Source organism: Saccostrea echinata, unplaced genomic scaffold, assembly GCF_033153115.1.
Source record: "Saccostrea echinata isolate AGI-Se365-2 ecotype Australia unplaced genomic scaffold, CSIRO_AGI_Sech_v1 ptg000025l, whole genome shotgun sequence".
In the NCBI taxonomy this organism is placed as follows: domain Eukaryota; kingdom Metazoa; phylum Mollusca; class Bivalvia; order Ostreida; family Ostreidae; genus Saccostrea; species Saccostrea echinata.
In genome coordinates, this window is record NW_026889774.1 from 4,158,917 (window position 1) to 4,293,600 (window position 134,684).

At 32.9% G+C, this 134,684-nt stretch overlaps 5 protein-coding genes and 1 pseudogene across 5 annotated transcripts; 3 read left to right on the plus strand and 3 right to left on the minus strand.

Annotated features, from left to right (window-relative positions):
- Positions 1 to 2,006: 2,006 nt before the first annotated feature.
- LOC133192447 (low-density lipoprotein receptor-related protein 4-like) lies at positions 2,007 to 32,784 on the plus strand. Its single transcript, XM_061328453.1, has 23 exons — positions 2,007 to 2,142; positions 9,730 to 10,174; positions 10,535 to 10,787; positions 12,277 to 12,424; positions 12,813 to 12,923; positions 13,197 to 13,451; positions 13,733 to 13,883; positions 13,995 to 14,132; positions 14,726 to 14,834; positions 17,546 to 17,684; positions 19,113 to 19,229; positions 19,376 to 19,603; positions 19,712 to 19,892; positions 20,048 to 20,175; positions 20,265 to 20,421; positions 21,241 to 21,353; positions 21,445 to 21,570; positions 29,176 to 29,346; positions 29,661 to 29,825; positions 30,114 to 30,284; positions 30,374 to 30,550; positions 31,322 to 31,451; positions 31,751 to 32,784. Exons 1-23 carry the CDS (start codon positions 2,007 to 2,009, stop codon positions 31,917 to 31,919), a joined length of 3,918 nt encoding a protein of 1,305 aa, XP_061184437.1. The 3' UTR covers positions 31,920 to 32,784.
- Positions 32,785 to 39,149: 6,365 nt separating this feature from the next.
- On the minus strand, positions 39,150 to 40,906 carry LOC133192448 (patched domain-containing protein 3-like; annotated as a pseudogene).
- Positions 40,907 to 41,805: 899 nt separating this feature from the next.
- Positions 41,806 to 57,128, plus strand: LOC133192449 (uncharacterized). The gene is given in 10 exon segments (XM_061328454.1): positions 41,806 to 42,016; positions 46,659 to 46,819; positions 47,825 to 48,028; positions 48,311 to 48,492; positions 49,077 to 49,251; positions 49,991 to 50,275; positions 50,278 to 54,689; positions 54,691 to 56,458; positions 56,547 to 56,699; positions 56,932 to 57,128. Coding segments are annotated over 10 exon segments (7,746 nt in total). The 5' UTR covers positions 41,806 to 41,807.
- Positions 57,129 to 66,923: 9,795 nt separating this feature from the next.
- LOC133191888 (arginine--tRNA ligase, cytoplasmic-like) lies at positions 66,924 to 119,272 on the plus strand. Its single transcript, XM_061327632.1, has 15 exons — positions 66,924 to 67,025; positions 68,970 to 69,116; positions 71,321 to 71,503; positions 72,386 to 72,475; positions 72,860 to 73,038; positions 73,799 to 73,982; positions 76,111 to 76,240; positions 77,042 to 77,146; positions 77,875 to 78,053; positions 78,400 to 78,509; positions 104,609 to 104,714; positions 109,786 to 109,899; positions 112,138 to 112,196; positions 115,291 to 115,538; positions 119,098 to 119,272. Exons 1-15 carry the CDS (start codon positions 66,984 to 66,986, stop codon positions 119,205 to 119,207), a joined length of 1,986 nt encoding a protein of 661 aa, XP_061183616.1. The 5' UTR covers positions 66,924 to 66,983; the 3' UTR covers positions 119,208 to 119,272.
- LOC133192503 (uncharacterized) lies at positions 87,824 to 90,241 on the minus strand. Its single transcript, XM_061328502.1, has one exon. It carries the CDS (start codon positions 89,659 to 89,661, stop codon positions 87,994 to 87,996), a length of 1,668 nt encoding a protein of 555 aa, XP_061184486.1. The 5' UTR covers positions 89,662 to 90,241; the 3' UTR covers positions 87,824 to 87,993.
- Positions 119,273 to 125,875: 6,603 nt separating the features above from the next.
- On the minus strand, positions 125,876 to 131,258 carry LOC133191890 (A-kinase anchor protein 17A-like). Its single transcript, XM_061327633.1, has 7 exons — positions 131,185 to 131,258; positions 130,223 to 130,370; positions 128,893 to 129,536; positions 128,374 to 128,522; positions 127,832 to 128,072; positions 127,203 to 127,400; positions 125,876 to 126,429 (listed from the first exon to the last, which is right to left on the minus strand). Exons 2-7 carry the CDS (start codon positions 130,350 to 130,352, stop codon positions 126,046 to 126,048), a joined length of 1,746 nt encoding a protein of 581 aa, XP_061183617.1. The 5' UTR covers positions 130,353 to 130,370; positions 131,185 to 131,258; the 3' UTR covers positions 125,876 to 126,045.
- Between the last annotated feature and the right edge of the window lie 3,426 nt (positions 131,259 to 134,684).

Here is a 134,684-nt window from a genome sequence, read left to right on the forward strand (position 1 = left end):
ACAAATATGGGCAAATCAGGCAGGTAGATACTTCAAGATTTGTTACCGAGTACAAGATGATCCTTTATAATCCTTTTTCTCTTGCTTTTGGGCAACAAAGCTTTATCTGTTTGTTAACTTACTTTTATACTTCAATTGATACTTTCCAGTGTTGTATTATGATCAGATGGTCGTTAAGACCCTTGATCCTATTATAAAAGATACTAGGTTTCTGTTATATAAGGTGTAACTGTTGGATATTTCTATGCTTTTTTGCCTCATTCTGAAATTGTGTTATTTAAAAATGTTAATATATCTGGTAATACATTTGATATTTTAATACCAATAATTGCTCTTTTCAAAAACAAACTCTTTATTATTCACCAGCTGTAGAAAAGGATAGCAAATGTGGCTCAATTCAGGTTCATGTGAACTGAATTATTAGTATTAGACTGAATTTGCTTTTTTTTCTCTAGATCAGGACAAAATTCAACATACAATGCAGGATTACCTTCTTTCAGAAATAAACAAGTTTTTCAAGTGTAAGCTTCAGAAAATGAATACCCGGTAGTTCATGATAAAACCGTGTACTTCCTTTAATTTTAAATCCGAATTAATAACAAACATTCAATATGTTTAAGCTTTAAATTTCTGGCAACGACACCAGTCAACAGGAAATACTTACTCCTCTTATGCATCTGATCTTACCTCTGGAATTTCTAGGGGTCCGTGTTTTATACCTTGTTCACAGAATTGAATTGTTTGTAAAGTTATTTTTAAGATCGATCACTGTTCGTTATTTTCATCTTCTTCATTCTATTTCCTATGCAAACCTCATTGTGTAGTCGTCCTAATGCATATTTTTTCAAAAAAGTAAAGTGAGTCAATAAAATACCTACAAAAGTAGGAAACAAAGACCTTGCTTGCAAAACAAAATCACAAGATCCCGACCCCTATTAGCTAGCCTACACAAAAAAAGTCCAAGCTCACATTATTCACTTCTGTGGCCTTCAACATTTAGATATATCGAAGACGTTATATAGTTAAATTAGGCCCATATAATTTCTACTGGTATTTTTTAGAGAAATGTAAAAAAATTTTTGCTTGCAAATAAGGCAGTTAGTGGCTTATACTTGCTGTTCAGTAATGCAAAATATAATTGTCTAATGAAACAGATCAAGAAGAGTAAGGCTGAAATTTTAGTTTGTTTGTTTGGGGTTTTTTGTACAAAAAAATACATGTATTTTTATTTGTTAATATTTCTTAGATCCATGGATAAAAGTTACAAGAAACATTTTATTTACAGAAAAGAAATATAATACAATCATATTCTAATAAGAAAATGAAATGAAATTGGGAAATGTCTTTGTTCAAGCAATTGAAAGAACTTTTCTATTTCAGAAAGTACATGCAATTCTGAAATAACATATAAATATACATATACAAAAATTGTCATTTCAAAGAACACTGAAAAAGTAATGACCAAATATGTGACCACATTAATCATCGGTCAACAAACAAATGTTTTACTTAAAAGAATAAATTTCTAAAAGGAACAATAATTCCTTATCATTTTATTGTTAAATGGTAACTATGAACTATTTTAAATGCAATTACATACAAAAAAATTTAAAAAAATGTCAAATCTAGATAAAATCAATGCATTTAAGACAGATTATTTTATTATCGTATTAAATAATCTCATTTTATTGACAAAAAGCCATACTGTTGTTGGTACGTTTATACTTCTTGTAAATAGAGGTACAAATTAATATTGCTGCAACTTAACTTTGGTACAACCATTTACGACAATCACGTCACTTCCGTATCCGATTAATGCTTAAGTGGTCGCAGCACCAATTTTAATCAAATTGTAATACCGTTAGCCATCCAAGAATTGCTTAGCAGAGATTCTACCTGTCCATGCCCGTGTATCTACAAGGGATCGAAAAGAACACGACGGATGTTTCGTAACGCCGTCCAGAAAACGAGGTCGAAAACGTCAAGAGGGGATCGAGATCAAGCACATGGTCAGAGCACGCAGCCTAAAGTTACAACAACGAGGGCCATCATTAACTAATGTGGCCAATAGCCAGAGTCAGAACGGGGATAAAGCAGGACACCCAGTCGTGGAGAATCTGGATTCCATCTCTTCAAAAAGCGGCGAGTCGACAATTTTAATCCCCCAACTTAACCAGGTACAAACTGTAAATTTCGATGGCCCAAATTTCGACATTAAAGAATATCAACCACAAGTACTTTCGATCCTATCAGTTCACATGTCCCTCAAAACCTTAAAAATAAAATCTGGGAGGGCCAGTTTATTGATTTATCCCTCCTCCTAAAATCCGCCAGGAAATTAGTCGACTATGTAGACAATCAAGATCAAATTCAAATACGCAAAGGTACTATGTGCCTGGTCAAGCAAAAGTCAAACATGTATCTTTCAATAGAAAAATGGACCTCGCCCTTCATTATATTCATTACTATCATGCTTGATTAATATAGAACCAGATCAAAGTAATTATTAAAATATATGGGGGGTGTACGAATTGCGGCATCACGATCCCACGGCTGGTTTAAATACGATGAGCAATTTCGTTTACTCAAAGCAGCCAACCCTCAGTCTTCCTAGGAAAAAATTAACAGCGAGTTGTGATTATTATATATCACAAACAACATTCTAACACAATAAGTTTAGCCCTCAAGGCAATGTTAGTTCAACTAGTAACCAATTCCTAGCCACACAGAATAGTTTATCTTCTACATTTAGTACTAATGCTACGCAATACTGCTATTATTACAATGCAGGTAAATCATGCAGGTTTTACCCAGTTGTAGGTTCAACCACGCATGCAACTCATGTGGCGGAAGACATTCGGCATCCAGGTGCAAGAGCATTAAACAGTTCTGGCTTTGTCGCATCAGCTGATACACTGGGAAAAACCACAGTTGAATAATTAATTTAATAACTATTTATTTACATGAACGGTTATTCAAAACGGTTTTAAACTATCTAATGACAGAATCCAAAAAACTAATTCACAATTCCTTAGCACCCAGTAAACACAAGATATATCAAACTGCTCATAAAAATTCCAAAGTTTTGTCAAAGTTCATTACAATCACTCAGTAGTAACTTGGCCTATAAAAACATCTGTGTTATTCAATTTTATAGCTTACTTGTCAATTCATCAGCATGCCCCTAACATAGCTGCAATAATGTAGCCCTCTCCGATTTTTTAAATCTGATATTTTCTGGAGAGGGCTACAATTCCACAGCATCTCAGTAATGGTGCAAATATACTTTTAAAATACGGACTACTGCAGGCAAAATAAATTGTTTTAACATTTAACTAACTTCTAATTAAGACGATTTTTTTATTTATTGTTAATGACATAGCCCTTTAAACGCAAAAACCAGGTAAAATAAATCTACGTGTTTACCAGTCGTTCTCCTCAGCAGCCATGACAGTTCTCGCGTGATGTACTGAGACTTGAGAAAATTTAGAATAACTTGATAAAGTAAATGTCGGTGTTGATAAATGTTTTTATTTTATATTTGTTATATAATACAGGATTTTTGCATCCCTGATATGAACACAGGCACGCGCCCTGTATTACACACCCTGTATCAGCACCCTTTATTTCACCCTTTATCACACCCTTTATTACACCTTTCCGGAACATCTCTGTATTTTTCATTTGAAGTATCTCGGATCTTTTTCTATTTGTTAATGAAGTTTATTTAAATTGTAATTTTACTTCATCAGATATCTTATACTATTCAAAATAATTATTTGTTTAAGTTATAATTATTTCATTTCTTATCGCTGAATGCATAAATGCATGGTCTTAAATGATATGAATAGTTTTCTATACCCAGTAAATTGGGTGGTAGGTCATTCCAATCTCTGATGGTTTTGGAGAAGAAACTGTTCTTATACTGTTCATCAGTGGAGCCTAGTCGGATAAAACATCAGTTTAACGCAGTACTACAAAAAGCACTTAAAATTTCAGGTATATCTGGTTACTTTGGCATACATAGTTTTAGAATTGGCAGGGCTACTGATAGGCATTACAAGGGATTCCTTGCGATGACATTCAGAAAGCAGGTGGAGATCACCTGTATTCTTAACGTATATCAGGATTGCATAATCAGTAAATCCACAGAATAATTTTAAAACATTGAATACATTCAAGATTAATAAATAATACTTACCCAAACTAAGAAATGTAGGTCCCCCGACAAAGATATGGATACTTGGATCCTTATTGGGCTGGACAGTTTGCCAGATCAACTTTCTTAGGAAAAGATCTTGATGAACCAATTGACGTCTGACCTGCTAGAAGAGGGATGCAGTGGCATCAATTAGATCCAGAGATCATGAAACTTCTTAACAGTATTTGCCAACAAATGTTATGATAATGGACTTAGGTTGATCTATGTTCATACACTAATGCCTTACTTATTTCTGTTAATTTTTCGTTGAAAAGAAAAAAAAAGTTTCCAAATAATCTGTTTTGTTCTAAAAGAATTGAGTATGCAATAATTAGAAATAGCATAGACACTGAGATGTGCATTGAATTGTGTGTAATTCTGCAAGTAAGAGTTTGGATTCTGCAAGTTCTTTAGTTTTCATACACAATACTCAAGTTTGAATTTATTCCAAAATGCATTCCAAAGTATATGTATTTACTGAGACTCAGATTACATATTTTCCTGCCTATTGTTCATTGTATTCAAGAAATGTTTTTAATCCTTAAACTTAAGAAACGTTCTTAACTCTTGACCTTGTCCAAATCATAGTAGAAAATATAGGTCATGGTCAAAACATACCATTTCAAACAAGAGGCCCAAGGGCCTTGACGGTCACCTGAGTATAATACGACAATTTAGAGGATCCATAGTGTATAAATAAGCTAATAGATGAAGTTTTGTTGCCCAAAAGCAAGAGAAATAGGATGATCAGGATCAATGAAATAATTAGTCTATCATTCAGTAACAACTCATAAATTAAGTTTAATCTGTCCCCCATTTATCAGTATCACAATGCAGACTGTTAACAAACTATTTGTGCTTCTGCACTATTTAACCCTATATTATAACCTCTCGCATATGCCTTTCTTGGTCTTTGAAGAACATTTAATAAGTGGTTTTTGTCTCATTTTTATTTATCTATTATTTACAAGTCTACCTGATCATTAAAACTATGAAAGTCCTTTTTATTTTATGCCATAAAAATTCTTGCATAATTATCTTATTCTATTAACCTTTCAAATTTATTTACAGTGATTAATTATCAAAAGTGAATAGCAAAAGGGAATATCTTCCCTCAGTAGAATACAAATTAATATAACCCTGGTCAGGACCAGAACACTTGACCAAATAGACCAGATATTCAAAAATCTGGTAAAAATATCCTTGCTTATTAAAACTTTTACTCTGCTTTCGGTATGCCCAGGGGCAGAGAAGACTTTCAAAGAAATAATACATATTCACTAAAGATTCAATACAGCTCTATCCTAACACTAGAACCCATGACCAAGGGTAAGGAAATTCACAAATTTGGATAAGTACCCTAATCATCATAACTACGTACTTAGTTCAAGAATAATTAACACGTATTCACTATATTATCAATACCCCCCCTTTTTTTAAGAAATACCAGAACCCTTAATCTTGGGGTCACAAATTGTAAAAATTTTGTAAGAAGTACCTTGTTCATCATAACTATGCATTTTGTTTATCTGCTCAATACTAAACACCTGGGGCCATGAATTTCACAATTTAAGAAGAGGCATCCTTGCGTATCATAACCATGAGCTAAGTTTAATTAAATAATACCTAGGAGTAGAGAAGAAGATTGTCAAATAATTAATGCATTTTCATGATATAATCAATAGAGCCCCCACCCTTACATCATAACCCCTCACCCAGGGGGCCATGAAATTCACAAGTTTGAAAAAGGCACCCTTACTAATTATAACTATGTACTTATCTAGTTTGTTTTATACCAAGGAGCAGAAAAGAAAATTTTCAAAGAATTATTGCATCTTCACTATATAATCAATAGCCCCCCCCCCTTTCACCAGAACCCCAGATCCAGGGGTCATGAGTTTCACAATTTTGGAAGAAGCATCCATGCTTATCATAAGCATGAGCTAATTTATTTAATTAAAACCCAGGAGCAGAGAAGAGTTCGAAAGAATTAATGCATTTTCACTATATAATCAATAGAGCCCCGCCTTAACACCAGAACCCCTGACCCTGGGGACATGAATTTCACAATTTTGGTAGAGGACTCAATGCTTATTACTATCATGCCAACAGTTTGACTACTTGATGTCTAGAGTATAGAAGTTTTTTAAAGATAGCATTAATTTTGGTGGTTTTAACCCCACCCCTCATGCCCCAGGCGGACAGGGACCATTAAATTCACAATTTTTGTTCCCCTTCACTCATAGATGCTACATGCAAAAATTGGCCATGGTTGAAATTGGCTTAGTAGTTCCAGAGAAGGTGTTGAAAATGTTCAAATGTTAAAGCTGAACACGATTTGTAAAAAGAATGTGTCCGCCATTTTCGATTGGTCTCTCGCTATATCTGAGGGCCCTATATAAAACCGCTCACTTAGTCACTGTTCCGTGTAATATCAATCGTCACTGGTGTAGACGGACGTATGCTTATACAGCACACGGTAACGACAAAAAATAACTGAGTACTTCTTGCAGGAGAGTAAGATACCAAAGAAACTAAAACAGTTGCACAGGTCAGTGCAGTATACAAACAAACACAAATACACGTTACTACAATGAAATGTAAACTATATGGTAATGCAAGAAAACCAACACGAACAAGGGTCGCCATTTCAAGCCGATACCCGTGACAATGAAGCAGTCAGGTGTAACGAATGCGAAGAGTATACCCCGGTGCTGATATCGTAGATAGTAATATAGAAAATGGCGTATGCATATTTACGAGTCGTGTTCAGTTTTAACGGACGACGCACGACGACAGACAAAAACGGATATCAATAGGTCACCTGAGTGACTCAGGTGAAATAAAAAGGGCTCAGGAGTTTACGATTTCAAAATAGACAGCTGACAACCAGATAGCTGCCCTAAAGTTAAAACTTAGGTAAAGAGGAAGGACATAAAATTAAAAATTAAAATTAACAAACCAAATATTTGAATCCTGACTCTAAATAAATATTTTTATGCATATCTATTCAATGTTTTCATACTGCAAAGCGATAGACTGGAACAGAACTTCCTTGTTTCATAGCTGCCAATGCAAATATTGTACTTCCCACTGGTCATATGCGTCATAATTTTGTGGATACTTTTTATTCGTGAACAAAATGTTTTTTCTTCATATGGTACAATTTTCGGCCATCATACATTTATATGGATACCTTTGCCTCGGTAAGATAAAAAAAGTAGCCATATATTTTCCTATAAGACATGATTTTCTTCCATATTTTGTAAGTGAGAAAGAGAGTAGGATGACAAAAAAATTAGCTCATTAATTGTTATCATTGGTAGCAGAAGAAAAAAAGTAGTTTTGTAACATATGTGTTACTTTTCAGTCTGACTTCCAAATAGATATCAGGAAAAAAATATTGCGGCGATCTTTTTCCGCATATGAGGTTGACTTAAAAATGGTTTATTTATAGATTTTAGATTTATTTGATTCTTTATTGCTTGATAGTAATATTTAAACAATGTAAAATCCATCTCACAAAAAGGAAGCAGAGAGAACATTACATTATGTACATATATATGTAGTAATATATGTCGGCTTCCTAATTTCTACTTTTCTGATATGTATTTTAACATGTTATCTAGTTGAATTATTTTTTTTTAATAAAATTTGGAGAATAACTTTTATGCATTCTTAGTGCAAATAATTACATTAAACTAGTGCAATTACTATTGAAATGCCCTTGTAACTTCCGGGAAAAATTCTAAAACACGTCAGTATAACTAAAGTGCTGCAAACAGAGTGTTTGAGATCGATATTTAAACGACAAGACGTATAAATTATAATTAATTTAAGCATTTCAAAAGAATCTCGACAATCTTGGATGACTTAATGCATTTAAAGTTAACTACTGGTACGTATACATAAGGACAACACCCAAAAAAAATAAATCTTTCAATAGAATTAGTTATGCGTGTTAAACATCTTTAACAATTACATGCAAATCGCAAAATCATGTTTCAAGATATACGTACATTCTTTACAAAAATATCGTCCTGAATAGACAGACTGCTATATTAAATGTCTCGATTTGATAATTTTTGTAAATAGAAAACTTTGTCCGTGGATTGAGAGATTTCTTTTAATTAGGGATGTCAACGAATGGTCGAGTATTCGATTATCATTCGAATAGACCGACGATCGAATGACGAAAGGACATTCCAAAAAGATAAATGGAAAGAAAGAATGATAACAAGATGGAATTCTCATCTCAAAATTGAAAAACCGTCTTTCCTCAGACCCAGTTGATAAGATACACCCCCCCCCCAAAAAAAAAAAACTTTGACTTTCTATCCACATATAAAAAGTACAGTAACATAAATGCTTCAAAAATGTATTATTTGTCAATTATGGTCTGTGTTGTTTTCGTAATAAATTATGCATCACTACATGTACACTGGGATCTGTTTGTAAAATTATTAATTGGACTTGATGCATTACTATACTGGGCTTAATTTGTAACGTTATTATTTGGACTTGATATCATACCGGGTACACATTATATTTTGTTACTTTAATAATGTTTAAAGGCATAAAATGCTTTGATAATTAATAAAAACAATTTCTTTACATTGAAAGAACATTTTGATTGGCGGGGCAATCAAAAATTGAACAAGCTGTATTTATAACTGATTTACAATAGCACAGGCACCTGATGTGTGGATAGTGCCACGTTGTGTTTAACTCCCCCCCCCTCCCCAATTTATTTTGATTTTGATAATGTTAATAATCAATTTGGTTGATGAGGTTAACTCAGTTTTAATTGAAACAGCCAACACATCAGCTATAACTGTTAAAAGGATTTATAAACAGGTACATTGTAGAAATTTTTTTTAAAAACCATTACAAAAAACCTTGGTTTTCAGATTCATGCGAAGAATCAAGAACTACAGTTAAAAACTATGAAAAATTAGTTAACAAATTCCCTTTTAATGCTGAATACCGAAAAGCGTTTTATTCATTTCGTTCTCGTTTAAGACGTAGATGTAAATACGAGGAGAGACAATGCAAACAAAAGATTTGTATTTAGTTAAAGAACTCCCTTGATTCCAATCCTAAATCATTTTGGAACAACTAACAAACTTGATCGTTCATCAAAGTGCCCAATTGCCGATGTATTACCTCGCAATATTTTAAGGAACAGTTCAAAAAATTACCTTCGGCTCTTGCACTATGTGTCAAACCCTGCCTACTATTTAGGCATAGTACATGGATAACGCAACACTATTATATAAATAGGGTCCGAGGCATTTCTTTGATCCCTATAGAGGCTGTATCAGAGTTATCCTTAAGAGGATAGTAAACATTTTTTTAAATTTTATTTTCTTTAACATAGGTGTCAATAAGTCTTAAAGATTGTCAATATCTGTGTTCGATCTATGATTTTTTTTTAATTTGAGACATTGTTTAATTAGAAAAATATCCAAAAATTGAAAACATCCTGAAAATTAATAATATAGATATATGTTATATATATATATCAGGAATTCCTGGTGACAAGGGTTTGATTATTGGAATGTGGGACCCCGCTTCAATATTTACAGTCACAGAAATACCTAGAAGTCCTGCAAACTATTACAACAACGTTTCGAAATCCCTTACACCTTCCAGTGTACAATTAACCAGCATTTCCTCTGATCCAAACAAAAACATTGTATTTGCAAGCATCAGAGATTCCATTTACGCTTTCCAAAATTTTACCATCTGGCAGAATAAATCATCCTCCTTTTCACTTGCATTCAAAGGAAAGTCAATAGCACTGGGTCAGATAGCATTTGATTATGTTTCAAATAATTTGTATTGGTGTGATTCGCTTCTAAACTGGATTGCAATGAAGCCAGCGTACATGGACAACAATACAATATATAAAATTGTTGCATACCAAGATCTGAAGCAACCGGAAGGAATAACTCTTGATCCCGAGGACGGGTAAAATGAATTATTTTTGAATTACTATGTTATATCGTACATGTATAACTTTTACAAACAAAGTATGAAGTGAAATCATAGGCAAATTATTCAGCAAGACTTCAATAATATAAAGAAATATGTTGTCCAGTGCACTATTTAATACCATACATGACTTTTCATACGGTTTTAAAGTGAGGGACAATTCAATAACATGCCTACTCATTCAATTATTTTTCTTTCTATGCTTTATCATATTTTAATATTATGTCGTCTGCATAATAGTTTACATGTATTCAAATGCTTATATATGAACGTGTCGATACATAAGTAATGTACATAAAAATGTGTAGCTGGAATTTATTCCATGTACTCAAACAGGCTGATGTTCTTTTCTGACAATGATCCAAATTCAAGAATCGAAAAAGCCTCCATGGATGGAACAAATAGATCCGTTATAGTGCACACTGGATTGATACGGGTATTAGCTCTTTCTGTCGACGCTGCCAATAATTTACTTTACTGGGCAGATATAGGCAGACACACACTTGAAGTAAGCAACTATGATGGGTCAAATAGACGAGTTCTGAGACGCAATAACAACGCTCAAGTTACAGGACTACACTATAATCAGGTATCAAATATTCATGAACTATTATTATTCAACAATTATAGAAATGTTTCTTTACAATAACTATATGTTTTTTTTATAACTCTACAAACAAACTACATTGAATTTCATCTCCTAATGTTCAAGCACATATTATTCATCATGAACTGTTTTGTTCCTCTATCCATAACCAACCTATGTCTACATCCTCAAAGATCCGAGATAAGACAAAACAGCTTAAAGCTCATTGAATAGGACACATCGGTTTCTAGGGGATTTACCAAACTTCTAAATTTACTGTTAACTCAAAAGTGAAAACTCTAGTGTGGTATAGTAGATCAAATAAAACATGAAAATTTTATTTCATTGGACTTAAAACATCTTATGCTCAAATTATTAAAAGAAGATGACGTCTTATACTTCATATTAATTTTTATGCAATTCAGTTTGGTTCTGTAGATCGAATAGATAAGAAAAAAAATTGCATTTGAGCTTAAAAGCGGCTTGCTTTACTAGGTAAAATAGCTAGACATATTTTGAGATAACAGAAAAGTGTAGAAATATAAAATATATAAAGATTCGACTAAAACCTGAAATTCAAACCAGGGAGTAAAGAAACGGATTTCTGTAGGGTCTGCAAATAATGATAGAAATAAAACTCCAAAATTCTTTTATCTATCTATGAAAGAATGAAAACATTTTTTAATACTTATATATTTTAACTCTCTGACATCTAATTTTATCATAGGAGCTTAAGAGAGAACATTCGTTTCATGAAATAATATAATTTTACCTTATGATGAAATAGGTGAAAATAAGGATCATTGATCGATCTAAAAAACCTTCAAACAATATAAATCTGTGAACAGGGCATAAAACACAGACCTCTTGAAATTCGAGAGATGGAATCAGGTGCCTTGTAGGAGAAACCACCCCCTGACAACCGGTGACATCCGTCATGAGCCCCCTGTATTTATCAGGCAGACGGATTAATTTGTAGTCAAATTTAATATAAAAACAAAGGCCTATCAAGTGGTATGAAGTACTTCAGTCAAATACAACCCAATGATAGTTTGTATTTGCTAACATGGTCAATATATCGACCAGAGAATTTACAAAATGCTTTTGAAATCCTTTTATATTCGACTTATGAACATCCTCTTGAGTATCGAATAAGGTAGGAGACATAAACACCATATCCAGATGAAAGTGGAATATTACGGTATAAATTTGACGATAGAAAAGCTGATTTCATCTCGAATGCCATACAGTTTAGTTTTTAGTTGGTCCTTATTGTCTATATTCAGTCAAACATCCAAATATGTATAAGACTTTGCAGATCCTGTGATGTTCTTCAATCAGATTATACTGGGATATATTGAGTCGACATATGAATTGAAGTAACTTTTGTTTATTGATAAAACATTGTCGCTATATCTGAATGTGGAGTTGAAGGTCACAGTAAGTGTTTTCTTCATCTTATGTCATCTCATTTCTCCACATGTTTTTGTAGAATATGTTGCATGTTGTAAGTGCTGGATCTAGAGTCTTATTTGGGGTGGACACAATATCGGGGTCACAACTTTACTTTGTAAAGGTAACTGAAGCCCAGCCGTTTACAGTTCACGTTTACGATGCAGAGGTCTCTAAAACATACACTGGTAAATACATATTTTGCAAACAACTACTGTTATACACATGTTGTTGAATGCCAAGTTTCAAGGTTACCATGGCAACATGCCCTCAAATTTGAAAAATATTACCTAGAGTCATATTATTAAATAATGTTTGCAGTAATGCAGAAAGTGCGTGACTATTTTCAGAAGTTAAAAAAAATAGATATTTGAGTTAAAAGTTAAAAAAAAACGTATAGGTCTAGAACAGGATCAATTTTGAACGCTCCTTGTCATGAAGAACTTGAAGTGTATAACAATTTTACTCTTCATACCAATTAATTTAAATACTCAGTGTGTAATTGAAAAGCTTTTACTTACTACTGGGAAAAAAGTCTTTCCTATAGGTAATTTAGATATCTACTTTGTTGCATAGATCCATGTTCTACACGCAGTTGTCAACATATGTGTGTTAACACACCTTTAGGAGCCACCTGCCTCTGTGCTGAGGGTTACCAACTCTCCTCAGATGGAATGACATGCACAGGTGCAGTATATTTTAAAACCCTAAGCCTACTAAAGTTATTTTTTCTGCAATCATGCACCTTTCAATGACAACGGAAATACGAAATAAAAATTTTGAGACCATTTCTTGTTAAAAAAAAAATAATGAACCATTTAATTAGTATCAGTTTATTAGTTTCAAAATATGTCAACTTGCTAATACTGAATTACTACTAATTGTTTTATTTTTTAAAATTGTTTTTATTTTTTCCTTTTAAATGTTTTATATTTTTTAACCAAAACACAAACAAAACAGACCGCTCATGGTTCTACGAGAAGGGCTTCATTGTTAGCAATGCAACAGTGTTTTTCATGCTTGACGTTCATTCTGTTAACGGAAGACAAGACAAAGTGAATTATTTTCAAATTTCTTCCGCAAATATCGAGACTTTTGCTGTGGACTCGAACTTACATATTATCTACTTTGTGGACAGCAGGAGTAATACATTAAAGGAGTTAAGCATTTTTACAGAACAAACAAGAACTTTAGCATCTGTTTCAAACGCTAGAGGTAAGAATATCCAAACATTACTTCACAGAATTACATTATGACAGCATATTACACTAACGCAACATTTTTTATCTGGTTTATAATTATTCTATATTTTTTTTATCTGAATCTTAATTATTTTACTTTTGAAAAGCTTCAAATACATACGATTGCTTTTTCTCTTTCGAACAGATTTTTTCTCTTTTTTGTATTACATAGGGGTTTTTTCTATTTCAGCACCCACAAAACAAATCAAAAACACTGTTTTAAATCAAAACTTTCTTATAAATCCTCATTTTTAGACTTGGTATTTGACTGGATTGCGAATCTCCTTGGATGGATTGATACTTCCCAATCTAACATACAGGCCTTTACAATAAACTCTGGGACAATATCCACCATTTACTCAGGACTTGAACAACCAGTATCTCTTACTGTCGACGCTCACAATGGGTTTGTTTAAGTATTATGACTTATTTAATATTTGTTTATCGAAGTCTAGATAAGAAAATAACTCGATTTTTAACTTTGTAGCTGATATCTCTGAATTTATGTACAATTAAGCTACCTATTTTGGATATCGGGGACATCAGCAAAGTCAATTTTGCGAGGAAACTGGAATAGAAATGTTCATCGAACTATAGTGTCATCTGCCAACCTTAATAATCCAAGTTCGCTTCATTATGATGTCACAACCCATAGGTAAATTACTAAGAGCAGATTTTAGATATTTTTTTATCTTTTAGATAATAAAATGATACAAAGAAACACAGAAAAACAAACGCTATTCACTTTTATTTTAACTTGTCAGAAGCTTTCGAATATGATGTAGCGGTCAAAACGCTGGACAATATCTACCCTGCACAAAAATTTTACATTTTCCAGAAACTTTCGCTTTTTCAAAATAACTCCTTAAATCTTTATCCTTGCCCATAATGTAATGTAACACACAGGCTTACAGTTCCACCTTCTTTACAGCTAAGATAATCTGTTACATTTTATGCAAATTATCCTTTATTTCCTGAAATTAAATCATCTTAGAGTGTATTTTGTCGAAAACGGTCAAAAATAATACTACCACCATAAAGCCATATCTATTCACAATTTTACATCGCATGTAATCCGAATCTCAAGTGAAAGAACTTCTGGTAAAGAAAATTACTTGAATTACCAAACATTGTATCACATAAATATTCAATTGAACCGATATTGGAAATCAGTACTTTCTTTGTCCTTTATTTTAAAATGTAAAAATGAAAAATGTTTGCTTTTTTATCCCTGTTTTAAATTTTTAGGATCTTCTGGCTTGATAACTCATTGATAAAAAGTTCAATGGTCAATGGATCTGACATCAAAACTTATAGCGTAATCACATTTGGAGCAACAAGGGCATTTGTTTATAAGGCAAGTACCAATGATGATGTCTTCTTAACGTCTCATGGGTTTTTATAAAGTTCTGGTTTTTTAAAATTTTGTTGCCAAAATGTTATCACTCAAAAAGATTTTTTATAACACCATTTCAGTTAAAAGAAATGGATTCTAGAGGTTATATAAGATACATACAGACACACTTTAATCATTCGGTTTTGTAGTGTACATGTATTAAATGCTACTGAGATATTAGGAAAATATCTAATATTATAAACATTGTGGACTAAACATGTAACAAAAATGCATATAGTATAATTGCTCTTTTAAAAATAAAGGTACAGACTCATGTATAAACTAAGATATTTTAAACTCATATCCTCAGGCTGCCCGTGAAAAATAAGATTTTTCCAATACTGTCTATGTAATAATGATATACTTGTTTTGTCAAATCTAATTATAGATTATAACTAGACTTTGACCCGTGCGTGCACGGGTTGACATTGTTATGAATGCATCCATGTGCATATCGGACATTTACCAAGGGTATCCTAAGTAGGAATGTATGAACTTGAAAGTACTTCTTGCTGCAATAATGAAGCATTTTCATGGGGGTGGGGTGGGGGTGGGGGGGGGGGTGGGGGTTACAACTCTTTTTGGATCATACAATATCATTTCCATTTTTTAACTGAAATCATACAATGTAATCAGAAACATTTTAAAATAAATGTTTTTGATGTAATTATTCAAAGCATATTTTTTTTCAAAATATTTAGTAAAGTCTGAGTTTACCAAACTTTAAAGTTTACTGACCTTGACCGATTTTATTTTGGGACAGCCAATGAGAATTTGGGAGCGGATCTTGAACTGAATATCGGAATTTTTCTTTTACGTAAATAATGCAGCAAAAATAAAATACATTCCTCATAAACATTTATATATCTGTTTAGTGATAACAAAAGTTAATCTACTGCAGTATTAAACGTTTTCAATCAAAAAGTCATTACATCACATGGGAACTGTCATGGCTGCTGAAGAAGACAACTTGTTTTCACGCTGGTGTATTTTTTCTTTTGGCGATTTAATTAAACGTTAGTTTGTTTGCTAAGATTAAATATAATTCATTTCATCAATGAATAAATATTCTTTATGATCTTAATTTTGTCCCACCTCATAGTTTTGAGATTTACTATGCAAGGATTATATTTTACAAATCATAGGCGTCGGAACCGTGGAACGTGCTAGGGGGGCTTAGCCCCCCCCCTTTTTTTGCAAAGATAGACATAGTATAGGTATTGAAAATTGGGGCTTACCTATTTTCGTTGGTTTAGCCCCTCCACTTTCATTTAGCCACCCCACTTTCAATTTGCTTCCGACGCCTATGCAAATGATCGATATTTTAGCAGCATTGATAGAATGAACTGTACGGGCCGCAAGGGTTGACTTCAGACTACCTATCAAGCGTAGTTACCATGACAACCTTTACATATTTAGAAGAACAGGCTGTCCCTTCTATATAACGTCAGGGTCAGAGGTCATGTATTTACATAACAAAGCTATATAAGCCTACAATAATGCTATTAATTTCACTACACTCTCGTAAGAAATATAATGTGAATTTTTTTGCATGGAATCAAATATTTCTTTGCCCTTAGTTTATGTTTCATATTTACCGCGTTATAAATCTCAGCAGTGAAGGTAATAGTAAACATGGCGAACAAATTCAAGTTGCAATCATTTAGACACATTTCAAATTTAAAATATCGGTTATATTGACGTTATTTGATTATTTCGATTTATTTCAAAGTTAAGAAATGAAAATAATGTTATTGTAATTTTAGGCGGAAAAAGAATGCCTACTTCACTAAAATATGATTCTAGCTGGAGTTGTAACACCCCCCCCCCCCCCTTCCCCTCAAAAAAGCATAAAAGAAAGGAAGGATTAAATAAAATCGGGTAGTTACATTAATATTGCTCCTACGATCATGAGGTTTTTGCCTCCGTTGAGATGGCCAGAGACGTAAATAACATATAATAAATGTGTCTCCGAGATGGCGAATGATTACCCACGTGGCCACAATATCACATTTGCATGGATAAACTCAGAAACGATAATACAAATACGTGTAAATTTTCATTGGAAATTTGCTATATATTCTGTTCATATATATTTATGATTTCTTATTAGAGAAATTATAAAATAACAAATATATATCTACTTAGTACAAATTACTTTTGTCTTCTCTGATTTGAACACCGTGATTTAGCGTGAATGTAATGCGCACGCGCAAGATTGTAAAATCCAAAAAATCCAGATGATTTCCGGAATTTTTTGAGGAATTTTCGTTGATTATTAATTAGCGAAGCTTAATTGAGAAAAAATAAAAACAAATTGGTAATCTTCAAGTACCATTGATGTTTAAAATATATAAAACAATAGACAGTACTCTTCCGATTAATCGGTATTAAAGGCCAAAAATTCGAGTCTATTATTTTAATATAGTAGTATAGATATTACATCGTTTTAACTCAAATATGGATAGTACTTTTTATCTGTACCTATAATTTACAGGCATAACAACATTTATATCGAAAGAATTTTTTTCTAGATACAAGTATTTGTAATAAGTTGAAAATGTGGTTATTCATTTGTTTTTTCATCTTTTCTATAAAAAATTTAAAAAAAAAAAAAAAACATATCTTTCATACATCTTCTAATAATATAGAGAATTTTATTATAATTAAAGGATTTTTTTGGTTGGACGAGGGAAAATACGATATATTTTGCGAGAAAGGCTGCATCAACTGCAGAATACTCAATCACTTTAGTACCAAATATGAAGGGTGTTGCTGTATTTGACTCCTCTTTGCAACAAGATGAAAAAGGTGCACTATACGAGGATTGTTCGAAAAGTTCGTGGACTATGCCAATCTTCGTTATACTACCTTCAAGAAATTTAAAATGAGTATATTATAGTATGTAAAAATATTTATTTTGTTTAAGTGTGAAGTTTCATTCAAGGTGATTTAATATAATTCATGTTATTTAATTTCAAAAATCAACACGTTTTTTAACCACGGAGCAAACTCAACAACACTGTAACGTCAAAAACATACCGACATGAGTTTCTCAAAAATACTCTCCCTATACATTTCACACAGTATTGCCCAATACCAGTGTACTCATTAAATACGTTTCTCTATCACTTGAAATCTATTTTGCTAACAGTTCTTCCAGTAGCATCATTTTGTTTGTCAATGTTATTTTTTCACTGCATAAGTGTTCTTTCACAAGATCAGCATCTGTGAAGCGCCAAACTCCTAGCATCATGACGTTACTAACTTTTCAATGTTTCTGATAAGATTTTTACAGATGATCCGTTTTCTCACAGATCACAATCGTCTAAGCAGAGTAGTCTATCATTCAAATACCGCTTGTACCATGTATACATACATGCATGGCTCGCTGTTGACATAGTTCCTACTTACTCCGGCATTTTCAGTTTTTTCTGGAGTTTTCCAAAGTACAATACAAAATTGTATGATTAACTGCTGCTCCGTATCGTTCTACGACGACAGCTTTTTTGCCTTTTTGAAAGAGAACTACCTATCTTCTGAAACTGATTTCTTTTCAAGGAAGCAAAATATTAAGTCATAATTTGGAATCAGAAACGATGAAACAATTCTTAATTTGTACGTGTAGAATTTTTCCGTTTTTTTTTTTTTTTTTTTTTTTTTTTTTTTTTTTTTTTTTTTTTTTGGTCATTTTACAGAAGATATGACTTCAGACATTATTTATTGTCTCGATTGTAAATGACAAAATTTTGGAAAAATCCAGGGCGACATCTACAGAAACCAATTAAAAGCGCGCTTTCCTAGGTATGCAGAATGATGCAGAGTTAACTGCGGCTGACAGCTAAAATTTACTCGCATTGAGTCATGTTTTATTTCCGATAATTAAGTACGCGTAAACACTAGATGCTTAAGTTGAATAAACAATATGACAAAAATACAATAAAAAAAACTTCTATATAATCTTGTTATATAATCTTGTTGTCATAAATTATTTCATATTGTTTATAAAATCAATTTTAATACACATCATTTGAATTTACTGTTGAAATATTTCTTCCAAATTTGGATATAATATGACGTTAAGTAAAAAAAGTTATGACGGTAGTCCACGAACTTTCCGAACAACCCTCGTACAATACTGTAAAATTAAAATTAAAATTTATCTGGTTCAATTCATAGACGTCTTGGAAGACAATATCTCATTACATGTTATATTTATTTCATGCTTTTACGTAACAGGCACCTGTCATTTCTTAAATGGTGGTTGTGAGGATATCTGTGTTCCACTACAAAGTGGACGAAAATGTCAATGTGATTTAGGTCTGAAGCTTCAAACTGACTTGACCTGTGACAGCGGTGAGTATTTTCTTTTTATTTTAAGTGTTTATTAAGCATTTATCAAAAACTTTTTAAAAAAGAGATTCCTGGATTTAGGAATGCAATGACTGGCAATCATGAAATATACAGCAAAAGAAATTAAAGTCGTAATTTTAAATCTGTAGATATCTATACGACGAATTTCATTGTTGTGACGGATTTTTCTCACGGAAGGATTCTGCAGATTGACCTTAACACAGGGAATGTGACCAAGCTGCCAATAATTATACAAAAGACTCCTGCTATAATGCTAGACAAGTCAACAATGGAACTTTACTTTTCTGACATTTCTGCAAAAACAATCATGTCAACTACTCTTCACGGACAAAATAAAACCTTAGTTTATTCAACAGGTGATTCCTTTTTATTATTTCATTTAAAATAAGAAAAGAGTTCATCGTAGCATTTAATGTGTCGTATTTTACATACTTTAGAGATACTTTTTTTCTTGATATTAACAGGATTTGCTTATGCCGACCGAATGGCGATTGACTATTCCACGGGGAACATTTACTATACAGCAGTCGGGTCAACCACAAGTCAAAGTTATATTGGAGTTGTAAAAAGATTCAACTTAGTTCATAAAACGCTACTCTCTAACCTGCACAGTCCAAGAGAAATTGTTGTGTATCCATCAAAAGGGTACATATACATTAAGATTATAACTTCATGATTATGTAAAAATTAAAATGATTTTTTTTAAATCTGTGCATATTTGAATTTACAACACAGTGAAACATAACATTACTTACGAAATGATATTTACGTTTATTACCTCAATCCTTTTCTTTGCTTAGCTTCATGTACTGGACAGAGTTTGGAAACATAACACAAATAGGTAGATCGTATATGGATGGAACATCAAAATTTTACATAGCAACAAATGACATTGGCTGGCCAAATGGCCTTGCAATTGATTTTGAAAGTAAGTTCAGAATGTTTTTCTCTACCAGTAAATGATTCCGTATTGTTAAATAGGGAAAAATCTAACATTTGAACGATGATTTTTTTTAGCTAACAGATTATACTGGACAGATGGGCTTATGAATCGCATAGAGTACTCAGACCTAAATGGAGGAAACAGACACGTTTTAACAACTGATAATGACGCACATTTGATGAGTATTGCAATATTGGGACAACACCTGTTTTACACTGCATGGAATAGACAGTTATTCAGTTCTTTTATTTGAACACATTTTTGACAATATCAATTATCAAATACTAAAATAGAAACATTCAGATTGTCTTTGAATATAAAATCCAGTCCTGACTAAGACATCAGAATCTTTATTTTTAAATATCTTCATTAAATGAATATTAATAACAATTTGTTTTCTAATTTGAATTGTTTTCCATTTGTAATGTCCCAGATTAAAACTCAAGATCTATCTCGACTAAAATTTATTGTTTATAATTTATTTTTAAAATTAAAATATTGACTAAATCATATACATCAAATTCCTTAAGCATAAAATTCTATGCAAAAATTTGACTTAAAAAGTTGTCTGGCCTAACAATGGCGGACGAACGCTGAAGACCATTTTATTTCTGAGCTCTAGTAAATACAAATTGAAATATACGATTGAACTGAAATAAAACTTAATCAAAATGTCTTGACCTTGAAAACTATTTGCAGATACTTCATAATTCTTGCCTCTCTAAGAAGCGGAACTTTTTTTTTTTGGTTGGTTGGTTGGTTGGTTAAAAGCCTTCTTTTTCTTTTGGCGGCGTAAATAGAAATGTATTACACCCATTGGTTCATTCGAACGAAACAGAGACTAAAAGCTTGTATGCTGTTTGTGTTTTTGTTTATGAAGATTATCAAAAAAAAAACCATGTAAAATAATTTTTAGGATTTGCTGTTAAAATTATAGTTAAAAAATTTTGCAATAACACCTTTTTAAATTCACGCGTATATATTTTTATGCCATGTGTAATGTTCATTGCTCTTTTTTATATCATCTTAAACTTCTTTTGTAACAAATAGACGAATAACAAAAATGGATAAATCAACAGGATCAAAAATTACTTTTATGTCAAAACACCCAGAGCTTGGTCGACTTGACAGTTTAGCAATATTTGCAGATGACAGAGTAGATGGTAAATCATTTTAATAGTTCTTCGTAATGCAATTTCGACTGTAGCCTGCTATTGTGTATCAAAACAGAATAAAATGTCTTCTTAATTTTAGTGAACTCTATTTGTTCGAAGAAGAATGGTAATTGCAGCACGTTCTGCTTTCCAACACCAAGCGGAAGAACATGTGGATGCCAGGATAATGTTAATTTACAATCTGACCAAACAACATGTCAAGGAGGTTTACATCATTTTGTTGTTCACTTCTATCATTATCAATCAAAACAATTCTATTTCTATTAATGCTTTTTTTTATTGAATGAATATATTTTGACGTCAAAAACAAAAAGTAGTACCCGGGCATTTGAAGGGGGAGGGGGTTATGTTATGGCTCTGTAAATGTCTGTGTATTCCCTTTAACCCTTTAACTACCAGAGATTTTGCATTTTTTCTGCAAAACTGCCTAAAATTTTCAAATTGAAATTTTAACATTTTCTAGTCACTTTTACATAAAGCAACCTATACATTTTCTGAAAGTTAAAATCTTGAAGTATTTAATTATGCAGAGTAAAATGACGTCGTGGTTGCCATGGCAACGAATGAGACCCATAATTGCCAAAATATGTGTTTTCCACCTTTTTACATCACAGAAATTCAAACAAATTTACAAATAATGTTTCCATAAAAGAGGATTTAGTGTTACTATTAAAACAAAGCATGCAAACAATTAGTTTTTAGTTATACTGGTCAATTTTATTCAATAGAAAGAGGTTATACAATTACACAATGTCCGTGTATTAGACTTTGGCTTTACAGCTGTCTGATTGTCGTAATTATAAGCAATTTACAAATCGTTTTCCCTCCTACAGTTTTTACCTGACTTCAATAAAATTTGGTACACTTTTAGAGTGTAGTAAGATACACAATTCTTTATTTTAGTTTTTTTATTTCAATGAACAGTGTTGCCATGGTTACAAAATAGCAATTTTGAGAACGGGACTTCCTTACAAAACACGAGTATCCTATATTCAGCAATTTTCAAATCGTTTTCCCTCCTACAGTTTTTGCCTGACTTCAATAAAATTTGGTACACATGTAAAGAACACTAAGATACAAAATTCAATATTTTAATATTTTTATTTCAATGAACAGTGTTGCCATGGTTGCAAAAATAGCAATTTTGAGAAGGAAACTTTCTAACAAAACATGGGTATACTATATATTCAACGCCATGGTACACATTAAAATTACAAATATCTACGTTACAAAAATTGACATATATTAAACGTTGGTCGAAGGGAGAGGAGGAGGGATATTGCTGAACATTGTCTCTAATTCGTTATTAAATGTTGATTTGATGTCCGCGGAATCATGCGAGTTAATATCTCGCCTTATATACCCATTTTTTTTCTTTTTGGAAAACCCGTGTATTCTACAAGAAACAATATTAATGCCCAGTCGTTTTTGATATTAAATGGTCCCCCATTTACTTTCAGTAGAGTTTAATCACTGAATATAATTACTTGCCTAGTTCCAGAGACCTGCATCTGAGAATTCACAACACCCTGATACGTACTCGAACATAAAATATCACTAGTTCATCAGTAAGTTTTAAAAGAAGGCCATGGGGAGGGTATGGCAAAGAACTACGCACACCAACTCTCGATTCCAGCCTATATTTTACACCCCTTTATTCAATAAAAATGACAATTTTGCCATTATCTCTTTTTTTATATTGCACACAAGAGTTCACTAGTGATTGAATTATATATCTGTCAAATTGTAATATTGGAATTTACCGGATGGAAGTAAATATAAAATTACAATATTACAATTTATCATTTTGTAATTTTTAGCTCACCTGAGCCGAAGGCTCCAGTGAGCTTTTCTGATCAAAGAATGTCTGGCGTCCTTTGTAGTCCGTAAACTTTTCACATTTTCGACTTCTCAAGAACCACTGGGCCAATTTCAACCAAACTTGCCACAAAGCATCCTTGGGTGAATTTAAGTTTGTTCACAGGAAGTGCCATACCAGTCTTTAAGGGGAGATAATTAAGAATTCGTGAAAATTTGGTGGCTTCATTTAAATATCTTCTTCTCAAGAACAACTGGGCAAAAAAAGATGAAACTTATTTGAAAGCTTCATGACATACATGTACTTCATGATATGAACCCCGGGGGTAGGGCGGGGCCGCAAGAGGGGGTCGAAGTTTTACATAGGAATAAATAGGAAATGTATTTAAAAATCTTCTTCTGTAGAACAACAAAGTCATAATTAGTCATATTATAATAGAAGTATCCTCAGGTAGTGTAGATTCAAATTTGTTCTAATCATGACCCCTGGGAGTAGGGCAAGGCCACAATAGGGGGTCAAAGTTCACCATAGGAATATATTGGAGATATCTTTAAAAATCTTCTTCTCAAGAACAGCTAAGCCATTATTAGTCATATTAATATAGAAGTATCCTCAAGTAGTGTAGATTCAAGTTTGTTCAAATCAAGACCCCCACGGATAGGGCAGGGCCACAACAATGGGTCAGAGTTTTTCATAGGAATATTTAGGTGTAATGGTTAAGGGGCATTCGAGTAAAATGCATTGAAGACCTGAAATAATGGAATGACCTAGCAACCCTTGGGATGGACTAGCCAAACCAAAGGGTATATAAGCCAAAGCTTTGGGAAAGTCAGGCATTCAGAAGCTAGCAGAAGAAACTGAATGCTGAATCAGCAATAGAGAAGTTAAGGAATTCCATCCCTAATATCAACAGATTCAATAAAATTGAATATACGACAGATATGTAGGTGTTTAATACTCAGTATATTTAGACAGAATTCCCATTTATTACTATTAACATGTAAGGGTGGGATGTGTCCTAATTTATGACCTTGAATTTTGGTAAGGGTTATCTCCATCTGTTTTTATTTGAAAAATTCAATTATAAAATCATATCTGGTAAAAAAAATCGTTTTCAATTGTCATTCTATTTCTAATGTTTTATGCATCTTTCCACCACAGTATTTATTAATATTCTTCTATTTGAATATTTATTTTTAAAAGAAAAATCGCTTGTCCCCTTACAAAACAATGCAATCTTTTTTAATTAATTACTGCTTAGTTAATTACATTTTTGAAACTTTCTCTTGATAAATCCTTTTCTACTATAAAATGCTTTTACATAGGAAATATCTTTAAAATCTTCTTCTCACTAAGCCATTATTAGTCATATTTATATAGAAGCAACCTTAGGTATTGTAGAATCAAGTATGTTCAAATCATGGGGACACAACAGAGGGTCAATTAAGTTTTGCATGAGAAAAAATATAGGAATCATCTTGAAAAAAAGTCTGCTCAAGAACAGCAAAGCCATGATTAGTCATATTATTATAGAAGCATCCTTTGGTAGTGTAGATTCAAATTTGTTCACATTTAGGGTGGGTAATGTGGAGCTACAATGAGAGATCAGAGTTTTACATAGGAAAACATAGGATTGATTGATTTTATGTTGTTTTACGTTCCGTACAAGAATTTTTCACTCATATAGAGACTTCACCTTATACCGGTGAAGGGCTTCAAATTTAGACCTTTACTCGGCACTCAGGGCCATGAAGCAGTTGGGGATCTTTATATCGTGCTTACGCCTGTCGTGACATGGGCCTCGGTCATTAAAGTCTCCTCTGAAGGACCCGTAACTTTCACTTCAAAGTGCCGAGCGCTTTGCGGGGGAACAGTTACTACCTATTTTTCATCGAATTATAGGTCAGCCGCGGCCGGGGCTCGAACCCCTTATCTTCCGATCACGGAGCGAGCAATCTACAGAATGAGCTACCATGACGGTGGAAATCTTGAAAATTCTTCTGTTTTAGAACAGGAAAGCCATGATTAGTGAAATTTATATGGAAGAATCCTGAGGTAGTTTAAATTAAAGTTCGCCCCCTCCCCCTTCAATACTGAACTGATTACTGCTTCTTCCTAGCCAATGAGCTCAGGTGAGCGATGTGGCCCAGCCTCTTGTTGTATTTACTACCACCCGTTAAATTAAAAAATTACAGTATAACATTATTAATACCAGTGTCAAATTGTCCATTGCTCTTAATCACAACTTCTTTTATAAGGGTCTAGAAGATGTATATCCATTGAAATCAGGCTTTTTAACACCAAGATATTTTAAAATAGTACTCAGATTTTAAAATACTCATAGACATGGATAAATGATCTTTCATTTTCAACACCAAGAGATTTTAAAATAGTACTCAGATTTTAAAAATACTCATAGACATGGATAAATGATCTTTCATTTTTTCCATATGTTTAACTCATGTAATTTAATGTAAACATACCCCTACCCCCACCCCCAGGAACAACAAGTTTTGAGTTTTGGTATGAATTTGTTAAATAAGAATTCAAAATTGCTGTAAAAAGGAGAGGGGGATGTTTTAAAAATATTTTCCGTTCATTTCTATAGTGAAAAAACACGTTTTTTTTTGTTTGTTTTTTTTTTTATTTTATTTTCAAAATTATAGAGCGTAGTTTCCGAATACTTCTGATTGTACTTTCATTTTCATTTCCCCACAGCTTTTAAAAAATAGTAAAATGGCGGTTTTTATATTCAATAGCACATTTTGCTATTTTCGCGCGATTTGCTGGCAAATATTTTACTTGCTCCGTTTTATTTTTGTTGTAGCAGTAGATTCAACTTTTCAGTTTCTTCAATACACATACTTGTAATCCCGGCTAATCTGTAAAGGATTAGGCAATGAGGGAGAATTTGTTAGTTTATCCCAAATTTTCCATTTTTATCCAGTTTGAGCTCAGGTGAGCGATGTGGCCCAGCCTCTTGTTGTATTTCTACTACATGTAGGACTGACACAAATTTCGACAGGGATTTCTGATATAATGGGTGCACGCAATCGGGGCGTTGGGTGAGAGACTATTACTACATGTATAAATCTCCCAAAGCTACGGAAAATTCCTTTTATTACATGTTGTTTATGGCTCAAAACGTGTCGTACATTAACTCTTCTTCACAAATAATTCATTTTTTTTAATAAATTTGTTCCATATATCAAAAGAGCCAGTTTGTTTTACACTGAGCTCATGAACGATTTCATTGTGCATGTAAAACGTCAGATGACGTCATATTTGTATTTTACTCGTAAAAGTTCCAATATTCAACAACAAATATCTCTGTAACGGATGCATGTACCTTATAATGTCCGGAATAAAAAATGTAGGGCATATTCCCAGCTTTCAGGTTATGGAATTCATTTTTTATTTTATTGTGTTTGTAATTTAGATAAAGTCAACAGAAGATAGCACAAAATAAGTCATTTATGCGTAGTTTTATCAACTTCCTCCAATGATATGCAATATTCAATTCAAGTTTATGATACTTTCTCAACATCGCACAGAAAATTTTTTTAGTAGAAAAAATGTTAAGTTTCTTCTCTAGTTTCAGAAAATATCAATTGTTTTGTTGTAACCCTAATATTTAGAAAACGCCAACAGTTAAATATCTGTGATGCTGAAAATGCGTCCAAATGCGTCTCTGTGGGTTAAAGGGTTAATGAATACAATTATATATATATTTATATCAAATTATGATAAAGTCTATTAATTTTATAGTCTCAATATAATCTATACAAACACAAAAGTCAAACTATATATTCCCGGAATTTGAAGCCATAGCAGCGATGATTGTGACATCGAAAAACAAACCTCAAATAACTACGTATATATTTGTTGCAACGGCCGGTGTAAAGACGAATAATGACCCATATAGAATAATGACCGGGGTAATTTTTTGCTCTCATATAATGACCACCGGTCATAATTCGACGTCGAAAAATTACCCTTTTGCCCGTAGAAAAAGTATAATCATCCTAAAAATCTGCAAGCCCTATGTGAAGAAAAATGACCCCTGTAGAATAATGACCCCTTGTAGATTAAAGTTGAAATTTTTAGGGGGCAAAAAAATGATTATTATAATAAATCAAGAGACCTGTTGGCCAAAATCCTCACCTAAGCCTAATTGGAAAAAAATGATGATATGTTGATCTCATTACATTATACAATTATTGCTGTTTTTGAGGTCAATGCGATGATCAGGAATCTGAGGAGTAATTAAAAGATTTATCGAGCCCGAAGGGTGAGGTGAACATTGTTTTTCGATGGTGGAAAATCATCGTACTGACAGAAAAAAAACAGCAATAATTGTTTTATTATATGATTTAAGCAGACGTATTAAGTTTCTTGTTTACATTTGCTTAAGTGCTAGCCAAACACAGTGAGAGAATCGGAAATAACATAAGGAAAACCAGTATTAATTTTGCATTTGAAATGTATTTTTGGTGCAAAGTAGAAAAAATAAATGTCAGGCATTGCATCGAAAGGGGAAATGTACGATGGCCGATATCAGCCATGTCATTCTACAGTTGAATTAAGTGTAAAGTGTCAGTGCTATGTACAGTTTGCTTCGTCAGGTTACTCATTGCTTGAGCACCAAGATTTCAACACTGTCACGGCACTCACATTGCTCGGAAGATGTGAATTGTATACACGTGTTATTAATTGACGGTTTACTCTTATCTGCAATTAATATTTTTCAAAAACAAAAATAAATCCCTTCATCTGGAAACAGCAGTAGGGACATAAAGTATGGTCAAGGAGGCAATAAAGTTTTAACATGAAAGAGAAAGCCTTTTTTGAGAACACAATAGGTTTAATAGATAGAAATATTCATGTAAATGAATTGCTGTTTTATTGCATTTTACATCGTTATTGCGCGTTCGTCCAGTGTTGGTCAAAAAAGGCATAAAGAAGAATTGAACATTGAAGTTCAAACCTTGGCGTCAATCACCTGTTATATATTTTGTATCACTATGTTGGAAAAGGGGTCCTTTTTCAAAGGGGGTCAATTTTTATAGGACACACACACACACACATATATATATATATATATATATAAAGACCCCTAAGGCTCTTTTTCTACAAAAAAAAGTATTTTTTCTACGGCTGAGGGTTATTTTTTGTCGGTGAAAAATGACCCCCGGTGATTATTCTATGGTGGTCATTGTTCGTCCCTACATCGGATTATTATCAAAACATTTCGACGGGAAATTGTTTCTTATAGACAACGAAAGGAAAACACGCAAATTATATAACTTACTACAGATTTTTAATTTTTCTAGTAAAAAATATGTTAATGAAAATGGTGTCATGCAGCCTCATATTTGTGGTATTAAAAATCAAGATAGGCAACAGAATATTTTTCTTGTATTAAGCTTTTTATGACATAAGTGCTGATCGGTTGAATGCATCGTGTAATTTAAAATAATGAAAAAAAGTTGGATCAGTGATGTAAATTTTGAGATACTGGTCAAAATATACGATTTTCAGACGAAAAACGATGTAATTTTTATCTTGATTTCTTAAATATATCTTCATTTTTTGTCAAAGACTGTTGAGTATGTATACAATTTGATTTGAAAATATTTATTGAAACCTATATTTAATATTCCTAGCATAGAATAACGAAAACAAATCTCATGGTAAAAACATGTATGCTAAAGTTCCAAGATAAGTTCCAAGATATTAAATCAGTGAAATGTATAGATTTGAAGAATTTTCTTCTAAACATTCTTCCACCACAAGAAATAGCCTCCCCCCCCCCTCATAAATTTTCTTTCTTTACAATTTTGTGAGCAGATTTTAAATTGAATATTGCATAATTTGCATTCGTTAATTCAAATATGTCATAAAAATTGAATTGTAATAAATAATTTGAAGTTAGAGGTTCTGATCAAACTTTTTTTCAAAAGCTGACGTACCTTAATATCTTTTTTACAGTTTCCAGATGTCCTACTTCTCTACCAAATGTGAACTTTCTTAACTGCTTGCCATACCCTGGACAAACTTGCACCATTGACTGCAAACCAGGATATAGACCTGCTAGCAACATGTCGATTACATGTGATAATGTTGGTCAATGGGTTCCATCCCCATTTTCTCTATGTACAGGTTTTTATTTTACAGATATGTTTTTTACGCTTATTTCACTTTTTTTTTACTTAGATAGTAAGAGAGTTCAAAGTTATATGTCTGGGCTTTTTGGATTCATCATGGTTCACTATTACGTGTCTGGGTTTTTTTTTTTTTTTTTTTTTTTTTGCTCAGCATGCAAATGCATCATTGAATCAATATTGTTTTCAAAACTAGATATTCCTGATTTTTTTCCAATAGAATTTCTAATTTATTTGCTAGATATACCATCAGTAAGTTTATAAATATGATTTAATGAGACAGGTTTCCTTAACATTTGTTCTTCTCGTTAGAGACTCTCTGTCCATCATCCATTGACAATGCTGTTGTGTCATCCAGTTGTAGTAGAAGAGTTGGTGAATCGTGTGAAATCACATGTTCTCAAAGTAACATATCCTACAGCTTACTTTGTACCACTGAAGGCACCTGGAGCCAAGACACAAGAACAATTTGTTTAAGTAAGACAATACCTAAATTTAAAAACATTTATAAATGCATACTATCATGACTAAAATACTATTTTTGATAATAAGTAACAGACGATGAAAATACTAAGTATTTTCCTATTAATTTAATTTTTTTTTTAAATGTCAGAACTCTGCCTGAATACAATTTGTTGCAATCATATTAGCCGTCAAATGTTTCAGGTTCTTTGAATTATGGAGTTTATACCCAGGACATTGAGCAATTGAAAGATTTTGCCAAATTCAAAGTTGATTTCATGAATAAAATTGTTATTTAAATAGGTTCTGGATGTTCGAAGACAATATTAAATGGCAATCTAATCAGCTGTCAGGCAAATATCGGAGACATATGCAGATATGAATGTACAAGCCCTTTCAGAAAAAATCCTTCGGTTTCAAATATTACATGCAACTCAAATGGAGACTGGAGTTATGACACGAATGATTTATGCCGTAAGTTTTTTTCTTCCTATGAAAGAAAATATATTAAGATGAATGATATCATATATAATCAGTTTTAAGAACTGGTAATTTTTTTTCAGTTAGATTATGTCCATCAACAATCAAAAATGGAAAACTTCCATCTGATTGCCAAAGAAAAATTGGGAACAGTTGCTCATTTACGTGTGAAGGTAGTCACAAATCTACTATATCTTCTTCAAATATTGTGTGTACATCCGAAGGCACCTGGAATGAAAACACGGAAGAATTATGCAAAGGTATAACTACAAAATCTTTCGAAAATAGAATTCATGGTTTGTAGCCTTTATTTTAATTTCTTTTTTGTTTGATTGCAAGATGCATATGTATGTTTGTGTGTGTCTGTTGGAAGGAGGGGGGTCGTGCACTTTAATATCCCAACAACAAAACAGCTGATTTGCTTCAATTATGCTTTGCAAGTATTTTGTACTGATTTTATCATCGATATTGATATTTTTAACAACATATAAAAGTGTACTATTCAAACATTTCTTTAAGTTTTGATTTGAAAATCCGATATAGTCATGAAACGTACAAATCTTTTAAATTTTTTAACAAAGATTTTCCATGTCGATGGTTAATGTCGATGTAGTAATTCCATATTTTTACTGGAGAGTTATTAATTTAATTTAATCTAAAGACTTAAATTTTGATGCCCTTTCAGATAAGACATAATCACTGCAAAATGTCCACAATAAACTTAAAAACCTAGCTAGTATAAAGGTATGCCTGGTCGAAAATATGAAGCATTTTCATTATTTAAGAAGTGAAAAGGTAGCGTAAAAGCAGATGTTTTATTCTCCTTTTCAACCTTCTTCGAAGAGACATTTTCGCAAAAGTTGATTTGCATTTTTTTTTAATCTTTCAACGAAAGATTTGTTTGAATACTTCAACGAAAGAATAAGGTATGGTATATCATAAAAAGAATACACATTTCATTGGCCTAAGATACAAAATAAATTACAGCTTAGTTCTGTAATTTTTTAACATCATTCTTTTGTTTTTTAAAGAAGATGCACCTAAAGTTGAGAAAACATCGTTAACTGGTGTTTACATTGGATCCTCGGTAGGAGTCGTCATCATTATTGTCACATTGATTGCTGTTATATTTTGCTTCATCAAGAGAAAGAAACCACCTTTGTAAGATTTTATAGGCATAAAACAAGATTATAATTTCATTTTTTAGTTTAAGAAATATATAAGAATCTGAGAGTGTATTCATTTTGAACAAGAGACTAAGTACTATACATTTAGTTCTATTTAGTGTTATCTGTAAGTGTTTTTTTAATGAATATCTTCCTTTCAAGATTTATTTCTTCAAAATTTGAAACTTGCAATACTGTGGGAAGAAACATTTATTTAATCACTAATGAATTAATGGAAATTGCAGTGTGTGTTATATTAAAGAAGTTGATTCATAAAAAAATATCCTTTTATAGGAATGCTTACGAGAGTCGACCTGTAGTGGGCGATAACTCTTACTCGACATTTCAAAATGATGGATTTTCGCCTGAGGAGTTGCATGATAGATCATCAACTCATATTTACAGTACCATAGAAGAGATACACAATACTGAAAAAGAAATATACTTAGAACCTATTCAATGATTTTGTAAAGTGAAATGCTAAGAATCTCTCTGTTGTCATATTTTCTATAACATTATGTTACGTGTTTTGTACATAGGGAAACTAAATTAATCTAATAATTAATCCTCCATTGATTGTCCCCTGCGTGCACTGAAAGTGGGGAATATTGGTTTGTGTCTGTCTGTCTGTCCGTCCATCTGACGGTATGTGATTGTATCTATGTGTATTTATAACACTTTCGTTTTAGGCGATATCTCAAGACACCTTTGAACTTTTGCAATGAATGTAGAAACTCCCTATGATCTAAAGAAGACTCCTAATGATTATGAAATCAAAAGATCAAACTTAAGATCAGAAATTTTATAAATTCTGTCTGTGTGAAACACTTTCGTTTCTGAGCGATATCTTAAAGAGTCTTTTAGCTTTTACAATGAAACTTTATATCACAAGTTCTTATGGCTTTAAGAGGACCCATATTGGTTTTGAGGTCGAAAAGTTAAATGTCAAGGTCAGATATTCACAAATTCTGTCTGTGTAACACTTTTCTTTCAAGACTATATTATCTTAAAAAAGCACTTGAGATTTTGCAATGAAATTTAATATACTCCTACCTATGGCCTCAAAAACATATTGATTTTAAGGTCAAAAGATCAAGGTCAGAAATACAGATTGCATACATAGTTTTCAATTGATAATTTTAGTTTTTTTAGTTTTTCTGTAAGCTTTTTCAATGAAATATTAGGTCATGAATTTCTTTAATTTTAGAAAGACTCATGTTGACTTAATGCCAAAAGCTAAAAGGTTATTTAAGGTTGACTTTTTTTATTTCTTCATCTGCATATTTTTTTTAGTTTTTCCACCTTCTTCGTTATCCTTAAGCGGGGAACACAGAATCTTTGAATTGGCTTGTTAATGCTTTTTAATTAAATTGTTACAATTGGACTTTTGCGAGAAGCGCTGACTTTTACAATCGACGACTTACTTTTACACCAGGAAAATATACGGAAGCTCTTTTGTAGTATAAATATTTAGTTTAATAGTTAATAAAACGATAATAATGGGCCATTTCAAAGCCCATATTACGTTGTTGAGGAAGGAAACGGCAACAATCCTACTTTTAACCCCTCCCTTCGCACCTTTACCAACTACTTCCTTCCAAAACGTCTTTTCTTATTTATTTGATTCCTTCAGAAAATGAGAATAAAAGGAGATACTATCTCTCATGAATAAGGTAATTTAAGTAATGTTATTCTACCTCCAATCATCTCTTGTGTTGGAAAATAATGTAAGTGCCCCATATACCATAACTCTAACCACTATTTAGGTTTTCTTATTTATTATCAATTCCGTACCTCCGTACGTAACGCAGGTTTAAATGTCAAAGTAAGCCGTCAACTGTAAAAGTCAGTGCTTCTCGCAAAAGTCCATTATTTGTATTTAAAATTATTTACTGCTAACACTTACTCATTTTGTAATTAAATAAATAAATGACATTCTAACAGAGTGTGTATTGTAAATAATTAAGTATGTTATTTTCTTCTTGTGTTTTCTTTATTATAAATTCATATAAGTTTGAAATTTGTGACGAATGATGAGTACCACAATGAGAGTCTGGCTTTCTTTTTTCTTTCATTTCTTCTAGAATTGGCCCCTTTGTGGAAAATTATATGGTCTATATGCGAATGCTTACCCTTACGTTATTTGACAAAAAACTCTCTGTTAATAATTTATGAGTTTTTAAATGTATTTTCAGTGATATGTTTTGTTTTCCTGGTTACAGCTGAAAATACCTGAACGAATTTTTAAAAAGATCATTAGACTTCGTATTTTCTCTGAAAAAAAAATCATAATCACAGAGAACTTGTAATTGCGTAATCTGCGATTGTCTCTCTGTGTCTAACTTGACAGTAGTCTGGGGAGTTTATCTCAAACGTACGGAAGCCCATTTAGGACCTATCAAAAACATTTTCTCTTAATTCGATAAACGAATTGTCAGATTTGTTATGACGAATTTGATTCGTTTTATCAATTTTTTGAATCTGTTAAAACGAATTTCATCTATTTTAAAGGTGCTTGGACACAGATTTGAAGTTAATAGTTTCTCAAATTTTATGTATAATATCACGACTTATATATTGCAATAGCATTTCACACGAAAATATAATTAAAAACTTATTTTATCTGGAAATTATTGGAACTACGAATTCCTGGACGCGTTTGATTAACACATCCTTGCACTTTCACAAATTTTATCTTTATCCTTAATATTTATGAAAAGAAGCGATTTTGTTGTGTATTAATGAAAAACATTACATCTATAATCCAGAAAATTCAGAGTAGAAATGTGCGAAAGCAAACCTCCTCGCTAATATCGTCAGCCTGTGCTCAGTGTTGAGTACAGAGTTTAACAAATTGAATACACCCGTGAAACGTAAACTGTTGTTGTAAACAGGGCACGAGCTCTGTTATTGTTAATGTTTTCAATTCACCGGGTGTGTTCAATTGTTAAAGTCTGCACACACCACTGAGCACGGACTGACAATACTGTGAGTGGGTTTTGATTTCGAACATTTCTACTCTGAATTTTCTGGATTATAGTTTTAATATTTTTCATTAATACACAACAAAATTGCCACTTTTCTTAAGTATTAAGAACAAAAATTAAAATTTGTGAAAGTGCAAAGATGTGTCAATCAAACGCGTCCAGGAATTTGAAGTTTCAATAACTTCGAGAGGAAATAAGATTTTTATTATATTTTAGTACGAAATGCTATAGCAACATATAAGTCATGAAATTATACATAAAATTTGAGAAAATTTTAACTTCAAATCTGTGTCCAAGCACCTTTAACAAATATGTTGAATCCATTGAAATAAATTCAAAAATTTATTATAACGAATTAAACTCGTTTTTACGAATTCAAAACATTGTTATAACGAATTATATTCATTGAAACGAATTCTTGAATTTGTTATGATGAATTAATTTCGTGAGCGGAATTCTTAAATTTGTTATATCGAATTCATATATATTTTTCTATAGACCATAATTGTCGAATTTGATTAAACGAATTTAATTCGTTTTTACGAATTCAAAAAATTGTTATAACGAAATAAACTCGTTATATCAAATTCAACAATTCGTTATATCGAATTCAAAAATATTTTTGATAGGTCCTAAATAGGCTTCCGTACAAACATCCTGAATGTACAAAAGGCAGTTTATGACCTATCAAAAATATTTTCGATGTCACGAATAGTCAAATTTGTTGAAATGAAAAATTGGATATATAAGATTTGTTAAAAAGAATTTAATTTGTTAAATATTTTTTTATTCGATATAACGAATTTAACTGTTATAATAGATTTGTTGAACTCATTCTACTTAATTCAAAAATTAGTTATAACAAATTGAATTCATTTATCGAACTCAAAATTTTTATTAACATTGAATTCCTTTAAACGAGTTTTTAAATGTGTTATTACGAATTTATTTCATTTTAACTTTTTTTTTAATTTGTTATAACGAATTAAATTTAAAAAGTCATCAGGAAATGATGGTTTTACTGCTAATTTTTAGGTCAACTGAGTTTGCTCAGGTAACCTATTGCTATCCGTTTTCGTCCGTCGTCGTGCGACGTGCGTTAACATTTAAACATTTTCAGCTTCTCCTCTGGAACCACTGAACCAATTTCAACCAATTTTGACATATAGCATTTATGGGTAAAGGGGAGTAAAACATGTGAAATTCATGGCCCCTGCCCCCTGGCCCTGAGGGATGGGACTAAAACCATTAAAAAATTAATGCGATCTTTAAAAATCTTCTTTTCTACTTCCGAGCATCAATCAGTCAAACTGTTGGCATGATTGTAATAAACATTGAGCTCTCTACCGAAATTGTTCTGTGCTAGAAAAGGGGCTCTGTTGAATATATATGTATAATGAAAAATGCATTATTTCTTTAAAAATCTTTTCCTCTGCTCTTGGATATTAAACAAACAAACTAAATACATATTTATGATGAGGAACGGCGTCTCTTTTAAAAGTGTGAATTTCATGGCTCCTGGCTCAGGGGTTCTGGTGTTTGAGCAGGGTTCTATTAATGATATAGCAAAAATGCATTAATACTTTGAAATTCTTCTTCTCTGTCCCTGAGTATTAAGCAAACAGACTAAATGCAATAAACTAAATGTAAATGTCTAAATATAAAAAATGTGCCTTTTCTCTGTTATTTGTAAATTACAGATATAAATCATCTTATTGGGTTCATTTGTTTTGTTTTATACTTTATGGAGCCTCAGTTCAAAAATAAATTGTACGCAGAACACGCCATGGCGTACCGAAGTACTTACTGAGAGATACGCCACATGCAGGTGATAATAAAAAAAAATATACTGTCTACATACTCGTAAATAACAGAAGCTGATGATTAAAAAGCTGCATGAAGCTAACACATTTGTCATATAGTTTATAGTAGTTAGCTTGTCATTAACGTCTATACATACCTCTCTTTCTGTGCTATACTGCCATAAAGATTGGAATTCATTCTGAGTGTACTGTAGATGGAGACGTCTGGGGGGGGGGGGGGGGGGGGGCACTGGTCGACACTCCGTGTATTATCCTCAAATCTAACCATACCGTTATATTTAATGCGTTTAATTTGTTTACATGTTGGTATAACAGCATTTGTACACTTCATATTGACTCGGGGGAGGTGGGGTAATGCATACAGTGCCATCTCGATTATAACCAAGGATTGTGAAAACATACATGTGTAGACACTTGTATCTCTGCTGCTTACACAAGAATGGAACACCAAAATGAAACCTTTATCAAAGAATTTTAGTAAATGAAAATAACCTCGCCAAATTAAATGTGAAAAAGATGCAGAAACAAAGTGACGCAAACCTTAAAATGGCAAACAAATTAAGTTCAGATCAGACATTTCAATCATTAACGTGAATTAATGTTAGCGTCTTCGGTTAATTTAGTTACATGTATGTAGGCATAAAACAGGTAACTCGGGTGCATGTCTTGGAAACTCGACACTATATTGTTTTGTTTTGTTTTAAGGAAAGAAAAAAATTTCCATGTTTTTCCTTTATTTATAGAAAACTACCAATGTCGTCTTTGAAAGATTACTTTAAATTCTGAAACTTTTTTGGGAAGAAATGAACTGCTTCATGCATAAATGTGTAAACTATACCAAAAAAAATCAGCGTAGCTACAACAGTCTTTAATAAAGATAAAATCTAATGATATTTTGATCATGAAGAATATGCTGTTCCTTTATCATCTGTCTCATTAATTATTATTCCCTTGCGTTTCACAGATTACTAGATATCAAATTTAAAAGGCCACCTCGAATATAGTGTTTAAAATGTGCAATTATAATTATCGAGACTTTTCACAAACCTTTTCTCAAGAAGAAATCCGCCTTAAACTTCCCCGGCATGTTATTAAACAGAACTTTTTGTAGTAAGGAAACGCTCAAATAAACAGATTTTCTACACTTTGTCAGTCTTCAAATATTTTTATTCTTTTGATGTAAGGAGTATAAAACACATCATTTTTCATAATTGCGAAATTATGATCAAAGAAAACACGAAACTGCAAATGTTGCAAAGAACAAAGAACGAAAAAAATCAGTATTGAACATTCAAGTACAGAGTGAAGATAGATTGTCTTAATAAAATTATACCTCCTTCAGATTAAATCTGATTATCTTCGAACAAAACTCCAATGTTGAAAAATTGTTTGAAATCGAATAAATAAAATAAAATTTATATTACATACAAAAAACAGGAATCTTGGTTTTCAAAGTTTGAATTTAAAGATCATCATAATTTTGTGTAGAAAGTTTTCGAAGTACATTTAAAACCTGATATACTTTATTAAAAGTTTATCCGTATCAGTTAATGACACACGTAATCTGACAAAGGGACCAGCTATAGTAAAATGAACTAAAACAAGATTATTTTAAAATACCATACTAAAATTCTAAACTTTTTAAAATTTTATTTTAATTATGAATAATTTCTTATCTATACTGCTTTGTAAAGATTATGGAATCAATGTTTTGTTCATAAATGCCGCTAAATCAAGGGAAAACTGTATTTTGCTTTGGATATTATAAATGAACATTATACCAAACTGAAATTTTCAAATCAGAATATCTTTCTCCATTAGGATTTATGAATAAGGAATCGACGAGAATAAATCTTAAAAATCATAAATTTAAACCCATTTTTTTTAATTGTATACCTTTCGTAAGTATTTTTCTAAAATGTTTAGAAAATTCAACTCCAATCACTGATTTCATATCTTCAACTTATGTGTGCAAGTGTTAAAATTAAGCATCTTTTATCTAAATGGATTGAACTTTAGCCAAAAAAAATACGGATAGTTGAAGTGTGTACTTTTCATCTAAATGTTAATAAATCATGATCAGAGGTTTGTCAATTTTATTTACAACGACGGAGAATTGATAAGAACAAATTTATTCATGTGCAGGACAATTGATTCATGAAAACTTCATTATTCAGATTTCTTAATGAATATTATCTCTCCTTCAAAGGCCAGACACCCAAATTGCAGCACCAGGACTGAATATATAATCTTTATAAAATTTGAAGCAATAATGAAGGATGTGGTTTATTTGTAATAAAATATCATTTATTCTTCATAATGTAAATGACGTAAATTATATCACCCCACACGACAGTGAGACATCAGTTCTGCTGGATTGTTTGTGTTTGCTCCGTGGGTTGAAAAATTATTAGTATTTGGTACAGGATGACCTCGACATCAAACGATACAATCCGGCTATCATGCCATTAAAAACACGTTTGTTCATTTGCACAATTTACAACATGTATTCGAATCTATCACGAGTCTTTCATTACAACATCGGCCAACATTTAATTTTCAGCAAAATGTATATATTGAAGCATTCAATTGGTATAGACAATGCTATTTGTAATAATCTTGATATTCGTCATATATTGTTGTTTGATTTTATATTTATGCTGTTTTTTAAGATTTCAATTTTTTATCTATCATTGATGATTGTTGATTGTTAGCCCATTATTTACACACTAAATTGAGGTACTATTACAAGATTTCAAAATAATGACAAATAATGTCTTACATCTCCATGAATAGTTTTAAAATCAAAAAAAATAAAAGTCGACCTGATTCTTCTTTCTATGATTAAGTAGATATTTACATCGTACGTGTGTCAACAGCACATTAAGATCTAAGATGTCTTATTTGCAGCAATTGTCCAAAACTATTTTCCCCATTTTCTTTGAAAATTTACAAAATGTCATGTAAAATTCATACCACCTTATATAAATGTTCAATGATTAAATAAAATTTTTAAAGCGTTACTACATTTATTCGTATGATAAAGTTTTGCTCTGTTGAGCCTTTTTTTTTTCTTAAGCCCAAAGGGTAAGTAATTTTTATAAATGAAATTACCTGTAAAGATGCAAAAGTTTTTTATGCTAATAAACACGGATGTTGCTCCAATACCAAATGCCAGCAGGTCAGTGATAGAAGTTATTGTTATGGCAATCCCACTTTTCTTCAACATATGTTCCATCCTTTCCTCAATTGAAGAAGTAGAAAGAGCTGGAGCCTCAGCAATTCCAGACATTAATATGAACATGTCATCAATGCCTATACCTATCAGAGGGTCGTTAAATTGATAATATACAATTCTTAATGAAAAACTGAATAATAAGTACAAGAAGTTGTACAATTTACATTACACGTGTAATAATTTTATCGACAAAAAAGACGCTTTAGTATTTCCAAACATTATTTGCATTTCTTTTTTGTAACTTCAAAATGAAAAAAAAGATAAATTTAACAATGTATTTAATGAAATATAATATTAAGTTTTTATCAACCTGCATGATTATAAATAGCAGATTACAAATAGCATTAATTTCTAAAAAGAATGCTTTAAAAAATTTGTTACCAATGACAAGAAACGGCATCACACCAACAATACTTGTAAACTTTATTCCAATGGCGCTGACTATTCCTATTGCCGATCCTATCCCGAGTATCGGTGCGAGAGCACCTGCTAGCCCGAGCATTATGCGATTTGCAACGTTGTTGCACGTTAAAAAAGATGACGAAGAGGCAATACAAGCATAAGTCAACATTAGTGTAAATGTAAGGGAGAAAAATTGAATGTCACCATTTGTATTCTTTTTTAACTCTTTTCCAAGTGATTCTGATGTTGCATAAGAAATATCTGTTAGATTTGTCTTCAACATCTTGATCTTTTCAAGAAAACTGCTCTCCCAGTTCGATGATAGCAGGGAATCTTGACGGAGATAATTAGCGTAGTTTTATTCCAGTAGTTGAAACCAGGGTGCCATTTTTGCTTTTTGCGTTGCCTAAGATGGGTGAGAGAAGTCTTCCATTGTTTACTGGAAAAGTAGCTTTCCCCGACGCAAAATCGAGCTGAAATTTAGGAGACAGGACAATTTCGCCATATATAACACACTTTCCCATGTACATTGCACATAAGTCTTTGAAGTATTTCATTTTACCACTAAAATCAGTAGAAAATATTGAATTTTTTATATACTTGTCAATTTGTCTCATTTCTGCAAATATGGATGAGTTCATATTTGTCCTATCTTTTGAAATAATAATAACATCTGCATAAATTCCAAAATCCGATAATTGATGTGGTTGAAAATTTTCTACAGAAGATTATTGTAAATGCGTTTTATGTATTCCCTATCTGTGAATGACTGACTCTTTTCCGGTGTATAGAGAACTTCAACATCGTTTTCGGACTGGAACCATATGAAACCAGACATAAATGCGCCATTAACTAAAATGCACATTATCAATATGACTATGGGATTATGGCTGATAAAATTCCCAAGACGTTCAAAAAATGATTCAACAAGATCTTCATATTTTGTACAGCAATTGCTGAAGCATTTCTTGTCGCTCTTTTCTTTGACAGGAATCGACATATTCTTCCTGGAAGTTAATAAAATGCAAGATTCATTAGACATATATGTAGTTGCAAAAAAGAGCACCAAAAAAAATTTCATAACGAGAACGAGACTGGAAAAATATTTTACACACTAGAAGGAGCTGATATTTTATGTCAGAGAATAAAACATAATTTAAAGAGTTTTATTTTTATAAAGTTTTGCTACTCTGTTCAACAACCTTGTATCTTGAAATTATTAGAATTAAATAAAGATATTTCTTTAATTGATGAGTAAAAAATATAAGCGAACATTGATTGGCATAGATTGATCTCTATATTAGTTTGTCGAATTCGTTTAAGTTCATTTCAATTGTAGAGCTTGAGAAATTTGATTTTATATTATATTTCCACAACTCATAAGCATAAATCGTAATTACCTTACTAAAATGCCATACGCCATAAATATCACATTTTAAAATCAATTATGAATGACAACTTACTTTTCCATTTTTCTCAGAACATTTATGGAAGGATTCACACTTCTTAAACTTCCGGAATCACATCTATGCGTATCGATGTGTTCCCTAGGAAAATTTTATCTGTTTTGGTCGATGCCTAGAACAAAGCATGCGCTGCACACGCTCTCGACATCTAAATAAATTTGAATTACTTATTTTAAGCGATATGATTCCTTTCTTGGAATCATATCGCCGAGAAATAATTTTAAAATTTTCCAGGAATCAAGAGGCGGGGTTCCTTTCGAGTTTTATTAATGATCAATCAGACAATAATGACATCATCTCTTTCAATAGTTTTTTGATGCAGCAATCTGTATAAATACAGGTACCAGCGCTTGATGAAAAATAAGACATTCATTCACTAAATTGCTTTGTTTGATTCAGTTAATCATGTCAGATTTGAATTTAGGTAGATAAGCAATGGATGAAGACACTGCAATTGCTGTCGTTGGAATCGGTTGCATCTTTCCGGGAGCTAACAATATAGAAGAGTTCTGGAGGGTTCTTGTAAATGGGGAAGATCACGTCCAAGATATTCCCCCTGACAGATTCAATGTTGAAGCGTTTTACGATCCCGATCCAGACAGTCCACGAAAAACTTGCGTCAGAAAGGTTGGACTCGTAAAAAGGTAAGAGCTCTCTTAATTTTTTTTCTCTTGATTATTCAATTATATAATAATTTACATCCCAGCAAGAATTCCATAGTTTAAGAGAAATTTAGATAAATAATTACAATGTCCAGATAATCTCAAAGATTATATTTATTTCTAACGACTTGATGTGTCAAAGCAACTCGATTGCTGTGTCCCCCTGGAGCCGAAAATCTGGTTGTTTTGATGAAAACTTATTAACTTAGTTAGATGTTTGTTTTCGGTTGTGATATTTTAAACAGAATGAAGAAATATTTCAATACACAAGAATTGTAATATAAATGTTATATAATATTATAAATTACCAGACATAAAGCATCCTTATTAGTTTATTCTTTTCTATAACCCTTTGAATGATAGGATACTGGTTTGAAAACAAACATAATTTTAGTAAATCATTATAGTTTTAACCAATGTCAAGCTAAAAGTATTACCCATGTTTGTTTGTTTTTTCCATTAAATTGATGTATAATGATAAGATACATATACCCTCATCAATATATTCTGTAGATAACAGGCATGCAGTATAAATATTACGGGGAGAATTCGTCCGTCAAATTCTAATTCTGGGTCAACCGTGAGTTTTTCTCTTATTGTTGAACCCAGATTCATAAAACCTCCAACAAGCCAACACGCATTATAATTTTGTACTTTTATATAGAATCAGCATGGAATATACTTTTACATGAGTTTGGGATGTTCCAGCACCAAATTAAAGGTCTGATCCAAAAGACTTTAATATATTAACATCAAAACATACACACTGAGCAAAGATAAAATAAAATAAAAGGATTAACAAGAAAGTATAAAGAAATCAAGCTTCAAACAATTATTGAGCGACTGGTGACATTTTAGCGACATGTATTTAATAGAATTAAAGAAGAGGAAAGATTAAGTGTCAATAAATATAAATAGATGTCAATTAGGAGATCAAGTGTCCATCTCTGACTGTGCCTCAGGTATAGGATTAAGGCTGTGCGGAATTTATAGAATTTTTCAGATTTGCCGAAATATACGAAAAGGTTTTACAACAATTTATACTAAGTCCGAAAAGTTAATTTACACAGTAATTTATATTAAGTCCGAAAAAGTCGTATTTTACACCGTAAAATAAGTATCTTTCTTGAGATATAACATTGCAGGAATCATATAGATTATTTGCATGATAATTATAAATATACATGAGGCCATCATTAAAAATATCTTTGTTTCCCCTAACCCGACCCAAAAATCTCAAGTTGGGTCGGTAGGTATGTAATTATTTTTTTTTTCTGACAGCAGTTTTGGAAATACATTCTGAAAAATTGAATAACATATTTATAAATAAGAAAGAACAAAAGAAACCAATTTTTAAACCGAATATCATACAAATGAAGCAACATGTATGGTAAATTTATCATGTTTATTCACAAATATTATTCATTTGAACTTGTGAAATATCTCAGGCCAGCGTAAATCTATTGAATATTTACAGAAACACAAGATTCGCAAATACTGAACCATCGGACATTCGAGTACATTTTTCAAACCTACTATGTTCTTCGAGTACTTACACAGACAAAATATCAAGGGCCTCGCGTGGCGCAGTAATTTTAGTGTTTCATTTTGGAGTCACGGCGTAATTCAGGAGCTTATTCTAAGTCACAGGTGTGGGACGTGGAGACAGGTCAGTCGAATAAGACCGTAAAAAACGTAGGTCCAGTGTCGGAGTATACATGTAGATGGCACGTAAAAGATCCCCTACTGATGCTTAATGATCAATGGCCTTAGTGCCGAGTAAAAGTCTAAATCAGGAGCCCTCCACAAGCCCAAAATTTTTTACAGGTATTTTAAAGCAAAGAAACAACCTGCTTTCAAGGGCCTAACTAAAGAAAAATAAACTGGACGTCTCAGGAAGCCGTACCATAAGCAAATTTTAAAGATTTCAACACTGTTTGGAAATAGTGTACATGTATAAACAATATATAATTCAACCAAACCATATCAAAAATTATTAAAGTTTCATATATCTAATTTTATAGTCACGGAGTTAATACCCCACAGATAAAAGGAATAAAGAAACGACATCTGAATTATATTTATCAAGATGAAATAATCATACAAAGACATATTTACAACTCCTATGGTCCTATATAGTAAAAATAGGATCATACATGAACTATTTATTAGATCGAAACGAATCCAATGCAGTAAAATTTATTGATATGTATTCACAAGGAGCGCCCCTCGTCTGCTCATGAGGCAGGCTTTGCTATGCGCACTACAGTGTTTTGGAAGACACATTTGTAAATACCATCTTAACACTCCTTAGTCATGGTACATTAATTTACGAGATGTCTCAAGAGTGTAGGATTATAATATGTTAAAGATATATAATAAGATTGATACGTCACCATAGATTGTTTTATAACACGAACTAACCCTCTGTGGCCACATGTGGGCATCAAATGAGAGTAAAACAAAAGCCACCGTTCTGATATAAAACGGATTTTGATGAAATTGTATTTTATAAAGTTGATAAACAATAAAAAAAAAATTTAAATAATCTTATTTAAAAAACTTTTCAGTCCGCACGATTTAAGTGGGTCGGTCGCGTTAAGGGAAACAAAGGTATTTTTTTATTTTGGCCTGAACACAGGAATTTGCCAAGCAATATAAGAATCCAAAGAGATGAATGGAATCATATATTTCAGGACAGTTTTAAGTATGCAATTTTCTTATATTTGTTAAAGTTAATTTTAATACTAAGTTTTTGTTTTTGTTGTTTGTTTGTTTGTTTTTTTTTTGTTTTTTTTTTTGTTTTTTGGGGGGGGGGGAGGGGGGGGTTCCAAGCCTGATTTCATTACATTTCCAATGACTACATAAATAGTTCAAATTGATTATGATATACATTCATAAGCTTAATGATTTGTTAATTATACTTTAAAATCAATCCAATCTCTTCTTTAGTTAATTCTATATCATAATTGTAATTTTTTTTTGGTCATCATACAACTTCTTGCAAGATAAAAGTATGCAGTTGTCTTATCAGCACTTCTTAGGGAAAAATCCATTGTCCTTGGACAATTTTAATAGGATGTAATATACACCGTTTAACTTTTCTTTCTTAAAATCTATATAACTTATGGCTCTATAAATCATCTGCGTTTATCGCAGTTACAATTCAAACTAATACTGATTTAACGGAGACCGTTACAGATGTTCCCCCAAACGTTCCCCTACTCCCTTTTGGTGTCCAATTCCCTATAAGCTTCATTAAATTTTGCAAAATTTTTGTATTATAGACTTTTTATGCCCCCGGATAGAAAGATCCCCGGGGTATATTGTTTTTGTCCTGTCTGTCTGTTTGTCTGTTTATCTGTTTGTCTGTCGTCAACTTTAACATTGCCAATAACTTTTGATTGGTTGGAGCTATGACTTTCATATTTCACATGTGTATTCCTTGTGACAAGACTTTTTTTGGGGGTACCATCATATTTGACCTTTTGACCTTGACCTTGGAGTTTGACCCACTTTTGCAAAATTTTATGAGACTTTATCCTTGGCCATAACTTCTGAACAGTTGGTGCTTGGGGTTTCAAACTTCACGTGTGTATTCTTTGTGACAAGGCCTTCCTTTTGATACCAACAACTTTGACCTTTTAACCTTGACCTTGGAAAAACTTTAACCTTGGTCATAACTTTTGAACAGTTGGTGCTTGGGGTTTCAAACTTCACATGTGTATTTCTTGTGACAAGACCTTCCTCTGGATATCAACCTCTTTGACCCTTTGATCTTGACATAGGAGTTTGACCTACTTGTGAAAAACTTTAACCTTGGCCATAACTTTTGAACGGTAAGAGCTAGGGCTTTCATACTTCACATATGTAATCCTTGTGAAAGACCTTCCTTTGGATACCAACCACTCTGACCTTTTGACCTGGACCTTGGAGTTTGACCTACTTTTGAAAAAAATTAACGTTGGCCATAACTTTTGAATGGTTGGTGCTAGGGCTTTCATTCTTCACATATGTAATCCTTGTGACAAGACCTTCCTTTGGATACCAACCACTTTGACCCTTTGACCTTGACATAGGAGTTTGACCTACTTGTGAAAAACTTTAACCTTGGCCATAACTTTTGAATGGTTGATGCTAAGGCTTTCATACTTTACATATGTAATCCTTGTGACAAGACCTTCCATTGGATGCCAACAACTTTGACCTTGATCTTGATGTTTTACTTACTTTTAAAAAACTTTAACCTTCGCCATAACTTTTGAACAGTTGCAGCTAGGGCTTTCAAATTTAACATTTTTTATCTTTTGGCCTGGATTTTGACTTGCATTTGAGAAACTTTAACCTTCGCCATAAGCTGCCATACGGGGGCATCAGTGTTTCACAAACATATCTTGTTAATCTTATTTTTTGAATGCGTAAAAGGATATATAATTTTATATGCTTTTTTGTTCTTTGTAGATCTTTTTTATACATGCATTTTATTTATTTCTATGGTCTTATATCAACAATGAAGAGAAATTCAGAAATAGTTCAGCAAGACGTTAGATTCCTATTCATTTGCCTTTCTCCTTATCTTTCTTTACTACATATTGTACATGAGATAAGTTTGTTTGTCATCTAGCTTCGATGAGTGGGACAACAGATTCTTCGGAATCAGCGACAAAGAGGCTGAATTCGTCGATCCACAACAACATTTTGTTCTGGAAACAGTACACATGGCTCTTGAGGACGGTGGGATAACAAGACAAAGATTGAATGGTTCTGATACTGGTGTCTACATCGGTAAGAATTTTATTTGATAGCTACAAGTCTTTTTGGTAGCCTAAAGACTGCTGTCTCGAAATAATGTCTGTGAATTTTGATCCACTCTTAGGATTTTGGTGAAATTGATTCAAAGTTGTCTTAATTTGAAAGCGTACTTTCATGTATTGTTGTTTATATAACTTCTTAGTGCTTATGTAATTGATAATGGTTAATTTTATGATAATGGTATTTTTTTTTTATCTTCAAAAAATTCTAATATCAAAGATTACTGTCTCTAAAAATTTTCTAATAAAACATGAACATGTACACAGGTAGAACAATTTAAACAATAATTCTCTATAGTTTACCTTAGAACTGGTGTATTGATTTGGATAACTGGTAGGATGACGTATATCCGCTATATAATTCTGTTTATTAGTAATTTGTATCCTTCAAAGATTTCACATGTAATACTAATGGAAATTTGTATCTAGATAAAATGTTTGTTTTTTCTTTACTGAATCTTGATCGTTTTTTAACCTTTTACCAATAATATCCAGGAGGGTTCTTTCTTTGTTCTTTTTGCTTTGGTTTATATGATTTAATTTATTTATTTCATTCATTTTTTAAAACAATATTTTAGATTATTTCAGACAGCGAGCAATTTGATTTCTTTTAACATCAACACTAAATAAAATTCTGAAGGAATAGTACCATAGTCATATATTGACTGGTTCAAGAACAATAGGGCTATAAGTTGTATATATTAGTACTCATCAACATCGTTGGTACTTACTCGTTGGTCGCGTGACCCATCTAATCGTACGATTGATAAGTTGAGGCTTTTCAATTGCTTACATATGCATTTGGTAGAAACATCTGTGTCAAACGAGTGTTGCGGTTCATGGACCTTTTGTTGTTATTGGTATTATTGTTGTTATGTAGGCAAAACCTAATGACAAAAAATATTCTACTTTTTCGACAAAAAACCTTATCCATTTTTTAGAACAATTAAGTGCAATCTTTGCTAATTGCTAAATGTAGGTGCTATGAATCATGACTGGGATTGCCTACTGCGTTCAGCAAAACAAAACAGTACTAATACAACAGTAACGGCAGTAGACAGTAGTATTCTCTCGGCAAGAGTGTCATACTTCTACAATCTACTAGGTCCAGCGATAACAATAGAAACTGCTTGTTCTTCCTCTATGGTCGCCATACATACAACATCGCAGGCTTTACGGAACGGTATGTAAAACTGGAGAAAATTTTTCTATACTATACACTCCTTAGAAATGTTTTGGGAGAGTAAAGTTAATCCTCATATCCTATATCAATAACAGGAACTGAAATAGCTAAGCGATCAAATTTGCGCGCAAATTGAACATTTGTCGGATGGAATCAACTGTTCTTTCACAATAAATTTAAAAATTATTTTACAAGTAATCAAAATATCAAATAAAATCAATAGTATGTTTAAATAGAATAAGCGCCTTGGCATACATTTCTTTTAATTTCTACTACAAGCAGGCGAGATATCAATGGCCATCGCTGGCGGCGTCAGCTTTATTCTTGATCCAGAAATTTTTATAAACTTATCATCTGCAAGGATGGCATCACCTACAGGAAAATGTCATACGTTTTCAAAGGATGCTGATGGATATGCCCGCGGAGAAGGGTGTGGTATCGTTATATTAAAGACACTTGCCGATGTAAATCAAATTGATTTTTCATCTGATATTTTGCAACCTATATTAACCTATTTATTGTCAAAAAACAAGTGATCATGTATATGTCCTATTCACTGGTATTTTGGATGATTTCGCTATGTTACGCGGAAGTTTTCTCATTCGGTCACTCTTGCACAATAACCATGAATTTGAATGTGTCTAGAACCTTCAACAGCAAAAATCAGATTATTTCATTTATGCAAAAAAATATTCTAAGGAAATGTTATATGTGCATTAAATTAATTCGTTAATTACACTGAATTACTGTTGTTCATATCGTTTACATGTGCATTATATAGTCAATCGCCGTAATTCAGAGCTTGTACATGTATATAGATAACTAGAGCATCTTAAATTTATGATCAAAATGTTTGCTGTACTTGTACATGCTCTAAGGAAAAACTGCTGAAAATCCATGATTATAATAATGAAATGGTTTAAATTTCTTAACTTTTTTTTTCTTTTTCCTTTGAAAAACTATTTGTTCTATGAGATATTGCAAAGCATCATATGCTATTCAAAGTATAATCAACTGATAAACATTTTATATATTTTTTTAATTTTAGGCTATCCGGGACAAAAATAAAATTTGGGGTACGATTTTTACATGTCTGAATCAAGATGGTCATTTGAGTTCTCCAATTACTTCCCCTTCTGGTGAACAACAAGAAAAACTTGTGGAAACAATTTACAGAAATAGCAATATTCCACCAAGTTCTGTGCAATACATAGAAGCCCATGGTAAGTAGCATTAAGTGGAATATTTTAGGGTTAAATAACGATTATCAAAATTATTATATTGCAAAAGACAAAACATATTTGAAATTACAAAATCGAAACAAACTACGGAAACTTTGTCTATACATTCGCCATGCTGAATAAAATATGCAGGACTTTTGAAGAAATAAATTATTTTCCTTAATCTACGTTTAGAACATTAAAGTTTGAAATGATAGAAAGTGATTATAAGATGAGCATCTAAGTTACTGGCATTATTTCTAAACCTTCAATGATCAAATGTTATATACAGAATCTTTTTCCTTAAATCGGGTTCACATATTGACAATGTGATTGGCAAAAATAATTTGAGATAATTCGTAAATTACATACATTACTTTAAGAGAGAATATTGAGATTCGTATGGTAATTATACACTGTAGGTCTTGATTAAAGGCCAAAGGTTAGCGTTTCGTGTCTTGCCAATGCCAAGAAAAGCTTAGCGTAACTGGTCATTCATGGTCTCCAGTCTGGTTTTTCTTTTGATATTTTCTTTTGCATTTAAATTGTATAGTTCACATGTATTTATTGGTGAAAAGTAAAATATTGATGTTGGGAGACGCGGTAGTGGAAAGCTTCAATAAGTAGATTGTTAACACATATGCTTTCATTGTAGCGCTACCTAACTCATTCCAACAAATGTAATATTGTTGTTTGAGGATTTCAAAGAAGAGTATTATAAGAAACAGTTGTTTTATTGTAGGAACCTGGACATCTGTAGGAGACTATACAGAGGTAAACGCATTAGGAGCTTTCTTTTCGAAATATACATCGCAAGAAATACCGATAGGTTCTGTTAAAACAAACATCGGGCACTTAGAATCTGGTGCAGGTGCGGCTGCTTTATAATCAAAGTACTCCTGATGATGGAAAAAAGAACTTTTTGTTCCATCAATTCATGCTGAATCATTGAATCCAAAAATCCCTTTCAAAGAGTGCAAGCTAAAAGTATGTCAGTCGGTTAGAAAATGGTCACAAAATGAGAAGGGAGGAGAATAGCTTCTATCAATTGCTTTGGCTTCGGTGGTACCAATTCACATGCAGTTATAACAGGCTATCATAGAAAAGACAAATCGGATAGCCAAAACATGAACACGTGTCTAAGTCTGAAAAAGTATATAATCCTATCCGCTGAGGATTTGATTGCATTGTACAATTTAGCCAAACATCTGGTGATATCTCTTCAGAACGAGATCACACTAGCAGATCTTTCGAGTACATCTGTGCATTTCAGAAGCCATTACAAATTTCGTAAAGTATTTGTCGTGGAAGAAATGTCTGAATTAGTCACAGAAATTGACCACTTTGTAAAAGAAGAATTACCAGTAAAAGTCGTTGGAAAAGACAAACCAAAAATCATTTTTGTATATTGTGGTGTCGGTACAACTTGGAGGAAGATGTGCAAAGAATTTATCACACAGGATCAGATTTTTATGAAAACTATACAAGATATTGATAATTTTCTGTGTTCTTTGACCAGTGTTTCAGTGCAGTCTCTCTTTGAAAATGAAGGAGATATTTCAGATCCTCTGGAAAATCATCTTGCAATTTTTGCTTCCCAGATAGCACTTACAGAGGTTTGGAAGCATGTTGGTATTTGTCCAGACGCCATTGTTGGGCAGTCCGTTGGGGAAGTTGCAGCTGCATATGCAAGTGGAACACTTTCTCTACAAGATGCAGTTAGAGTTATTTATTTTCGCTCGCTTAATCTATCAAAGGAAAGTGCGGGGAAAATGATAGTTATTCAAAACTATCCCATTGAAGTCATAGAGGAAAAATGCTTTAACCTCAAATGCGGAAAAGCAAACATAGCAGTATATCACAGTTATCATTCGTGTGCTGTTTCCGGTGACAAGGGCGCCATTGAAGAATTGAAAAGAGGACTAGTTAGTCAAAATGCAAAAATTATTCCTTTGAATGTTAAGTGTGCATATCATAGTCACTTAACTAAAGAAGCAAGTTTAAAATTGGAAGAAACCTTAACAGGTCTGGAATGGAAAACTCCCAAAACAACAGTTATTTCAACAGTTTCTGGAAGATTGGCAGATACATCGTTCGGGTCCCCATCATACTGGGCGGCAAATGTATTTAAACCAGTTCTTTTTCGCCATGCAATACAAGAAGCAAAGAAGATGAACCCCCATGCATTGTTTCTCGAAATTGGACCAAGCCCAGTATTGAGAGCGCATTTATCAAGCATATTCCCGGACACAGTAGAAGAGTCTCTCCCTTCTATGAAAAAAAACAACGAAATAGAGATTTTTCGAAAATCCTTCATTGACATTTTTGGAAAAGGCATTCCAGTGACATGGGAAAACGTTGTACCGCGAACGATTAACATACTTTCAATTCCCAAATATCAATTCAACAAGAGAAAGCATCTTGTAAAATCCGAGAGACTTCGCAGCTTGCTCAGTGGAGAGGAAGCTAATCAAAATAAGATGTTAATTTCACGTGTCCCTGGGAGTTCAGAGCAGTTTAACGTCGTGATAAGTCAAGAAAATACTCCATTCATTTATCAACATGTTGTGGATGGAAGCACAGTTGTACCTGGTGCCCTGTATGGTGAAATCGGTCTTGAAATTGGACATTATCTCGTGCCAAACAGCGAATTTACAGAACTGGAGATTTCATGGTCTATCAATAGGGCTCTTTTAGTCAAAGACACAGAGCAGTCTTTAGTAGTTAAAGCAAGAGAAGAAAACAATCAGGTGATCTATTTTGATGCAAATTCTTCGGGAAATAAGTCTGCATTGTCATCAGGAAAGATAATTCTGGCTAGGACACCTAAAGAACCCACTATTGATGTTCAAAGACTCATTTCATTGCTAAGCACAGAGCCTGAATCTCGAATTGTATATATGATGTTGCAAAGTTTGGGATTTCAACATGGTCCCTTATATCAAACCATCAAAAAGTGTGTGATTCGTGACAATGAAACCATCTGTGAAATCCGTCTCTCACAAGAGGTGATGAAAGAAATTCCAAGAACATGCATGCATCCTGTTATTCTAGATACTATGTTTCAGTCATGTTTCGGAATCAATGTCAGTAATGGAAAAGGTAAAAAAGCCAGAATTCTGCCAGTAAGGGTCTCCCATTTAGTTGTGAGACAAAGACCGTCGCAATCCATGATTTGCTACACAACTCTTGTGTATGACAACGCAGTAAATGCGTCTTTTAACATACTCTTACTACAAAAAGATGGAAGCGTTGTAGCGAAAATGAGGAATTTTGAGGTGGAAAAAATTAATTCACCGGATGACATACATTCTTTCTCATACCATGAAACTTGGAAACCAGTCAAACTTCAAGAGAAAACAGTTCCAGAAAACACCATTTTTGTACTTTCTTGGAACACTGAATATCTTTCTCTTGTAGAAAACACATTTCGTAAAGAGCTTGGGAATATAGATATATATTCCTTGAATTTAACAAAAATATATGATAATGAATTCTCAACTCTCCAGAAGAAAGCAGAAATGCAGAACATTTCTGTTATATTTTCCCCTGGACTTCCAGGAATCGATGAAAATACGACTGGGAGATGGCTTAATGATACTGTCAGAAAAACGAGTCAAGTTTTTCTTCAACTATTAAAATCAATTTACAAAACGAAATCGCACATCTTGGTTATAACAAATGAAACACAACCTTGCAAATCCCTGAAAACGTGTGTAATGGGAGCAGAGTTATGGGGAATGGTTCGAGCAGTGTCGCATGAAGGAACAGAACTTTCTTTCACTTTGTTAGATATAGACAGTCTGAATGAATTCTCCTTGATGATTATCAGTAGAATGTTTTCAGGGCTATATGCAGGAAACAGGCAAGTTCCAAATGAATATGCTATCAGAGGAAATGTCCTTTACACAAATGAACTCAGAAAATTATCTGAAAATTTCCATGCACGATCCTATAAGCAAAGCTTCCAAGAGGTGTCTCAACCTGTTTCTATACGACAAAAATATGAGAGTGATAAATCATCTTTCTTTGCCATCCCTTGTTCTTTAGAATCTGATAACATGCATGCAATTTGCGTAAAACCAACACATGGACTTCCATGTACAGAAGACACTTATTTCATTCACAATAACAATACTCCAGAACTGTGTTGTTCAGACGCCAGTATCAACGGGGAAGAAATAAATGTATGTGAAATTCTTGGTTTTACAAGGCTTGGAAACAAAGATGTTGAAGTAATTGTCTGCTGTCAAATGGAACTTAAAACAGAAATGATGATTGACAAACATTGTGTTTTTGCAAAATCAAGCTTCAACGGCTACAGACTAGGAGATATGCATGCTGTCATCATTGCATTATCTATTGCTGATCTTGTAGAGAAAAAAACAAACGTGCTTATTGATTGCAATCAGAAAACTTTGGCAATATCTAATTTTCTCTGCGTCCTGCTCAAGGAAAAAAAATGCAATATATCATTCATGAAGAATACCAGTGGCAAGAAAATGCAAAACATTAATGCAACAGAACTAGTTGTATTGTCAGCTGATGGATATCTAGAAAAAGATATATTTCGAATTTTGTTTCCAAATGCGAAACAGTGTATCTCTTTAAGGGGTATTTTACCAATGAATTTGTCCATGGATTCAAATCGTTCAATGCAGTTTCATGTGATTGATGTCACCGAATTATTTAAAGCAAAGCAGCTACGTGTTGCATTGCAGAGGGCATCTCGAGTATTAATGTCTGTACTGAAGAAAAGGAATGGAAACAATCTTCCTGTGCATGACAGCTCGTTGAATGTTACAGAAATTTCCAAGAATATTGAGATAAGGACACCTAAGGAATTTCTTATCAGAAATGATAGTGCTTATGTTGTTGTGGGAGGCCTAACAGGCTTAGGTTGGTTGATTGTAAAATACTTATCAAAAAGAAAAGCAAAGAAAATAGTATCACTGTCAAGGCGTTCCCTTTCCAGTGAAATAGAGAAGCGAATCTACAATATAAAGAGTCTGCATGGAGTTGAGATTATTCACAAAGAAGTTGATATCACCAATTTGAACAATCTGACGAAAGTTATTCGGTCAGTTCAACATGAAATGCCAAACGTTCCAATTCGTGGTGTTTTGCAAGGCGCTGCCGTCATTAATGATAACACTGTACCAAAAATGACGCAAGAAAAATTTGAATTGCCTCTATCAGTGAAGGTCCTTGGTACTTGGAATCTCCATCACCTTACCAAAAATATGGACCTTGATATATTTACTATGCACTCCAGTGTAGCTTCTGTGTTTGGAAACTACTCTCAAACAAATTATGCTGCAGCCAACGCATTTCTAGACAGCTTTGCGTTTTACAGAAGATCATTAGGACTACCAGCACAGGTCATTAACTGGGGAGCCTTGGACGTTGGAATGGGATCAGATCCCACGTTAAAAGACATTTTTTTTTCACAAAGGAATTGGTTTGTTGTCCGCCAGACAAATATGCAGTTCACTTACACAAATGTTCCTGTCGGATCAAATTCAAGGAATATTTGTAGATTTTAACATCAAACGATTTTTGACTGCAAATAACTTAAAATGGACGGCGTCCAAATATGCTGGACTAATCTCTGCTGAAGAAAAATCGGTTCCAATGGCTGTTTCTGAGAAAGAAACAAGTTATGATTACGGTGGAAACATGGTAGAACTTATCAAGCAAATTTCAGCACAAGTTCTGATGATTGATGTTTCAGAAATTGAAGATACAAATACCCTGGCTCAATTTGGGGTAGACTCACAAAATTCTATCGAGATCATAAACTCAATTTATTCAGTAACAAAGGTAAGAATTCCTATTTTGCTCTTGTTGTCAAGTGAATTTTCCATACAAGAACTAGCCAATTTTCTTGCCAACAAGATTTCCAACAACACCTCGGATGAATTACCTAGTGACAGACATATTTCAGAGAGTACTTCAAAGGTTAAAAAATATCTTGAGAACGCCCAGTTGCAGCAACCTTTCTTTTTATTCTCCTTTTCAATATCCACCTCCACAAATAAACCAGAATTCTGGAGAAAGGTAATGCAGTTCTTCGCCAGATTGAATCCAACACTACGTGGTAATGCCACTGAAGTAAACGAACAAACAGATTCATCTGAAAATATTGTGGATGTTGAAGATTTCATTATTCCTTTTGAGCATTGTCAAACAATGGAAGCACTCCAAACAAAACTTACGGAAAATAGAGACACGCCTTTCTCTGTTTTTTATGATGATAACAAAAGTCTTCATATGTCTTGTAGCGGGGCGTACTTTGATGCCTTTTGTGGGAAGATTATTCAGAGGGATTTGGAAAAAATTGCAACATATGTCATTGCGAAAAATACTGTTCCTGGTTGGCTTGATAAAGCAAACATTGATTTTCTTTCATTGTATGGTAGCAAATTGCACGCTGTTGAAGAAAAGTCTAAACAATACTGGAAGCACCGTCTTTGTTTGTGTACAACATCAGCTAGTTTGAAATCCAAATTTCCCCTCTTGGAGCCTAAACACGATAAGGGTAAAATATTGCTTCCATTGACTGATGTCGACCATCTTAAAGAGCTTTCATGTGAAAATGAATGGACAATGTGCAACATCGTGTGCAGTGCATTTCAGATTGCTCTGCATAAAATAACTAATGTAGAAAGAGTCCCCATATTGATGGAGGTTGACTTGCGTTCGCGGATTCCGGAATGTCAGGAACAGATTCTATCTTGTGCTAACAATGTTCCATTAGTATCCCCAAACTTTTTTCAACCTGGAGTAACAATACATGACATACTAAATGAAAATGAACAGGTGGTGAAGGAAGGAATTTCAAACTCTCTTTATACTTTTTCCGCCATCAACGAGCTACAAGAATTCGATGACAAATTACACAAAACCCATTCTTTTCTGTTCGACACAATTGATGTAGCTGATCAACAATATGTCAACTTAAAATCAACACATATCGAAAAAAATCCGATTTCTGAAACACTGCTCTATGCACTACACAATAAGATGGAACAGACGTTGGTGTTAGAATTTCATTTCTGTCCAGAACGTGTTTCCTCGTACACTGCATCCATATTGACTGAGTCTGCGTTGAATATTATCCAAACGCTTTCCGAGAAACACACAAAAACTTTGAAGCAGTTGCATTTGCAGACCACATTAGAAAGAGGTCCAATATCATCTCCTAAAGGTGAGAATAAGACATTCCATATATGACTTTACTATACTTCAGAAAAATGGTTATTTTAATGGAAAAGTTTTTTTTTTTCTCTTTTAAGCTTGTTTTCTTCTGGTAAAAGACAACGGCAATCGAAAACAAGTTTTTCTAGAAGTAAAACAGGGTTTCCCGCCAGTCGTCTCTTGGGGTCCAGATCCAGACAAACAGACAAAATTGACAGAAATAATGGACGTCAACATGTTTCAAAATAATGGTAAGATAATTTCTTTCCAAAATATTAAGTCCAATGTTTTATTTAATATAACAAAGGTTTATATACCGAAATGAGTGTGCAACAAGGGTAAGAGACATAAATGTTTGAAATTGATAGATGTAAAAACATCTAGATCTAGTTAAATAGGTAAAATAGTTTAAACGCTTGAAAATAATGTAATTTTAGTAAATGATTGCAGATATGTTTAGATTGAAATTCATCCCATTTATAGGTCGTTCTGGATTAAGACTACAGTGTTTTGGAAGAAAAGCTGTGACGTTTGAATCTTCAGAGGAGCAAGTGTGTCAGGCATGGGCAACATTTTTAAAACAGCAGTTGCCTTCAACTTCATTCATAAAACGGGCATTTGAGGAAAACGAAAAATATATTCAATCAACTGAAATGGATGTTGAAAATACCTATCTATGATATTGAACATCAATCAATGACATAAACTAACGATAATGAATTTTAATTTTTTTACAACAACTTGCTACACTTACTTATATCACTTGTTATATATTCAGGTAACTGAAAGAAGCAAAAAAAAAATGCGAACAAGTATACAGTGTCTTGTATACAGTCAAACCTCCGGACTGATTTTCAACGTTAACATATCGGAGTGATGAATTATGAAGATAACTAGCATGTTCGACTGTAATAGAAATCAATTGAAAACGGAAAATTTAAGTGAAATTGTTATTTAGCAAATTCATACTTATATAAAAGCTGATGTGATTATAATTTACTGGGGAGGGGGGGGGGGTTATGTGTTATGAAAATGTTCGTTCTTAATCAATCAAGTAAAATTGTGTGAAATTCTTTCTTAACGTTACTCTTTCTACATGTTTGGTCTGATTTCAATAAAACTTTTTACATGAGAAGACTACACTGAGATACATAATTCTTTTTTATGAATAGTTTTGCCATGGTATTATAAATAGAAATTTTTCTGTGATTTCTTTCAAAAGGGTACTCATCGTACAGTTTAAGATAGTAATAAAATTTGCAACACAAAGAGACTAAATCATTGCTCATTATTCTGTTACTTGCTGTTGTCATATTTCTAGTTTTCTAGTTCGTGCTACCTTTTTCTTCATTTGCTATAAGTATACAGACAAGTAAAGCAACAGTCTCGTCAGACTTCTAATTTCAACATTCGTGATCAAGATATAACATTTATTTATGTTTTTAGATTTATTATAGACAATAAGTATAACAAACTATCAAATTAATGCTGTGATAGAAACATTGTGTAATGTGCGGAAAATATACAACTTTTATTTGCTTTTTGGAATAAAAGAGGGTTCATTGTTTATTAAAGCCAAGAACATTTTTTTTTATTTATATTGCCGTATCAATTATAATTGAATTAACAATAGGTAATAATTGAAGTCATCATTATTCTGCTTAAATGCATTCTGTGTTTGCATTAAATCTCTTCAAGCTAGTGATCTTACTGACATTTCAACCGTTGTTATTTAGGCTTTTTTATTGTTAATATCTGAATGTTTGATTAACTATCAAAAATTTATTTTTATCTACAACACTGTAATATGAATTAATTTTACAATCAATGTGCAAATAATCTGTTAATGCATATTCAATTACGAGGGTTGTTCGAAAAGTTCGTGGACGATGTCAATCTTTGTTATACTACTTCCAAGAAATTTAAAATAAGCACAATATCATGTGTAAAAATATTTGTTTTGTTGATCTGTAAAATTTCATTCCATTCGATTTGATAGAAATTAATTTACTTCATTTTAAAATCAACATGTTTTGTAAGCACGGCGCACACTTAAAAGCAATGTAACGTCAAAAACATAGCGTCAAGAGTTTCTTAAAAATTCTATCCCTATACATTCACACGGTATAGTCCAATACCCACGTATTAAAAACTTTTTTCAATCACTTGACATTTATTTTTCTAACAATTGTTCTCGTGTTATAATTTCCTTTGTTAATGTTTAATTTCTTTTACCGCTTAACTGTGCTTTCACAAGATCAGCAACTCTGAAGCGCCTACGTCTTTTCATGACGTCCCAACTTTCAAAAGTTTTTGTTCAGATTTTCACAGTTAAACCGTTTCTTCACAGATTGTCCTCGTCCGATACAGAGTCTCTGTCACTCAAATACCGCATGTACCATTTACACACACATGCACGACTCGCTTGTGGCATAGTTTCTGATTCCACCAACATTTATAGCGTTTATTCAGGATTATCCCCAAGTATAACACAAAACTGCATCGTTTTCTGCTGCTCCATGACGTTCTACAACGTCATCGTTTTTGTCGTTTTCAATGAGGACTACCTATCTTCTCAAATTGATTTCTTTTTACCGAAGCAAAATATTAAGCCATAATTTGGAATACGAACCGATGTAACAGTTCTTAATTTAACCGTCTAGGATTTTTTCGTTTTTGCTCCATTTTACAGAGAAGATGACTACAGACATTATTTAGTGTATTGTTTGTAAATTACTAAATTTTGACCTGCGCCGCCATCCGATTTTTGCAGTTTTTAATTCTGGATAAGTTTTAAATAAATCACGATATTTTTGAAAAATTTAATACAAATCATTTAAATTTATTGTTAAGATATTTCTACCAAATTTGGATAACATATGACGTTAAATAAAAAAGATGACAGAAGTCCACGAACTTTCCGAACAACCCTCGTACATATCATTATAACATTTTTAATTACCAATTTATTATTCATCAGTGATAATTTATATCTTAGGGAGCAATGATCCTCTATTTAGAGAGATAAATCTAAAAATATCAATTCATTTCTACTACATTGATTTATCTTGAATTTTTCACAAATTTTCAGAATCGCATCATCTCGGGTCTTTCCGTAAGAGATCGGAAAAACAACCTCGTCGGAAAGGCCCGAGAAGTTGCGATTGGAAATTGTCATGGTAACAGAAAAAAATTCACTTAGAGATAGAGGATCGTTAGCTCTCAACTTTCTTTTCATTGATATCTGACAAGCTGTAACAGAATGATTTCAATAAATTGTTGAATATTTTAGTTTGTTGAAAATTTATGGAGGATTTTAAGTTTGAACTTACAGGAATTCTCCGGTAAATACCACAACAAATTTTAGAAATAAAACTGTACTTTTTTTTTAAGATTTTAACAAAGCTTCACACATTCGTATGGAAGAAAGATTTTTCTTAAAGCAGGAATCTACTTTGGGGAATATGGACACCACGTGCTAAAAAACAATAAACACATATTCCTTTTTTAATCGTACCGATGATGGAAATAAATTTCTTTGCTATGCAAGAATATATACTATTTTTTAATCAAAATCAGCTATGTTTATCTGTGGAAATTAATTTCAAAAAGAAGATGGGCGTACTTTGCATGCGATCTGCAGGAATTATGTGTACGAAACATCTATGGTTTAAACGTCCACGATTTGATCGACTGACCGTAAGTGGACAGACCTTACAAAGTTACGCACATATATAGGAAAATGTTTAGATTTAAATTGAAATAGCTTGCAAATTTGAAATATTCTGGTCTACTTATCTTAATAGTTACGATAACACAGAAATACTTCATATAAATTATAAACACTTAACAAGATAAAAGGGTATATGATAAATGAAATGAAGTTTCAGTAGGTTTGAAAAATTGCTTTCGCTGCCTTTGGAACTGAACCAAAATTTATCTCTTGTAAAACTTTTATCAGTAAGTAAAAATTCAACTGATAAACAACTTGATTGTGTGTATAAAAAATAAAAAAAAATAAAATGCTCCATTCGAGGATCGAACCAAAAACTTCTCGACACCTTAGTGTGCTGGACTGATAACGCATACTACTGAGCTATCATCGCTACACAAACATCAAAGAATTCAAAATGACAAAGAAGCAACGCATTTATACATTGGGATTTTTTTGGGAAAAAGTTAATTTTTTATAGTCTCTGGGTCTTCTCTCCATTTTTTACGAATGTTTGTTCGTTTCTTTGAATGCAAATGCACACAAATGTCTTTTTAAAATCGTGGAGAGATGACCCAGAGATAGCAAATTTTAGAAAAACGTGTTTAAAAATGTAAAATTTTGTACTAAATGACTCATCTAGCAATGTTTCAAGTTATTTGTAAGGAAATCAAAACACACTATAGGGAAAATATTTCCTTTCCTATTTCATAGGAACATAACACATCAAAGAATGTAAAAATTTGATTTAACAATTTTATAAAGTGTTCACTTTTCAAGTGTGCCCTGATTCCTGCCGAATGCCAATCTAAAGCGCCCTCGTTCTTTATTTTAATGCTAAATTATTTGATAGGGTAGGCGAACAAGCCGAGAAAATGCCTAAGGTTCAACAAATAAGAAGGTGAAAAGTTAGATCTCAATCTTAACAATTTTCTTTGACAATCGACATTAATGTATACTTGATGTTTCAAGTTTCTTTATTTCCTTAAGCCAATTGGCTCATCAGAATAATAATACAATCATGCTATTTATTTTTAATTAAGGAAAAAGAAAACAAAATCATACAGAGAGAGTGAACGTAAAAAATACATAGAAGAAAATAGTGTTATACATCGATATTATTTTTTCTTAACAATGTGGCAGCATTCAAAAATTTGCCCAAATTTAACAGATCTTTAGTATTTTAATCTTTGGAATGTTATGGTATCGACCTGTTTCAATATTCAACATATGATTTGTTAACCTAAATTTTGTTAATAGTTGTCTAAATTTTTTGTCAATAGGTTTTGTTAAATATGATTGCAAACAGAAATTGTAAATTAAATGTTGATACAAATAACCCTTTGGAGAGTTTGATATACTCTCTGTTATATTTTGCTTTGAAACATCTAAAAGTCGTTGTTTTATAATATTATAAGCTCTATCATTTAAATGGTTTTCTGTCCAAAGTTGTCCTAATTCTACTGATGTAAAATCTCCACAAGAATGAGGTTGTCGTTAATGACCCTGGCTTATCCAACAAACTAGAAACTGATTCCTTATATTTTCATTTTATATGTGAAAAAAAGTAAATATAGATAATAACGAATGTTATTAGAATTCGCATCTTCCTCGTAATTTTAATGTGATTTTTTTATCAGGAACATGTAGATGAGGTAGTAAGAGATAAAAATAAAGAAAATTATATTTAAAAAATATTATTAAAAAAAATCATTGAAAGGGGAGGGGGTGCATCGCAGAAGCAGGGTTCTGTCCACAAGCACCTGTGTTTTTGAGGTCAATACGATAATTTAGACACGTACCTGAGAAATACAATATTCATCGAGTTCGAAGGGCGAGGTGAATATTGTACTTCGAAGGTGGTTATTAATCATCGTATTGACCGAAAAAAAACAGCAATAATTGTTTTATTATGTGATTCAATGGTTAAATGACACACACTCGTTAAGAAATCCATGCCATCTTACTTGTTTACATTTACTGAAGTACTAGCTAAAAATAATGAGAGAAACGAGGTTAAAAACATAACCACTTGTATTATTTTGGAATTTTTAATTCTATTTTATGTGCAATGTAGAAAAAATAATTGTCAGGCACAAATATAGGATTGATTTTGAAAAAGGGGGCATTAAGGAAAAAATTGACAACTTACCTGAAAGCATATTTTTTACAAGCGCCCCTCCCCTAAAAAAAAGAAGAATTCTCCCAACTCAAAATTTTAGTTGGTGGGATGTTAAGGTCCATAAAAGAGGGGAAGGGGTTTCATTGTAAAAAAAAAAATATATCTTAAAGTCATATATGGCGTATTTTTTTTATAAGTTCAGACTAACTAAAATTAATAAGATCTTTCTATTTGTTTTATTTCTTTATATAAAGATAAGACTTTCCTGTAAATTACACAAATTAAATCAACGGTGTTTCACTGATATTAAAAATTTAAAACAATAACCGATTTATTTACCGAATCCGCATTTAAAAATCAGACACAGTTTAAAGTCAATTTAACTATAAAAACGTGGGGTTATTCAAGTTCAAAATCGGTGAAAATTTTAATTAGAAAGTAAATAACAAATATCCCAATCTCATATTTTTAATTTTTAGCTCAGATACGCCATATATAGCTTTGAAATTTAAATTAAAACTTTACATTCTCAAAAGGTGGGAGAGGGGCAGGCCTCTTGCAACCCCCACCCCCACCCCTCACCCAAGAATCTATGTGCCTTAATGTAAATAACTTTCCAAAACTATTTGTATCAATTTGGAATTTCCCAATCTATTTTTAGACTAATGTGGAGAAAAATAAATCCTTATATTCACCTGGAAGATCACGTGCAGTTGAATAGAACGTAGTATTTTTTTTTCTACATTGTTGGATCTCAGCCAATCAGAGAGAAAGCAATTATTCAATCATATAATAAAAAAACATTATACATATCAGTTGTGACATTATCTTTTGGATCGACCCTCGTATTCACGGTATTTAAAGTCAAGATCTAGTAAATGAAAAGTGTCTGTAGATTTTTCAAATTTGAGAAATGAATTCCTTTAATAATCCATTAAATTATAGCTTAATAAATTAAGGTGTATCGGGACATAAGTTTTAGTAATATTTAAACTGTCCTTTTCAATGAAAAATGAAGAAAATCAGGTAGAAATATGGCAGTTTTCTCCATCTCATACAAAGGAAATGTATCAATATTGCCCACAGTCTCTCAGAAAACAGTTTTTCATATCTTCTTGACCTCTTCTTTGAAATATACATTGAATATAGGTATCGGGCTTACTTTTGACATGATTTCAAATTGAATTCCATGAAAATGAGTCATTCTCTGCATAATTCTGTTATAGCCATAAAGTACGGGAAAAGAAAGTTTATATCAATTTCGACATCATAATGGATCTAGCAACAAAAGACAGTCTAAACTCATTTACTAGAACTTTACCTTAAGAACTATACCACTATGCACAGATTGACACATGTTCATCTGTTCACTGGATTACATGGTTAACACACTACTAGATTCACACATGGCATTTTGTGCCTTACATAATGTTAAGGTCAATAATTAAATTAACAAGACTTAGTGACCATTTGAAAAGTAAGCAAATAATATTAAAAAACACACATGTTGTAACATTTGACACTCTTGCCAAAGCAGCATTACATGGATTTTACGATCCTAGTCGCAATATAATGGAAGAAATGATTTCCACAATACAGATACTAGTTTTTGATACCATAAAATTCTTAAGACAATAACTTACTAAAGATGTCGACTTACCTGTATCAGAAATTCTTTTAACCTCGGAAAGTGAAGAAAAATAATTCTGTTTACACGTGAAAATGACTTTTTAGAAGAGCAAGTGTGGCTATGTAACTTTTCCAAAAGTCTTTGTTCATTGTTTGTTGTGTTTTCAAGAAAATGAATTGTATTGCGAATTAATTCATTTATCAGACGCGTAGCAACGGTTTCAAAAGGGGGGGGGGGGGGAACTTCCAATGACAAGCCAAAAAAACAAAACAACAACAACAACAAAACAAATTTACTGTCCAAATCCTGGAATTTGCCTGTGCTCGACCTTATAACATTAAAGAGTGTGTGTGTGTGTGTGTGGGGGGGGGGGGGGGGCAGCATAGATCTAAGGAAAATTTACTATAGCAAAAACTATACTCGGAAAAAAAATGTTTATATCGGCATAAATAATAAATCCCTAAAATGTAAAGAAATCGTAAGTTTTCTTTGGTGTTCAGATATGCGACTTTGTGTTGTTTTCTATCACAGGTGCTTGAGGACAGGACCCCCCCCCCCCGATATAGACCCCCGGGCCTGTTCGACTTTTTTCTCATAAATTATATATGGATGACACATTTGTGATATATCTCTATATCATCAATTCGGAAAATTGCCTAAAACAAACATTTTATAAAAATTACTACCCTACCCTATATGAGAGTGGGGTAGATTTTATACTATGTTTTTTTTTTTTTTGTAATTTTTCGAATTGTTGGTATAGAATATATATGGCACGCCAATTTCACAAAAATTAGCGAAACTTAGTTTCACAGTTGATAAACTAGGTTTATCGACTGTAAACTATAGTTTACAAACCGTGAACTATAGTTAACGATTCGTTAACTATAGTTTTCATCTGTAAAACTATATTTAACGGTTGTTAACTATAGTTTACGAATGCTAATCTAAGTTTATCTGTCTGTAATTAAACGTTAACAATAGATTTTGTTGATAAACATAGATTCACATCTGTAAACTATAATTTACAATCGTGAACTATAGTTAAGAGTTGTTAATCATAGTTTCACAAATCGTGAAACTATATTTATCAGATAAACTATGTTTTACATTCGTTAACCATAGATTTCGGTTGTAAACTATAGTTAACTGTCATTTATACTCACAAACTATATTTAACAGACGTAAACTATACTTATCGATCGTAAACTATAGTTTTGAGAGCTAAACTATGATTCACATTTGCCAATCATAGTTTATCGTAATAAAATATAATTCACACTCGTAAACTATAGTTAAGAGTTGTTAAATATAGTTTATGAATCTAAACACCTGTTAACTGTTAACGATAGTTTTCAATTCAAAATTTCGCGGCACCAATCGCGAGAAGCAATAATGGGGTATAGGTTTTATCAGTGCGGAGAATATTAAGGACACGTGTTGGGCATTATCTAAAGCAAAGACCGAGTTATATATAATCAATATTACTTTCTCTATTTAAACAGGATTAATTGTATTTGTTTTAAAATGTCGTGTATATATACATTTCCTATGGGGAAATTTTTAGAAATATGATAAAATTTTAATTTTTTAAAAGACAGAATATTACGAGATTTTTGCTCAAGCAGAGGAGGGTGAAGCGCGTTTTACAATGTGCCAAGCATTTTCCCGCCACATCTCATCACCAAAACAAAGAAACTGAAAGAGAGGATATGCAGTGGCGGATATAGATAGGGTTGTGGGGGCTTTGAATTTAAGAGAGAGAGAATGAGAGAGAAGTCCCAAATATTTGTTGTGTTTGTTCCGTGAAAGGCTACTTTTATTTATGTATGAAGAAAATTCGGTTGTTGAAAAATAAATTCCGCGCCTGCAATGTTACATGCACTGTGTTATGTCTTTATTTACAGATGAATATAAGATATACATGTATTTTATTAATGACAGATCACGCATTTCGGTCTCTATTTTTCTCTTTTAAATCAAAAAAATAAAATTTTAATCAATAATTTTCCAGTCATTTTTCTTTTTATTTCCAACTAGATTTGCTTTAAAATAATAGAACATTTACTTATAACGCCAACAAGAAATATACATGCATATATATTTAACAACAATTGTCGTAACATAGCAAAATCTTATAATGCTGTAACTAGGATTAGCCGATCTATAATTTACAACAAAAAAAACTATTGTTAACTATGGTTTTGATCGTAAACTATGGTTTAGAGTCGTGTAATCTAGTTTCACAGAAAAATGTGCATCTCCGATACAAAATAAGAGATTCTGTTCCTAAACTGTGTTTCTCAAGTGTAAAACTCTGTTTATCGCATTTTTGTGAATTTGGCGCTTTGTATGTCTGTAAAGTATACTTTACAAAGCCTAAACTATAATTTACATTTGTTAAGTATAGTTTAGAGTTGTAAATCATAGTTTACAAATCGTGAAACTATATTTATCAGATAAACTATATTTTGCAGTAGCAAATGATTGTTTTCCGTGTTAATTATAGTTTACGCTTGTGAAACATAGATTATCGTGTAAACTATAGTTTACATATGTGAAATATAGATTATCATCGTTAACTATAGTTTACGGTCTGTAAACTATAGTTTACAGTCGATAAACCTAGTTTATCAACTGTGAAACTATGATTAGCTCATTTTTGTGAATTTGGCGTGCCATAAATATACCACAACTATGTCATTGAAAGATGATTTATGAGAAAAAAGCCAAAAAGGCCCGGGGGTCTATATGGGGGGGGGGGGGCTGTCCTCAAGCACCTGTGGTTTTCTATGTATTAAATTCTATACAAAATTTTACACAAATTAACATTGTGACAAAACATAACTTAATTTTCCCACTTTACCTGGCAAACATTATTCTGGTTCAGTATTTGAATATGAATCTATGAGAAATATTGAGGAGTTCCGAACAAAAAGTTTACTTTATTATTCCGGAATTGTAACTATTTTTCTTATCAATTCTCTCGTTTAAATACCGAAAACAAATCCAACGTGGATCCTGTTCTGTGATTACCGGCTATTAAAGCCTATTTGAAGTATTTCATCATCATGACTGATATATCTGTGCTTCTAGCACATGCCGAACAAGCGGTAAGAGAACTATATTATATATTTATATATGCGAATTATTATGTAAGCCACGTATAGCTTTGCGATCCCATAGTGCCATATGACTGACAGCACGAGAGACTGAGTAAACTCGGCACTGCTCTTGTGCTTCAGCCTTCTGGTTGATCTATTCAACTGTTCAATGATTTCTCTGGGGGAAAAGGAGACTCTATAATCATGAAAACTTAGGCCAAAATAAAAAATAGGTTTGTTTCCCCTAACGCGACCGACCCACTTAAATCGTGCCGACTGAAAAGTTTTTTTAATAAGATTATTCAAATATTTATTTTTATTGTTTATCAACTTTATTAAATACAATTTCATCAAAATTCGTTTTTTATCAGAACAGCGGCTTTTGTTTAACTCATTTGGCGCCCACAACATGTGGCCACAGAGGGTTATTTAGTGTTATAAAACAACGGCGATGTATCAATCTTAATATACATCTTTAACTTATTAGAATCCTACACTCTTGAAACATTTCGTGAATTCAATATACCATGACTAAGGAGTGTTCAGATGGTATTTACAAATGTGTCTTCTAAAATTAACGTAAGTAGTAAGCATGACAAAGCCTGCCTCATGAGCAGATGACGGGCCCACTTTGTGTATGCATATCAATAAATTTCACTGCATTTCATTCGTTTCGATCTAAAAAAAACACTTCATGTATGATTCTATTTTTACTATATAGGACCATTGGAGTTGTAAATATATCTTAGTATAATTATTTCATCTTGATAAATATAGTTCGGATGTCCTTTCTTCATTCCTTTTATTTATGGGGTAAACTTCGTGACTAAAACATTAGATAAATGAAACTTTAATCATTTTAGATATGGTTTGGTTGAATTAAATATTGTTTATACAGGTATACTCTTTTCAAATAGTGTTGAAATCTTTAATTTGGCTTATGGTACGGCTTCCTGAGACGTCCAGTGTATTTTTCTTTTCTTTAGTTGGGCCCTTGAAAATAGGTTGTTTCTTTGCTTTAAAATACCTTTAAAAATTGCTGAACATCTGCCTGGTAGAGGGCTCCTAATTTAGACTTTTTCTCGGCACTTATGGCCATTGATCATAAAGCATCAGTAAGGGATCTTTTTCGTGCCAACATCTACATGTACATGTATACTGTGACACTACATGGCCCTACCTTTTTTACGGTCTCATTCGACTGACCAGTTTCCACGCCCCACGTCGGGACCTGTGACTTAATTAGAATAAGCTTCTGAATTACGTCGTGACTCCAAAACGAAACACTAGAATTACTGCGCCACGCAAGGCCCTTGACATTTTATCTGTGTAAGCACTCGAAGATGATAGTAGGTTTGAAAAAAATATACTCGAAGGGCCGATGGTTGAGTATTTGCGAATCTTGTCTTTTTGTAAAAAATCAATTTCAATAAATTTACGCTGGCCTGAGATATTTCACAAATTCAAATGAATAATATATGTGAATTAATTTACCATACATGTTGCTTTTAAATTTCATTTGTATGATATTCGGTTTAAAAATCGGTTTCCTTTGTTCTTTTTTATTTATAGAGATATTATTCAATTTTCAGAATGTATTTTCAAAACTGCTGTCAGAAAAAAAAAATAATTTACCTACCTACCTACTCAACTTGAAATTTTAGGGTTGGGTTAGGGGAAACAAAGATATTTTTAATGATGGCCTTAAATATGCAAAGTGAAAAACAAGTTTATGTCGTTATTCATTTCCATTTCTGGTAAATGGACAAAATAGGAAGGATGTACAGTAAAATAAAATGTCCCATTAAAATATGCTCTTTGAAAACAATGTTAATGGCAGATCTGATTCCAGTATTGTTTTATGCTTCTATTTAATCTCATTTTCCACCATTTTAGTTATTTTCTTAGTATTGCATCATCACACTGTAAGATCAAAGTTTTCTGCTTTGACAGGAGGCAGAGATCAAGAGACTTGAAGAGGAGGTAGCCACCCTCCAGAACCCCCAGAAACTAATAGCTGAGGGGGTCGTGTCACCAGCATTGGAGGCTCTGCAGAATGAGAATACCAAACTTAAGTATCAGATCAACATGTTAAAGAGGGTAAGTTAGAGACATGCAGGCTACAATGCCTCTAGAATACAAATACAGTGTATGTGGGATGTGTGCCTTTGATGTCACAGCTTGTGAGGAAAGAATTTATGAAGATTAATTTTTATGTATCAATCTTTATGTGTTGATGTGAACATGGGATTTGGTCAGGGAATTCCATGATCTCTGTGTGTTAGTTATGGCAGTCTGCCAGTGATCAGCAAACTCACTTATTCCAGACTGTATAGGGTTCAGGGGTCCCAGCTTCATATCCTTTGTTTAAGCCATTGCTTTTTCCATTCTTTTTCCCAGGGGCTCTGGATTTAAATCATTGTCTGCTCCATGGAATGTTCTCTCAATATAAATTGAATTGTAATAGCAAATGAAAAAATGTATGGCTGGACTGGGAATCAAATCCGGAATCCCAGACTGCATCACTCATAGATAAATAGCATTGCCCGATGCCCGGAACAACCAATTTTGTTTGGCGGGCAAGTTATTTGATAAGTGGTACCTGTCCACGGGCAAGTGCTTCTACAGTTAACAAAAAATCAAATGTTGTTTGTTTCATCGCTGTCGAAATGTTATGAATCACAGGAGAGCACCTGTTTTCGCTGCTGTTGACCACAGTACATTGAATACTCGGTCGGAACTCCTCTAGAATTTACCCATTCATGTTTCAAGACGTTAATTATAGCAGCTATCAATTTCATGTTACAAAAGTTGAAGAGGATTTTAGACCTTTTTAGGTATTGTCATAATGTAAAAAATTCATGCCGTGAATACAAACGTTTTAATTGGAGCTGTTGATAGGTGATAAAATAAAGTCACGATCGGCATGCAGTTGTGGTTTTCATAATCAAATACCGAATAATATTTTTTGTTTTCAATCGGCAAATAAATACACATTATTCTTAAATAAAAAAAAAATGGGGGAATACCTCATGAAACTATTTTGAAGAAAATAGATTGAAACTTTTACTTTACTAATACCCCGAAATACGGAAAGAAATCTGAATCTTAAATGTAAAATTTTACTACTAAAATAATGAACTGTGATCATGTATGCATATTATGCAGGATATGAAATAACTTTTTTCAGATGAGAAATTGTATGTTGACAATATGCACTAAAATTCTAATGCTCGATATCCATATGCCTTGCAATTAGAAATCATCAAATGATTTGACGTCTTCTATTTTTTTTTTTCTTATGTTAAAGTAGTACAGAGAAAAATGTCTAAATTATGTACATGTATATACATGTAGATATGCGCACTGCACAAGCTAAGAAATCTCAATGGAACAAGAATTAGCCCTAGATTTTTCGGAGGAAGAATTAAGTGATTTTTGGTCTAGTTTGGTCCCCATGTAGTGCATCAATTGAGAAATAAACTAGCACTAACGATGATGCTCTAATTTTGTGTTAATTAGGAAAAAGGTGGGGCAAGCATATTTTTTGGTAGGACAAGTAATTTTACGATGGTTACCTGTCCGAGGGCAAGTACTGTAAAATTCTATTTGTCTACCCCTGAGGCACTCACCCGACTGAGCTATCCAGACTGATACCCATGGCCTAAACCATAACATTCCTCACTTATTTTGTCTTTGCCCTCAAAAACAGAGTCTAAAAATTGCCCATGTCAGGACTTTTACATGCAAGTTCAGGAGTAATGGCACCAAATTATATAAGAGGAAAGAAGAAAATGTATGGCTGGACCAAATCCCGGACCCCTGCATCACTAGTCAGGCACTCGCCAAACTGAGCTATCCAGGCCAATATCCATAGCCCAAACCATAACATTCTTCCCTTCTTATATTGTCTTCACCCTCAAGGACACAATTCAAGTTCTTATTTGCCCCTGGCAGGACGAAATTTAATTTCTTATTTGCCCCTGGCAGGACCTTCACCTGCAAGTCCAGGGGTTGTCAACAGCACCAAGTTATGTAACAGGAAAGGAGAAAATATAAGGATGGACTGGGAATCGAACCCAGGACCCCAGCATCACTAATATGACAATTGAACAATATTTGATGGGCGTATCATGCTGTGGCGGGGCACTTTATTTTAAGAAGGAATGATCAATTTTTAAAGGCAAACTAAACGCAGTTTATGGAATCAATTTTAATAGATATGTATAAGTCATTTTAGAGATGGACGTACAAAAGATTTCAAAGTGAATCAATTATATTCTTGTATGGTTGACATATTTCAGAGCATAACAGCTGAGAAGAGTAGGAAGCCAGACTACATGGTCAGTATCTGTACAATCGTGGAGGACGTCTTTGGAATGGCGATTCGTAAGGCCTTCCCAAATATAGATAACCCGCCGGTCATGATACAGGGAAGCTCCAAGTTTGCTGACTACCAGTGTAACAGTGCACTGAACTTAGCAAAGGTAGGTGTATAGCTTCACAGAGCATTGTACATAACAGCTGTATAGGTATGAAATTTTAAACCAGTCAGCTTTAGAAAATTGTAATTAAAGTAAGGTGTAAATATTCTGTAAAGAAAGGAAAATGTTATTCTTTATACATAAAGTAGAATTTTTATGCCCCCTTTACAAAAGGACTTAAGGACATACACAGCGTACCTTACCTACTGTTAATTTTTCAAGATATTCTTAATTTAAGATTATAGTGCCATTAGATGTTCGTAGACAAAAAATCAGCATGCATTACCAGAGGTTTTGAAAAGATATCAATTGATGAAAATTCATGTATAATTCAAAGAAAAATATACAAAAAATACTAAACATATATTCTAGATGTTTTATTTATCCAAACTTGTTTTAGAAGAAGTGTACACCAGCATAAATAGACATTAATATGTAGCACACAGTTCCTTTAAGTATTGGAACTCTTCAACTCCAGGGAAAAAGACAATAAAGTTCAAACCACGTTGCGTATGTCCTTAATTAGGAAGATATTTTCTACTCAGTATCATATAAACCCTTTGCTACATTGGGGGCATACAATATATGTTGAAGTTAGTGGTAGCCAGATGCAAGTTTAGTTATTTATCTATTTAAAAAAGGTAGTGGAATGAATTGATTTCCATACTCAGTTTTAGCGATCTCATAATTCTTGACAATAATGCCATAATCATATTAATTGAATCCTTTCTAAAAATTCTACTGTTATGGTATGTATTTCTAACACATTTCTTATTTTCATTAAAATTTTTAGGTTTAATTAATTAATTGAAAATTGAACCAGTACAAGTTCAGTACATTTACAATATAAAAAATCCAAATTAAATTTTATTTTCTATTTAACAGATATTGAAAGAAAAAGGACAAGGTTCCAGTCCCAGGGATATTGCAAACAAAATAGTACAAAACCTTCCAGAAACATCATATTTTGAAAAGGTAGCTTTTCTGTTCTGTAATTAATCAATGTACATGTACATACCATGTATCTATGTACAGATTTATCAATGTCCATAATCACACCTGGAATGTACATGATAATTATTATAAAGGGAAATAATCATCTGTGTTGTATGTTAAAACTTTATTTTTATTATACTTAAAAAAAAATCCTACATGAACATAAGGACATTTAAAAAATGAATACCTTACATGTAAGTATTAAAATGAAGATTTGCTTCAAAAGGACATCTGTTTTTCAGTCACTTTAAGTATAGTGATCATGAATTGAATTAAATCCTTAAGATATTAGAATATTATGCAGATTTGAGAATCAGACAACTAATTTACTGTACATGTTGTAATTTATTGTAAATGTTGTAGGTTGATGTTCAAGGACCTGGGTTTATCAACATCTTCCTCAACAAAAATTTTGTGTCTGAGCAAGTGAGTGAGCTTTTGAACAAAGGAGTTAGGCCACCAAGGATAGGGGTCAAGCGAAAGGCGATTGTGGATTTCTCTTCCCCAAATATTGCCAAAGAAATGCATGTGGGCCATCTGAGGTACTCTCATGTTTGAAGCTTTATAAAGGATCTCTTTACTTGAAGTACATGGACTTTAGACATATACCTCTGCTTAGTTTTCATATTCACATTATCATGAATATCAATACATGTATATCTAAAATGGATAAGACATTATATGAAAATGAAAAAAAAATTAAATGATTTGAAATTATGAGCTGTAAAGTAGAGTATCATTACAAGTCATCGGAATGGAAGGTGTGTGGGTGCCATCCCATCCCCCTTAAAACTTGAAAATATCTTTTTTGCTGCATTTTATATATTAAATATTTGAAAGAATGACTTCATGGATGCTTCAGAACACCCACCAAAATGGTATTCATTTGTTAAAAAAAATGGCTTAGAGGAGGGGTTACCCATCCCAGACCCTCTTCAGCATCCCCTTTTTAACCAGGCTTTTTGCTTTTAGAAGATATAGCTGGCTTATGTAACAGTGTTCAACCGAATATGCTACTTCCTCGCCGCCAAATCAAATTTACGATTAAAAAAAGTGTACATATGCTCAGTTGCTTTTGAGACAATACAAACACTAAATTAAACAAAGTCAACTGAGGAATTTTCTGAACAAATAAACATTTATAATACTGTACTTTCTCCTATGTTCTTTGATTAATTATTTGTTTATTTAGAAACCTGGTGAAGGCCCTGCTATACATGCAAAAACAGTTCGCATGCAAAACATCTCTGCTTGTTCAGATTTGTTTCTTTTGTAAGACTTTGTTCAAATACTTTACCACAGGTCCACTATTATTGGTGAGAGTATCTGTCGTCTGCTAGAATGGGTCGGCCATGATGTCCTAAGGATAAATCATGTGGGAGACTGGGGCACACAATTTGGCATGTTAATTGCTCACCTGAAGGACAAATTCCCAAACTACAGTACAGTATCCCCACCAATACAGGACCTTCAGGCATTTTACAAGGTGGGTCTAGAATGTGTGATACTTTCACCACTTATTTCTGCATTTAGGTTGCTGAAAATAAATTTCATTTAGGTGCATTCTTCCAAATAAATTGAAAGGATAGATAGGCCTGCAGTTTTATTTTAGGAGTTATCCTTCTTACCATATTTTCTTTGAGAAAAAATAAGGGAATTTTCAAAAAAAAAAAAAAAAAAGACCAGAGAAGAAAAGAATGCAGTTAGTATTCCCCTCACTTTCAGAGTAATAAAATTTCAGCAGTCTCTCTTTAGAAAGATTTTAGGTGAAATAGTCTTTAATAGCTTCACTGCATCCACAGTTGTCGTAATAATCTGCAAGCTTTTACTTTATTACACCCCATGCAACAAGTTGCGGGGGTATAATGTTTTTGACCCATCCGTCAGTCAGTCAGTCAGTCGGTCAGTCAGTCCATCAGTCCTGTTTTTTTTGTCAGTGCAACTCCTCATAAACCGCTGCACAGAATTTGGTCAAACTTTGCAGATATTTAGGACACAATGTGTAGATGTGCATATTACCAGGAAATTCCGATTCCATTATTTTTCTGGGAATTTCGGCACTTTTCAACTTAGATTTTTGGCCATATCTTGAATATAGAGATGAACAGTTTGTCAGGACAACTCCTCTTAAACCGCTGCACAGAATTTGGTCAAACTTTGCAGATATTTAGAGTAATAAAATTTCAGCAGTCTCTCTTTAGAAAGATTTTAGGTGAAATAGTCTTTAATAGCTTCACTGCATCCACAGTTGTCGTAATAATCTGCAAGCTTTTACTTTATTACACCCCATGCAACAAGTTGCGGGGGTATAATGTTTTTGACCCATCCGTCAGTCAGTCAGTCAGTCGGTCAGTCAGTCCATCAGTCCTGTTTTTTTTGTCAGTGCAACTCCTCATAAACCGCTGCACAGAATTTGGTCAAACTTTGCAGATATTTAGGACACAATGTGTAGATGTGCATATTACCAGGAAATTCCGATTCCATTATTTTTCTGGGAATTTCGGCACTTTTCAACTTAGATTTTTGGCCATATCTTGAATATAGAGATGAACAGTTTGTCAGGACAACTCCTCTTAAACCGCTGCACAGAATTTGGTCAAACTTTGCAGATATTTAGTACACAGTGTGTAGATGTGCATATTACCAGGAAAATCAGATTCCGTTATTTTTCTGGGAATTTCGGCACTTTTCAACTTAGATTTTTGGCCATATCTTGAATATAGAGATGAACAGTTTGTCAGCACAACTCCTCTTAAACCGCTGCACAGAATTTGGTCAAACTTTGCAGATATTTAGTACACAGTGGGTAGATGTGCATATTTCCAGGAAAATCCGATTCCCTTATTTTTGCCCTAAGAATTTTGCCTATTATTGAAGAAACTTTCCAGCTAGGTAATAAGGAAATCCACTGGAATCAGCTTTTGTAATGAAATTTTATGTGAAATATTTTATGAACTTAAAAGACCCCTATTGATTTTGAGATCAAAATATTCATGATTTAAAACACACACACACACAAAATCTTGGATAGTTCCCCCCCTCTCAAATTGGTGCTTTGCTAAATAATTTCATAAGTACAGTATATAAACAAATTCATATGACTACCGGTACATCATAATTTTGTTTCCATCAATTATTTAAATGTGTAAATTGTCATGTGTTGGACATGGACTTACACTCATTAACAAGTCAAAATCACTGAGAAATTTAAATAACAGTTTGTCAGCATAACTCCTGCACTGAATTTCCTGAAACTTTGTAGGTATTTCAGACATAATGTATAGATTTGTATATTACCAAGAAATGTTGATTCCATTATTTATCTAGAAACTTCAGCCCAATTAAATTTGTAACATACAAAGATTTGAATGTCCTTATATGCAAGTTTTAATGTGATGATTTTTTGCAAGTAATGCCCCTTTTTGAATTATACTGTGTATTTAAAATGCACTGTGCCATTCATTACGTGTTGCATTGTCGAGTTTTGGGGGAGCATGGGGTATGTGAGCTTGCTCACTTTTTCTTTCATTCTTTCTGTTTAATAGTAAAATCATGAGCTTTTGTAACAGGGAATTCAAATTATTTTTCATGCAGAGATTTTTCCTTTCCTGCAGGAATCCAAAACCAGGTTTGATGAGGATGAAGAATTTAAAAAGAGAGCGTATGATGCAGTGGTGAAGTTACAGAGTTATGATAAGGAGCACATCAATGCGTGGAAACTTATCTGTGACGTGTCACGGAAAGGCAAGTACTGCATTCATCTTGTTTTGTCATTCTAGAGATTTACACTAGTTGTATGCAATTCACAGTGAAGAGGGAAGGAGGAGGGGTGTATCATGAAAATTATAATCCATGGATGTTTAAATTATTGTGATTTCATTGATGATTTCTGTTAATGAACTTACAACAACTGCTAATGAGCATTGATCATTAAGAATAATTTGAAGTGCATATGATCTCTATGCATGCACATTTTTATGAACCTTTAGGATTTTGACTTATTTTAAGGAATTTATTGTATTTCTCATACATTTCTCGCCTCATAAACTTGAGTTTTATCAAGCAATTAAAATGTTGGAATTGCTTAAATCATGTGATCTTAAAGCTTACTCTCCAAGATAAGCCAAGGAAGAGATTTTAATTCAATCCATAGAATAACCAACCAATTATGTTTCTGTAATTCTTTCATTACAGATACAGTCAAGAGCATTCCTAAATATAGGTTGTTAATGAATTTAATTTTTTTTTTTTTTTTTTTTTTTTGTTTAAAAAAAACCTAAATATTGATAATATGATAGGACAAGTGTTTCTGAGAGGAGAGAAGTTAAATTATCAAGAACACATGGATTTTTAAGGTTGTGTTAATTAAAGTGAATCAACATGGGGAAATTTGTTTTGTTTATTTTCCTTTTGTTCTTTTGTTTTCCCATGCATGTAAATAAGTCCCATGCATATAAATAAGCTCATCATTTCATACAAGGGAATGTGGCAATTTTTTTAGTGTCTCTTTATTTGTAAAATATTTGTTGCTTACGTTTATTGTAGAGTTTCAGAAGATTTACGATCGCCTTGGTGTAACTCTGATAGAAAGGGGAGAATCCTTTTATCAGGAGATGATGAAAGATGTCGTCAAATTACTTGATCACATGGGTAAGTAAATGAAGCTTATTAGCCATTTATAGTGTACATACAGTATATAAACATCCTGTATATCTATCTTTCCCTTTTTTAAAAGATTTTTAGTCATATTTTTAAAATGTGTCAAAAAAAAATAGTGATATGCATCTTACCGTATATACTCGCCTATAAGTAAGTCCGCCTATAAGTCGGTTGTATTTTTTGAGGTTATTTTGGAGGGATATGCCATTGACCCGCTTATAAGTCAGTATAACTTTTGCCAGAATCGCTTGACAATTTCAAAACAATGCTCTGATGTTTTAACCTGGTTTCGATTAATATTTTTAGAAATGACGCCTATATTTATTTTTTAATCATGAAGAAAAGTACATAATGCACACCTAAGATAAAAATAAAATTATTAAAATATGTAAATACTTGTACTTTATGTATAATCTTAGAAAACATAAATGATATAATATATCCAGACTTTGTTCAACGATAATCATGGGAAATGTTTATAAAATACTTCATTTTGCCATACAGAAAAATACTAATCTTTTAATGACTCGCCTATAAGTTGGACATAAAGTTTTAGACCAAAATTTAACTCCCAAAAATCCAACTTATAGGCGAGTATATACGGTAATTGCTTAGGAAAAGGTCAAAATTTCAATTCTAATTTCTAAAAATAAAATGTGAATCTGTATGTTATAGCATATTCCTCATTTAAAGCTTTTTCTTTCAAAATTAACTTGTAGGTAAACTGGAATATGATGAAGGGAGACAAATCATGTATGTACCAGGCTGTCCAGTCCCGATGACAATTGTCAAATCCGATGGAGGATTTACATACGACACGTCTGACATGGCAGCCATTAAACAACGTCTTCACGACGAGAAGGGAGACTGGCTGATTTATGTCGTGGATGCAGGACAGGTAAAAACTACCTTAATATAGATCACAGCTACAAATGCAGCATTTGGAATCACAATTCATAGAGAAAAACACTGTGATTGTTATTTTTTAGCATCTGGTCATGCTAACAAATTTTCATGTCATGCCAATACATGGTATTCAACTGACCAAGACATGTTATTCAACTTGTTGGCATGGCCAGGTGCAGACAACAGACTTCATCAAAATAACTACCTCCAGTGTCAGTACCATGGTGAAGGGAGAAAAAACACAATTATCATAAACTGAAATTGGACATTTCCCTGTATGTCGACATGTACATAAATAATAAAAAGAAAACAGTGTAAATGAGGTGTTATTTATGTAGGGAACCCACCTCCAGACGGTGTATGCTGCAGCAGAACATCTTGGCTGGTACAACAGCAAACTGACCAGGGTAGAACATGTGGCCTTTGGGGTGGTCCTAGGAGAAGACAAGTAAGTGATTGACATGTACAACAGTAAACTGACCAGGGTAGAACATGTGGCCTTTGGAGTGGTCCTAGGGGCAGACAAGTAAGTGATCAGGCCTCTGAGTGACCTCTAAAATTTAGGCGCCAGCTGGTGCCTTATCAAAAAAATTTAGTCGCCAATGCAAATTTTTAGTCGCCAGGCAATTTTTTTAAGGCGCCAACTTTATAAGTTAATAGTAATAAATATAGGGACCCATGCCGTGACTAAGAAACAGGACATGTCAATTGCTAGAAATAATTTCCTCTTCTTTAATTTAAATTTCTTTTCGTGTTTTTAGGAAAATTGTTAAAAATGTTAAAATTTCCGGAATGCGATGATCGCCAAGTCAATTTAAAATGGTCGCCAATTTGGCAACTTATGGAAAATTTTTAGGCGCCATTCAAAAATATTAGGCGCCATGACGACTAAATTAGTCGCCAATTAGACCCCTGGTGATTGACACGTAGAATCCAGCAAGTCACTGGTTGACCACCAGCTTTATAGATGACTTTGTATTAAACAGCATTAACACTGGATTTTAAAAAAAGCAGCAGAATTCACCTTATTCAGTAGGTTGAAGTAGGAATCAAGCTCCTTATATTCTGCTACTTTGAGGGCTTTAATGAACATCAATGAATCATGATCATCATTAAGAGTCTTCGTAGTTGTCAGGCTTTTTTTGTATTTTCCTCACATAAACAGGATCTTTGCCAGCAGAGTATTGTTCAAAGAAATTTTTCCAAGTTATTCTCTACTTAAGTGCAAGTATCTTGAAGAATAAAAAAAAATACTCAAATTATTACAATTAAATTAATGCATACAGAATCAAATGTCCAGTTTCAAGTGCTGTAATTGGATGATGGTCCATTATCGCTTGCTTTCAACTGCAAAAGGACAGTCATAGTGGGAAACATTCAATTTTCTGTAGTGATCTGTACTAGTAAATCTATTCTGAAAATCTGAACATTCATGTCTTACTCATCAGATAAGGTTGTCCTTCATCTCGAGTCTTCATTTACTGATGTCTTACTGTCATTTCCTTCTGGTAATGGAGATAATCATACACTCCAACCAACTATATTTTCATGACTAGTCCCATAATTGTCATTGGTTTATCAATTAGTCTGTGAGCAACCAAAAAAATGAGAAATACATATAATGTATTTTGGTGGAAGCTCTTTGGCTTTGCTGTATAGTCTTGTACAAATCCTTAAGCAAAGAAATCAATAAAGATTTGAGCTAAGTAGTGTAGACACAGAAGCAGTTTATCAATGGCTGATTGGTTATGGGTTTACAAGAAACAATTACTGTATGTACCAACAATGCACTGATAAGACAAATTGTCATTCTTTTAAAAGTTGTTTAAAGGTCATTGCTCTTGGGAACTGAATATTAAGTGTTTTGTGTTTTTTAGAACAGTCTTAAAATGAAACTGTGAAGGCATTTCTTTTGTAACAAAGGTACAATTTTCATTTTTAATGAACCAGCAGTCAGCACAGAATGCTTATCATAAAAAGATATTTATTTAAGTAATTAAAGAATTTCTTTAGCCTGAAGATATTTGAAATAATGAGTATTAAGTATATCTTGCTTCTAATGTGAGAAAAAAAAATGTTTGTATCATTTTTATCAAAATTTGTCTGATAAGAGAAAAACTGGATAGACCTTTGTAATTCAGGAAAATATTATGTAACATATGTCCAAAAAAATCAAATCATTAAACTTGAAACGAACGTCATACAGTAAATTATCGTGAGAGTAATTAAGACATATTTGCAGATCATGCTAATTATGTTTTAAATTATCACAAAATGGATTATATCAGGATCATTAATTAGTATAAGGTCTTTGACAGAAGATGAACTGATACTGTGGTCTAGACTTTCCTGATGAATTATGCTATTTCAATGTCCTGCTGTGATCATATGAATGTTTAGAGTACATCTTGTAATTAATGATGGATTACAAAGATGCCAGTCAGATGCAGCTTTCTGTAAGATCAATGACACAGAGGGACATTATACTTTGAGGACTCCCTTCCTTGTCCATCTCTCTGTTTTCCACAAACTTAAGGTTAAAGCCCTTTCAAGGTTTCCAGCATATTTGAGGATGTTTTTTTTTTTTGCTTTCACTTAGCTCATTCTGCATGATATCTGTTTTGTAGAAACCTTATTTCTTAACCCAAATTTAAATCAAAATTTGAAAATTCTTTAAAATAATTCTTTAAGGTTCATAAACCCTCTGCTCACTCATATAAAATGTTTCTTTAACTCTTATGATTTTCCAAAAGAAATGTAGTTTTTAAGTAAAATACAAACAATTATAGCATAGCTTGCGGGGCAAAATTGGACAAAAATGACACTTCAACTAGACACGACTATAAAGGAATAATAGACATTTATGTCATTAAGACTTATCTCTCTTTTCAGAGTATTGATGAACCTTAAAAGCATTAGGATTTCTCTTTGAAAGATGGTAATTTTGTTCCTGTTGACTTTAAATTCATTTGAGTGCTGGAAGCTTATTATAAGGCTAGTACTTGTAACCTGGCCCTTTTCAAAGTGGTTGTGAGTGGTCAACATGAAATGTAAAGATCTCGCGACTCTAAGTATTCTGTAATATGTTAGTCAACTCACAAAGATTCAGACACCCGAATTGTCCTTTTTGCTGCACTCTGGACCACATCAAAAAAAAAAATGTGTTAACAATCCCTCTCTCATGTCTATCAGATGAAATGCATAGGCCTGTAATTGCTGTCTGTGATTGAACACAACGAGGGGAAAATGGAAATAATTGTCAGCATTCTCATCAGCTCTCCATGATATGCCTCTTTAATGCATGTAATGTTGATGACATGTCAATGTTGTTGCCTAGAGAGTCTTGGTGAAACATCATTTTCCTAACTCTGGCATATTATTCCTTCATCTTTATAAAGACATGTCTTCTCCAAAAAATAAAAATCGATAAAATATGAAAAGAATTCATCCATACATCACAGCCTAGTGGTGAAAGAGAAATTGCCGTTTAATGATAAAACCATTTTCTTGTAGCACCTCTTTTCTCTGGGGGTTGTTAAAAAACAAATTTGCAATTATACAAGCTCTAATATTGTAATTTTATTCACAGCCTGTCTTGTTTGGTTAGATAAATAGATAGAAAGTGATCTTTTCATGTAATTATCTGCTGGGTTGTATTGATTCTAAATGGAATAAAACCTGGGCACTAATTCTGATTATTTATGGTTTGATTAGTGCAATTATGTTATTTACAGTAAAACATGTTTATAAGGAATACTCTTAATGTGAATTCCTGTTTATTACAAAGTCAAATTTTGTTACCAAGTAATGCAGTATATAATGAATTTCTTTTACAATTTAGAAACAAATGAATATTGGCTGGACCTGGAGGTTTCTGTGATCATGTTTTGTAATGTATTTGTCATCAGGGTGTGGCTATGTCTATTGTGATTTGACAGTTCTATCGTAAATTCAAGTAGCACTAGAAAATATATTGCGCTTTTCAAGTAGCACTAGAAAATATATTGCGCTTTTCTGGTAGATTAAAGTAAAGGGCATTGCAATAATGGTTACTTAAATAAAATAGAACTTTGTGAGAAATTCTTTTAAAATTTCTTTCAAAAACAAATTCTTCCTACATGTTTGTTCTGATTTCAATAAAACTTGGAACACAGGTATACTACAGCATGCTTGCATGACTATAAAATTTCTATGAACAGGTTGCAGTTTCTAATGATTATGTAAGAGAATTCTTTCAAAACACTACACCTCATACACTTTTGATCCAATTTCAATCGATAAGGACTTGGTATACACAAGAATGCATAATTATTTTAATTATATCTGTTTTTGAGTCATGAATTATGTATCTTAATCATTAATTTATCTTAATCATTAATAAATCAACATATTTAGTCCTTCTCATCCAAATCACTCAATTTGGAAATCCATATAACATTATCAACAGAAGATGTCACCTCTATTCAGTACATTCAGTACTTAGATTTGCATACAGTATGTTGACAAATTATAGATGTGAAAATTCAAAACCAGATTGTAGATTTGGCCTTGAAGTAGACAGCTGGCCAGTGATTTTTTTTTATTATTATCATTATGAACACGTCATCATTTCAAAAATAAGTATTTCAGATGTTAAATTTGCCCTTAAAATGATGCATAAATAGAGAAACATCTATAATGGCTTCCTGATGTAATATTCCAAATAGGTATTAACCATAGTGACATTTAATTTGCAAGAATAGTTTTAAAATTAGTCTGATTTAAATCTAATTCGATTTTATTTCAAATACTGTGGTAGAATGTAGAATAATTTTATAGAGTAAAATAATTTTAAATATCATGTTGAAATGGAAAGTGTTGAATTATGTAAATCATGATACATGAATGATGATAATATGAATATTAAATAATTATGGCCCCCGGGTCTTAGGTACAACCCTGTCATTAAGATCAGTTGACTGTAACTTCTTAGTACTTTTTTCTTTTATTATCCCTGACAATAGAGTTGCAGAGGGGATATAGTAACGGGCTATATGTGTGTGTTAGTTAGTGGGTGGGTTAGTTTGACCTTGTGCAAAACGAAAGTGACGTAATTTGCACCTGGATCAAATGTTGCCTTGATATATTTTTAATTGATTAATCTATTGTCTGATCTTCTCATATTCCAATTACTTAAATATAACTGAACAAGGGGATAGTAAAATATAACATACAGTTTTTTTTTCTTTTCCAAGTGTAAATTATAATTGAGTCATGTGCAGTCGGGTGCAAAATTTTTGTTAACATCATATTTAGCTACCTAGCTTGAATTACCTAAGTACAGTGAAGTTGCCAATTACAGGTTTATGTATTCAGGATTATTGTCAGTATTTTTAAGCAAGTAAACATTTACTTCTTAACGGCACTTGTCCAATCACTGTATATTTAGCTACATACATGTAGCTTGCCTATAAGTACAGTGAAGTCGCCAATTACGGGTTGTCTCAGTTCCGATTCAATCGTATGTATTTTATGCCATATTGTTTAAATTGAAGCACAGGGGGATAATAAATTTACACTTATTAATAGATCAAACTGTAGCAGTGGTCCTCATGACATAGAACTTATCAAAACTTAACATGCTAAATATTCAAATCCTAGTGTCAACTTTTTATTTACTTAGAAATATAAAAATATTTTCCAAGGAAAATATAAAAAGTGAAATTGTGTTTCCCTTGCAAAAAAAAATAAATAAATATAATAATGAAAAAAAATAAAAATGAAATAAAATTTATCCCTATCCCCACGCAAGAAGTTGGAGAGGATATAGTATGCTTGTGTGTGTGTGCTGGGGGGAGAAGGGAGGGTTGAGTGGGAGGGTGCGTAACAAAAGTTAAGTAATAATTCATAACAGAATTGTGTGGTCTTTTGCGAGGGGATGCTTTGCTTTGCAATGCCCTTGTTAAAATTAATTTGAGACCGTTTGAAATTTATTATATCTGAAATCCTGGTATGTCTCTATGATTTCCTGATTTTTGTATCAAATCTTTGTTTTTCCTTGTATTCAGGTTTCATGGTCATACCATCAGTTATTACTGTACAAATTAAGAAGAATTGATGGGGATTACTTCTCTACATTATTTGTTGTATAAATTGTTATATATACAGAATTATAAACACATGGTATTAATCTATATCCACCCCCAAAAAGAATTAAGACGTAAGACGTTGTAAGCTTTAACGTGTTGCAGCTTCAGTTATATTTTGTTGCAGTTTTTATTTTTGACAATTTCATCCATAATCACTGTTTAATCAGAATTAGCGAGAATATATTTACAAATGCATTTTTAGTACTTCATTGTCATGCAGCTTCATGGAAAATTAAGAACAAAATATTGGAAAAAATGGCATATCTAGATTTTTATTCATTTTCATACAATTCTTAATTAGTATTCTGGTGTATAACTTTTTAAGAAAAACATTTAATTATATACAGTGCTTTTAAAGTTTGACAACAAATTACATAAAATATGACCAAAAAAATAAATAAAGAACTGTCATGTAATTACAGGTATGTATACCCTTTTTTATAACTTGGACCAATCCAAGTCTTTTTTTTTTTTAGGTTATAAGCATCCACCCTCAAATAAATAAACCTATCTTTATATCTGGCCAAAAAAATAAACAAACCAACAAGGAAAGAAATACAACATTATTAGAATAATTGTATGATTTCATCATTTGAGAATTTCCTTCACATTGAAACAAAATTAAAAAAGAATTTTTTTAAAAATACTAGACGTATATTAAAATTCAAATCTTTGGTATAAAGCTTAAAAAAGAATGTAAAAGGAAATGAAATGCTGATCCCAATAGAGTATAAAATGCATGCAAATATTTGTATGTAATATGAATTTTTTTTCTTTTTTATTTTATTTTCCTTGCCTCAAAACCAATCCATCCGCTGACCAGTGCTGACACTATAAACATACAAATAACTTGGTATGGCCTTATTATAACATTTAAAGTGACATATAGGTCCATTGGACCAGATGTAAAGATCTATAATATCTATGATTATCATTTGTTGTTATCACTATGATACTGTATCATAAACTTTCTTACACTACATACATATACATACATAAATATTTTATTAGATTGAAAATAAATTAATAATCAAAATGTTAAACTAAGAGTAATGAAAATTTTGCCAAACTTGAGTGTAAGTAAAATGATATAGAAAAAAAAATTATCTTTTTATTCTGGTCTCTTTCAAAATAAAAACTTTTTTTTCAAATTTATTAGGTACTTAAAACTTTTCAATTTTTCTCCCAAGTTCTAAGAAAATACAAATGAAATAAAACAAAAACACATAGCTTCAATATTATTAATTGAACATATTAGTTACAAAAGGTTATCTTGTGAGTAGATTATATTTTTGCCTGGTTTTTTTTTTCCCTTTTATCATCAGTTTTTAAGGTGAATTTGAATTTTGTAACAGCTAGTTCCCAAAATGTTCTACTACCCCTTTTCAGAGTTTTTCTCCATTATTAGCTTACTTTCTATTTTGCAGTTTTAGTATTTGCTCTGCATTCACTCTGCTCCATCTATATGCTCATTCCTCATCATTTGCTCTCAGTTCAATTACCATTTACTCAGACTACATTTAAGGAATGAAGCTTATTTAAACCTATGTTATACGATATAACATAACTTGGGCCAGTTTAGGCTTTATAAACCACAAAGTGGTTTATAAAAAAAGCTTAAAATGCCCCAAGTTATGTTATATTGTATAACATAGGTTAAAATAAGCTTCATTCCTTATAATTTAATTTCAGAGTAGACAATAAGAAAATTTTTTCCTCCAAAAATGGCTTCAAATTGAACATATTTTAAAAGTAACAGAGTAATACATTTTTGACGTAACTCATTGTGACGTAGGCAACTTATGTTATACGATATAAACAAAATCTTTTATCCAATCAAATGATGTGATACAACTAAAATTAAATTATTCAGGTATAAACTAAACAAATTTAGACCATCTTTAAAAAATTGTTTGTTTGCCCTCTCCTGACCGACTGGCTAAAAATGGCCCGACTCCAAACTTTTTTAACCTGCAGGAAATGATAATTTTTTTTCTTTTTATTCCTAAATTTTTTTATCCTTTCAATAAGTGTGTTGAAATTTTCTAGGAAAAAAATTTTCCCACCTACCTACCAACCCAATTCCTTGAATCTGTAGTCAGGAGAGGGCAAACACACATTATTTTAAAGATGGCCTTAGCTGCTGATAAAAAAAGCAAATGAAGAATAAATGTAAATAAATTAATTAATTAATAAATCTGCAAAAATTCTATAGTCACAAAGGAAAATATTTAAAATGCATGAATGAATAAATATGTTGAATTCTTCTTTTCTTTTTTTAATCACTCTTTTAGTAGAATAAACCCACACATTCAAATCTGGTAAATTATGTATATGACAGTTATTATTGTACATAATATACAATATATTGTAATAAATACATTACATGTATTATAAATGTATATGACAAAATGATGTCCACAAGATGCATAATAACAGCGTGCAAAAGAAAAAATGATCATAAGACCATGCATGTTTGAAGTAATATGTTTTTTTTTAATCACAGAAATCAATACATAGGAACTTCGGAATATAATGGCATGTGTTACACATAATGATCAATCAAAAAAAAGGAACAAACAAACAATTTGTTTAGAAATAGAATTAAAACTAAAGAATATATCTTAACAGAGCATAACTAATTAGAATGTTAATTAGGGCTGCACAATAATATCGATATTCTGGTATATTGTGATTCGTTAACAAAAAATATTGTATTGCAGTACGTTTTTCCAGTACCGATATACTGGTAAAATGCTTAGGCTTTAGATTTATAAAGTAAAATTTGAAATTTAAGATGTCATAAACATTTTCAATCATGCCAAACAGTTCCAAACGGTGAAGGTTTTTGTTGTGTGGTTGCATTCCGTTGCCAAACTGTAGTGAAATCAACTAGAACTTTTTTTGTTGCAACGTATTTATGAAAGTTATATACACTCTGCTTATAAAAGGCAGTTAATAAGATAAGAGCATTTTAACTGTTATTTAAAATATTGCAATACATATCGCAATACAGTTCCAAATATTGCAATACAAAATTCCCAACCGATACCCAGCCCTAATGTTAATGTTCACTCATTATTTAAGCTCCTGTAGGATTTGTTCAGGGTTCACTCATCATTCATTCACTATTCACACTTTGTTCCCTGCATTCACTCTGCGTTTGCTCTTTATTAACATATAGGATAGTAGAACATTTTTGAGAGCTGTTTACATGTATTTAATTTATATATTTATAGCCTTTAATTTCACATTTGGTTGCATGAAGACAAAATTAATGACAAATACACTGTAAAACCTGCTTTTGATATTTTCAAAACTATACTTGTGAATTTGTTGATTATATATATAATTCTCCATTCAGTCATTTTTATTTTTTTAGGGTAAATATATCAGGGTAAAATTAACACTAACCTTGATGAAGAATACTGCTTCATTTAAAAATATTATTAATACAAGTATCCAACATATTAAGACTTAATTTGAGCATTTATATGAATATTTAATGTCTTTATAAACTTCAGTGTCTTTGTACTAAAGAACCCAAATTTATCAAAAAGAATAGACATGATCATCTAATTCACTTGGAATATTTGATACTATTGTGAATAATTCATTTAATACTTTCCTGTACTGAAGACTGAATAACCTTTATTCATTAGTTTTTAAAAAGTCATATTGATTTTGATAAATTAGCTAGTCAATGTTTTACTGAAATGTAACCAGCAACCTTTCTAATGTTTAATCATTAGCTAGGTCACTCTGTTAGAGAGGTTTGGTAGTTTTATGCTAAGCTGTAAAACCTTAGACTTGTGTGTTTGAAATGTCCTCTTCCTCATGACTAGACATTGGTACAGCCTCTCTTTGGTAACACAATCCAAAGCACTTCATACGAAGTGTAGAGACCATCTTCTGAAAACATTTGTGCACATATTTGTCTAGAAATAGGATAATCAAAGGGAAGATGAGGGTTTGTACTGTAGACAGTGCTAAGGTAGATGAGAGTACATTGATGTATGCTGTTAAAGATATTAATTCTTTGAGGGTCTCTGTTATGAACATAGGCAACATGAAACAAAGGAATGTTAAAACAAGTGAGCAAGAGAGCTTTATAAAACTTGCTGAAGGGTCCTTTTCTTGTGCTCTCTCTCTAAACTCATCTGCCATTGTTTCTGATAGTGTCAACAGAGGAGGTAATTCATGCAGTACTTCATTTGAAGTTTTTTCACTATTTCTACTGCTGGAATCACTATTTGTTTCTTTCTCACAGTCGGAAGTTTTGTTGTTTTGTACTAGTGGTGATTGCTGAGCAAGTCGGATTCTCTTTAAAATGTCTTCTTTATTATTTGATTTCTGAAGAGATTTTTGAATTTCTGTATCGGAAGAAAATGGAAAGTCTGATGCATGTCTCTTTGGATTTTCTAACTGTGCTTGCAGTGCTTGAATGTCCACAGAAAATTTACGAACATAATTATATTGCTTTGCCTTTTCCATTGTTTCCAGCCCTGTTGTTCCTATCTGACCTATTGTGTGTCTCCTTCTGCCTAAGTAGGCTGCCATATTAACACCCAAGTGGCTACCTTTGGATCTAGATGGAGAGGGTAGATCTCCAATTGTTGAAGTGTTGTCTTCCTTTCCAGAACAGGAATCCAGGAGCCGATTTCCAGTTTCCTCTTCTTCCTCCTCCTCATCAGAATGAAGAGAATTTTCTGATTTTTTAACAAGCACCTTAGGAATTATAGCTTTGTCTGGTGTGTGAGGATGAGAGAAGTCTGATGATAGATCAAGGTCTGACTGCTTTGCTCTGTATGTGACTACCATAAAAGAAATCATCCCCACCAAAACAAAGAGGATAATCATGAGCCACAGGCTGAAGTATGTGATTCTGAAGAGGAAGGCTCTTTCATTCAGAATATGATAAGGTGTAAATGAACCGTTTTTCTCTTCGTCCATGTTGGAGAGTATGCCATATCCAATAGCTGGACAGAGAATAACTAGAAGAGTTGTAATCACACAGAATGCACACAAGGCATACCTGTAAGTGCGTGTAAATTTCTCAGTTATGATGCAGAGGTTCTTCAAACTGATGAATAGCAAAACACAAGAAATGGCAGAAAAGACGATTAAATACATACTGGAGGAAACATACTTCAGATCCACCCATGAGTTGTCAGAATTTGAATACAGAAATATCCTCACCAGTTCAACTGGACAGTATACAAGGTCTGTGAAGAGAGCGACAGCCATTAATAGAAGGAGAAGAGCATACCGTACCTTTCTGTAGAGTCGATTCCTGCACATGGCAGTGATAACAAGGATGTTCCCACTGGTTCCTAGAAGGATAGACAAACACAGAACTACTACAGAAAATATCCAGGAATACAGCTCCAATCTCACTGAAACATCGGATTGTATGAATTGTGTTGTTGTTAAGTTCACTGTCTCATTGCCTTCCTCCATTTTAAATGACATTATATTTTATACACAACATCAGATTCCTAATTGAATTTTTTTTTTACATTGATTGTCCAAACAAAACCATGTGTGGGTAAATTGCTATCTTCTTAAAATGTTTCAGTTGTCATGAAATATAGCTGTTTCAGACTTAGGTGCAGTTCGTGTGATTGCTGTTATAACCAAGCTTAAGCATGGTAGAATTGTTACTTTGTCACGCCTTTGTCATAAACATTCAGTTGTTGTTGCATGTGCTTTCCTATTAATCAGAGTTCCTGCATTGAAACCAGCTTAACTGATGCAGATACAACCACTTAAGGAGCATCCGGTCCTGCAGGCAATAGCCCAGAAATGGATAACACACAGAAAAGATGGGCCATTTCTCTAATGATGGAGTAGTTAAGAAACCTCTTGTTATTCTTGATCACAAATTAATTCCAATCTCAAAGCAACTCACTTTTAAATTTAAATTCTGTTGTACATGTATAAATCCCTAAAAGTATAGCTCCATTGGAAAATCCTTGAAATCTTCACTATTTCATTGAATTAACTTCATAGATACTGGGAGTTTTCTTCTAGCTGCAATATCCTGTAGTATAAACATCCAAATAGGAGGTAGAGTAGCCTACGACGAGATCGTCAGGGGGAGATATATATGTACGATCTTTGTATTGATTTGTATTAGGAGAGAGCACTGTGGTATACATTTCTTGCTGTCACTGCAGTGACTAAAAGCATGAGAGTCAATATAGTATTGGAAAAATTACATCACACTACTTTCATTGAAAACAATTTTAAATAGCTGCAGTGGATGAGATGATGGTCCACACAAGTAAATTTCAGAGTTCAATAAAATGCCTTTGGAGATACGTTCAACAAGCTTCAATTAAGGATTGATGAAAGTTCTACACTTCAGTTATTAGCACAGACACAGCAAAGATAAAGGTCTCGTGTCACTACAGTACTATACTGTGACGCACCAAGCCTGTATTAAAATATCATTGATCTGAGATTTAAACCCCAGATAATGAAGGCATCCAGTTGACACTGTCTTGATTCTATCTACCAAGGATTGAATTTTCACTCACTAGTCTACGTTAGAAATGATTAAAAAGGTTAGTCAAATGGAAGCACATTAATTAATTTCTGGTTATTATCCCAGCATAATTACAGTAGTTATCCTTACTTCAGTTCCTAAAGTAGTTGTTTTTTGAATTCCTGATTATAATTCTTTTTTCATTCATGAGATTAAAAAACGGTGATATTTACGACAATTATCAAATTTACTCTTCCGCTAATTTGTCTATATCCAGTTAGAATGATGCTTACAAAAGGATTATGTGAAACTTTTATCCATAGTTGATGAACAAAAAGATCAGATAAGTATTGTAGTTTCTAAATGTTTTCTTTTCTCCCTGAAGCATTCACTCCATCAGATAAAGTCCTTGCAGAAATATTCACAGTACTGATTTCATTGTGAAATTCTCTTCCACTGTTGCTTTTGATCAATATTATATTGTAAGTAAATTGATTTATCCTGATGCACTTAACAGATTTTTTACTCTGCCTAAAGAACTTTCTAAAGCTTCTCGTTTTGTCAATTAAGATTATTGGACAAAATTTGTTTGATCACCCAGCTAAAGACTTCCCTGCCAACTGCGGGCATCAGATACCTCCTAGCTTGTTCCACCATCAATATAAACTGTGCAAATATGATGCTGAGGGGTTCTCATATTCCACTAATCTAATCACAGCTGTACCACTTTATATAGTAAATGCTGCAATTTCTGTAATGGACTAAAATTCAACATCATCAGACCATTGTCTAAAGTGTATGTTTTTCTTTGCACTGTGATGACTTTACAGCCCTCTATTGATTTCATCTCGAGACTGTCTCTCCGAGGGTATATTCTCATCACATGTTCTCATCTGTAATCTCTGTGATAACATCATCATTTTTTCCTAGCCAAAGTGAACTTTCAATGAAGCTTCTTAGCCGCAAGGCATTCCAGGGTTAACATTAGAATGCTTCAGTAACTAATTGCTCAGCCTGAAAGTTTTCTGTATAATCCTAAAGAAATTATCAATTCACATTTTACCCATTAAGGTTTTGGGGTTAGAATGTTTGTTTATTGCTATGCATGATAATTTCACACTGTGTGGATATATTTATATTCCTTTATAGTTTGTTTTTTTTAATTTATGCTTTGTCATTTTTAAGCAAATTAAGGCAGATTGTGAATAATGTGAATAACATTACTGGGTATGTGGGTTGTATATGATGTCAATGTCCAAGAATATGTTGTTCATGTCCGAGATATGAGGACCTGGGCAGTTGATTAATTACCTGATAAGAAATTTAATATGAACTGTCATTTTGAGATATGTTTACTGAGGTAAGTAATTGCTTGATTGTACCAGGTATGTTTATTTAAGTGCTGCAAGGTCCTTAACTAGTAGTAATAAGACTTTAAATTAAAAGCATTAGTTTGATGAATGTTCAAGAATTATATTTTCAAATATTTAGAGACATATAGGTACATCAAGACACTATAAAAATAATTCAGTTTTAATATTGATGAAAAAGAAGAAAAAAAAACACCAACCATGCTTTTGTATGGCATAAATGTTTTTAACTCTTCAACTCTTAAATTTGAATTGATTTTAATCTGAAAAAGTATTAATGTTCATTGAAGAGGAAGAATACACTTTCAAAAATTTAGACAATACAGTTAAATCAAGACACTATAAAATTTATCAGTTTTAGTTGGGATTAAAAAAAAAAAAGACATAAATACATCCACCAGGCTTCTATTTGACATAAATATGTCTCTTTATTTCTTAGATTTGAACTGATTTTAATCTGAAAAAAGATATGTTCAAAATGTTTACATCCTAGAAATATTATATGATTCTTTGTAAGGATTTTTATGACATTTAGGAATCCAGTATAGGTAGGGTAGAATGAACTAAACTTCATTTACTGGAATGTTAAAAGTGTTAAAGAGAGAAATGTGATTCTGAAGAATTTCATCCTAAGAAAGTGAACTGTGAGTATTAACTGGCTATATATAAGGCTCCAAGCCTAAAAAAAAACTTTTTTCACCAAAAAACCCCCTTATTTCAAAGCATATAATCATGACACTCCACAAAAAACAACATTTCAGTAAGATGCAAACTTCACATGGATTTTAATCATGTTAATGGTCAATTCAGGTTCAAAATTTCTTCTTTATGAATAGTGTACAGTATATATCTGTATCAGTCTGTATTGTGTATCAATCATTACATTATTGTTATAACAGAGCATTTAAATTACCTGGATCAGTAAAACATCTCAAAGTTAATAGATTGAAGTTGACGTTATTTTACTGCTACTAATTTAAATTTATGGAGTTTTGGTATAACAAAGGAAAATAAATGTGAGTCTTTTGCAATATTCATGAATCCATTGATATCCCTTCATCAATGAGGTGTTGCTCATCAGCAAAGGTGTTGGTTTGCATTGTTTACGATAGGTTCCAGATTGACTCTGAAAGATCACAATGTTTTTAAATTTTATGTCATTAAATAAATATTGATTTATGTTAATTTTTATACCCACTGGCAAAACCTTGAACACCAGTTTGCACCCATGCAGGCATTTACTCCACTCCACTGTGTTTGCATTCTTTAAGTTTGCTCCTTTTTAGCTCACCTGAGCTGAAAGCTCAAGTGAGCTTTTCTGATCACCCATTCTTCTTCTCAAGAACCACTGGGCCAATTTTAACCAAACTTGGTACAAAGTATCCTTGGGTGAAGGGGAGTTTAATTGTTAAAATAAAGGGCCAAGTCCCCTTACAAGGGGAGATAATCAAGAAAAGACAAAAATAGGGTGGGGTCATTAAAAAATCTTCTTCTCAAGAACCACTGGGCCAAAAAGGCTGAAACTTATGTGGAAGCATCCTGGGATAGTGTAGATTTTCAATTGTTAAAATCATGACCATTAAAATCATGACCCCCGGGGGTAGGGCGGGGCCACAATAGGGAATCCAAGTTTTACATTGAAATATATAAGAAAAAATCTTTAAAAATCTTCTTCTCAAAAACCACTGGGCCAGAAAAGCTGAAACTTATGTGGAAGCATCCTGGGGTAGTGTAGATTCTAAATTGTTCAAATCATGACCCGTGGGGGTAGGGCGGGGCCACAACAGGGAATCCAAATTTTACATTGAAATAAATAGGAAAAAATTTAAAAATCTTCTTCTCAAGGACCACTGGGCCAGAAAAGATGAAATTTATTTGGAAGCATCCTAGGATAGTGTAGATTCTAAATTGTTCAAATCATGACCCCCGGGGGTAGAGCGGGGCCACAATAGGGAATCCAAGTTTTACATTGAAATATATAAGAAAAAATCTTTAAAAATCTTCTTCTCAAAAACCACTGGGCCAGAAAAACTGAAACTTATGTGGAAGCATCCTGGAGTAGTGTAGATTCTAAATTATTCAAATCATGACCCCTGGGGGTAGGGCAGGGCCACAATAGGGAATCCAAATTTTACATTGAAATAAAAAGGAAAAACCTTTAAAAATCTTCTTCTCAAGAACCACTGGGCCAGAAAAGATGAAATTTATGTGGAAGCATCCTAGGATAGTGTAGATTCTAAATTGTTCAAATCATGACCCCCGGGGGTAGAGCGGGGCCACAATAGGGAATCCAAATTTTACATTGAAATATGTAAGAAAAATCTTTAAAAATCTTCTTCTCAAGAACAACTGGGCCAGAAAAACTGAAACTTATGTGGAAGCATCCTGGGATAGTGTAGATTTTAAATTGTTAAAATCAGACCCCCGGGGGTAGGGCGGGGCCACAATAAGTATTACAAGGGGGAAATCTGGTAAAGAACAGCATGGCCAAAGTTACTCAGGTGAGCGATGTGGCCCATGGGCCTCTTGTTTTGCTTAAAATTAGTGTCCTTTTTCTTTGCTCTATTTTTGCTCTTTGTTCACTCTATCATTGTTTAATTTAATGGTACATGTTCACAAAGTTTCCACCAGGATTTGCTCTGAGTTTATCATGATTTACCTTCTTTTTGCTCACTATTTGTTCACTCTTCAGTCATAACACATGCATACCTACTACTTTTAATATTACTATGTACTATCTCGATCTGTCAATCACCATTAATCATGATAATTTACCATCAAGGATGTTTAATCTGTTCATCTTTCATTACATTGGAAATTGTAATGGTTGTCCACAGCTGGGCATGGTCTGGTAGTCAATCTATATGTTCCCTCAATATTATACTTTTAATGATTTTCAGGAGGACCCAATCAATACCCGAACAGATGGCATTATGTATAAAATGTGTTCTGTCAGAAAAATTTACAGGTTTACTCTGTTGGATATTTTATGAGAAATGTGTCGATATTTTCCCTTCAGTAATAATGTTTTTGCCGTGTATGAAAATATCATCCCAAATATTACCTCCAGTTATTGGCAATATGTGCATTCATATGACAGATTGGCAATTGAATGGATTCCTTCGGGAAAGTTTGATATTAAACAAATGATTTATAAAGTTTACAATATTCTTTTTTTTTCTTTTAATGTAAGGCAAAACTTGTCTTTTTCAAAACATTGGCAGGTTAAAGTGCTCAATTTAACTTTTGGAGCATTCAGGTCCATCTTCTAGAACCTATGTTGGACCATCATGACCAAAATTTTGATGCTGCATCTGACAACATTTTGCAGATGTCGAGTGACCATGTTTAGGTTTTTGGAGCAGATTCATTCCTAAGTAACTATTATAAGCCCTACCATGACTGAACTTCAGTCATCAGGATAGTGCATCTAGGGATGCACTCTGCTTGTACCTGACCAATTTTTGGTATTAATTCATATAATTCACCTGTAGTATGCAAGCATACAAGTCATGAACACACAACTCATTCATGACTTGATTTTTTTTACTTATTTGAACCTGCCATCAGATGAATGTGTATGACGTACAGATTGAATTCTTCATGTTCTGTATAGAAGATGTTCATGATTATAGACTTGAAAGTTAGGTGTATATGATAAGCATGAAAATAATAACATAGGAACATCTAAAACTGTCTTTTTATATAGATGACCTCAATTTGTTGGCATCTCAGCATTACCACACTCTTTGACATTTTACTAATGATGTCATCTTCCCCATTTCAGACAGACCTTTAAACTGGGCCACCATCACATAATGGCAGCCAAGTCACATTATGGTTTCCACACTGCTTCACTTGCATTTGTAAATGTCATTTAGATCAGAAATAAGTGCATTTTGATGTTTTTGCATCATGTAAATAGCCAATACAATTAGACTGCATTCAGAGTGAGGGTAACTTGTTAGTATTATCCATGACTTTAGGAGAAGGACTTATAATTAGCTCTGTAAATCATGTCCAGTATTTTATAGGTCTACTGGTTCAAGACAAGAAGACTTATACAATCGTAAGGTACCATCATCTGTCTGCCTGTCTGTCTGTCAGTCTTTCCAATAGAACTTGGTACAACAGTAGACCAAGATACATAGTTCCCTATATTGGTTTGCCATTAAGATGAATGATGATAGTTCCCTATGCGATTAAGATGAACGATGATGTCATGGATACTAAAAATACATATTCCTGTGAAATATGTGACTCCTGATACCTGTGAATGGCTATTAGAGTTTTAATTTTATCGTCCTAAAAAAAAACGACTTATAGGCAAGTACAGGGTGTTTCATAATATATGTTACATTTTGAGTCTACAAATTGACAAACATAAGAAAAAGATACACACAAGTGTTTTCATCAATTTAATGCATGTGTCCACTAGATTCCCAACCAAAATATTAAACACAGGACACAATCTCAACCATTAATGAAAAAGAGCGAAATTCTTAACTTGCGTCATTTTTGTTATGTTGAATTTCACAACTTCAAAGCCACGAATCACATGTTCCAAATGATCTCCGTCCATTTCAGCTACAAAAGAAAGTTGCTTATGGAAATTTTAATAACTGTTGTCCACATTTTTGGTGAGACTCTCCTCATTTGAAGTTTTGTGTTCTTTTTGAGCTCATTCAGTATCTAGGATCTAGTATTGTAGAACCTGTTCTTAAGACATCCCCACAGAAAAAGGTCCAAAGATTGAGATCTGGCAAATCCAGGGGACAAACTCTTTCTTTGGGGCATTGCATTATTAAAAATTCATATGCTGATCACTTCAAATCATATTTCAAAATTCAACACACACTGAGAATGCTGATGTTGCCAGCATTAATAACTGAAAACATCTATCTCACACTTTTCTAAGGAGTTTGCTACATTATTAAAAGTTTCCATTAAAACAAGAAAATCTTTGGTTCTTGAAATTCTTAGTCTTTCTGGATTATTGTGTCATTTCTCACATGTCGCCCGTTCAGGTCCTTTTAAATTTTGTTACTAGCATTCTGATGAGCATCTTAGAAAGCTTCTTTTCTTTTATTAATATTTTCATTCATCAACTTATGAATGAAATGTGGCGATTTGTATTGATAAAACACCTTTACAATTCATGCAGCAATATGTTGATAGATTATATCCATTTCAAAAAATATTCAAATTATGACATCAGCTTCACAAATAAACAAAATAATACCAAGATGTTCAAAACTCCAGTGTAGTTTCATCTAACAGTTCATTCTTAATTGACATCTACTTTTAAAAACATAAATATAAATTTCGACACCACCATTTCTCAAATTATGAGAAGGAGTTTGAAAGAGAGAAAGAAAGAGAGAGAGTATTAATTTGTGGGTGATGATCATTTCATGGCTCAAACACTAAATAAATTCAATATCCTTGGCTCAAAATGTGAGCTTCAAGCATGTTAAGAAATCATAAATTTTCCCCTTTAGAGGAAACTTGTTATAATAAATGGAGATTTCATAACACTATTTGCATGAAGCTAGAGGAAGGAAAACTAAGTAATTTCCTGTGTAACTGCCAATGAAGGGACATTGAGATTCTGAGCACCATAATCAGATTTCAAGGTATTGGTTTCTGTAAGGAGTCATCTTAGCAAGCTCTTCTGTGGCTTGGTTAGACACATCTAGATTAGACTGTGGAAGTGAAGCTAATCCCTGACAATCCTGTAAGTGAAGAATTAGTAGAAAGGGGATTGGGGATTGAACGGCCCAAAGTAATTATGGGGGATGAAAACTCCTCTGTCCATACATTTGTCTCTTTCTGGATACCTTCTGTAGTATGTAAGCTGGATCATGATAGGATGATTGACATTTAATATGATTTTTGTGATTAAAATTGAGATTACCTGCTTGGTAATATAAGATTATAATGAAATTATTTTGTGCTTAGTTATTGAAAATCAATAGCTTACTGCAAAATTAGAGAAAATGAATCAAAAACATAATGATTGAAAAATGGAAAAGCTTAGTAGCTAGGATTTGAGTTTACAAAATGCATTCACTGAATCATTGGCAGCATACATTTTTAAAGAGTTTTGAAAAAAAATTGATATCCCCCAGTTACAAATATACATGTATTGTAATTTTCCTATGTCTGTGTGGCACTGGAAACAGTATACCAGTAGTTTCATTTGACATTTAAGTTCAATTGCTACAGAGGTGAAAGATGATCATGCATGCAGAGAAAGAATGACCTCAAAAAAGGTTTGACAATATTATAGACATAATTCAAAGAGCAGTTTCTTACCAATCAATTGAGGCTTTTCTATTGATCTGCAGAGGAAAAAGCCTTACAGATTCCGGGATTTAAAATAAGAAATCCAAAGTCATCAATGGAGGGGTGCATTGGATGTGATTGCACCCCCCTTTTTAAAAAGACAAAAATATTTTTTTTGAACAAAAATCAAAATAAATTCATTATTCATCTGTTGAAAGTAATGCTGCCATATTTTGTTTACTTAATTTTCGAAACAATGATTTCCAGAATAAATTGGAACCCACCAAACTGGTATTCATGCCTTTATGAAAATCTTTGGGTTTAGGAGAGGGATTGACTGATACCTTCCCATATTTCAACCACACACCTCTTTCAAAAAACCTGGTGATGACCCAGAAATTGGTGTAAAGTTGTCATAATAATGAGGGCCTAAAAAAAGAGATTCATTTTTTTTTCCTACGTATCCAGTGGAAAATTGATTTAGATCATAATAAGTACTAGACTCTTTAAAACATTTACTTTGGATCTTTGTTGAAATACTAGATTATGGGCAAAAAGACAAAATCCCATTGATTGCCGAACCAAGAAGCAGGAATTTGGTCCCATGAAATGCTTGAAGCTCCTTAGTTTCTTACACTTTGTACATGTAACAGGTGGCTAGAGAAAGAAGCATAATGAATTTAGTAATCAATGGGTTAAGGTCAAATCAACCTTTTATAAATATTACTATCTTGTGAACTACATAAATGTCAGTGCCTTTAATGGAAGATGATGGAGGTTCCCAATGGATGTATTACTTTTCATTGATAAATGATCATTTTGCAATAGGTTTCAGTGTCTCTTCAGTAGCTTGCCCTTCCATGTGGGCATTAATGTTTATGGAAGTTTACAATCATGTTAGTGCTTACAGTCATGCTGACCAGAGCATGAAATTTTTAATTTTTTATTATGAAAAATTTAATGTATAATCCTCTGCATGTTATTTTTTGTATTTAACATATGACTACCCTTTGGAAACAGCAATTGTCTTAATGGAAATTTGTAATCCTACTCTTTAAACTGATCACAAAGATTTGTTTTAATTAATTTATGCATGTAGCAACACACAAGTTTTCATTTTTAGTATTTACATTGATTGTCGTTATCAAGTATCTATTTCAGTGATTTCACTTTTCTTACCATTGAATTCTTGAGGTACATTGTTCCTCTGTTCACTCACATAAAATTTTGTTTTTAATGCTAATGATTTTTGGAAAGAAATATATTTCACAGAGCTTAAAATATGTTACTACTCCTCAAAAATGAACTGTTCTGTGCAAGAAGTGCACCATTCACAAAATGAACCGTACCTTTTACAAAAGAAAATGCACTGTGCAAGAAACAAACCATATTGTGCAAGTGGTCATTTAAGGGTCTGTATAATTCAAATCCACACAAATTCACCATTCTTTAATTGCAGGCATAATTTGACAGAAATGGCCTTTAACTTTACAATTTTATAAAGGAATAAAAGTCCTCTTTCCCAGTTAAAGTTATCTCTCCTTATCAGAGGGTCAGTGTACCTTAAGGGACATCATCAAAAGAAGTCTATCATTTGTTAAGGTTAATTGTCAAGTTCCTATCTCATGTGCATATTTTCAAAAAAGTTTATTGTGATAGATATAGGTGCAAATTGCTCTGTATTGCTGTATACCAATGTAATGGTTGTCACCCACACATGATCATAATTTTCTTTAATTTACACTTATTGTTAATGGCCTTGTGCATCCTCCAGGGTACAAAAAGTAGAAATAAGTAAGTACACTCACTGTGATTATTATTTTTTAACTTAAATGCATTGTAGCTGTGATATTTGGTTCCAAACAAATTCTCTATATCATGGTTTTTCATGTACCACATTTATATCAAGAATTTATATTGTCTCGTATTGGTATTCAGTTCTTTCTTAACTGAGTCATCAATTTTATGTCATTTTGCTGATGATCTATATCTGCCTGGACATAAATCTGTAGAAATATTCATAGAGGGATTTAGAAATTCAATTAAATGTTGCTCATTTTCTCCAGAATCCATTGGTGTTGTATATGGTGGGCTGAAGACATCTCATCAGTTATGGGAACTGGTGGGAGAGAAATAGATTGCTAGAAAATGTCTCAGCATTCAGCCAGAATTCTGTACAGGAAAAAAATCGCTTTGTCATAAAAATGTGATGAGAATCTTTCCTCATATCTCAGTGCAATAATAACTTTTTTTAAAGTTTTTTTTTTTAAGATTTTTTTATAGTGTGGCAAAAGTAGCATGTAGTGTGCTGATCTAATATCATGTAGCATGCAAGTTTAAGGGTTAAACTGATAAAATACTTTCAGGTTTGGATACTAAATCCTTTAACAGCCTCTTCAATATTAGCATATAAATTAAGCTAGCCTTTTGAGAGACAATTGAAACACAATTGTCACATTTTTATTAAGAGGGATTGGCATAGTTATGGAGTCTGATTGATGTTGTGAACACAATACACAAATATTGAACATTGCATAGTATTAATTAGATATAGAAAAGAGAATTAAAGGCATCCATGTACATGTATTCTGTCAATATTTGTTTATCTCCCAAAACAAAAGAGGGCAGCTCTTCAGAAAACAATGAAAGTGATTTTGGAAAAACCATTCAAGTTCTCAAACTAATCGTTTGTCAGTTTGGTTTCAGTGCACTTAGCAATGAGCCATCCATTTAAAAATATTGATTAACAAAACAAAGCAATATGCAGCATCAAATTTGATTACTCAGTACTGTGACTTCTTTTGATTGAAAAGAAGAAATTAAAGATAGAGAAGTTATGCGGTGTTGAAGATACTTAATAATTATTGTTTTTTGTTTAACTGTGTAATATTTTCTCAAAAATTATTACAATATTTAGTTATCTCTTAAAATACCCAGAGATTAACATCATATATATGTGAAGCCTTTATAACTGCAGTCACAACAGGGTAATAAAAGGAAAGCTACATATTCCATACACCATTATAGTGAACCTTTTGCATAGGTTTTGTCCTACTTTGGTTAAATCAAAGGCCTTTTACCCTGTTATGACAAATATTGTTTCAAATAAAGTTTGATGTTGAGTGTAAGATCAATATCACTACCATTTTTAAGTTTTATGATATAACCCATGTAAATAACTTTTGATGATAGCAGACCGCTATATATATAGAGGTGGGGGTTTAATGTAAATACAGTGGCGCCTCGTTTATCCGGACGCCTCTGTCCCCAACGAAATCGTCCGGATAAATGAATCGTCCGGATAATTGAATCACATATCAAAAAGCACTCTCTATATAAGCATGTACATGTATATATGCACATTCTTGTTTCAAATGTGACAGCAAAGAAAAAAAACTTTTAAATTATATTTCGGTTAATTGTTTTAAAAGCAGTAATTGATTAATGAAAAAATATAGTAAAATGTAATTTACACAATAAAAAAAAAATGGATGGCAAATTTTATGCCGAGACCTCCTTTTTTAATTCACCTTCTCTTTGACATGTGACTTCATGGGTTGAGCAAATTTTGATCTACTGTTGTTTTATTTTGCCATATATTATAATTATTGAAACTTATATGATATGACAGAACTGTTCAGCACCATCATTGAAAATGTTCAAATATAAACTAACCCGGTATATTCCCCGTATATTCATTACACAGGGTTACTGTAAAATTAACTGAACACTGCAAACTAATCAAAAAAAAAAGTATTAAAAACATTCGTAAACACAAGCCATCTTCATGATTTTCAATATTATTTTTTTCTACAGACGCTAAGTTTGAATTTCGATCATTAAAAAATACCTTGAAAAACGTAATCAACATCTGTACGTAACGCCAGTTTTATATGTAATGGACGTTTGTAAACGGTAGCACATTAGATAGGTTCTTCTATTATGTTCCTTTGTATACTGTCTTGTGGGAAAAAAGCGTTTCAAATACATTTACGTTTTTTAGAAATGGAACATCGTATTTTAAACTAACGTAATCGACATGATAAAGAGCATTACGAAATCGCTCGGTATTTATTGCTCATTTTATTTACAACTCTCCAAAATTCTCCTGAATTTAGCGATGTATATACGGTTAGCAATATGATTTTGAACGGATTATTATTTAATTAATGCACAGTGTCAGCTAAATTCTTTGAGCTTCATAATAAAGATAAACGTGTGATTGAATTGGGGTAAACACACGCTAATTATAGACGCTATTGTTTGTAGGTCACAGGTAACCGCCTTCAAACTGACTGCATGGCCAATGTTTTTACAACAATTAACACGAATGCAAGATAAGTGTGAAAAGTCGTTTTTGAAAAATTACCGTCCGGATAAACGAGTCATTTTTCAATGAACTATTATGTTTTGTAGTAGAAATTGACCGTCCGGATACGGAACGCGAATTTCCGGATTAATGAGACAAAATAACGTGGAAAAAATCGGTTCCCAAAAAATATCGTCCGGATGGTGAAGCGTCCGGATAAATGGCGTCCGGATAAACGCGGCGCCACTATATTTGCCTTTTTGACTAGTAGACAAATAGGGTATTCCCTCTCCGTAAATTTCTCAAGGTATTTATGATGTAGCTGTATATCAAATTAATTTATTGAGAATAACACGTCACAATGCTTCAGATTTTCATTGTTTGAAATTTCTGGTTTGATTAAAATTAGTAGGAGTGTAGCGAAATTAAGTCATGGAATGACTTCTGTTTGTAATATAATTTGTATACATACAATGTGTGTATAATCCTTAAAAAATACAAATACACACAAGAACTAAAATTTCACAGGCATACAGTCTTATCTGGTACATATATTTATGTGAAAATAAAGTTTATATGAATAAAATAAAGTGTTTTACAATAACTTTTTGCAGGTTTTTGCATCTGATGAGCTTGTGGATAGCTCTTCAAAAATACATGAAGAAATATATTTGTTCTTCTTGTTCAGTTCTTATTTTACTTACACAATTTACAAAGACTACAGTTGTAATAATGCTGAAATCTACTCTCATACTTAAATTTCAGATATTACATGTAATACAAATCTTGGAATTTTGACATTTTTGGTTATTTTTATTTCAATAAACCTTTATTGCTTTCTTAGCTCACCTGAGCCAAAGGGCTCCATTGTCTGCCATAGTTGTCATTACTGTTGCTGGAGGCAGCATTGAACCACTGGACCAATTTTAACCAACTTGGTACAGAGCATCCTTGGGTGTAGGGAACTCAAGCTTGTTGAAATGAAGGACCTTCTTTCAAGGGGAGATAATTAAGAATTGTGAAAATTTAGTGGCATCGTTCAAAATTTTTTTTTTTTCAAGAACCGCTGAGACAGAAATGATGCAATTTATGTGAAAGCTTCATAACATAGTGTACATTCAAGTTTGTTGCCAGAGGGAAGGATGGGGCCCACAATAAGTGATCAAAGTTTAACATAGGAATATTTAGGAAAACATCTTTAAAAATCTTTCTCTCAAGAACAGCAAAGGCATGATATGGAAGCATTCTCAGGTAGTGTAGATTCAAGTTTGTTCAAATCAAGACCTCTATGGTTAGGGTGGGGCCACAATTGGCAATTAAAGTTTTACAAAGGAATTTGTAGGAAAAATCCAGTTCTCAAAATCAGCAAAGCCATGTATTGTCATTTTGAATTGGAAACATCCTCAGATAGTGTAGATCCAAATTTGTTCAATTCATGTCCCCAAGGGGTAGGGTGGGGTTCCAGTAGATGATCCAACACAGGAATATAAATAGCAAAGCCATGATTAGTCATATTGATATGGAAGCATCTTCAGGTAGTGTAGATTCAAGCTTGTCCAAAATCCTGACCCACAGGGGTAGAGTTTGGCCACAATGGACAATTAAATTTTTACATAGAAATATATACAGATAAGTTAAAAATTTTCTGATGATGAACAGCAAGGCCATAGTGACTTAGGTGAGTGTTGTGGCTCATAGACCTCTTCTTCCCTTGCTGACAAGTACTTATAATTATTTCAGGTGACAAGCCCTTTGGAAGTCATTTGTTCATGACATTCATTGGTTTTCTTTCTTTTCTTTTTTTTTTTAATTAAGTTTACAGAATGATGGGGAAATGAATATTGAAATAAATATGATGCCAGTGTTTGCCAGCAAAATTATGTGTCCTTACAATCATGTAGTTTTCAAATTAGCCTCATGAATTAAAAAGATTCCATAGTAACGATTAGTCAATTGTTGTAGAAAAAAGTTTAAAACTCGATCTGGAGATACAGTACGACTAGTGGACCTGTTGGATGAAGGGATATACAGGGCAGAGCAGAAGCTCATAGAAAAAGGCAGAGACAAGGTAAGGGGGTCACAGTCTTACAGAAATTTAACCTGTGGATTTTCTTTAACTTTTCTACACATGTTTGAATTGTTAAAAATACTTGTAAGAGATACACAGAAGGATTTTAGGGACATCAAGAATTTAAAACGTTACAATTAAATCCCAGTTTCAATCAAGATACCAAGGCTCCTTTACCTTATCATTCCAAGCAAGAGTTGCATTCCTTTTCATTTCTGACTCTATAATTTAAGACCAGAAGAGTTTATGTGATGGTAAAGTGACTGATGTCTATCTGTCTATTTGTGTGTCAGTAAGAATTTTAAGCCTACCTAAGCTGAAAGCTTGTGAGCTTTTCTGATCACTTTTTGTCCAGCATCCATCTGCCCATCCCTCCATCTGTAAACTCTTTTCATTTTTGATGTCTTAATTCTCAACTACCACCAAGCCAATTTCAAAATTTGCCAAATTTTCCACAAATTTGCCGAAGACAAGATAAATTTGTTCAAATCATGACCCCCTGGGAAATAGTGGGCCCTCAATAAGTGATCAAAGTTTTACATAATTATGAATATATAGGAAAACATCTTTAAAAATCTTCTAAAGAACAAGAAAGGCATGATTAGTCTTATCGATATGGAAGCAACTCTAGGTAGTGTAGATTCAAGTTTGATCAATTAAAGTTTGATCAACATTTTACATAGGAATATATAGAGGTAAAATCTGCTGATGAAGAACACTAGGGGCTGATGTTAGCATCGTGGTCCATGGGCTTTTTAAAATGCTGCATCCTCAGCATTTTTTGGGGGGTCGAATTTCTATAAAATTTGAGAACAAACATACTGTATGTGTACTTAAAAAAGTGGGCTTCATATTTTAGCGTCTTTGGCGCAGACAACAATGCGCTAATTCATGAATACCATTAAAAAATCATTTATAAATACAATATAATGCACGGACATGTGTAGCGCTAATTCATGATTACGCCAACCATCCTATACCCAGTGATTGCGCTAAATTTTGAATATGTCAATTTATGGACATGTACAATAGATTCCATCAAGACAAACAGTTCTATATGACACTTTCTTTGTTCACCTCGACGAAGTTAAGATGAGGTTATGCTAAATCCCTGGCAATGTCATCGGCGTTGGCATCTCGGTTTAACTTAGGTACATGTCCATTCCCAAGTAACTATAAGCCCTACCTGGGGATGGACATGACCAGACTTGCTTCAGATGCTGGATCCAACCTAATTTCCAGATTTGTGACCATGTTAAATTTTTTGGAGCAGATCCATTCTTAAGTAACTAAAAGCCCTACCTCAGGACCAAACTTTCTTGGATGATGCATCTTGGGATGTAGTCTTATCTGACCTGCTTCAGATGCTGGATCTGACCTACATTTTCCAGGCAAGTGAATATTAGCCCTACCTGTACCAAATCGCCATAGAGTGATGCATCTAGGGATGAACACTACCCGAATTTCCTCGGATGATGGATCAGACCTACAATTTCTAGATGAGTGAACAGGTCAGTTTTTGGAGTAAGTCCATTCCCAAGTAACTTTTAGCCCTACCTGGACCAAACTTGCAGGAATGATGCATATTGGGATGCACTCTATCAGACCTGATTTGACCTACATTTTCCAGATGAATGACCAGGATAATGTTTTTGGAGTAGATATGTAGGTAACTATATTGCCTGTTATGTTTAAACTTGCATCCATGATGCATCTAGGGATGGACATTACCAGGCTTGCTGTGGATGCTGGATCTTACCTACATTTTCTGGATGAGTGAACAGGTTAAAGTTTTTGGAGCTCGTCCATTCCCAAGTAACTGTAAATCCTACTTAAAACAAACTTAGAGGATTTTGATTTGGTATGAGATTTACCTTACTTAAAGGTGCTTAGACACAGATTTGAAGTTAATATTTACTCAAATTTTCTGTATAATTTCATGACTTATATGTTGCTATAGCATTTCATACGAAAATTTGATAAAAATCTTATTTTATCTGGAAGTTATTGAAACTTCTAATTTCTGGACTCATTTGATAGACACAACCTTGCACTTTCACAAATTTTAACTTTATCCTTATTACTTTAGAAAAGTAGCAATTTTGTTGTTTATTCAAGAAAAATATTAAAACTATAATGCAGAAATTTCAGAGTAGAAATGTAGAAAGCAAAATCCTTTCACCAGTATTGTCAGTCCGTGCTCAGTGGTGTGTGCAGAGTTTAACAATTGAACACACCCAGTGAAACGTAAACATTAACAATAACAGAGCTCGTGCCCTGTTTACAAAAACAGTTTACGTTTCACGGGTGTATTCAATTTGTTAAACTCTGTACACAACTACACAACACTGAGCACGAGCTGACAATACTTAAGTGAGTGGCTTTTGCTTTCGCACATTTTTCTCTGAATTTTCTGGATTATAGATGTAATATTATTCATTAATACACAACAAAATTGCTACTTTTCTTAAGTATTAAGGATAAAGTTAAAAATTGTGAAAGCGCAAGGATGTGTTAATCAAACGCCTCCCGAAATTTGTAGTTTCAATAATTTCCAGATTAAATAAATTTTTAATTTTATTTTCATGTGAAATGCTATAGCAATATATAAGTTGTGATAATATACAGAAAATTTGAGAAAATATAAACTTCAAATCTGTGTCTATGCACCTTTAAAGCTTCTTAATCTTTGATTACCTTCATGTATATGTGATGTTGGTGAATGGTAATGGCCATAGTTACTTTCTGTAAAATTGTTTCATAAAATTACTTCTTGTACAGTTTGTGTCCAGTTTCAGTAAAATTAACTTGGAACACAAGTGGACTTCATCAGATGTAATGTAACTCTGTTCTTTTATTATTATTATTATTTTGATGCATTTTGTTGTAGTAGTTACTAAAGTTAAAAATTTCTTTGAAATTCTTGAAGTTTTAGCAGAAGCTGCTCTCATCAGAAGGTACTAGATAGAATACACAGCCAAATGTAATATGTAAACAATATATCTTCTTATAATAAGTCTGAATATCAGGATACATCTTCAGGGCATGGGAAACGTTTAACTGATCAGAAGTTTGAATCTATTCATTATCAAGATTCTATAGCCCACACTCAATTTTGTGACAGACCTACAATAATGCCAATACCAATATATCTCCTCCCTTGGAGAAAACGTGTACAATAAAATTGTTATTACATGCTTGCAAATTGATATGAATTCATTTCAATTTATAATTCATTTGTTAGTCTACAGTACCCACAATGTAATGTTTACATGATACACAACAGATGCACAATAGGACATGAAAGAATTGATGTTCTGTATTGTGAGAAACATTATAATGGAAAGGGTAGTCTGATAAATAATACTTAACATTTGCAATTGCTTAACCTTTGCCATATATATATTCTAAATGTTGAAGTTTTATTTGTTAGCTAAATTTATTATAATGACATAGAGATATTTTTCATGCTGTATTTTAGTGATGCTATTCCTGTGTATAGAACAAAACTGTAGGTCATTAATATTCTCAAGAGAAATCAAGAAACACATGACATTTATTTGCATGTGATTCGAAAGTTCAGAAAGAGTTGTATTGTGAATACTTGATAATTAATGACATAAGTATTATTGGAAAGAATAAAAATGTTTATTATAAGTAGAATCATATTCATGTTTCACTTGCTGGAAAGGGGGTGGCTGCAGTATGAAAATGTCTGCATTTTTAGCTCACCAGAGCTAAGAGATCAAGTGAGCTCTTCTTATACCATCCAGCTGATCATCTTTCTGTAAACTTTGTACATTTTTGAGTACTTCTCAATCCCACTGGGCCAATTTTAACCAAAGTTGGCAAGTATCCTTGGGTAAAGTGGATTCAAAATTATTCAAATGAAGGACCAGACCAAGCCCGCTTCCAAGGGGAGATAATCAGAAAATTGCAGCAAAAAAAGGTTGGGTCATAAATATCTCAACAATCACTGGGCCAGAAAAAGCAAAACTTATGTGAAAGCTTCTTGAGATTGTGTAGATTCTAAATTGTTCAAATCATGGCCTTGGGGGTCCACAATAAGGGTTAAAATTTTTACATTGGAATAAATGGAAAAAATCTCTTTTTCTTATCAAGAATCATAGTGACAGAAAAGAAAAAAAACTTATGTATAAGCATCCTAATATAGTGTAGATTCTCAGTTGTTCAAATTACCCCCCCCCCCCTCTCCCCCCAAGTTATAGTGAGATAACAAAAGGGGATCAATGTTTTACATAGGAACATGTAGGGGAAAAAATTTGCTCAAGAACTAGAAGGCTATATAATTTATGATGTTAATATGCAAGCATCCTCAGAAAATACAGATTCATTTGTTTGAATCAGTGCAACAAGGGGGATAAGACTTCATATGGGAATACATGTATATAGGGAAAAAATCTTTAAGTATCTTTTCAAGAACCACAATAAAGGATCATTAATTTGCAAACAGTACCATGTTGTGTGGATTCATTTTTTTTTTTCAAATTATAGACCATGGAGTTAGGTTTATGCTAAAATTTTTCATAGTGCATGTATACAGGGAATTTTTTACCATAACAACAAGGCCATGTTAGTCTTATTGATATTGAAGCATCCCCACATTATGTGGATTTAGACACCCCTTAGAGTTACGGTTGGGTCACAATATGTGATCACAATTTTTCATAGGAAAAAAGGGGGAATCTGATGAAGAAAAGCAAGACTAAGGTTATACTCAGGTGAGCATTGTGGCCCATGGACCTCTTGTTATAAATCAGCCACCTACATTTGTAATGAATGGAAATGTTATATATATAGTTATGTTGTTAGGAATGAAATCTGATCCAAGCTTATAATTCAATTCTGAGTGGTACTGTATTGATGTGTTGACATTACATCTGTTTGATTTTGACAAGACTTCTGTAATTTTTAATTGTCAACCCTAAGTAGAATCATATGCTCTCATGCTGTTCAAAGGCCTAAAAATGTGACAACGTTACAAAATACTTCAATCAAGGTTCTTGTTTTCCAGTAGACAATGCATCCATTTCTAATTTTTCTTTCTCAGGAACTGACAAAGGAAGAGCTGGAGGCCGTTAAGAAAGCCGTGGCATATGGTTGTATTAAGTATGCTGATTTATCTCACAACAGAAACCACGACTACGTCTTCTCATTTGATAAGGTACGGGAAAAAAAACACATTCTCAGTTGTTTAAATCATGTAGGAACTCAGAATAGTATCTCAGTTTATATTCTAATCAACATAAGTGCACTCTTACTAATGGCAGCATTTGATTTAATTAGATACATGAAATTTTCACAACAGCATTTACTTAGCTGCTCTTAATGGTTTGGTACAATTCGTAATTTTCTATAGTGGTCATATTTTACCATGACAGCTCTAGCACAGATTTGGTGGCATTATATGCTTAGAGTTTTTAAAAGACCTCATATTTTCCCATTAGGCAACTTGAAAGATTATGAATATCTTAAAAGTTTGTTTAAAAAGCTGCTTTAAATCTTTCATTAGAACCCTTAGGGATAATTGCAGCATTACTTATAGACAAGGTTCAGATTTCTGTAGGATTTGCAGCATGGAAATTCAAGGTCTGCTTGTCACCTTTGTGATATTTCAGACCACCAACTGTAACAGTTGTAGATAATTTGCTGCCTGTTGTGTGGCTCATGCATACAGGCAGCAGACATCCAATGTCCATATGGCACCTTATCTCTGCAATTGTTTTTATTTTAGATGATTTTTTTTTTTTGTATTATCTGTCAATTTTTTTCCCAGGAAAAAGTCAAATAATTGAAAAACAGTTTCTAATTGCAAATGCTTTTACCTTGACAATGATGTTCAAATGAGATTGATAGAAGAAATGGAATAACATGACTTGAGAAGAATTTGGATGATTTGTGTTGAAAAAATGTATAACTTCAGAAGTTAATAAATAGATGTATGTGTTTTACATCACGTATACAGTTGTGTTAAGGCAACTAAAAATTCTATTATTTTGAACTTTTAAATTGTTTGGTGTTTTGATAAGTTTCAGTTTTTAAAGTGCAATTAAAGATTTTTTTTGTCCCCCATTTTCAGATAAGCAAGGGAACATTAAATCTCATTCCTCTGTCCATCTGTCACAAAAACTTTAACCTTGGTCATCACTATTGAATGAGAAAAGATAAGGCTTTCATGTTTCACATGTACATTACCTGTGACAAGATTTACAGAATGTATGATGAGTTTTGACCCTGTGACCTTGACCTTGAAGTTACTTTTCAAAAATATTAACATTGGTGATAACTTTTGAATGGGAGAAGATAGGGCATTCATATTTGACATGAGCATTACCTGTTTCCCAGAGAACAATACTTTTTGACCTTGGACCTTGACCTTGAAGTTTAACCTACAGGACTTTTCAAAATTTTTAACATATTGTGTCATAACTTTTGAATTGGATAAGATAAGACTTTCATATTTTACATGTTCATTACCTGTGACAACACCTTTCAGAAAAAAAAACATCATTTTTGAGTTCAAGACCTTGACCTAGAAGTTTGATCTACTTAATTAAAGTTTTAACTTTGGTCTTTGGTTTTTGCTCTAGAAGAGACGGGGCTTTTGTATTGTTTTCACATGAGCATTACTTGTGACAAAACCTTTCAGATTGTATAATGATATTTGACCTCTTGATCTTGACATTTGATGCAATTTTAAAAACCTTAAGTTTTGGCCGTAATTTTTATTAATTCAAAAAGTTAAATCTTTTTTGTATGCTAGACAGACAAGGCAGGACATACAGACAAAACAGTTACAATATGTCATAAATAATTGCATCACAACCACTTTGACACCAAAAGCAGCGAAACACAGTTCTTTGAATTTGCTTGTTTTCATTATAGAAAAAATAAAATTTTCTCTGTCATAATTTGAGGTTGGAATTCAAACTACAAATAAAAATTGCTGCCATTTTAACGTCAATTTACACAATAAATCATGTTTTAAGGAGAAATCAGAAGAAAAGCTTCAATTTTTGTCCTAATCATGATGATTGTGATTGTCTGACTTAGTCGTAATCTTTAGCTTTGGGCATACAAAGTGTATTTTCTGTTGTAACATGCAAATTATTTTTAGGTATTTGTTTTACAATAATATTGTTAAGTTGATAATCAAGATAAAGGTTACATGATCTTGTGTAATCTGTGAGCAATTTATGGATTATAACAGGTAGACTTGATAATGAAAACACTTGAAAGTTATTTATTTTTTGTGCTGATTCTAGCTGTTATAAACAGCATTTCTGTGATACATGAGTAAGTAATAAATGTTGATTCCTATTTTGTTCTGGCATTATAGATACTTATATGCAAGGGATGGTCCATATTTACGAATAAATTAAAATGATAATTAATTTTTTAGATGCTGGATGATCGAGGAAACACAGCTGCATATTTATTGTATGCCTACACCAGAATCAGGTATTTTCTCAATCATCTTGTTTTGTAATTATGTGAAAGTTCATTATATAATAGTGATGTATAGTTGGGAAGAAACCCAACACCATTTGTACAAGTTCAAGTTCACTGGGAAAAAATATATAATTTCTGTCCTGGCCATATCATGTAATGGGAGAATCATTGGAAGCTAATAATTGATTCAAAGATTGGTCATGATCAGAAGGTGTCCTGACCTTGAATAATGATCATTTTAACGATTTCAAGGTTACTAGCAGAAAAGAGGTTTATAATTTGTTTTGGTCTATAACTTTCTTATAGATTATTATTGGAAGTTGATTCTTCTCACAAAGATTGCTTTTATGCTAGTGGTGTGTCTTGACCTTGGCCCAAGGTCATTTGTACAAATTCAAGGTTAATATAAAAAAAAATGTAGACTTCTTGTCATATCCTATAATGCAGAAACACTGGAAGCTCATTCTTTGCACAGATTTATGACCCTGACCAAGGACATTTGAGCAAGTCAATGTCGAAAATGTGTATACATATAATTCATATCTGGTCCATATTTTTAATGAATAAACATAAGAAGTTCCTATACTTCACACAAAAGTACATGTGACCAGAGGGGATGTCAAGACCTTTATTCAGGTCAGGTTTTTTTAAGTTCAAGGTTCCTTTCAGAATGGCAAGTTCAATGTTTTTGTTGTGTTTGGTTAATAACTTTGTGAGAGAGAAATGCTGGATGCAGCGTTCATCACAAAGGGCGTACCCAATAGCATTCGTTGAATGATGAGAATCAAAAATTGTGAATTTTTTGGTCCCTTTCCTGTTGCATGCTTATAATAGGCAATAACCTCTTTATTTAAATTGTGAAATTTAGGATCCTTGGGTCCAGTGTTAAGGACCCAAGTCAGATGTTATTATGCCTTGCCATGAATATGGCCAGGGCATATTGTGTCTGTCATGTCTGTCTTCGTCTCTCCATCCTCCTATCTGTTTGTCCATCATACTTTTCTTTTAGCTCGGTTTCAAAAGCTATTTGAGATATTTTTATCAAACCTTATATGCTGATATATATTGATGAGAACTATTCAACTGCTTCAACATTTTTGGACCTTGACCTTTCTTTTGACCTTGACCTCACTTTTTTTTAAAAATTGTGTTTAGCTCAGTTTCAAAAAAAAAATCATTCAAGATGTTTTTATCAAATTTCTTATGCTGAAACATATTAGTAAGAGCTATTCAACGTATTGCATCATTTTTTTTTTACCTTGACATTACTTATAAGTCCTTTGACTTTATAATTTGTTGTGTTTAAAACTCAAATTTCAAAGAAGCAATTCAAGATGTTTCTTAACTTCATACTCTAATACAAATTGGTGATAGCTATTCAACTGTTCAACTGTATTAAATTTACAAAGTTAATGCTATTTTTAACATAATTTATATATCAAAATTTGTAATAGGAAAACGAATTTGATAAAATAATTAAGTTGAAAAGCAAACTTTCGATAAACAAAAAGTCCTGGACTATCTATTGTGACCTTTTGCCAGATATTAATTGTACAGTACACCTTCCTCCAAATAGCTCAAATTACTGAATGTCTAAAAATCTTGTCACTGGTAAAAAACATCCTTGGGTAAAAGGGATTCAAGTTTGTTCAAATGAAGGGCCACACCCTCTTTCAAGGGGAGATAATTAAGAATTAGTGAAAAATTAATAGCATCTTTTAAAAATCTTCTTCTCAAGAACCACAGTGCCAGGAAAGATGAATGAAACTCATGTGGAAACATCCTCAGGTAGTGTAGATTCAAGTTTGTTCAAATCATGACCCCCGGGGGTAGGGCAGGGCCACAATGGAGGATCAAAGTTTTACATGGAAATATATAGGAAAAATCTCTAAAAATCTTCTTCTCAAGAACAGCAAAGCCATGATGAGTTATATTTATATGGAAGCATCCTCAGGTAGTGTAAATTCAAGTTTGTTCAAATCATGACCCACGGGGGTAGGGCGGAGCCACAATGGAGGATCAAGTTTTACATAGAAATATATAGGAAAAATCTTTAAAAATCTACTTCTCAAGAACAGCAAAGCCATGATGAGTCATATTTTAATGGAAGCATCCTCAGGTAGTGTAGATTCAAGTTTGTTCAAATCATGACCCCCGGGGGTAGGGCAGGGCCACAATGGAGGATCAAAGTTTTACATAGAAATATATAGGAAAATCTTTAAAAACCTTCTTCTCAGGAACAGCAGAGCCTTGATTGGTCATATTTATGTTGAAGCATCCTCAGGTAGTGTAGATTCTATTTTGTTCAAATCATGACCCCCAGGGGTAGGGCGGGGCCACAATGGAGGATCAAAGTCTTATATAGAAATATATAGAAAAATATCTTCTGAAGAAGAACTGCAAAGCCATGATTAGTCATTTTGATATGGAAGCATCCTCAGGTAGTGTAGATTCAAGTTTGTTCAAATGAGGACCCTGGGGGTGGGTGGGGCCCAATGGGAGGATCGAAAGTTTTACATAAGAACATATAGAAATTTCTTCTCAAGAACAGAAAAGCTATGTTTAGTCAGATTGATATAGAAGCATCCTCGCAGGTATTGTAGATTCAAGTTTGTTCAAATGATGACCCCTGGGATAGGTAAGAGCCACAGTGGGGGATCAAATTTTTACAAAGGAATATATGGGAATTTTTTTTTAAAAATCCTCTCAAGTACAACAAAGCCATTTTTGCTAAATTGACATGGAAGTATCATCAGGTAGTTTAAAATTCAATCCCCCCCTCCCCGGTATTCTTTTCAATACTGAACTGATTTGTGCTTTTGCCTAGCCAATGTGCTCAGGTGAGCGATGTGGCCCATGGACCTCTTGTTTCTAAATTCAACCATTGCAGTAACTATTTAGGATTTAATTGATTTTATGATAATTTTATTTTCTACATTAATTTATTTTCCTAAGTTATAAGAAGTGAGATGAATTTTGGCCAAAATAGTTCCTTATCATAAAAAGTGTGAAATTGGTATAAATTGAATCATTAGAATAACTTTAACTGACAAGTTAATATATATTCCTTTATTAATTTGTTTCTGTTGTTCCTTATTTATAGGTCAATAGCAAGGAATTCTAATGTATCTCAGGCAGACTTGCAAAAGGCAGCCAACAGTACAAAAATAGTTCTTGATCATCCAAAGGAGTGTGAACTGGCAAAATGTATCTTGAGGTTACCAGAGGTCATTTCCCGTTGCCTTGATGACCTACTCCTACACACACTGTGTGAATATTTGTATGAACTGGCAAACACTTTTACTGAATTTTATGACAATTGTTACTGCATTGAGAAAGACAAAGCAACTGGTATGTATACTTATAAATACACTGTAACAATATCGTTGAATTTTAAAAAACTAAAATTAACATAAAATGAATAATAATTACCATAGAAAAATGCATGAAAATGTATTTATGTACAGTAAAACTCAGTTATAGCGAAGTCCTGGGGACCTGTGAATTTAATTTGCTATATCCGTAATTCGTTTTATCCGTATAACGAATTCGTATAACTATATATAGCGAATTCGCAATATACGTTTTCCTTCAAGTATTACTACCGACTATGTTAGGGAAGCAATTATTACAAAACATACCTTGGATAACTAAGGTTTTATTATGAATTGAATTTTATATACAAATACCATAATGGGGGTTGTTACACTGGTTGGTAGCCATCCCTTATCTGCAACTTTCCTTACATCACTGAATGCAATTTAATGAAACTTTCGCAAAATCTTTATTGCATGGCCCTATTGTGCACCTCCTTTTTTTACATTTTGATCAGACAGATATTTGGGGTGTCCCATAGCCAAGCACACACTCTCATTATTTCTATAATATTGGGGTACCCATCTTTTATCTGCAACTCCTTCTAAACCATTAATTGAAATTTAATGAGACTTTTACAGAATCTTTACTACAAATTGTCATAGAGCACCTTTTATTTAAACTTTTAATCAGACAGAGTCAGATATTAATATTTGGTGTACCCAACTCTTCCTATACCACTGAATAAAATTTAATGAGACTTCCTCAGTCTATTAATTTTCATGTTTTGATTGTACAGATATTTAGGGTTTCCCATAGCAAACCATGGATATTATACTCAATAAATGGGGTACCCATTTTGTTAACTCCTTCTAAACCACTAAATGAAATTCAATGCAACTTTCACAGAGTCTCCTTTACATACTGCCAAGAAATTTACTTTGCCATTATACTCATACAGCTGTACATGATGGGGGTATGAGCATATCAATTTGTAAGCTCATTTGCTCTAGTGTTGAGATGTGGGGTGTTGGGATTTTTTTTTAATTCTTTAAAAAAAAAATGGATAATTTGTCTATTATGCTGCTCTAAATTTGATAGACAAGTTTTGATTTTCAAAAATTCTCAAAAACATTTAGGCAAAAAGGTACAGTAACATGTATTTGATTCTTCATAATGTATACAGACTACACAAACCATAAAATTTAAAACAATATTTCTGTACCAAAAAAATACAGTCTAACTTAATACGTTTGTCACAGCTGTATATATATATATGTTCTATTGTAGATATGTAATGTATTAACTAAACCTGCTGCCATATAATAAAAACAAGTAACATACGTGTAGGTTAGAATTAGATACAAAAATACATGTTCCAAATAAAGTATTTAAGTGTATATGTGTAAAATACATTGAAGTTTTATATATTATGTTAAACATATGTTTTAGGCTATAACCACATACTGCAAAAAAGGTTAATACCATGATGGTAATATATGTTCTGACACTATGTGGAGTTAAACCTGTGTATAAATGGTAGTGCTGTAAGGTTACTAAGGTATTGGTATATGTTTAATAAATATACCAGGGTAACACCATGCATAGGGGCTAATTGGCAAATGGCTGCAAATTAAAACAGACTGATGAATTCATTGACATTGAAAGGATCAGCAGATACGCACTTCCTGGTCTTAATGTCAATGTCCCAGTGGAGTACCTTATTGAAGTCCTCTTTGACAAGAGAATCATTTATAACTTCACTAATCACTGCTGGCTAACGTTGGTACTGAGTACAGTAATTTAATCACATACTTCTTCTGGTATTGAACTCGAGAATTAAACCTCTGACGGGCTCAATAATACGAGCAGAAAGTGATTTCAGGGCTTCGTAATTGGAGTTGAAGTAAAAATGGAAGTGTTGTTTCTTCAGATAGATTTCTATTTCATTAGAATGAGTAATGAAAATGGAGGAATTGCAGCAGACAAGTGCAGAATCTCTCTCTCTGGTTCTTCATTCATTGAAATTGATGAGTATGTCAAGACATTTAGCATTGCCGAGTGAGAGTTTTGCTGATTTGATAGAATTACTGTCATGTCACTTGCATTTTGTATGGAGTGTAGCCACTAGCTATTCAGAATGCAGGCAGTGACTTTGACGCGGCATTTGCCCGAGGCTGATAAGCATTAGCAGGGGAGCTGAGATTGATGGCAGGCTTTGCATCTGACAAAGATACGTGTTTGATCACAGATTAGTAGTGTTTGCGAAACATTTTCATGGAAATTGAGGTTGCGACTTCAGAATGTGAAGTGAGTGACACAAAGCAAGACAAAAGCTGAAAGTCAAGTGCTTGCAATTCATTACCATGACAGTAGCCCTTGTTTGCTAAGCTCTCCTACACAATGTGAGACAGACTTTGATTTAATGACTTATAAATACAATTTTCCTCTTTGGTATCACTGATAATGTCATCAAAAATCAAATTACCATTTACTATTGTGTCTCTTGCTTATTAAACTCTGTCCATTGGGGTAATAAATTCAGTCTCGAGATAAACGTAGAAAAATAATTACTAAGCATACATTGATCAGCCTTAAAATAGCTTACTGGTAAATATCTGTAAATATTTACATTTCATAATATGTGCTGCAGTAGAACAATTAATCTAATAAGTCGAACATTACTGTATTGCTCAAATCTGTCAGGGTTTTGTTAAAGTTATTCATTGTAAATATTGACTCTCTCATTACTTGTAGCATAAGCTGTTGAACAACAGTTGTCTAGCAATGATGTAATAAAGCTGCCTGTTATATATTAACATCTACATATATGTACAGTATACATATACTCCAAGACTTCTAAAAGAGTACCAGAACAAAAAATACTAACCTAATGTTTAAAGCAAATATGCAGTTTACAGTTCTTTGTGAAAATTGGGGGGGCATGTATCTCGGCTTGTCAGAGAAGACTTTTTTTTGGCATCAAATGTGCCTGACATGATAAACTATGGGAAATGACATTATGGCATCAGTCGGTTTATATCTGGGTTTTTTTTTTTTTTTTTGTTTGGAGCCACATTTTCAGAAAATAACATATATATGACATAAAAAAATACATATTTAAATGACATATAATACATTGATCATGTATTTTACCCAATGATATAGATGAATTTTATCTGACAGGTCTTTTTATTAAGGTCAGACCACACGTTTCCCAATAACATGTAATTTTTCCCAATAATTTGTCACTGAAGTACTTCTACGTTAACTAGTTTCCTCGCAAAAAATTGAGTTACCTTACTAGGGATTTGTGAAAGGTATCGGAGGATGGTTTTTCCTATATAATCCTTTTGGAAATCGCTTGAATAGCTTATATCACAATTTTTTAGTCTTTATATTTAAAAGATATTTTAAATCAGTTAAGATATAGCAAGGTAATAATAACTACAATTGTAAATATTATTAGTAAATTACAAAGAGACAAAAGCAGATATTCGAGGAACGTGTCGTCTGACCTTAATAAAGAGACTTTGTTTTGTTTTTTTTTCAAACTTGTAAATTTGGCAATAATTATGTTTTAAATCTTTTTTAGGCGCAATCGTGAAAGTGAACATGAGTCGTCTTCTTCTGTGCGAGGCAACAGCTAATGTCATTGCAGCGGGATTCCACATTCTGGCAATTAATCCAGTAGAGAAAATGTGACCAAAAACTGACATATTACAACACTGTATCAGATAATTGTACAAATGACATTAAATGAAAATTAAAGTATATTCAATTATCTAAAATTTCTGTATTCTTTTAAATTGTACATTTTATCACAGGTGTCTGCATGCAGTTCTTGTGGATTGGTTTTTGGAATCTCTTAAGATTTGTGTTTGTTAAGTGGATCTTATAAGCTTTATGAATGGTTTTGCTCTCTTTTACAATTTAAACTGTTACTGTATATTGTGAAAATTTCGCCCCCGGTTTATTTTTGCCCCATACACCCTACTCACAGGTGGGCAAATTTAAAACAGCTAGGGTGAATTCAAGGAACACAGTATAATTTTTTTAACAGAACTGTGACTGGGCGATTTTAAAATGGGGCAAAATTGTTTGCAAGTGTGAAAGGGGCGAAAATAACCCTGTATACAGTATTTGTTTAAACTGTTCAACAAAGATCTCTGTGTCAACAAAAAATGTTCAGGTCTGCACAACTTCCTATTAGGGATTGGCATTGCATTGTTGAAAGCATTATGAAATGTTGGCACTCTAGCTACAGATGCATATTTCATGCAGTAGAATTGATTACAGCACACTTCTAAAAGGCAATAATACAAGCAGAAATATAATTCTCTAAAGAACTAGATTGATTTAGAAGATTTGTGATGAGCCCCCATAAGTTTTCAAAAGGGACCAAAATGTTATCCTCTGTTCCATATATAACTGCCAGCAATGATGTAATCTTGTTTGCTTGTAGCACTGCAATGGTGTGTCAAGTTGCAGCCATTGAATGCAAGTTTCTGTTTACTTAAAGTTGTTAATCAATATGTAAGCATTCAACTTTTGTTGAAAATGTCCTCTCTGAGAGAGGAGTTAATGCTACAATGTTTACATCATGTCCTTCTACAATAGGACTATTTCCATAGTCATCAAAAGTCATTTTGCTTCAATTGTTCCTTGAATTTAAATCCCTTTTTATCTTGTTTACACTTACTTCACTTACATTGTATAGACACTGCAAGCCCTTCTTTCAGAGATCTGATTGGAAAGATCCCTGATTTATTGTGCTTTTTGTGCCAAATGAGGAGTGACTTACTACTTGTACATTTAGAAATCTATAGGCTGTCTCAGAATCCATGAAATGATGAGTAGGCACTTAGCCATTTAGGCATCATCTCTGCAATAAGTAAAGATGAGAAAGTTCTGTCTTTAGCAGATCATATACATTGTATAAGGTTTATATCCCTCTCAGTTTTACAGTTTTGAATTGATTATTCAACAGTAGGAATGTGTTTAGAATTTTCTTTGATTTATAAAGTCATTGCACCAAGTTTAAGTGTAGGAGAACTGATGTATGAATACATATTGCATGTGTCTGTACTTTTTATAGCATCTGAGCTTCAACTGTTTATAGACTACTTAATGCAATTATAATTAGTCTGTTGATGTTTATTTGAATTCATTAACTAGACATGAGTCCAATACTGTTGTACATGTAAAGAAGTCAAAATAAGCTCTACTTCAACCATGTAGATTCTACAGAGTACCTCCTGCAAATAAGGGACACATTTCTCCATCAACATACCATAAAACACGAGCTTCAGGCTTTGTTATCTCCTCCCAACAAAGGTGGAGGGGATATAGTAACATACTTTTGGGTGATTTTATGTGTGCATAATGGATGTGTGCGTAACACTAGTAAATATACATGTATTGTGATAAATATGCTCTTTTGCAAGGGATGCTCCGCTTTGCAGTGCCTTTGTTTTATTTGGAATTTTACTTTACGCAGTAGCATTTCACTCCAAAACAGATGATTTCAAAATGTCAAGTAACTTCTCCAGTACATATTAAAAACTGTTCTATGAAAAATTGCTAATTAAAGTATCTGCTACAAGAAAACAAAATTGTAATTACAGGACAGTGACCAAATCACACAGTGCCCAGTAAATACAAGAGGTCCAAAGGCCTGAACGGGTCACTTGAGTATAATGTAACACTGTAAAAATCTCCTAGATGTCCATGAGCAGAGAAGAATTTCAAATAAATAATGCATTTTCACTGAATAGATTCAACAAATGTTCACTTAATAGATTCAATAAAGCCACACCCTAACACCAGAGCCCCTGACCCAGGGATCAAGAAATTTACAATTTTGAAAGAGGCACCCTTGCTCATCATAACCATGCATTTAGTATGTTTGCTAAATATCCAAGGAAGGACAAAGAGGATTTTCAAAGAAATGCATTTTTGCTACCAGGTATATATTAAAAAGAGCCCTTCATTAACACCAATATATAAATAGAATAGCAGAAGTCCGTGCCACCTTTGCAAACCTACGAAACATTTGGAAATCTTCAATTATCAGAACCAAAACCAAAATAAGGACATTCAAAACAAATGTTATTGGAGTCCTCCTCAATGGATATGAGTCCTGGAAGGTGAAAAACAACATAACTCAAAAACTAGATACCTTTCAAACAAGACGCCTCCATAGAATACTCAAGATATTCTGGCCGAACAAGGTCAGCAATGAAGAGCTATATGAAAGAACACAAACAGCTGCTATATCCAACCAGATCAAAGAAAAACGATGGAAATGGATTGGCCATTTCCTGAGAATGGAAACATATGATATACCAAGGGTAGCCCACCAGGAAAGCGAAACAGAGGGCAACCAAAGGAGACATGGCTACATTCAGTAGAAAAAGAGATGAAAGATCAGGGATGGACTTGGGGCATGATACAGCAAATGTCAGAGATGGAGGTCCTCGGTGCAGGCCTTATGTGCTCAAAGCACGAAGAGGACTAAGTAAGTAAAGTTCCCTAGCACCAAAACCCCTGACCAAGGAGTTATGAATTTCAAATTACTTGAAAAGGCATCCTTGCTTATCGTAACCATGCAATTAGTTTGTCTGCTAAATACCTTTGGGTCAAAGAATTAAAGTAATATTACTATTTAATCAACAGAGCCCCACCCTAACACCAGAACCCCTTACCTGGGGGCTATGGAATTTACAATTTTAAAAGAATCCTTGCTCATCATAACTTTATACTTGCTTTGTTTGTTTACCATAATACCCAGTAGAAGAGAAGAAGGTTTATTTGCTTAATACACAGGAGTAGAGAAGAAGATTTTTTTCATAGAAATAATGTACTTTTACTGTATAATTAATAGATCCCACCTCCTGCAGAACCCCTCACCCAGGGGCCACAAATTTCACAATTTTTGAAGAAGCACCCATGATCATCATAACCATGCACCTAGTTTATCTGCTTCATATAGAGGGGGAAAGAAGATTTTTGTAAAAAATGTGCATTTTCACTATATGATCACTAGATCCCCACCCTAACTCCAAAACCTCTCACCCTGGGTCCGTGATTTTCACAATTGGTAGAGGTCTCAATGCTCATTACAATTATGCCAACAGCTTGAATGCTTGATGTCCAGGAGTAAAGATGAAGATTTTTAAAGATAACACTAATTCTGATGGATTTTAACCCCACCCCTAAGGCCCAGGAAGGTAGGGAACATGAAAATCACACTTTTTGTTTCTCTTCCCTCATAGATGTTGTATGCTAGAATTAATTAAAATTGGTCAGTGGTTCTAGAGAAGAAGCTGAAAATATTCAAATGTTAGTGCATGATAGACAACACAATAGGTCACCTGAGTCACTAAAAATGGTAATAATTTTGAGCTAGTGAACCAGAATCTAGGCTAGGGGTCTTTTGTGTAATGAATAGAGTCTGTATGTTCAATTACATGTATACACTAATTTTGTACCAGAATAATTTCAAAATCTTCGGTGAGTTCCTAGCATGTTCACCTATGTAAAGATCGAAAAATGATCTTTTGTCTTTAAAAAAAGATTTACTGTACTGCGTCATTTAGATACATGTACTTAAGTAAAAGGCATATGAATAGTTGAGACATAGGTATCTACATGTATCTTACATTCTCAATCCGATATGTATGAAGTCTGAGATAAAATATATACTAGTACAAATGATTCATCACATAAATGTGTAATGATAATATTAACTTTTGACTTTCAATTTTGTGGAAGTAACCTAAAGACAAGAGGCCCATGGGCCACATCGCTCACCTGAGTAACTTTGGCCATGCTGTTCTTTACCAGATTCCCCCCCCCTTGTAATACCTATTGTGGCCCCGCCCTACCCCCGGGGGTCATGATTTGAACAATTTAGAATCTACACTACCTCAGGATGCTTCTAAATAAGTTTCAGCTTTATTGGCCCAGTGGTTCTTGAAAAGAAGATTTTTAAAGATTTTTCTTATATAATTCAATGTAAAACTTGGATTCCCTATTGTGTCCCGCCCTACCCCCGGGGGTCATGATTTGAACAATGGATGCTTTCACTTAAATTTCAGCTTTTCTGGCCCAGTGGTTCTTGAGAAGAAGATTTTAAAAGATTTTTCCTATATATTTCAATGTAAAACTTGGATTCCCTATTGTGGCTCCACCCTACCCCGAGGGGTCATGATTTGAACAATTTAGAATCTACACTACCCCAGGATGCTTCCATATAAGTTTCAGTTTTTCTGGTTCAGTTGTTCTTGAGAAGAAGATTTGTATAGATTTTTCTTATATATTTCAATGTAAAACTTGGATTCCCTATTGTGGCCCTGCCCTACCCCCGGGGGTCATAATTTGAACAATTTAGATTCTACACTACCCCAGGATGCTTCGATATAAGTTTCAACTTTTCTGGCCCAGTTTTTCAAGATTTTTCTTATATATTTCAATGTAAAACTTGGATTCCCTATTGTGGCTCCGCCCTATCCCCGGGGGTCATAATTTGAACAATTTAGAATTTACACTACCCCAGGATGCTTCCATTTAAGTTTCAGCTTTTCTGGCCCAGTGGTTCTTGAGAAGATTTTTCAAGATTTTTCCTATATATTTCAATGTAAAACTTGGATTCCCTATTGTGGCTCCGCCCTACCCCCATGGGTCATGATTTGAACAATTTAGAATTAACACTACCCCAGGATGCTTCCATATAAGTTTCAGCTTTTCTGACCCAGTGGTTCATGAGAAGAAGATTTTTCAAGATTTTTCCTATATATTTCAATGTAAAACTTGGATCCCCTATTGTGGCCCCGCCCTACCCCCGGGGGTCATGATTTGAACAATTTATAACCTACACTACCCCAGGATGCTTCCACATAAGTTTCAGCTTTTCTGGCCCAGTGGTTCTTGAGAAGAAGATTTTTCAAGATTTTTCTTATATATTAAAATGTAAAACTTGGATTCCCTATTGTGGCTCCACCCTACCCCGGGGGTCATGATTTGAATAATTTAGAATTTACACTACCCCAGGATGCTTCCATATAAGTTTCAACTTTTCTGGCCCAGTGGTTCTTGAGAAGACGATTTTTAAAGATTTTTCTTATATATTTCAATGTAAAACTTGGATTCCCTATTGTGGCTCCACCCTACCCCGGGGGTCATGATTTGAATAATTTAGAATTTACACTACCCCAGGATGCTTCCATATAAGTTTCAACTTTTCTGGCCCAGTGGTTCTTGAGAAGACGATTTTTAAAGATTTTTCTTATATATTTCAATGTAAAAATTGGATTCCCTATTGTGGCCCCGCCCTACCCCCAGGGGTCATGATTTGATTAATTTATAACCTACACTACCCCAGGATGCTTCCATATAAGTTTCAGCTTTTCTGGCCCAGTTGTTCTTGAGAAGAAGATTTTTCAAGTTTTTTTCCTATATATTTCAATGTAAAACTTGGATTCCCATTGTGGCCCCGCCCTACCTCCGGGGGTCATGATTTGAACAATTTAGATTCTACACTACCCCAGGATGCTTCCATATAAGTTTCAGTATTTCTGGCCCAGTGGTTCTTGAGAATAAGATTTTTAAAGATTTTTCTTAAATATTTCAATGTAAAACTTGGATTCCCTATTGTGGCCCCGCCCTATCCCCGGGGGTCATGATTTAAACAATTTAGAATCTACACTATCCCAGGATGCTTCCACATAAGTTTCAGCTTTTCTGGCCTAGTGGTTCTTGAGAAGAAGATTTTTTAATGACCCCACCCTATTTTTGTCTTTTCTTGATTATCTCCCCTTGTAAGGGGACTTAGCCCTTTATTTTAACAATTTACACTGCCCTTCACCCAAGGATACTTTGTACCAAGTTTGGTTAAAATTGGCCCAGTGGTTCTTGAGAAGAAGTTGGAAATGTGAAAAGTTTACAGACAGACGGACAGACACACGGACAGACAGACGGACGACGGACAACGGGTGATCAGAAAAGCTCACTTGAGCTTTCAGCTCAGGTGAGCTAAAAAACTGTAGGTGTCGTCTCTTAACAATCCTTCACGTACATGTACATGTATGTAGTAAATATAAAGTCCATAAGATTCAAAGGTACTCAAGTTACTCAGACCTAGTGATTACTTCGTGTACATGTAAAGGGCATTCATATCTTGATAAAGATTTCTAATTAATATGTGAAACATAACAATTCCATGTCATTTTCACAAGGCATGTCATTAAAATATACTACAGAAATAAACTTTCTGAATTAAGCTATCTTCTTTAAGAAATAAACTTTCTGAATTTATATACTTTTTATCTGAATTTATGCAAATTAACATTCATAAAATGACTGTTTCACAAAACTTTTTCTTCAATTAACTTTAAAGGTTTAATAATATGTCTGGGTAGAATGTCTCCAAAGAAAAACAGAAGAACACCGAAACTTGCATGTTTTGCACAACAGTAAAGAATCTGAATCAAAACATCAGTGAATGTGGTGAAAATAGCTTGGTCCATCTTTCTGAAGCTGGTCAATCCAAATAAGGAACAGGTACAGAGAATTTGTGTTTCCAATACAAGAACTGCTTCTTCCATTCCATCCATTCTTTCCATTTTCTCATTTCTGTTTCCTTTCTTTTTAGCCTTTTCTTCCATTCCATGTGTGGCTTATAAGGTGTGCCTTTAGGAAACTTGTGACCCAAATGTTTTTTCAGTTTTTTGTCTCTTAGAAGAACTTTGTTTTCATACTCCTCTCGGATCCACTCCTCCCCACGCTGCCGCCAATCAGGAGGTGAGGGGGCGGACCTGACCTCTGAACTTGCAGACACTGTTGGCTTCACTGCTGCACTCCTTACTTTCTTTCCTTGAAACCTTTTTCTAAGTCTTTCTCTCATTTCATCTTCTTTCTTTTCCTCCTGTATAGACACACAAAAGTACGTTATTTTGTCCTTTTAAGATTTTTTAATGAGAACACCTATTTCTGAAATGTAATTTTTTTTTATTTACATGTAATTTTGTTCCATAAATTTTATGATTTTCCATTTATTGATGTGAGTAACTGGGATCTGTTGTGTTTGAATGGAGCAAGCATTCCAAGGGGAATAACTCTTTTAGGAATGTTTCTAAAAAAAAGCTTCCTAAAAAATTATCTAATCTTTTACAACCTTTATCCTGCTTTATAACACACCTAACCCCAAAGCACAAATGAGTTTTTCAACATTAAGTGTTTGACACCTGTCTGTCTGTCTATCCTTCTGTCTGTCTGTTGTGTGTCATCTGTAAACTTTTCACTTTTTGAACATTTTCTCCAGAATCACTTCACAAATTTTAACCAAACTTGGTTCAAAGCATACTTAGGTGAAGGGGATTCAAGTTATTGCAAAAAGGACTTCTTTTTAAGACAGATAATCAAATTATAGTTAAAAACATATAGGATAATTCCATATTAAGTGCAGATTCAAGTTTAGCCAAACTTCAAAAAAGAGTATATAGCAAGAAATCTGTTAATATCTTTTTCATTGAAAAAGAGCAGGGCACAATTAGATATGCAAAAATCCTCGCATATCCATCAGGAAAAAAAATGAAACAATTCCGGCATATTGGGATAGAGTACTCGGTACACTATCTGACAAATGTCTGTGCTATAAATAAAAGTCAGTACTTCTCCACACTAGCTATTCCACAATACCTTCTCCTTCCAGTTTTTGAGAATCTTTTCCCTGAGTTCTGTTTCATGATGAAGAAGTTCCTCTTTCCTTCTCTTCTTGCTTTCCAATTTCCTTCGCTTCATTTCCTCCTTGAGCCTTGTTTCTTCCTCCAACTGTTTACATCGCTCCTCCTCAAGTTCAATCTCCCTCTGAGCTAAGTCATTGGAAACCTTAATATTCTGAAAATATATCAGCCTAAATAATTAATTTTATTCATTTAGAACTCTCAAAATATTATCAGTATGTTTTTTAACTTGAAAAATATTAAATTCTAAGGCATCATAGCATTTCTCACGTCACAATGTGGTAATGTGTAAATTTTCCAATGTATGTGTACCTATCTTAAGTAACTCTACTTAGTTCTTCCCTTGGAATATACATACTGGTATTTGCCATGGCAGAAAAGAAGTAAATACTGGAACTTCAGGATTATTTTAGACTATATAATATATATCACTGTTTTGAAATAATGTAAAAAAAAAAAAAAAAAAAAAAAAAAAACTTCCACCTAAATACCATTGCTGATACTTCAGCTCAAATGGTTGGTTTTGAAACTCTATACATGTATATTTGAAAAAATGATATGACAGACTATGACACAGTTGATCACCTTTATTCTAGTAAAAAGTTCTCCTAGTAGGCGAATAGACTCCAGTTTCCTCTGAGCAAGGAGGAAGCGTCTTTCCTCCGTTTGAATTTTGATCTGATATTTCCTTTCTTCCTCCAGCCTTTTCCTCTCCTGGGCTTTCAGCCTCCTCTTTTCCTCTCTCTCTTTTCTTCTGTTCTCCCTCTTCTCTATTTTCTCTAAATATTTCCTCTTCTTTTCTCTTTCCTCCTCTTCTTTCTTCCTCCTGTATGAACAAAATTTAAATTAAAAAAATTGCAATGTGGCCATTCATACACAAAGAAAATCAAATCATCTTCATTTCCACTCCTTAACAATACAATTACTCATTATGCATTAGTACATTAGACAAAGAAATTTTTTCTGTGGTGGGAATGAGAGTGTTAGTCACTGTGCACTTGAATGCTTGAAGTTGATGAAAAAAAGGTAGAATCAGGTCTTAATACTACTATGCCTTTATTAAGTATAAATGTGTACATGCCTGCCTTATTATAAATTTCATTTGATAAAAAGAAATGTAAACCTACTTTTCTTCCTCTATTCTTCTTTCTTCTTCTTCTCTTTCCCTACGCACTTTTTCTTCTCTCTCTCTTTCCAATTGCTCTAACTTCTCACGTTCTATCCGTCGTTTCTTTATAGATTTGTCCGACAAATGCTTTGTTTTGTCAAAGTCCACCTACAAAGTTTAAAAATATACAGTGTTGACATCAGTTTTTGAGCAATATTTACAATATGCCTCTAGTCTTCAAAAAGTGAAAGTATGTTTTTAAAAAATTCATAAATGTATAAAACACAAACTTAGTTCGATTTCCCTTCTAAAGTGCATGAAAAGGTGTTGCTTAAAGTCAACTATCTATTCCCTGATTATTGATTAATTTAATTATTTTAACTATAGCATTGAATTTTGTTCATTTATTGATCGACTGGCTTTTTCAAGGGCAAACTGAAATAAGAGGCCACCTGTTCTAAGTGGCTACTGTCAAAACTTCCCTAAGGTGGCCTCTTAAAACAGGTTTGACTGTACATGGCTGAAAGCATTTTCATACCTTAATGTTAGCTGTATATGCTTTCTTTTCTTCATCGTCCATTATATATAACAACTTCATTCCTCGCAATGAATCCATGGCTTTCATAAAGCTGATGTAGTCTTTATACTGAACATAAACATCAAAAGTAATGCCTGTGTTAAAACTGAAAGTCTGCAGACCACTGGACTTCACAGTGGTCATCTCTTTCCTATATGGGTCCAACATGGGAATGTCCATGCAGCGCACCTCACCAAAATTTTCAAAAACTCTCTTCACAATTTGTTCACTAGGTTTATCTTTCTGTCTGTTTGTGAACCACTTTGTGGGCAAGTCTCTCAAATGCACCGTATCTGGTCTTTCTCCTGGTTTCATTTCATTCATGTGTTTTGCATCCCTGAAAAATGAATCCCAGTCATGCTGAGATGGGTGGCTAATTTTGGCTTCAGCAGCCTTTACCTTTAGCACCTCTGGGAAGCCACTGAGTTTAATTGTCTTGGAGTCAAGGCACTGCACTATGGCTTTGATTTGCAACTTTGTATCTGCCTCTCCTTCCATTCTCATGAATTCCATGGTGCTTTTGATAATTTTCAGTGATATGAAAGTATGAGGTTTGGCCATGTGTTTGATTTTTTCCATCACTTCCCAATTTGATATAGATTTCCCTGTGAAAATTTAAAACTGATTTTTTATTGTCAATGAATACTAATTTCTATGTCTAGTTAAGTGCATGTTGTCTGAAGTATTCTAATTCATGATTAAAGGGAAAATATAAATAAATTCAAATTGTCAAAATTGCAACTGACAAACCTTTATAAATATACTCTCTCAAAGAATTCACACACAAGTGATAAATCTTATTAAAGAGCATTTATTTAATTCATGATTTCTTTAATTAATCCATGACCCATCAATGAACTTAATTTTGATAACACTTAATAAGTATGTATTCTAGATCTGGATATGGATAGTAAGGGATATGTATTATACCCTTAAGTTAAAGTCTCAAGTTTGTATCAAGCTTTATCTCAGTATAATTTTTTAAATTCAACCTTCACAAGCAAAGATGGGGCATAAATTCATCGGCAAATGTCTTATCTGTAATTAAATAAAGATCTTGCCAACACATGTATAATCAATGTTTGTTGAGGTTTTTAATGTGTATAGGAAAGGAGTACTCACAAAATCCACACAAACTGAACCCCCAAAAAGTATAATGATTCCACAGCACTAGAATTCATCAGTCATTACACAATTTAAAGAAATTATACACCAATTAGTTATATAATAGATTATATTATTCTTAAGTCACAAATATTATTTCTATCATATTTCCTAGTCTATCACCTACCCATCTCCTTCAGTTTTGGCAGTTGTACACATACTGTCAGTTTCGAAATGGGCTTTAAGTACAGTCCTTGGGCTTTGAATAGCTCTATAGCTTCTGAGGTATCACTGCATAAAGTTGTAGTCCCAGCCATTGTTCAGATATTTATGTCCTGCAGCAATAATGCATAACATTCAGATTTATGTGTGAACAGTGATGTAATTATCACTCGAATAAATAGAGGATATTCAATGTTTTGTAGATGGATATGGAATTTATTTCACAAGTGGGACAGGATTTTTTGATATTTTCGTGCGAAGCACGAGTGAAAATACCAAAAAATCCTGTCTCATGAGTTAAATAAATTCCATATTCATCTACAAAACATTGAATTTTCTGTTTATTACATTTTCTTAGATTTTCCCTTTGCCTTTGTCTTTTCGTAACACAGTGTCATAGGCTGTGACATCATAGTTGAGCGGTTGAGACGTCATAGCTAAGTAATTGCCAGATTGAAAAACGTTGTAGGCTAAACATGGATTTTTAACGACATATTTGGAAAAATGTTGGCAGTATAACTATTAGTCTCTGTCAGGATGGCTCATTAACTCTATCTTATAAGAGGCTGGGGATTTTTTTTAAAAACACTCTTCGTGAAGGGAAGGAAAATCATAAGTTTTGCCGCACTTCTGATATTCTCATACTGTGAGAATACCATTTTGATATCCTTTCACATTGTGTCATAATATCACTTTTATTCATTAAATAAATTACAGTATTCACTGTTGAAAATGTAATAAGAATCAGTTAATACAGGTATCGTAATGCAGTATGTAAATGCACTTTAAAAGCTCATTTCAAATAACGTAAAAGGGCTGTACTATATGATGAACCTGTACATACATATGAACATATGATTCTCAGCTTTGCCCATGGTGTTTACATATCTATTAGAGATTTGGTAAAAGCAAATACAATCATTTTACCCCTAAGCACACTCTTTCATCGATCATCCATAAGAATCCTTTCTGGCATCTTGTTGTTTTGTGTTTTTTTAATTAATTAATTAACTTTTGAAGTAATTGAAATTTTCTATTTCTTGGTCACCGTCAGGATTTTGCAGCCAAGACCGGACACACATAGAGCACTGTAAATAAAAAGATTGCTGGTAGGCCTATAACAATCCGGAATAATTATCATAAAAAATACCTATATTTAAGTACTAGATGCCAGTGTTTGATAGCAAGTAGTGAAATTAATAATATATAGTTCGTATCAATTGCAAACTTTTTATCTTATAAACTTTGTTTATATTTTTGATTAACAATTTCTCCAAGCGACCATTGCGCCAGCCTATAGCTAACACCCACACGACCTGTAAGCGTGATTTCTCACCGTTTCTGTCACTGACGAGTACGCCTGTCGTGATTTCTGGCACAGGTACACCGGCGGCTACGGGTGGACTCAAGACCCCTTACGTTATGAGGATGTCATTGTGCATGCCAATAATACATATTCTTATTACCGGCATTTTCTCCGGTTTAGATTTAGGATGAGGGGCAATTTTGAGGAAAGGATCCTAGATTAAAAATTAAAACGAGGAACTTAATTCTTTGGGGGGGGGGGGGGGGGGGGTCCATATCATGTGTGCTTATCAATCAAAATAAATAATAATAAAAAAAAAACAACATAAATAAAAACATGTATATGTAGATAAATAATTAAATAACAAAGTTAATCAATACAGTAAAATAAATTTCACATGCAAAAACAAGGAGAATGCCTGCACGACACTGAAAAGAATGTATCGCATTAAAGGAAAAAAAATCCCAAGAATTTCTGGAAAAGGTTTTTATTTGTTTTTTTGTTTTTTGTTTTTTTTTTGTTTTTTTGTTTTTTTTTTTGTTTTTTGTTTTTTTGTTTGTTTATCTGAGGTCTTGACAACATTCCCAAAAATTTGTGTAAAGCCATATATATGTTATCATATTAAATTAAGATACATTTACATAAAAACTTACCATTTAAAGTATTCAATGTATAATGAAGGGATTTTGAACAATTTTGAATCATTTTAAACTAGTTAAAAATGCATTGCTAGATAACGATGAAAGTGAAAATGAACCAAATTCACATGACTGATAACATATAAGAAACTGGTCATTTTGCACTTTAAAAGTTTTTGAAGAGTTATCTGCCCTTGATGCAAAGAAGAAAATTTTAATTTCGTCAAAATATCTGCAGTAATTGATTAATTTTATTTCATATTTTAATAAAGAGAGAGTGCATGCATATTTTCACCAAGAGCTTTTTATGAAATTCAAATTACTTTTTACAATATCTTAATAACACATGCATTGTCTATAGACTTCAATGTAAAATTCAAGGTGCAATTAATTTGACAGTAATCAAATTTTCGTAATTTTCTTTGGTGGAGTATTTTTATTTCATAACACCTTCAAAATGATACCATAATTACAAATATCGGACCATTCATTTATTAGATACAAAATATGGTCGTTATACATTGAATACCTTAATAGGGAAAGAAAATCAAAGCTGTCTTGAAGGTTACTTGTGATCTGAAGGTCAAGGTAAATAATATGCTCAAATCATTGACATCATTTACATTGACCTTGACCAACTTTCATGAGTTTCATCGCAGGTGCTCTCATGTTACGACTCCTCGTTTAGAAGTTTTTGACTTAAAAGAAGCCCGGAATGTTGAAAAACTTGAGATCCACCTCTCAAAACCGCTGCAATCAATTGTCTCGAACCACTCTTTCGGTAATACCAGGGATAAGTAATAATTGCTCTTTTACTGAGTACACCCCAAAGCTATACCGGACGGAATTTCTTGCTATTACCTGTAGATCGTTCTTATAAAACCCTATTTGTCTTTGCCTATAATGTGGTTATTAGATCTAAATATTTCGTTCCGAAGTTATATTTACATGGTGCTTCAGCATACATGTCCCTATTTTGTGGTTTCCAAAAAAAGTTACTATAAGGATTAATGAAAGGAAAATTTTGCAAAATAGAAAAGAACATATCCATACCATTTTTTTTAATATATGACAGTTTAAATAAAGCTGGATTATTTACTCTTCAAACAAGTCGTTTTAAAATATGGACCGAAAAGGCAGTTTTCGAATAAAGCCATGTATAATGTGTTTCAAACTGCTGCCGCGCTTTTCAGTCACAGACTAGTTTTGTCTCTGAAGTCCCATATTGCTCACATTTTAACAAATTCGAAAAATCTTTTTTCTAGAAAGATGCTTCTCATCTGGGTACTTCTCTCTATAAATGCTATTCACTAGTATTGGCGATTTTCCGTTTGCAAAGTACAGTTTAACAATGTCAATAATGAGATCTCTTTTACTTTTCATTTAAAAAAATACTGACTTGAGCTTCTTCGGTGTGAAATACATATGCAAGACAATAAGAAAATTTTACTTAGTTTACTTTATCGACCACCTAATGCAACTGTCTCTTACTTTAAGTTTTTTGTTATGACGAAAATGTGATGTTCTCAACTAGAATCGATGAAATTAGGTTCCATGGTCACTTTCAGATAATTTTCAGTTCTTTTTTTAATCTGCCTTCTAAGCGTGCAATCTAAAACAAAATTGTTATGGAAATTAAATTAACTGATTTTAAACGACATGCTATGATTTCGTATGAAAGAATATCCATGCATTTCTTTGCTAGAAGTGGTTCGTTTTCTTTCTATACAGGAAAAAAAATTTTTTTTTCAACATTTCTTGCAATCTTTTCGGAACGCTTAAATTCGCCAGAATATCTGAAAGAGCCGGCTGTCTGATTTCACAATCTTCTTACAAGGGTATGAGTCCATATTTCAAACTATGATGGCAAAAAAATATGGTTGAATTTCTTTCATATTACATATAAAGAGAGATTTTGTGTCCTAGAACAAAATATCAAAGTTTGAGGAAAAAATTTGGCCTATCTATTGTGTACCTTAAATGATATATAAACATACTGCATTGTCTACGGATTTTTCCGTTTGTCCAGATATTACAAGGAACACACGCCGTGTGTGACCTGTAGACAGTGGATGCTTGCTCCTCCATGGGACCAGATCCCACCTATGATAATTTTAGAAGTGTTTGCTCTGCTCCCAATTTGTATATATATTGTTTCAATTGACTTTTGAGCTTGATTTCTGTTCGTAATCTCCATATTTCGTGACAGGAAACATGTACACTTGATATTAGAAATTTAGAAAATGGTACCCATTAAAAAAATTTAAAGATATTTTTTTTTTAACAAATCAAGATGACTGATTACTCAGTAATGTATTAAAAATGACTATTTTTAAGTATAAAATTATGTGTAATTAAATACATGCGCATAGTTTATATGGGGTTTATGTCTCTTAGTTGATTTGATACGCAAGAGCATGCTCTACGTACCAACAATTTCTAAAACGAGGCAAGCTATTGACAAACAAGTTGATGAAACAAGG

Coding starts and splice junctions, on each gene's coding strand:
- LOC133192447 (XM_061328453.1), top strand. CDS start 2,007: ATGGTCAGAGCACGCAGCCTAAAGTTACAACAACGAGGGCCATCATTA. Junction 2,143..9,729: donor TTCCATCTCTTCAAAAAGCG/GCGAGTCGACAA, acceptor TATATATATCAG/GAATTCCTGGTGACAAGGGT. Junction 12,425..12,812: donor GGTCTCTAAAACATACACTG/GTAAATACATAT, acceptor TTTGTTGCATAG/ATCCATGTTCTACACGCAGT.
- LOC133192503 (XM_061328502.1), bottom strand. CDS start 89,661: ATGTCATTTAAAATGGAGGAAGGCAATGAGACAGTGAACTTAACAACA.
- LOC133191890 (XM_061327633.1), bottom strand. CDS start 130,352: ATGGCTGGGACTACAACTTTATGCAGTGATACCTCAGAAGCTATAGAG. Junction 127,401..127,831: donor AACTTTTTACTAGAATAAAG/GTGATCAACTGT, acceptor ATATATTTTCAG/AATATTAAGGTTTCCAATGA. Junction 126,430..127,202: donor TCAAAAACTGGAAGGAGAAG/GTATTGTGGAAT, acceptor GTGTCTATACAG/GAGGAAAAGAAAGAAGATGA.
- LOC133191888 (XM_061327632.1), top strand. CDS start 66,984: ATGACTGATATATCTGTGCTTCTAGCACATGCCGAACAAGCG. Junction 72,476..72,859: donor AAACATCATATTTTGAAAAG/GTAGCTTTTCTG, acceptor TAAATGTTGTAG/GTTGATGTTCAAGGACCTGG. Junction 109,900..112,137: donor ACGTCTTCTCATTTGATAAG/GTACGGGAAAAA, acceptor TTAATTTTTTAG/ATGCTGGATGATCGAGGAAA.